The sequence below is a fragment of the Ammospiza caudacuta genome, chromosome 11 (genome assembly GCF_027887145.1).
Source record: "Ammospiza caudacuta isolate bAmmCau1 chromosome 11, bAmmCau1.pri, whole genome shotgun sequence".
In the NCBI taxonomy this organism is placed as follows: domain Eukaryota; kingdom Metazoa; phylum Chordata; class Aves; order Passeriformes; family Passerellidae; genus Ammospiza; species Ammospiza caudacuta.
The window spans coordinates 27,713,607-27,855,888 of record NC_080603.1 but is presented as its reverse complement, the minus strand read 5'-3'; the positions used below and the strand labels follow the sequence as shown (position 1 = coordinate 27,855,888).

The window sequence follows — 142,282 nt, the reverse complement described above, 5'->3', positions numbered from 1 at the left end:
ACCAGGCCCAGTGATCTCAGCCCTTTTAGCTCTTCCCCACAAGCTTTATTTTACTGCCAGCTCTCTTCTTGCAGCTCCAGCTCTGTGTTTTTCCAGCTTCAAATGCCAGCATCTGGCTCTTGGCTCCAGCTTGGAAACAATTCAGCTCCCGCACCAGCCTCCGAAAGCCCACCCCACCATCCATATGCTAGCCCTGCAGTGATTTTAGCCCCCAGCGAGCAGTCCCCAGTCACTTTGCCACCCCCTGCGTAAGTTCTCCTGGATGCCCACAGCCCCGTTCACAGGTCTAGTGCCTTTGCCATTTCCATTGACGTTGCCAGCCCCGCAGTCCACTTCCCAGCCCCACAGTGCGCCCCAAGAGGTGCCATCACAGGCGCAGACAATATTCTGCCATCGACGGGGTTTTCAGGCGCAAGCTTCCAGCCTCCCTTTCGCCACCCCGCACATCCGGTTCTACTATTAGCGGCAATACCCAGCCCCTGCACCCATGTCACGGGCCTACAGTGATCTCGGCGCAAGAACACTACAGTTTCAGGTACCAGCCCTAAGGCTGCTGCGATGTGTTAAGCCGCAATTCCAGTCGCACAATGACAAGACCAGGCCCAGTGATCTCAGCCCTTTTAGCTCTTTCCCCACAAGCTTTATTTTACTGCCAGCTCTCTTCTTGCAGCTCCAGCTCTGTGTTTTTCCAGCTTCAAATGCCAGCATCTGGCTCTTGGCTCCAGCTTGGAAACAATTCAGCTCCCGCACCAGCCTCCGAAAGCCCACCCCACCATCCATATGCTAGCCCTGCAGTGATTTTAGCCCCCACCGAGCAGTCCCCAGTCACTTTGCCACCCCCTGCGTAAGTTCTCCTGGATGCCCACAGCCCCGTTCACAGGTCTAGTGCCTTTGCCATTTTCATTGATGTTGCCAGCCCCGCAGTCCACTTCCCAGCCCCACAGTGCGCCCCAAGAGGTGCCATCACAGGCGCAGACAATATTCTGCCATCGACGGGGTTTTCAGGCGCAAGCTTCCAGCCTCCCTTTCGCCACCCCGCACATCCGGTTCTACTATTAGCGGCAATACCCAGCCCCTGCACCCATGTCACGGGCCTACAGTGATCTCGGCGCAAGAACGCTACAGTCTCAGGTACCAGCCCTAAGGTTGCTGCGATGTGTTAAGCCGCAATTCCAGTCGCACAATGACAAGACCAGGCCCAGTGATCTCAGCCCTTTTAGCTCTTCCCCACAAGCTTTATTTTACTGCCAGCTCTCTTCTTGCAGCTCCAGCTCTGTGTTTTTCCAGCTTCAAATGCCAGCATCTGGCTCTTGGCTCCAGCTTGGAAACAATTCAGCTCCCGCACCAGCCTCCGAAAGCCCACCCCACCATCCATATGCTAGCCCTGCAGTGATTTTAGCCCCCAGCGAGCAGTCCCCAGTCACTTTGCCACCCCCTGCGTAAGTTCTCCTGGATGCCCACAGCCCCGTTCACAGGTCTAGTGCCTTTGCCATTTCCATTGACGTTGCCAGCCCCGCAGTCCACTTCCCAGCCCCACAGTGCGCCCCAAGAGGTGCCATCACAGGCGCAGACAATATTCTGCCATCGACGGGGTTTTCAGGCGCAAGCTTCCAGCCTCCCTTTCGCCACCCCGCACATCCGGTTCTACTATTAGCGGCAATACCCAGCCCCTGCACCCATGTCACGGGCCTACAGTGATCTCGGCGCAAGAACACTACAGTTTCAGGTACCAGCCCTAAGGCTGCTGCGATGTGTTAAGCCGCAATTCCAGTCGCACAATGACAAGACCAGGCCCAGTGATCTCAGCCCTTTTAGCTCTTCCCCACAAGCTTTATTTTACTGCCAGCTCTCTTCTTGCAGCTCCAGCTCTGTGTTTTTCCAGCTTCAAATGCCAGCATCTGGCTCTTGGCTCCAGCTTGGAAACAATTCAGCTCCCGCACCAGCCTCCGAAAGCCCACCCCACCATCCATATGCTAGCCCTGCAGTGATTTTAGCCCCCACCGAGCAGTCCCCAGTCACTTTGCCACCCCCTGCGTAAGTTCTCCTGGATGCCCACAGCCCCGTTCACAGGTCTAGTGCCTTTGCCATTTCCATTGACGCTGCCAGCCCCGCAGTCCACTTCCCAGCCCCACAGTGCGCCCCAAGAGGTGCCATCACAGGCGCAGACAATATTCTGCCATCGACGGGGTTTTCAGGCGCAAGCTTCCAGCCTCCCTTTCGCCACCCCGCACATCCGGTTCTACTATTAGCGGCAATACCCAGCCCCTGCACCCATGTCACGGGCCTACAGTGATCTCGGCGCAAGAACGCTACAGTCTCAGGTACCAGCCCTAAGGTTGCTGCGATGTGTTAAGCCGCAATTCCAGTCGCACAATGACAAGACCAGGCCCAGTGATCTCAGCCCTTTTAGCTCTTCCCCACAAGCTTTATTTTACTGCCAGCTCTCTTCTTGCAGCTCCAGCTCTGTGTTTTTCCAGCTTCAAATGCCAGCATCTGGCTCTTGGCTCCAGCTTGGAAACAATTCAGCTCCCGCACCAGCCTCCGAAAGCCCACCCCACCATCCATATGCTAGCCCTGCAGTGATTTTAGCCCCCACCGAGCAGTCCCCAGTCACTTTGCCACCCCCTGCGTAAGTTCTCCTGGATGCCCACAGCCCCGTTCACAGGTCTAGTGCCTTTGCCATTTCCATTGACGTTGCCAGCCCCGCAGTCCACTTCCCAGCCCCACAGTGCGCCCCAAGAGGTGCCATCACAGGCGCAGACAATATTCTGCCATCGACGGGGTTTTCAGGCGCAAGCTTCCAGCCTCCCTTTCGCCACCCCGCACATCCGGTTCTACTATTAGCGGCAATACCCAGCCCCTGCACCCATGTCACGGGCCTACAGTGATCTCGGCGCAAGAACGCTACAGTCTCAGGTACCAGCCCTAAGGTTGCTGCGATGTGTTAAGCCGCAATTCCAGTCGCACAATGACAAGACCAGGCCCAGTGATCTCAGCCCTTTTAGCTCTTCCCCACAAGCTTTATTTTACTGCCAGCTCTCTTCTTGCAGCTCCAGCTCTGTGTTTTTCCAGCTTCAAATGCCAGCATCTGGCTCTTGGCTCCAGCTTGGAAACAATTCAGCTCCCGCACCAGCCTCCGAAAGCCCACCCCACCATCCATATGCTAGCCCTGCAGTGATTTTAGCCCCCACCGAGCAGTCCCCAGTCACTTTGCCACCCCCTGCGTAAGTTCTCCTGGATGCCCACAGCCCCGTTCACAGGTCTAGTGCCTTTGCCATTTCCATTGACGCTGCCAGCCCCGCAGTCCACTTCCCAGCCCCACAGTGCGCCCCAAGAGGTGCCATCACAGGCGCAGACAATATTCTGCCATCGACGGGGTTTTCAGGCGCAAGCTTCCAGCCTCCCTTTCGCCACCCCGCACATCCGGTTCTACTATTAGCGGCAATACCCAGCCCCTGCACCCATGTCACGGGCCTACAGTGATCTCGGCGCAAGAACGCTACAGTCTCAGGTACCAGCCCTAAGGTTGCTGCGATGTGTTAAGCCGCAATTCCAGTCGCACAATGACAAGACCAGGCCCAGTGATCTCAGCCCTTTTAGCTCTTCCCCACAAGCTTTATTTTACTGCCAGCTCTCTTCTTGCAGCTCCAGCTCTGTGTTTTTCCAGCTTCAAATGCCAGCATCTGGCTCTTGGCTCCAGCTTGGAAACAATTCAGCTCCCGCACCAGCCTCCGAAAGCCCACCCCACCATCCATATGCTAGCCCTGCAGTGATTTTAGCCCCCACCGAGCAGTCCCCAGTCACTTTGCCACCCCCTGCGTAAGTTCTCCTGGATGCCCACAGCCCCGTTCACAGGTCTAGTGCCTTTGCCATTTCCATTGACGTTGCCAGCCCCGCAGTCCACTTCCCAGCCCCACAGTGCGCCCCAAGAGGTGCCATCACAGGCGCAGACAATATTCTGCCATCGACGGGGTTTTCAGGCGCAAGCTTCCAGCCTCCCTTTCGCCACCCCGCACATCCGGTTCTACTATTAGCGGCAATACCCAGCCCCTGCACCCATGTCACGGGCCTACAGTGATCTCGGCGCAAGAACGCTACAGTCTCAGGTACCAGCCCTAAGGTTGCTGCGATGTGTTAAGCCGCAATTCCAGTCGCACAATGACAAGACCAGGCCCAGTGATCTCAGCCCTTTTAGCTCTTCCCCACAAGCTTTATTTTACTGCCAGCTCTCTTCTTGCAGCTCCAGCTCTGTGTTTTTCCAGCTTCAAATGCCAGCATCTGGCTCTTGGCTCCAGCTTGGAAACAATTCAGCTCCCGCACCAGCCTCCGAAAGCCCACCCCACCATCCATATGCTAGCCCTGCAGTGATTTTAGCCCCCACCGAGCAGTCCCCAGTCACTTTGCCACCCCCTGCGTAAGTTCTCCTGGATGCCCACAGCCCCGTTCACAGGTCTAGTGCCTTTGCCATTTCCATTGACGCTGCCAGCCCCGCAGTCCACTTCCCAGCCCCACAGTGCGCCCCAAGAGGTGCCATCACAGGCGCAGACAATATTCTGCCATCGACGGGGTTTTCAGGCGCAAGCTTCCAGCCTCCCTTTCGCCACCCCGCACATCCGGTTCTACTATTAGCGGCAATACCCAGCCCCTGCACCCATGTCACGGGCCTACAGTGATCTCGGCGCAAGAACGCTACAGTCTCAGGTACCAGCCCTAAGGTTGCTGCGATGTGTTAAGCCGCAATTCCAGTCGCACAATGACAAGACCAGGCCCAGTGATCTCAGCCCTTTTAGCTCTTCCCCACAAGCTTTATTTTACTGCCAGCTCTCTTCTTGCAGCTCCAGCTCTGTGTTTTTCCAGCTTCAAATGCCAGCATCTGGCTCTTGGCTCCAGCTTGGAAACAATTCAGCTCCCGCACCAGCCTCCGAAAGCCCACCCCACCATCCATATGCTAGCCCTGCAGTGATTTTAGCCCCCACCGAGCAGTCCCCAGTCACTTTGCCACCCCCTGCGTAAGTTCTCCTGGATGCCCACAGCCCCGTTCACAGGTCTAGTGCCTTTGCCATTTCCATTGACGCTGCCAGCCCCGCAGTCCACTTCCCAGCCCCACAGTGCGCCCCAAGAGGTGCCATCACAGGCGCAGACAATATTCTGCCATCGACGGGGTTTTCAGGCGCAAGCTTCCAGCCTCCCTTTCGCCACCCCGCACATCCGGTTCTACTATTAGCGGCAATACCCAGCCCCTGCACCCATGTCACGGGCCTACAGTGATCTCGGCGCAAGAACGCTACAGTCTCAGGTACCAGCCCTAAGGTTGCTGCGATGTGTTAAGCCGCAATTCCAGTCGCACAATGACAAGACCAGGCCCAGTGATCTCAGCCCTTTTAGCTCTTCCCCACAAGCTTTATTTTACTGCCAGCTCTCTTCTTGCAGCTCCAGCTCTGTGTTTTTCCAGCTTCAAATGCCAGCATCTGGCTCTTGGCTCCAGCTTGGAAACAATTCAGCTCCCGCACCAGCCTCCGAAAGCCCACCCCACCATCCATATGCTAGCCCTGCAGTGATTTTAGCCCCCACCGAGCAGTCCCCAGTCACTTTGCCACCCCCTGCGTAAGTTCTCCTGGATGCCCACAGCCCCGTTCACAGGTCTAGTGCCTTTGCCATTTCCATTGACGCTGCCAGCCCCGCAGTCCACTTCCCAGCCCCACAGTGCGCCCCAAGAGGTGCCATCACAGGCGCAGACAATATTCTGCCATCGACGGGGTTTTCAGGCGCAAGCTTCCAGCCTCCCTTTCGCCACCCCGCACATCCGGTTCTACTATTAGCGGCAATACCCAGCCCCTGCACCCATGTCACGGGCCTACAGTGATCTCGGCGCAAGAACGCTACAGTTTCAGGTACCAGCCCTAAGGTTGCTGCGATGTGTTAAGCCGCAATTCCAGTCGCACAATGACAAGACCAGGCCCAGTGATCTCAGCCCTTTTAGCTCTTCCCCACAAGCTTTATTTTACTGCCAGCTCTCTTCTTCCAGCTGTGTCCCATTCTGCGATTAGTCCTCAGATCCACAGTGAGTATCTCTTTGTAGCAGTGACTCTTTCTGCAGCACTGCAGTCCCCACCCCGGCCCCAGTGATTTCAGCTCCAGTCCCACAAGCTTTATTTAACTGCCAGCTCTTCTTTTGCACTTTCTGCTCTAAATCTTCACAGTAGTGCCACACAATACTACTTGTGCTTCTCAGGACAGGATCTTTCTTTTAGCTCTCATTCTTGAGCTCTGATCACAGCCCTTACAGCAATTTCAATTCCAACCATGCAGTTCACCTCCCCGCTCCGCAATCCCTATCCCAGCCCCACGGGGGTTTTACACCAAACCCTACCATATTTCTGTCTCCTCCAGGTCTGCTGCCTCAGCTCCAACTCCTCAGCTTCCTACTGGCTGCAGCTAAAAGCTGCTCATGCTTCTCACTGCACCTTGGGGCTGTTGATAAGGCCACAAATCAGTTACTGCCATCATTACAATTTCAGTATCTCTAGAAGCTGTCCCATCCACCCACCCAGCCCTAAGTGGCAACCCTAAGTGGCATCCCAACTCTGGGGACACTGGAGGCCTGAAGCTCAACATCCACCCTCCCCCTCACCCTGGCTCTCAGCCCAGCACCTGCACAAAGGCCTCCTCACCTCCCCTCAGGCAGCTCCAGGGGCTGGCAATAGCCACTGGACTCCTGCCCCCCCCCATCCCAAAAGGCACTCTTGGGCTGGTTCTTGGGCCCTAGAACCCTCTGAGCCCCCACACCCTCAGCCCCTTGTTGGTACCACAGGGCAGGGGCTGGGATCCCCCAGGCATAACCTGCAGGCCCTGTGCTGCAGCTCCATGCCTTTCTCCCATGGCATTTATCTAGCCTCAGCATTTCCACCACTCCACGTTGTTTTGGGCCTGGCTCATGCCAAAATCATTATTCCACACCCTGGGGTTTTATGTCCCCACTGCTCTCACAACTGGTGCTTCAGCCCCAGTCCCACAACCCTTACCGAATTAACATGAGATATCTAGTAAAGAAAACAAATCAAACCAAAAAGATGTATTAAAACGGGCAATAATAAAATAACACAATTAAGAAAAAAAACATAACAAGTAAAAACAAAATAAAGTAATAAAAATACAAAAAGCAAGCTTTATTCTTTGTATTCTGAACATTTCTTTAAATCCAGAAAACGCAAAACGGCTACTTTCCAGCCCCCAGTGACAGCAGGCAGTGCCCCCCCCCCCCCCGCACCGCGCCACTCCAGGCCCCACACTAGCCGCCGTCTACCTGAGCCACGCAGGGCGCGGCAGAAAGAACTGGACACGGCCGGCCCCAGATACGGCCGCAGGCGTCGCGTCCGTGCTCACCAGCGCTCCCCGGATCAGCTGCCGCGGGGGTCCCGTCCTGGCGCAGCGCCGCTCCTCGGACCGCGCATCCGCAGCTCCCGTCGCTCCCAGCTTCACCGCCGAACTGACGCCATCGCGCTCCAACGCCCGCTATTTATGCCCCACGGGCGGACAGCCAGCCAATCACAACCCGAGGCGGCGCCTGCCGGCTCCACCAATCCCAGCCCGCAAATTCCCGCCGCGCTCGGCTCCGTGACTCCCCGCGGTCCCCTCAAGCGCTGCTCCCGCCGCCGCCATTGCTGTGGCCGCGTCCGCCCGCTGCCCGCCGCCTGCCCGCTTCCCTGGACCAGAACCTGATCCCGACCAGGACCTGAACTGGAAGCTCCCGGCCGCCCTTCCCGTCCGCAACAGCGCCTGCCGAGGCAGCGGCAGCGGGGACGCTGCTCCGCCGGCTCCCAAAGCGGCGGTGGCGGGAGCGGCGCCTCAGACGTACGGGCGAGCGGGGCCAGTCTGAGGCGGCGAGCCGCGACTGAGCGGGCTGAGATCGGCGAGACCGCTTCCGGTTTGAAAGGGCGGCTGTGATTGGACAGGGCGGACGGAGAAAGGCGGGCCGTGATTGGCAGGCTTAGGAGCCGTCAGGCTGAGGCCCGTGGGAGCGTGGGGCGGAGCTCGGGCTGCCCGAAGGGCTCGCAGGCGGCGGCGGCGGCGGCGGCGGCGGCGGCGGCGGCGGCGGCGGCGGCGGCGGCGGCGGCGGCGGCGGCGGCGGCGGCGGCGGCGGCGGCGGCGCTCGCCAAACCCCCGTCCCCTTCTCCGGCCTTCTCTCGTGCCCAGGTCCCGGCGAAAAGACCCCCGCAGAGCCCCTACCGGAGCGCCCCATCGGCACTCGGGGCAGGAGGCGGAGAGGAGTGTAGCCCGGGAGGAGTTCCGGGTCGTCTTTGCGGCAGCAGGGCGGACTAGGGAGCGGCGGCGATTTGGTGAGGAGAGGGCTCGGGAGCGGGGAGGGCGTGCAGCGCCCGCTGCGGGCTCTGGGTGCCTCTTCTACCGCAGTGCTTCCGCTTCTGCGGGGACTTGGCCTGCCCCGACTGGCCGAGATCAGCACCCTGGCCAAAGTTAAGTGCCCGCGTCCCCCTGCCCGCCCTCCGCCTGCTGCGGGCCCGCTGCTCACCCTCGTCGTCGGATGTTATAGATGATAAAACAATATTGGCTTTCACATTCATAGATTAGCTTTTTGCATTACAAGTATTTTGATATGGTAAAACTTATACTTACTTTTAACTGCTTTGTATAGTGTAATATGCCAGTTTATGTATGCACTGTATATTTCATATGAATAGTAGCCTGATAAATATATCGTAGGCTTTAGCAAAATGTTGAAATAGAAACTAAAGTACTTCTATGTAACTAACTCAGAAAATGGTGTAAAGCAATTATTCTGTTTCTTATAACTGCAGACTGCCCCTACCAAGTGATAATAGTGACAAAAAGAGCTTAAGCATCCAGGAAGCATTTATCGACTCTTATCGGTATTATCAGGGAGTGCGAAGCAACAGGATAAAACTACAGGAAGAAATAAAATGTGTAGACCTCATTTACAGAACGTTCTGCAGACAAGTCAGAGGTTAAAACCAAACAAGAGAGTTCCTGGAACATCAAAAAGTCAAAGGAATGTTTGAATAATGTGTAAGTTAATGAATATGCATGTAACCTCAGCAATGTAACAGTATATAGTGAACATGTTTTTAAGCTACCTCTGTGCTCTTTGGCTGTGTGCTAAAAGCATCCCAGTGCTGGATTATTTTGTCCTTTTATCCTTTAATAAACTTTTAAAAATTTTAAAGAATGAACTCTGTTTATCACATCAGTGAAGCTTAAGCTGATCTGCATCCAGGTGTTTTGGGACCTGCTGGGGCAGGCCATCGAGGTAAGTGTGGGGCTACTGCAGTGGAGGCCAAGTATTTCAACACAATAGCATAATCAGCAACGTTAATTAATTTTGTGTTCCTCATGCAAGCCTCAGCCTTAAGAACTCTACCAGCCTCTAATAGGATTAATAATACGCATAGTAAGTGTTACTAGTATTAATATTTAGGTAAGGATTGTTAGTGTTAACACTGGTACTAAGTATGTTAGCTGGTATTTACTGTGAAGCTCTGCTCTCCCACAGTATGACAAGGTCCTGAAGCTGTTCTCAGGTGCACAGTTAGGTGAGCACTGCTGTCCTTACCACGATCGCCCGATGGAGCCATGCTCCAGAGACGGGCAGCAATGAATCTGCAGGTGCCTTCCCAAGGTGACAGAGCTCGCCCTCCTTCCCATCTGCAGTCAGGGGATGTGAAGGCAACCATTGCTGTCCTCGGCTTCATCATCTGCAGTGCAGCCAAGCACAGCATAGACAATGAGTCTCTGTCAAGTGAGCTGCAGCAGCTGGGACTGCCCAAAGGCAGGGGAAGCCCTCAGGGTGGCACCATCAGCCAGACCTGCTGGGATGTTGCTTACAGTTCCCAGCCCTGCCTTCTTCACACCCAGATGGAGGGCAGGCTGCCTGCTGTGCTGTCCTCCATCACCTCCCTTCTGTACCATCCGTCCCTGGGGGCTCCTCAGGTGCTTTGGTGAGGTTTGGCAGCTGCAGGTCTGGTGTGAGCAGAGGGATTCTTCTCTTGTCTCCCCTCATAAACAAAGCATGCCAGCCAGCTGTGCTGTTTTACATGTCACTGACCCACAAAATTGCAGGAGACTGAGGACTCGTAACAGGTGCAGGACAGGTTCAAAAGGAACTTGGGACAAAACCTCTGTCTTTGTCAGTCCAAAGGGACAGCAGAGCTCACATCTGCTCACAATAATCCTCTGGAGAGCGGAGCAATGTTTGTATGGAAAGATGACTGGGGGTAAAATCAGTGGGAACCGAGTTACATTTGTATCCTAACAGGAGCTATAATGGGACAGAAATTTTAGGGTAAAATACAGGTGCTGTTCCCAGGATGGAGCTGGGTTGGCATGCTCCACAATGATTCCCCATACAACCATAAGGACCTGCTAAGGGGGGTGGAGTGGAATGGGGCACCACAACCAGGCTCTGCCAAAATCTTTGCAGGGGCAGCTACTCCATGGTACTTTGAAGCTTATTAACTGCATAGCAAGGGCTATTTGGCATATGTAGGAACACTTTCCAACCTAGCATCTGAAGACCAATTTAGAGGAGGCGCCTCTAAGTCGAAAGCCAGCCAGACCTTATGTTCTTAGCACCATTCATTTAGAAGAAATCCTGTTACATTTGCAAATTTAAGAGGTGACACCCCCATTCAGACCATGGCTCCTGGGTGCGAACAATAGCTCTTCAACAGCAAGGAAATCTGCATGCCCTAGTGTCTCAAGGTCACTTCACCTGAGAGTCCAGAGACCCAAATCCAGCCAGAGTCCTAGCTCCCAGAAAACTTCAGCTATAAGAAATCCTTCAAAGTGTGCAATTCTAGGAGTGGAAATCCTACAGGAAACACGAGGCTTCAGGCTCCAAATGGGATCTCTTTTCCACACAGTGGAAAACTCAGCAAGCCCTTCTGGCAAGACCAGTTCACAGGAGGCCCACAATTCTCAAGGGCCAGGCTTGAGAGATCCGACTCCATGGAAGCTTTAATCTGAGAAAAATCCTGTGATGTTGGTACTTTTAAAAGGCAGAATGGCACATTTAGACCCTGGCTGATGCTTTGGAGAGCGATTCCTTTACACAGTAAATAATGATTTCATTCCAATGTCTGTAGGTCACTTTGGAAACAGCCCCTGAAACTCAAGACCAAGAAGAGCCATACTTCATGGCAGCTGCCATCTGGGAGGAATCCTATGACATTTGTGATTCAAGAAATTGAACCCAAAATTTCAACAGCTGATATGCAGATGCAAAAGACTACTGTTTTCCTGTATTTTACCCTAAAATTTCTGTCCATTATAGGGGACAAATGTAGGATATTTGTATCCTACATTTGTATCCTGTTAGGATACAAATGTAACTCGGTTTCCACTGATTTTACCCCCAGTCATCTTTCCATACAAACATTGCTCCGCTCTCCAGAGGATTATTGTGAGCAGATGTGAGCTCTGCTGTCCCTTTGGACTGACAAAGACAGAGGTTTTGTCCCAAGTTCCTTTTGAACCTGTCCTGCACCTGTTACGAGTCCTCAGTCTCCTGCAATTTTGTGGGTCAGTGACATGTAAAACAGCACAGCTGGCTGGCATGCTTTGTTTATGAGGGGAGACAAGAGAAGAATCCCTCTGCTCACACCAGACCTGCAGCTGCCAAACCTCACCAAAGCACCTGAGGAGCCCCCAGGGACGGATGGTACAGAAGGGAGGTGATGGAGGACAGCACAGCAGGCAGCCTGCCCTCCATCTGGGTGTGAAGAAGGCAGGGCTGGGAACTGTAAGCAACATCCCAGCAGGTCTGGCTGATGGTGCCACCCTGAGGGCTTCCCCTGCCTTTGGGCAGTCCCAGCTGCTGCAGCTCACTTGACAGAGACTCATTGTCTATGCTGTGCTTGGCTGCACTGCAGATGATGAAGCCGAGGACAGCAATGGTTGCCTTCACATCCCCTGACTGCAGATGGGAAGGAGGGCGAGCTCTGTCACCTTGGGAAGGCACCTGCAGATTCATTGCTGCCCGTCTCTGGAGCATGGCTCCATCGGGCGATCGTGGTAAGGACAGCAGTGCTCACCTAACTGTGCACCTGAGAACAGCTTCAGGACCTTGTCATACTGTGGGAGAGCAGAGCTTCACAGTAAATACCAGCTAACATACTTAGTACCAGTGTTAACACTAACAATCCTTACCTAAATATTAATACTAGTAACACTTACTATGCGTATTATTAATCCTATTAGAGGCTGGTAGAGTTCTTAAGGCTGAGGCTTGCATGAGGAACACAAAATTAATTAACGTTGCTGATTATGCTATTGTGTTGAAATACTTGGCCTCCACTGCAGTAGCCCCACACTTACCTCGATGGCCTGCCCCAGCAGGTCCCAAAACACCTGGATGCAGATCAGCTTAAGCTTCACTGATGTGATAAACAGAGTTCATTCTTTAAAATTTTTAAAAGTTTATTAAAGGATAAAAGGACAAAATAATCCAGCACTGGGATGCTTTTAGCACACAGCCAAAGAGCACAGAGGTAGCTTAAAAACATGTTCACTATATACTGTTACATTGCTGAGGTTACATGCATATTCATTAACTTACACATTATTCAAACATTCCTTTGACTTTTTGATGTTCCAGGAACTCTCTTGTTTGGTTTTAACCTCTGACTTGTCTGCAGAACGTTCTGTAAATGAGGTCTACACATTTTATTTCTTCCTGTAGTTTTATCCTGTTGCTTCGCACTCCCTGATAATACCGATAAGAGTCGATAAATGCTTCCTGGATGCTTAAGCTCTTTTTGTCACTATTATCACTTGGTAGGGGCAGTCTGCAGTTATAAGAAACAGAATAATTGCTTTACACCATTTTCTGAGTTAGTTACATAGAAGTACTTTAGTTTCTATTTCAACATTTTGCTAAAGCCTACGATATATTTATCAGGCTACTATTCATATGAAATATACAGTGCATACATAAACTGGCATATTACACTATACAAAGCAGTTAAAAGTAAGTATAAGTTTTACCATATCAAAATACTTGTAATGCAAAAAGCTAATCTATGAATGTGAAAGCCAATATTGTTTTATCATCTATAACATCCGACGACGAGGGTGAGCAGCGGGCCCGCAGCAGGCGGAGGGCGGGCAGGGGGACGCGGGCACTTAACTTTGGCCAGGGTGCTGATCTCGGCCAGTCGGGGCAGGCCAAGTCCCCGCAGAAGCGGAAGCACTGCGGTAGAAGAGGCACCCAGAGCCCGCAGCGGGCGCTGCACGCCCTCCCCGCTCCCGAGCCCTCTCCTCACCAAATCGCCGCCGCTCCCTAGTCCGCCCTGCTGCCGCAAAGACGACCCGGAACTCCTCCCGGGCTACACTCCTCTCCGCCTCCTGCCCCGAGTGCCGATGGGGCGCTCCGGTAGGGGCTCTGCGGGGGTCTTTTCGCCGGGACCTGGGCACGAGAGAAGGCCGGAGAAGGGGACGGGGGTTTGGCGAGCGCCGCCGCCGCCGCCGCCGCCGCCGCCGCCGCCGCCGCCGCCGCCGCCGCCGCCGCCGCCGCCGCCGCCGCCGCCGCCGCCGCCGCCGCCTGCGAGCCCTTCGGGCAGCCCGAGCTCCGCCCCACGCTCCCACGGGCCTCAGCCTGACGGCTCCTAAGCCTGCCAATCACGGCCCGCCTTTCTCCGTCCGCCCTGTCCAATCACAGCCGCCCTTTCAAACCGGAAGCGGTCTCGCCGATCTCAGCCCGCTCAGTCGCGGCTCGCCGCCTCAGACTGGCCCCGCTCGCCCGTACGTCTGAGGCGCCGCTCCCGCCACCGCCGCTTTGGGAGCCGGCGGAGCAGCGTCCCCGCTGCCGCTGCCTCGGCAGGCGCTGTTGCGGACGGGAAGGGCGGCCGGGAGCTTCCAGTTCAGGTCCTGGTCGGGATCAGGTTCTGGTCCAGGGAAGCGGGCAGGCGGCGGGCAGCGGGCGGACGCGGCCACAGCAATGGCGGCGGCGGGAGCAGCGCTTGAGGGGACCGCGGGGAGTCACGGAGCCGAGCGCGGCGGGAATTTGCGGGCTGGGATTGGTGGAGCCGGCAGGCGCCGCCTCGGGTTGTGATTGGCTGGCTGTCCGCCCGTGGGGCATAAATAGCGGGCGTTGGAGCGCGATGGCGTCAGTTCGGCGGTGAAGCTGGGAGCGACGGGAGCTGCGGATGCGCGGTCCGAGGAGCGGCGCTGCGCCAGGACGGGACCCCCGCGGCAGCTGATCCGGGGAGCGCTGGTGAGCACGGACGCGACGCCTGCGGCCGTATCTGGGGCCGGCCGTGTCCAGTTCTTTCTGCCGCGCCCTGCGTGGCTCAGGTAGACGGCGGCTAGTGTGGGGCCTGGAGTGGCGCGGTGCGGGGGGGGGGCACTGCCTGCTGTCACTGGGGGCTGGAAAGTAGCCGTTTTGCGTTTTCTGGATTTAAAGAAATGTTCAGAATACAAAGAATAAAGCTTGCTTTTTGTATTTTTATTACTTTATTTTGTTTTTACTTGTTATGTTTTTTTTCTTAATTGTGTTATTTTATTATTGCCCGTTTTAATACATCTTTTTGGTTTGATTTGTTTTCTTTACTAGATATCTCATGTTAATTCGGTAAGGGTTGTGGGACTGGGGCTGAAGCACCAGTTGTGAGAGCAGTGGGGACATAAAACCCCAGGGTGTGGAATAATGATTTTGGCATGAGCCAGGCCCAAAACAACGTGGAGTGGTGGAAATGCTGAGGCTAGATAAATGCCATGGGAGGAAGGCATGGAGCTGCAGCACAGGGCCTGCAGGTTATGCCTGGGGGATCCCAGCCCCTGCCCTGTGGTACCAACAAGGGGCTGAGGGTGTGGGGGCTCAGAGGGTTCTAGGGCCCAAGAACCAGCCCAAGAGTGCCTTTTGGGATGGGGGGGGGCAGGAGTCCAGTGGCTATTGCCAGCCCCTGGAGCTGCCTGAGGGGAGGTGAGGAGGCCTTTGTGCAGGTGCTGGGCTGAGAGCCAGGGTGAGGGGGAGGGTGGATGTTGAGCTTCAGGCCTCCAGTGTCCCCAGAGTTGGGATGCCACTTAGGGTTGCCACTTAGGGCTGGGTGGGTGGATGGGACAGCTTCTAGAGATACTGAAATTGTAATGATGGCAGTAACTGATTTGTGGCCTTATCAACAGCCCCAAGGTGCAGTGAGAAGCATGAGCAGCTTTTAGCTGCAGCCAGTAGGAAGCTGAGGAGTTGGAGCTGAGGCAGCAGACCTGGAGGAGACAGAAATATGGTAGGGTTTGGTGTAAAACCCCCGTGGGGCTGGGATAGGGATTGCGGAGCGGGGAGGTGAACTGCATGGTTGGAATTGAAATTGCTGTAAGGGCTGTGATCAGAGCTCAAGAATGAGAGCTAAAAGAAAGATCCTGTCCTGAGAAGCACAAGTAGTATTGTGTGGCACTACTGTGAAGATTTAGAGCAGAAAGTGCAAAAGAAGAGCTGGCAGTTAAATAAAGCTTGTGGGACTGGAGCTGAAATCACTGGGGCCGGGGTGGGGACTGCAGTGCTGCAGAAAGAGTCACTGCTACAAGAGATACTCACTGTGGATCTGAGGACTAATCGCAGAATGGGACACAGCTGGAAGAAGAGAGCTGGCAGTAAAATAAAGCTTGTGGGGAAGAGCTAAAAGGGCTGAGATCACTGGGCCTGGTCTTGTCATTGTGCGACTGGAATTGCGGCTTAACACATCGCAGCAACCTTAGGGCTGGTACCTGAAACTGTAGCGTTCTTGCGCCGAGATCACTGTAGGCCCGTGACATGGGTGCAGGGGCTGGGTATTGCCGCTAATAGTAGAACAGGATGTGCGGGGTGGCGAAAGGGAGGCTGGAAGCTTGCGCCTGAAAACCCCGTCGATGGCAGAATATTGTCTGCGCCTGTGATGGCACCTCTTGGGGCGCACTGTGGGGCTGGGAAGTGGACTGCGGGGATGGCAACGTCAATGGAAATGGCAAAGGCACTAGACCTGTGAACGGGGCTGTGGGCATCCAGGAGAACTTACGCAGGGGGTGGCAAAGTGACTGGGGACTGCTCGGTGGGGGCTAAAATCACTGCAGGGCTAGCATATGGATGGTGGGGTGGGCTTTCGGAGGCTGGTGCGGGAGCTGAATTGTTTCCAAGCTGGAGCCAAGAGCCAGATGCTGGCATTTGAAGCTGGAAAAACACAGAGCTGGAGCTGCAAGAAGAGAGCTGGCAGTAAAATAAAGCTTGTGGGGAAGAGCTAAAAGGGCTGAGATCACTGGGCCTGGTCTTGTCATTGTGCGACTGGAATTGCGGCTTAACACATCGCAGCAACCTTAGGGCTGGTACCTGAGACTGTAGCGTTCTTGCGCCGAGATCACTGTAGGCCCGTGACATGGGTGCAGGGGCTGGGTATTGCCGCTAATAGTAGAACCGGATGTGCGGGGTGGCGAAAGGGAGGCTGGAAGCTTGCGCCTGAAAACCCCGTCGATGGCAGAATATTGTCTGCGCCTGTGATGGCACCTCTTGGGGCGCACTGTGGGGCTGGGAAGTGGACTGCGGGGCTGGCAACGTCAATGGAAATGGCAAAGGCACTAGACCTGTGAACGGGGCTGTGGGCATCCAGGAGAACTTACGCAGGGGGTGGCAAAGTGACTGGGGACTGCTCGGTGGGGGCTAAAATCACTGCAGGGCTAGCATATGGATGGTGGGGTGGGCTTTCGGAGGCTGGTGCGGGAGCTGAATTGTTTCCAAGCTGGAGCCAAGAGCCAGATGCTGGCATTTGAAGCTGGAAAAACACAGAGCTGGAGCTGCAAGAAGAGAGCTGGCAGTAAAATAAAGCTTGTGGGGAAGAGCTAAAAGGGCTGAGATCACTGGGCCTGGTCTTGTCATTGTGCGACTGGAATTGCGGCTTAACACATCGCAGCAACCTTAGGGCTGGTACCTGAGACTGTAGCGTTCTTGCGCCGAGATCACTGTAGGCCCGTGACATGGGTGCAGGGGCTGGGTATTGCCGCTAATAGTAGAACCGGATGTGCGGGGTGGCGAAAGGGAGGCTGGAAGCTTGCGCCTGAAAACCCCGTCGATGGCAGAATATTGTCTGCGCCTGTGATGGCACCTCTTGGGGCGCACTGTGGGGCTGGGAAGTGGACTGCAGGGCTGGCAGCGTCAATGGAAATGGCAAAGGCACTAGACCTGTGAACGGGGCTGTGGGCATCCAGGAGAACTTACGCAGGGGGTGGCAAAGTGACTGGGGACTGCTCGGTGGGGGCTAAAATCACTGCAGGGCTAGCATATGGATGGTGGGGTGGGCTTTCGGAGGCTGGTGCGGGAGCTGAATTGTTTCCAAGCTGGAGCCAAGAGCCAGATGCTGGCATTTGAAGCTGGAAAAACACAGAGCTGGAGCTGCAAGAAGAGAGCTGGCAGTAAAATAAAGCTTGTGGGGAAAGAGCTAAAAGGGCTGAGATCACTGGGCCTGGTCTTGTCATTGTGCGACTGGAATTGCGGCTTAACACATCGCAGCAACCTTAGGGCTGGTACCTGAGACTGTAGCGTTCTTGCGCCGAGATCACTGTAGGCCCGTGACATGGGTGCAGGGGCTGGGTATTGCCGCTAATAGTAGAACTGGATGTGCAGGGTGGCGAAAGGGAGGCTGGAAGCTTGCGCCTGAAAACCCCGTCGATGGCAGAATATTGTCTGCGCCTGTGATGGCACCTCTTGGGGCGCACTGTGGGGCTGGGAAGTGGACTGCGGGGCTGGCAACGTCAATGGAAATGGCAAAGGCACTAGACCTGTGAACGGGGCTGTGGGCATCCAGGAGAACTTACGCAGGGGGTGGCAAAGTGACTGGGGACTGCTCGGTGGGGGCTAAAATCACTGCAGGGCTAGCATATGGATGGTGGGGTGGGCTTTCGGAGGCTGGTGCGGGAGCTGAATTGTTTCCAAGCTGGAGCCAAGAGCCAGATGCTGGCATTTGAAGCTGGAAAAACACAGAGCTGGAGCTGCAAGAAGAGAGCTGGCAGTAAAATAAAGCTTGTGGGGAAGAGCTAAAAGGGCTGAGATCACTGGGCCTGGTCTTGTCATTGTGCGACTGGAATTGCGGCTTAACACATCGCAGCAACCTTAGGGCTGGTACCTGAAACTGTAGCGTTCTTGCGCCGAGATCACTGTAGGCCCGTGACATGGGTGCAGGGGCTGGGTATTGCCGCTAATAGTAGAACAGGATGTGCGGGGTGGCGAAAGGGAGGCTGGAAGCTTGCGCCTGAAAACCCCGTCGATGGCAGAATATTGTCTGCGCCTGTGATGGCACCTCTTGGGGTGCACTGTGGGGCTGGGAAGTGGACTGCGGGGCTGGCAACGTCAATGGAAATGGCAAAGGCACTAGACCTGTGAACGGGGCTGTGGGCATCCAGGAGAACTTACGCAGGGGGTGGCAAAGTGACTGGGGACTGCTCGGTGGGGGCTAAAATCACTGCAGGGCTAGCATATGGATGGTGGGGTGGGCTTTCGGAGGCTGGTGCGGGAGCTGAATTGTTTCCAAGCTGGAGCCAAGAGCCAGATGCTGGCATTTGAAGCTGGAAAAACACAGAGCTGGAGCTGCAAGAAGAGAGCTGGCAGTAAAATAAAGCTTGTGGGGAAGAGCTAAAAGGGCTGAGATCACTGGGCCTGGTCTTGTCATTGTGCGACTGGAATTGCGGCTTAACACATCGCAGCAACCTTAGGGCTGGTACCTGAGACTGTAGCGTTCTTGCGCCGAGATCACTGTAGGCCCGTGACATGGGTGCGGGGGCTGGGTATTGCCGCTAATAGTAGAACCGGATGTGCGGGGTGGCGAAAGGGAGGCTGGAAGCTTGCGCCTGAAAACCCCGTCGATGGCAGAATATTGTCTGCGCCTGTGATGGCACCTCTTGGGGCGCACTGTGGGGCTGGGAAGTGGACTGCGGGGCTGGCAGCGTCAATGGAAATGGCAAAGGCACTAGACCTGTGAACGGGGCTGTGGGCATCCAGGAGAACTTACGCAGGGGGTGGCAAAGTGACTGGGGACTGCTCGGTGGGGGCTAAAATCACTGCAGGGCTAGCATATGGATGGTGGGGTGGGCTTTCGGAGGCTGGTGCGGGAGCTGAATTGTTTCCAAGCTGGAGCCAAGAGCCAGATGCTGGCATTTGAAGCTGGAAAAACACAGAGCTGGAGCTGCAAGAAGAGAGCTGGCAGTAAAATAAAGCTTGTGGGGAAGAGCTAAAAGGGCTGAGATCACTGGGCCTGGTCTTGTCATTGTGCGACTGGAATTGCGGCTTAACACATCGCAGCAACCTTAGGGCTGGTACCTGAGACTGTAGCGTTCTTGCGCCGAGATCACTGTAGGCCCGTGACATGGGTGCAGGGGCTGGGTATTGCCGCTAATAGTAGAACTGGATGTGCGGGGTGGCGAAAGGGAGGCTGGAAGCTTGCGCCTGAAAACCCCGTCGATGGCAGAATATTGTCTGCGCCTGTGATGGCACCTCTTGGGGCGCACTGTGGGGCTGGGAAGTGGACTGCGGGGCTGGCAACGTCAATGGAAATGGCAAAGGCACTAGACCTGTGAACGGGGCTGTGGGCATCCAGGAGAACTTACGCAGGGGGTGGCAAAGTGACTGGGGACTGCTCGGTGGGGGCTAAAATCACTGCAGGGCTAGCATATGGATGGTGGGGTGGGCTTTCGGAGGCTGGTGCGGGAGCTGAATTGTTTCCAAGCTGGAGCCAAGAGCCAGATGCTGGCATTTGAAGCTGGAAAAACACAGAGCTGGAGCTGCAAGAAGAGAGCTGGCAGTAAAATAAAGCTTGTGGGGAAGAGCTAAAAGGGCTGAGATCACTGGGCCTGGTCTTGTCATTGTGCGACTGGAATTGCGGCTTAACACATCGCAGCAACCTTAGGGCTGGTACCTGAGACTGTAGCGTTCTTGCGCCGAGATCACTGTAGGCCCGTGACATGGGTGCAGGGGCTGGGTATTGCCGCTAATAGTAGAACCAGATGTGCGGGGTGGCGAAAGGGAGGCTGGAAGCTTGCGCCTGAAAACCCCGTCGATGGCAGAATATTGTCTGCGCCTGTGATGGCACCTCTTGGGGCACACTGTGGATCCAGTATATCCCAGGTACGTTCTAGGTATAGTTCTAGGTACAGTTCTAGGTTTCTGAGGTGGTCCTGAGTCAGCGCTGAGATTGTGCTGAGTGAGTGCTGAGATGGTCCTGAGTCTGTGTTGATTGTTTGCTGAGATGGTGCTGAATGGGTGCTGAGATGGTGCGGATTGGTTGCTGAAATGGTCCTTAGTGGGTGCTGATTGGTTGCTGAGATGGTCCTGATTGGGGGCGGATTGGTTGCTGCGATGGTGCTGAGTGGGTTCAGATTGGTTGCTGAGATGGTGCTGAGATGGTGCTGATTGGTCGTTGAGATTGTTTGAGTGGGTGCTGAATTGGTGCTGATTGGTTTCTGGGATGATGCTGAGTGGGTGCTGAGATGGTCCTGAGATGGTGCTGAGTAGATGCTGCGATGGTACTGATTGGGTTTTGATTGGTTGCAGAGATGGTCGTGAGTCGTTGCTCAGATGGTGCTTATTGGTTGCTGAAATGGTGCTGAATGGGTGCTGAGATGGTGCTGAGTCGGTGCTGAGCGGATGCTGATTGGTTGCCGGCATGGTGCTGAGATGGTGCTGAGTGGGTGGTGTGAAGGTCCTGAGATGGTGCAGATTGGTTGCTAAGATGGCCCTGAGTGGGTGCTGAAATGGTGCTGATTGGTTGCAGCGATGGTCCTGAGTGGGTGCTGATTGGTTGCTGCGATGATGCTGAGTGGGTCCTGATTGGTTGCTGAGATTGTTATGAGTGGGTGCTGATTTGTTGCTCCGATGGTGCTGAGGGTGTGCTGATTGGTTGCTGAGATGGTGCTGAGATGGTGCTGAGATGGTGCTGATTGTTGGTGAGATGGTGCTGAGGGTGTGCTGATTGGTTGCTGCAATGGTCCTGAGTGGTTGCTGATTGGTTGCTGTGATGGTGCTGAGTGGGTCCTGATTGGTTATGGAAATTGTTATGAGTGGGTCCTGATTGGTTGCTGAGATTGTTATGAGTGGGTGCTGATTGGTTGCTCAGATGATTCTTTGGGGGTGCTGATTGGTTGCTGAGATGGTGCTAAGTGGGTGCTGATTGGTTGCTGCAATGGTGCAGATTGGTTGCTGAGATGGTGCTGAGATGTGTCTGATTGGTGGTGAGATGGTGCTGAGTAGGTGTAGATTGGTTGCTGAGATGGTGCTGAGTGGGTGGTGCGAAGGTCCTGAGATGGTGCAGATTGGTTGCTGAGATTGTTATGAGTGGGTCCTGATTGGTTGCTGAGATTGTTATGAGTGGGTGTTGATTGGTTGCTCAGATGGTGCTTTGGTGGTGCTCATTGGTTGGTGAGATGGTCCTGATTATGTGCTGATTGGTTGCTGAGATGGTGCTGGGTGGGTGCTGAGTGGTTGCTGAGATAGTGCTGAATGGTTGCTAAGATGGTGCTGAGTGCCTGCTGAGATAGTGCTAGATGGATGCTGGGATGGTCCTGAGGGGGTGCTGCTTGGTTGCTGAAATGGTCCTGAGATGGTGCTGAGTTGGCGCTGTTTGGTTGCTGGGACGATGCTGAGTGGTTGCTGATTGGTTGCTGGGATGGCCCTGAGTGGGTGCTGAGATGGTTCTGAGTGGGTGGTGCGAAGGTCCTGAGATGGTGCAGATTGGTTGCTAAGATGGCCCTGAGTGGGTGCTGAGATGGTGCTGAATTGGTGCTGATTGGTTACTGAGATGGTCCTGAGTGGGTGCTGAGATGGTGCTGAGTGGATGCTGCCATGGTCCTGATTGGGTGCTGATTGGTTGCTGATATTGCTATGAGTGGGTCCTGATTGTTTGCTCAGATGGTGCTGAGTGGGTGCTGACATGGTGCTGAGATAGTGCTGAGATGTTGCTGATTGGTGGTGAGGTGGTGCTGAGTGGGTGGTGCGAATGTCCTGAGATTGTGCAGATTGGTTGCTAAGATGGCCCTGAGTGGGTGCTGAGATGGTTCTGAATGGGTGCTGATTGGTTGCTGAGATGGTCCTGAGTGGGTGCTGAGATGGTGCTGAGTGGATGCTCTGATGGTCCTGATTGGGTGCTGATTGGTTGCTGATATTGTTATGAGTGGGTCCTGATTGGTTGCTGAGAATGTTATGAGTGGATGCAGATTGGTTGCTGAGATGGTGCTGAGTGGGTGCTGATTGGTTGCTAAGATGGCCCTGATTGGTTGCTGAGATGGTGCTGAATGGGTGCTGATTGGTTGCTGAGATGGCCCTGAGTGGGTGCTGAGATGGTGCTGAGTCGGTGCTGATTGGTGGTGAGATGGTGCTGAGCGGGTGCTGATTGGTTGCCGAGATGGTGCTGAGTGGGTGGTGTGAAGGTCCTGAGATGGTGCTGATTGGTTGCTGAGAGGGTCCTGATTGGGTGCTGATTGGTTGCTGAGACGGTGCTGAGAGGTTGGTGCGAAGGTCCTGAGATGGTGCAGATTGGTTGCTAAGATGGCCTTGAGTGGGTGCTGAGATGGTGCTGAATGGGTGCTGATTGGTGCTGAGATGATACTGAGTGGGTGCTAATTGGTTTCTGAGATTGTCCTGAGTTGGTGCTGATTGGTTGCTGAGATGGTGACCATCTCAGACACCAATAAGCACCCACTCAGCACCAAATAAAGACAATCTTAGGAACCAATCCGCACCCACTCAGGACCATTGCAGCAACCAGTCAACACCATCTCAGCAACCAATCAGCCCCCACTCAGAACTATATCAGCACCCACTCAGCACCATCTCAGCAACCAATCGACACCATCTCAGCACTGACTCAGCACCATCTTTGCACCCATTCAGCACCATCTCAGCAACCAATCAGCACCATCTCAGGATCTTTGCACCACCCACTCAGAACCATCTCAGCACCATCTCAGCAACCAATCAGCACCCAATCAGGAACATCTCAGCAACCAATCAGCACCCATTCAGCACCATCTCAGCAACCAATCAGGGCCATCTTAGCAACCAATCAGCACCCACTCGGCACCATCTCAGCAACCAATCTACACCTACTCAGCACCATCTCACCACCAATCAGACACATCTCAGCACCATCTCAGCAACCAATCAGGACCATCGCAGCAACCAATCAGCACCCACTTAGCACCATCTCAGCAACCAATCAGCACCCCCAAAGAATCATCTGAGCAACCAATCAGCACCCACTCATAACAATCTCCACAACCAATCAGGACCCACTCAGCACCATCACAGCAACCAATCAGCAACCAATCAGGGCCATCTCAGCAACCAATCAGCACCCACTCAGAACCATCTCAGCAACCAATCTGCATCCACTCATAACATTCTCAGCAACCAATCAGGACCCACTCATAACAATATCAGCAACCAATCAGCACCCAATCAGGACCATGGCAGCATCCACTCAGCACCCACTCAGGACCATTTCAGCAACCAAGCAGCACCCACTCAGGACCATCCCAGCATCCATCTAGCACTATCTAAGCAGGCACTCAGCACCATCTTAGCAACCATTCAGCACTATCTCAGCAACCAATCAGCACCCACCCAGCACCATCTCAGCAACCAATCAGCACATAATCAGGACCATCTCACCAACCAATGAGCACCACCAAAGCACCATCTGAGCAACCAATCAACACCCACTCATAACAATCTCAGCAACCAATCAGGACCCACTCATAACAATCTCAGCAACCAATCTGCACCATCTCAGGACCTTCGCACCACCCACTCAGCACCATCTCAGCAACCAATCTACACCTACTCAGCACCATCTCACCACCAATCAGACACATCTCAGAACCATCTCAGCAACCAATCTGCACCATCTCAGGACCTTCGCACCACCCACTCAGCGCCATCTCAGCAACCAATCTACACCTACTCAGCACCATCTCACCACCAATCAGACACATCTCAGCACCACCTCAGCAACCAATCAGGACCATCGCAGCAACCAATCAGCACCCCCAAAGCACCATCTGAGCAACCAATCGGCACCCAATCAGGACCATCGCAGCATCCACTCAGCACCATCACAGCACCATCTCAGCACCCAATCAGCACCATCTCAGCAACCAATCAGCACACCCTCAGCACCATCGGAGCAACAAATCAGCACCCACTCATAACAATCTCAGCAACCAATCAGGACCCACTCATAACAAACTCAACAACCAATCAGGACCCACTCAGCATCATCGCAGCAACCAATCAGCACCCACTCAGGACCATCGCTGCAACCAATCAGCACCATTTCAGCACCCACTCAGGGCCATCTTAGCAACCAATCTGCACCATCTCAGGACCTTCACACCACCCACTCAGCACCATCTCAGCACCATGTCGGCAACCAATCAGCATCCGCTCAGCACCATCTCAGCACCGACTCAGCACCATCTCAGCACCCATTCAGCACCATTTCAGCAACCAATAAGCACCATCTGAGCAACGACTCAGGACCATCTCTGCAACCAATCAAAACCCAATCAGGACCATGGCAGCATCCACTCAGCACCATCTCAGCACCCACTCAGGACCATCTCAGTAACCAATCAGCACCCATTCAGCACCATCTCAGCACCCACTCAGGGCCATCTTAGCAACAAATCTGCACAATCTCAGGACATTCGCACCACCCACTCAGCATCATCTCAGCAACCAATCAGCACCCACTCAGCACCACCTCACCACCAATCAGCAACATCTCAGCACTATCTCAGCTCCATGTCAGCACCCACTCAGCACCATCTGAGCAACCAATCAGGACCCACTCATAACAATATCAGCAACCAATCAGCACCCAATCAGGACCATGGCAGCATCCACTCAGCACCATCTCAGGACCATCTCAGTAACCAATCAGCACCAATTCAGCACCATCTCACCACCCACTCAGGGCCATCTTAGCAACCAATCTGCACCTACTCAGCACCAATCAGACACATCTCAGCACCATCTCAGCAACCAATCAGCACCCCCAAAGCATCATCTGAGCAACCAATCAACAACCACTCATAACAATCTCAGCAACCAATCAGGACCCACTCATAACAATCTTCACAACCAATCAGGACCCACTCAGCACCATCGCAGCAACCAATCAGCACCCACTCAGGACCATCTCAGCAACCATTCAGCACTCACCCAGCACCATATTAGCAACCAATCATCACCTACTCAGGACCATTTCAGCAACCAATCAGCACCCCCAAAGCACCATCTGAGCAACCAATCAGCACCCAATCAGGACCATCGCAGCATCCACTAAGCACCATCACAGCACCATCTCAGCACCCAATCAGCACCATCTCAGCAACCCATCAGCACACCCTCAGCACCATCTGAGCAACAAATCAGCACCCACTCATAACAATCTCAGCAACCAATCAGGACCCACTCATAACAAACTCAACAACCAATCAGGACCCACTCAGCACCATCTCAGCAACCAATCAGCACCCACTCAGGACCATCGCAGCAACCAATCTGCACCTACTCAGCACCATCTCACCACCAATCAGCAATATCTCAGCACCATCTCAGCACCCACTCTTAACAATCTCAGCAACCAATCAGCACCCACTCAGCACCATCTCAGCAACCGAGCAGCACCCGCTCAGCACCATCTCACCAGCAAACAGCACCCACACAGGACCATCTCAGCAACCAATCAGCACCCACCCAGCACCATCTTAGCAACCAATTATCACCTACTCAGGACCATTTCAGCAACCAATCAGCACCCCCAAAGCACCATCTGAGCAACCAATCAGCACCCAATCAGGACCATCGCAGCATCCACTCAGCACCATCACAGCACCATCTCAGCACCCAATCAGCACCATCTCAGCAACCAATCAGCACCCATTTAGCACCATCTCAGCAACCAATCAGCACACCCTCAGACCATCTGAGCAACAAATCAGCACCCACTCATAACAATCTCAGCAACCAATCAGGACCCACTCATAATAAACTCAACAACCAATCAGGCCCCACTCAGCACCATCGCAGCAACCAATCAGCACCCACTCAGGACCATCGCTGCAACCAATCAGCACCACCTCAGCACCCACTCAGGGCCATCTTAGCAACAAATCTGCACCATCTCAGGACCTTCACACCACCCACTCAGCACCATCTCAGCACCATGTCGGCAACCAATCAGCATCCGCTGAGCACCATCTCACCACCAATCAGCACCGACTCAGCACCATCTCAGCACCCATTCAGCACCATTTCAGAAACCAATAAGCACCATCTAAGCACCGACTCAGGACCATCTCTGCAACCAATCAGCACCCAATCAGGACCATCGCAGCATCCACTCAGCACCATCCCAGGACCATCTCAGCACCCACTCAGCATCATCCCAAAAACCAATCAGCACCAATTCAGCACCCACTCAAACAATCTCAACAACCAATCAGCACCATCTCAGCACCATCTCAGCAACCAATCTGAACCCAATCAGGACCCACTCATAACAATCTCAGCAACCAATTAGGACACACTCATAACAATCTCAGCAACCAATCAGCACCCAATGAGGACCATGGCAACATCCACTCAGCACCATCTCAGCAACCAATCAGCACCCACTCAGCACCATCTCAGCAACCAATCAGCACCTGCTCAGATCATCTCAGAAACCAATCAGCACCGACTCAGCACCATCTCAGCAACCAATCAGGACCCACTCATAACAATCTCAGCAATCAATCAGGACCATCGAAGCACCATCTAAGCAACCAATCAGCACCCACTCAAAACAATCTCAGCAATCAATCAGGACCCACTCATAAAAATCTCAGCAACGAATCAGCACCCACTCAACGCCATATCAGCAACAAATCAGCACCCACTCAGCACCATCTCAGCACCCACTCAGGGCCATTTTACCAACCAATCAGCACCATCTCAGGACCTTCGCACCACCCACTCAGCACCATCTCAGCACCATCTCGGCAACCAATCAGCACCCACTCAGCACCATCTCACCACCAATCAGCACCGACTCAGCACCATCTCAGCACCCACTCAGGGCCATTTCAGCAACCAATTTGCACCCACTCAGCACCATCTCAGCAACCGAGCAGCACCCGCTCAGCACCATCTCACCAGCAAACAGCACCTACTCAGGACCATTTCAGCAACCAATCAGCACCCCCAAAGCACCATCTGAGCAACCAATCAGCACCCAATCAGGACCATCGCAGCATCCACTCAGCACCATCACAGCACCATCTAAGCACCCAATCAGCACCATCTGAGCAACAAATCAGCACCCACTCATAACAATCTCAGCAACCAATCAGGACCCACTCATAACAAACTCAACAACCAATCAGGACCCACTCAGCACCATCTCAGCAACCAATCAGCACCCACTCAGGACCATCGCAGCAACCAATCTGCACCTACTCAGCACCATCTCACCACCAATCAGCAATATCTCAGCACCATCTCAGCACCCACTCTTAACAATCTCAGCAACCAATCAGCACCCACTCAGCACCATCTCAGCAACCGAGCAGCACCCGCTCAGCACCATCTCACCAGCAAACAGCACCCACACAGGACCATCTCAGCAACCAATCAGCACCCACCCAGCACCATCTTAGCAACCAATTATCACCTACTCAGGACCATTTCAGCAACCAATCAGCACCCCCAAAGCACCATCTGAGCAACCAATCAGCACCCAATCAGGACCATCGCAGCATCCACTCAGCACCATCACAGCACCCACTCAGCACCATCTCAGCAACCAATCAGCACCCCCTCAGACCATCTGAGCAACAAATCAGCACCCACTCATAACAATCTCAGCAACCAATCAGGACCCACTCATAACAAACTCAACAACCAATCATGACCCACTCAACACCATCGCAGCAACCAATCAGGCCCCACTCAGGACCATCGCTGCAACCAATCAGCACCACCTCAGCACCCACTCAGGGCCATCTTAGCAACAAATCTGCACCATCTCAGGACCTTCACACCACCCACTCAGCACCATCTCAGCACCATGTCGGCAACCAATCAGCATCCGCTGAGCACCATCTCACCACCAATCAGCACCGACTCAGCACCATCTCAGCACCCATTCAGCACCATTTCAGAAACCAATAAGCACCATCTAAGCACCGACTCAGGACCATCTCTGCAACCAATCAGCACCCAATCAGGACCATCGCAGCATCCACTCAGCACCATCCCAGGACCATCTCAGCACCCACTCAGCATCATCCCAAAAACCAATCAGCACCAATTCAGCACCCACTCAAACAATCTCAACAACCAATCAGCACCATCTCAGCACCATCTCAGCAACCAATCTGAACCCAATCAGGACCCACTCATAACAATCTCAGCAACCAATTAGGACACACTCATAACAATCTCAGCAACCAATCAGCACCCAATGAGGACCATGGCAACATCCACTCAGCACCATCTCAGCAACCAATCAGCACCCACTCAGCAACCAATCCGCCACGACTCAGGACCATCTCAGAAACCAATCAGCATCGACTCAGGAGCATCTCAGCAACCAATCAGCCCCCAATCAGGACCATTTCAGCAACCAATCAGCACCCACTAAGGACCATCTCAGCAACCAATCCGCACCATCTCAGCACCCATTCAGCACCATCGCAGCAAACAATCAACACCGACTCAGGACCATCTCAGCACTCACTCAGCACAATCTCAGCAATGACTCAGGACCACCTCAGAAACCTAGAACTGTACCTAGAACTATACCTAGAACGTACCTGGAACGTACTGGATCCACAGTGCGCCCCAAGAGGTGCCATCACAGATGCAGGCAATATTCTGCTATCGACGGGGTTTTCAGGCGCAACCTTGCAGCCCTCTTTTGCCACCCCGCACATCCTGTTCTACTATTAGCGGCAATACCCAGCCCCTGCACCCATGTCACGGGCCTACAGTGATCTCGGCGCAAGAACGCTACAGTCTCAGGTACCAGCCCTAAGGTTGCTGCGATGTGTTAAGCCGCAATTCCAGTCGCACAATGACAAGACCAGGCCCAGTGATCTCAGCCCTTTTAGCTCTTCCCCACAAGCTTTATTTTACTGCCAGCTCTCTTCTTGCAGCTCCAGCTCTGTGTTTTTCCAGCTTCAAATGCCAGCATCTGGCTCTTGGCTCCAGCTTGGAAACAATTCAGCTCCCGCACCAGCCTCCGAAAGCCCACCCCACCATCCATATGCTAGCCCTGCAGTGATTTTAGCCCCCAGCGAGCAGTCCCCAGTCACTTTGCCACCCCCTGCGTAAGTTCTCCTGGATGCCCACAGCCCCGTTCACAGGTCTAGTGCCTTTGCCATTTCCATTGACGTTGCCAGCCCCACAGTCCACTTCCCAGCCCCACAGTGCGCCCCAAGAGGTGCCATCACAGGCGCAGACAATATTCTGCCATCGACGGGGTTTTCAGGCGCAAGCTTCCAGCCTCCCTTTCGCCACCCCGCACATCCGGTTCTACTATTAGCGGCAATACCCAGCCCCTGCACCCATGTCACGGGCCTACAGTGATCTCGGCGCAAGAACACTACAGTCTCAGGTACCAGCCCTAAGGTTGCTGCGATGTGTTAAGCCGCAATTCCAGTCGCACAATGACAAGACCAGGCCCAGTGATCTCAGCCCTTTTAGCTCTTTCCCCACAAGCTTTATTTTACTGCCAGCTCTCTTCTTGCAGCTCCAGCTCTGTGTTTTTCCAGCTTCAAATGCCAGCATCTGGCTCTTGGCTCCAGCTTGGAAACAATTCAGCTCCCGCACCAGCCTCCGAAAGCCCACCCCACCATCCATATGCTAGCCCTGCAGTGATTTTAGCCCCCACCGAGCAGTCCCCAGTCACTTTGCCACCCCCTGCGTAAGTTCTCCTGGATGCCCACAGCCCCGTTCACAGGTCTAGTGCCTTTGCCATTTTCATTGATGTTGCCAGCCCCGCAGTCCACTTCCCAGCCCCACAGTGCGCCCCAAGAGGTGCCATCACAGGCGCAGACAATATTCTGCCATCGACGGGGTTTTCAGGCGCAAGCTTCCAGCCTCCCTTTCGCCACCCCGCACATCCGGTTCTACTATTAGCGGCAATACCCAGCCCCTGCACCCATGTCACGGGCCTACAGTGATCTCGGCGCAAGAACGCTACAGTCTCAGGTACCAGCCCTAAGGTTGCTGCGATGTGTTAAGCCGCAATTCCAGTCGCACAATGACAAGACCAGGCCCAGTGATCTCAGCCCTTTTAGCTCTTCCCCACAAGCTTTATTTTACTGCCAGCTCTCTTCTTGCAGCTCCAGCTCTGTGTTTTTCCAGCTTCAAATGCCAGCATCTGGCTCTTGGCTCCAGCTTGGAAACAATTCAGCTCCCGCACCAGCCTCCGAAAGCCCACCCCACCATCCATATGCTAGCCCTGCAGTGATTTTAGCCCCCACCGAGCAGTCCCCAGTCACTTTGCCACCCCCTGCGTAAGTTCTCCTGGATGCCCACAGCCCCGTTCACAGGTCTAGTGCCTTTGCCATTTCCATTGACGTTGCCAGCCCCGCAGTCCACTTCCCAGCCCCACAGTGCGCCCCAAGAGGTGCCATCACAGGCGCAGACAATATTCTGCCATCGACGGGGTTTTCAGGCGCAAGCTTCCAGCCTCCCTTTCGCCACCCCGCACATCCGGTTCTACTATTAGCGGCAATACCCAGCCCCTGCACCCATGTCACGGGCCTACAGTGATCTCGGCGCAAGAACACTACAGTTTCAGGTACCAGCCCTAAGGCTGCTGCGATGTGTTAAGCCGCAATTCCAGTCGCACAATGACAAGACCAGGCCCAGTGATCTCAGCCCTTTTAGCTCTTTCCCCACAAGCTTTATTTTACTGCCAGCTCTCTTCTTGCAGCTCCAGCTCTGTGTTTTTCCAGCTTCAAATGCCAGCATCTGGCTCTTGGCTCCAGCTTGGAAACAATTCAGCTCCCGCACCAGCCTCCGAAAGCCCACCCCACCATCCATATGCTAGCCCTGCAGTGATTTTAGCCCCCACCGAGCAGTCCCCAGTCACTTTGCCACCCCCTGCGTAAGTTCTCCTGGATGCCCACAGCCCCGTTCACAGGTCTAGTGCCTTTGCCATTTCCATTGACGTTGCCAGCCCCGCAGTCCACTTCCCAGCCCCACAGTGCGCCCCAAGAGGTGCCATCACAGGCGCAGACAATATTCTGCCATCGACGGGGTTTTCAGGCGCAAGCTTCCAGCCTCCCTTTCGCCACCCCGCACATCCGGTTCTACTATTAGCGGCAATACCCAGCCCCTGCACCCATGTCACGGGCCTACAGTGATCTCGGCGCAAGAACGCTACAGTCTCAGGTACCAGCCCTAAGGTTGCTGCGATGTGTTAAGCCGCAATTCCAGTCGCACAATGACAAGACCAGGCCCAGTGATCTCAGCCCTTTTAGCTCTTCCCCACAAGCTTTATTTTACTGCCAGCTCTCTTCTTGCAGCTCCAGCTCTGTGTTTTTCCAGCTTCAAATGCCAGCATCTGGCTCTTGGCTCCAGCTTGGAAACAATTCAGCTCCCGCACCAGCCTCCGAAAGCCCACCCCACCATCCATATGCTAGCCCTGCAGTGATTTTAGCCCCCACCGAGCAGTCCCCAGTCACTTTGCCACCCCCTGCGTAAGTTCTCCTGGATGCCCACAGCCCCGTTCACAGGTCTAGTGCCTTTGCCATTTCCATTGACGTTGCCAGCCCCGCAGTCCACTTCCCAGCCCCACAGTGCGCCCCAAGAGGTGCCATCACAGGCGCAGACAATATTCTGCCATCGACGGGGTTTTCAGGCGCAAGCTTCCAGCCTCCCTTTCGCCACCCCGCACATCCGGTTCTACTATTAGCGGCAATACCCAGCCCCTGCACCCATGTCACGGGCCTACAGTGATCTCGGCGCAAGAACGCTACAGTTTCAGGTACCAGCCCTAAGGTTGCTGCGATGTGTTAAGCCGCAATTCCAGTCGCACAATGACAAGACCAGGCCCAGTGATCTCAGCCCTTTTAGCTCTTCCCCACAAGCTTTATTTTACTGCCAGCTCTCTTCTTCCAGCTGTGTCCCATTCTGCGATTAGTCCTCAGATCCACAGTGAGTATCTCTTGTAGCAGTGACTCTTTCTGCAGCACTGCAGTCCCCACCCCGGCCCCAGTGATTTCAGCTCCAGTCCCACAAGCTTTATTTAACTGCCAGCTCTTCTTTTGCACTTTCTGCTCTAAATCTTCACAGTAGTGCCACACAATACTACTTGTGCTTCTCAGGACAGGATCTTTCTTTTAGCTCTCATTCTTGAGCTCTGATCACAGCCCTTACCGCAATTTCAATTCCAACCATGCAGTTCACCTCCCCGCTCCGCAATCCCTATCCCAGCCCCACGGGGGTTTTACACCAAACCCTACCATATTTCTGTCTCCTCCAGGTCTGCTGCCTCAGCTCCAACTCCTCAGCTTCCTACTGGCTGCAGCTAAAAGCTGCTCATGCTTCTCACTGCACCTTGGGGCTGTTGATAAGGCCACAAATCAGTTACTGCCATCATTACAATTTCAGTATCTCTAGAAGCTGTCCCATCCACCCACCCAGCCCTAAGTGGCAACCCTAAGTGGCATCCCAACTCTGGGGACACTGGAGGCCTGAAGCTCAACATCCACCCTCCCCCTCACCCTGGCTCTCAGCCCAGCACCTGCACAAAGGCCTCCTCACCTCCCCTCAGGCAGCTCCAGGGGCTGGCAATAGCCACTGGACTCCTGCCCCCCCCCATCCCAAAAGGCACTCTTGGGCTGGTTCTTGGGCCCTAGAACCCTCTGAGCCCCCACACCCTCAGCCCCTTGTTGGTACCACAGGGCAGGGGCTGGGATCCCCCAGGCATAACCTGCAGGCCCTGTGCTGCAGCTCCATGCCTTCCTCCCATGGCATTTATCTAGCCTCAGCATTTCCACCACTCCACGTTGTTTTGGGCCTGGCTCATGCCAAAATCATTATTCCACACCCTGGGGTTTTATGTCCCCACTGCTCTCACAACTGGTGCTTCAGCCCCAGTCCCACAACCCTTACCGAATTAACATGAGATATCTAGTAAAGAAAACAAATCAAACCAAAAAGATGTATTAAAACGGGCAATAATAAAATAACACAATTAAGAAAAAAAACATTACTAGTAAAAACAAAATAAAGTAATAAAAATACAAAAAGCAAGCTTTATTCTTTGTATTCTGAACATTTCTTTAAATCCAGAAAACGCAAAACGGCTACTTTCCAGCCCCCAGTGACAGCAGGCAGTGCCCCCCCCCCCCCGCACCGCGCCACTCCAGGCCCCACACTAGCCGCCGTCTACCCGAGCCACGCAGGGCGCGGCAGAAAGAACTGGACACGGCCGGCCCCAGATACGGCCGCAGGCGTCGCGTCCGTGCTCACCAGCGCTCCCCGGATCAGCTGCCGCGGGGGTCCCGTCCTGGCGCAGCGCCGCTCCTCGGACCGCGCATCCGCAGCTCCCGTCGCTCCCAGCTTCACCGCCGAACTGAAGCCATTGCCGCCCCAACGCCCGCTATTTATGCCCCACGGGCGGACAGCCAGCCAATCACAACCCGAGGCGGCGCCTGCCGGCTCCACCAATCCCAGCCCGCAAATTCCCGCCGCGCTCGGCTCCGTGACTCCCCGCGGTCCCCTCAAGCGCTGCTCCCGCCGCCGCCATTGCTGTGGCCGCGTCCGCCCGCTGCCCGCCGCCTGCCCGCTTCCCTGGACCAGAACCTGATCCCGACCAGGACCTGAACTGGAAGCTCCCGGCCGCCCTTCCCGTCCGCAACAGCGCCTGCCGAGGCAGCGGCAGCGGGGACGCTGCTCCGCCGGCTCCCAAAGCGGCGGCGGCGGCGGCGGCGGCGGCGGCGGCGGCGGCGGCGGCGGCGGCGGCGCTCGCCAAACCCCCGTCCCCTTCTCCGGCCTTCTCTCGTGCCCAGGTCCCGGCGAAAAGACCCCCGCAGAGCCCCTACCGGAGCGCCCCATCGGCACTCGGGGCAGGAGGCGGAGAGGAGTGTAGCCCGGGAGGGGTTCCGGGTCGTCTTTGCGGCAGCAGGGCGGACTAGGGAGCGGCGGCGATTTGGTGAGGAGAGGGCTCGGGAGCGGGGAGGGCGTGCAGCGCCCGCTGCGGGCTCTGGGTGCCTCTTCTACCGCAGTGCTTCCGCTTCTGCGGGGACTTGGCCTGCCCCGCCTGGCCGAGATCAGCACCCTGGCCAAAGTTAAGTGCCCGCGTCCCCCTGCCCGCCCTCCGCTTGCTGCGGGCCCTCTGCTCACCCTCGTCGTCGGATGTTATAGATGATAAAACAATATTGGCTTTCACATTCATAGATTAGATTTTTACATTACAAGTATTTTGATATGGTAAAACTTATACTTACTTTTAACTGCTTTGTATAGTGTAATATGCCAGTTTATGTATGCACTGTATATTTCATATGAATAGTAGCCTGATAAATATATCGTAGGCTTTAGCAAAATGTTGAAATAGAAACTAAAGTACTTCTATGTAACTAACTCAGAAAATGGTGTAAAGCAATTATTCTGTTTCTTATAACTGCAGACTGCCCCTACCAAGTGATAATAGTGACAAAAAGAGCTTAAGCATCCAGGAAGCATTTATCGACTCTTATCGGTATTATCAGGGAGTGCGAAGCAACAGGATAAAACTACAGGAAGAAATAAAATGTGTAGACCTCATTTACAGAACGTTCTGCAGACAAGTCAGAGGTTAAAACCAAACAAGAGAGTTCCTGGAACATCAAAAAGTCAAAGGAATGTTTGAATAATGTGTAAGTTAATGAATATGCATGTAACCTCAGCAATGTAACAGTATATAGTGAACATGTTTTTAAGCTACCTCTGTGCTCTTTGGCTGTGTGCTAAAAGCATCCCAGTGCTGGATTATTTTGTCCTTTTATCCTTTAATAAACTTTTAAAAATTTTAAAGAATGAACTCTGTTTATCACATCAGTGAAGCTTAAGCTGATCTGCATCCAGGTGTTTTGGGACCTGCTGGGGCAGGCCATCGAGGTAAGTGTGGGGCTACTGCAGTGGAGGCCAAGTATTTCAACACAATAGCATAATCAGCAACGTTAATTAATTTTGTGTTCCTCATGCAAGCCTCAGCCTTAAGAACTCTACCAGCCTCTAATAGGATTAATAATACGCATAGTAAGTGTTACTAGTATTAATATTTAGGTAAGGATTGTTAGTGTTAACACTGGTACTAAGTATGTTAGCTGGTATTTACTGTGAAGCTCTGCTCTCCCACAGTATGACAAGGTCCTGAAGCTGTTCTCAGGTGCACAGTTAGGTGAGCACTGCTGTCCTTACCACGATCGCCCGATGGAGCCATGCTCCAGAGACGGGCAGCAATGAATCTGCAGGTGCCTTCCCAAGGTGACAGAGCTCGCCCTCCTTCCCATCTGCAGTCAGGGGATGTGAAGGCAACCATTGCTGTCCTCGGCTTCATCATCTGCAGTGCAGCCAAGCACAGCATAGACAATGAGTCTCTGTCAAGTGAGCTGCAGCAGCTGGGACTGCCCAAAGGCAGGGGAAGCCCTCAGGGTGGCACCATCAGCCAGACCTGCTGGGATGTTGCTTACAGTTCCCAGCCCTGCCTTCTTCACACCCAGATGGAGGGCAGGCTGCCTGCTGTGCTGTCCTCCATCACCTCCCTTCTGTACCATCCGTCCCTGGGGGCTCCTCAGGTGCTTTGGTGAGGTTTGGCAGCTGCAGGTCTGGTGTGAGCAGAGGGATTCTTCTCTTGTCTCCCCTCATAAGCAAAGCATGCCAGCCAGCTGTGCTGTTTTACATGTGACTGACCCACAAAATTGCAGGAGACTGAGAACTTGTAACAGGTGCAGGACAGGTTCAAAAGGAACTTGGGACAAAACCTCTGTCTTTGTCAGTCCAAAGGGACAGCAGAGCTCACATCTGCTCACAATAATCCTCTGGAGAGCGGAGCAATGTTTGTATGGAAAGATGACTGGGGGTAAAATCAGTGGGAACCGAGTTTGTATCCTAACAGGAGTTATAATGGGACAGAAATTTTAGGGTAAAATACAGGTGCTGTTCCCAGGATGGAGCTGGGTTGGCATGCTCCATGATGATTCCCCATACAACCATAAGCACCTGCTAAGGAGGGGTGCAGTGGAATGGAGATACCTCGACCAGACTCTGCCAAAATCCCTGGCAGCAACTTGATGGTACTTTGAACCTGATTAACTGCATAGCAGCTGTGAGAGAGGTGTCTTGCTGCTAAGCCAGCAACATGGCAAAATCACTTTCCTCAGATGAACGTGGTTCATTATAGCCTAATTGTAATATTAATGCACACCTCCATCCCAAAGTTAACTGCCTCCAAATTACAACAACCTCTCATTGGACATGAGCTCTACACATTTTTTGCTGTATCATTGAAAGTGAAGTGAGAGGATTCTACACCAATCAGTAACAAATATATGCATGAGTAGAGTCACTCAAGCTTCACCTAAATATAAAGAAATACTATAAAAGTAAGCCAATGGAGAAAAAGTTAGTGAAGGCTCCATCATAACTGCTGGGACCAGTCAATAGGCTGTCTTCTCCCCTGTAGGAATGCCTGTTGGGTTAGAAATGCACTCTCTGCCTGCTGAATATTTTTATTGGGAACTACAGCTTGTCTGGATAGTGCTTTGAATAAGCTTTTGCCTTCAAATACTATCACTGACAGATACCATCACCAAGAATCCCTGAACCTTAACCTGTCACAATTTTATATTTATAAAGAGTATAGTTCCATAAACTGTTCCATAAAATTCCAAAGTGGAACTCCATGGATGCTAGCAATTGCCAGCAGCAGGTAACATATTCAAATAAGAAGTCCTACTGAGGGGTAATAAAGTGGGAAGACCTGCTGAGGAGTCTCCATTACGTTCTTGGCCGATTTCCGTCAATGTCAGTCAGACTTCCCTCCAATCCAGCAGGACTGCTTAACGAAGGGTCCCCGTACCAGGATGCCGACAGACTGGTCAGGCACAAGGGTCTCAGCGTTTCTGGGGCACTGACAGCTGGGCAGCTTGTTCTTCCTGGGATTTCTTGAGCAGCGAAAGTGCTCCATAAGCACTTCTCAAGTAATAGCCTCCTGTGAAGGGCAGCAAGGAAAGAACTTCTCAGAATGGTCCCAGTCACAAGTACAGGCAGTTTTCTTTGATATACCTAAATATGCACAGGGAAGCACCCCGCCACACACATAGATATGAGAGTCCCTGTTGCCAAAATATTTACACACAAAAGTAAAACAGCTCACTGGCTTGCAAAACACTGGAGGGTGTGTTCAGAGAGATGCAGTGGTTGCATGTCCTCCATATTACACAGCAGTGCCCATGGCTGGTTCCTCTCATGCTGAGGAAAGCTGATTCCTTAAATGACTCCTGAGTGCTTACTCCTCCACTCTTGGAACACCAGCTTTATTCTAAACAATTTCCAAACACTGTTTTAGTTTCTTCGCAAGCTTTGGAGGTGGATGAAATAAACATGGCTGTTCAAACAAAGTAAGACAGTCAACCAGTGTTCATCAACTTGAAAGCAACCACCCTCAGTGGCAATAAAGCAACAACTGAGTGTGAGATTTGTACTCTGGAATCATCCCAAAGAATTGCCTTTGTTTTTAAAACAACAATTGATCTGTCACCTTCTTAGCATTCCCCATAACATCCAACTAGATCAGGAGATGGTGTGTACAGTCGTGCATACTCCACCTTTATTACAGGGGTAGAGAACAAATTAAAGCAGAGTTGCCAACATACAAAAGAAGCTACAGGGTCTCAAGAGTCTCAACGGGAGGTAACAGTCCTCAGCAACCAGGAGAAACAAAAGACATGCTGTCTGCTTTTCTTTTTAAAGTCAACTATTTGGGTGGGAGTGTCTAGCTAAGAGGTAGCACAGTCTCTTCAGAGGTATTCAGATTAATTGTATGCCCACAGTAGTATTTTCTGTATTACTGACAGCATCCCCTCTCAGCCTTTAGCTTTGCAACAGGAGACTACGAATGCCTGGCGGCAGCAGCGCCACAGCTGTGCGACTTGCACTCAGGGCACTGTGGCCCCACAAAGGCAGGACGAGCATGAGGCGGTGGCACCCAGGGAAAGCCCGAGGTCCCGGCTGCGGTACGGCACGTTTGTTACAGCGTGAGGCGGCGGCACCTAGGGAAAGTGTGAGGTCCCGGCTGCGGTACGGCACGTTTGTTACAGCGTGAGGCGGCGGCACCTAGGGAAAGTGTGAGGTCCCGGCTGCGGTACGGCACGTTTGTTACAGCGTGAGGCGGCGGCACCTAGGGAAAGTGTGAGGTCCCGGCTGCGGTACGGCACGTTTGTTACAGCGTGAGGCGGCGGCACCTAGGGAAAGTGTGAGGTCCCGGCTGCGGTACGGCACGTTTGTTACAGCGTGAGGCGGCGGCACCTAGGGAAAGTGTGAGGTCCCGGCTGCGGTACGGCACGTTTGTTACAGCGTGAGGCGGCGGCACCGTGCGGAAGAAGCCGCGCCGTGCGCGCGGCGGTCCCGGGGCACTGCGCGTGCGCAGCTGCGGCCGCTCCCTGCACGCCGCGGCTCTCCCGAGTCAGCATCACCTCCTGTCAGCCAGCAGGTGGAGACAGCGAGCTGCACCAGACGCAGCTCCCCCCGCCATGTGCGCATGCGCACTAACTCCCTGTGCTGCGCGTGCGCCGCTCTGCGAGTCGTCGCTCGTCGCTTTGCTCTTTTGAGTCCTGCCGCTTACGTGCACGCATTTTTGCTGGGTGTTTTTATGTTTGAGTAGTTTTATTACTGCTTTTTAATTGCGCATGCACGGCGCTGCAGAGTTCGTGTTCACGGGTAAGATCCTCTGTGCTGCACACATACAGCCTTCTTATCTGCAGCGTTAACGAGCAGAAGAGCCCAGCCCGTGCTTAGGTTTGGGAGGAGCCCAGCAATGCACAAGATGGATGTTTCAAACAAGGCAGGTCATTGCAGTGCAAACACCCTGGCAGGTGAGGGTGGCACAGAACAAAAGGCTACTGCACACACAGTAGCCGAAGTCAGAATTTCCAGTAACGTGGAAAAATATACTCTCCTTCTCAGCCCCAACACAGGAGCCCAGGATAGACACTTGGAGCACATCTGGCAGAGCACCAAGGCGCTCTGCAGCAGCCACCGCCCTAAATACGGTGGCACCGAACATCTTTGCATCTTGTCAACCTCACCACTCTTAACTGGCCCCAGGATGGCATGAGGTACTCAATTCTGCAGCTTGTTCCCATTCACACGTGGATCTGTCATCACTGGCCTCATTAGGGAGATCTCGGCCCACACTGATTAATTTTTCCTCTAGTAAGGATGCACATAACTTAGGAATTAATTCAGAACTCAAGTGTCCCTCTGACTGCTCTGAATGCAGAAATAATCATCTTGAACCAGAACTCCCTCTGGTTCAACACACACACATGCTCCCATTCCCTATAATACTCCAAATGTGTCTTGCATACTGAAAATCCATATAGAGTTGACAGACATTCACATGCATACAAGGAAAAAAAAAGGTAGATCAGCTATCCTTCTACTGCCTATTCATCATGCCCAGAAATAGATCCAGGTTATATTTACCAGAAATGTAAATGTATCAGCATATAGTTTGGAATTTAAACATGCTGAAAAAATGCCAATGGATGAAAATTAGGCTAAACCTTCTCCAAAACTGGCAACCTTTAGGCTTAATTCACGAGGTCTGATAGGTCTGATCAAGGAACCTACATAACCAAAATATGCATGTGAATGGAAAAAATGGGAGAAGAGGGGAAAAAAAGAAAGAGAAGAAAAATGGCAATAGAAGTGTCTAATTTAAATGCAGTAACATTCAATCCTGAATGTTTCTTTCCTCCTAAGACTATTGTAAAAGGCAACAACCTGAAGGTCACCACTAATCCCATAATTACAAATTACCAGAACTAAATTGTAACCAGTAAAGAATTTTGTAATTGATTGCAGATTACAGTTCTGTGGTCTGAACAACTCTGTGATGTTGGGAAATTGATAACAGAAAAGTAAAATCACTTCCCCCTCGGAATAATCCTACTGATGGTGGAAAAAGCACTGCTGGGTAAGGTTTTCAGTAGTTATGTTCAGTATTATGAATCGTGGCAAGGAGTATTGTACTCATTTAGCTTTGAGTTGATCTAATGGGAGGGGAAGAAAAGAGAGGAAGCACCTTTCAGTGTCTTCCATATGTGCCAGAAGAGTTCTTGCAAGTTAATAACTAGAAACAAGGCAGGGAGAAAGTAGTTTAAAAGTTGCAAAGGTATCCGCAGAAATTTGCAACAAGCTAGCAAAATTCTCTTCCCTTTTTACATCCCAAAGCTTCACGTCAGATCTTGGTTATCCTAACCCATTTGCCTAACTGAAAAAAAATTGCAAAATTGCAAAATTTAATATAAATCCCTATAAATTAGACTTCAAATTGCTATTGCATAGTTATTTCCACTGTGAAATGTTTCTAGTAGCAGCTTGTGACCTCATGTTCTACAGTCTGCGTTTTAGTCACCATAACTGCCAACCAGCTCACTGCTTAGGCTCAAAAGGTGTGGCTAACAAACCCCTGAATTTGTAGAGTTCACTTCAATAGGTTCTTAACTCCCTCAACAAACTCTACAAAGATGCTGGCTCAAAAGCCACACCACTAATACCCAAAGGTGATGACTAGCAAGCCACAAGACACCATTAAGCAAAGGTGCTGTCTCCCAAACCATAACACTTCCACAAGCTCCCCCACTCGAACAAGAGTTTAGTACAGCATAGAATATGATAGCTGTACTTTGCTCAGGAAAAGCATGGGAACAAAACAAAGAATTTCATCAGTCCTTAGATCCTAGAGTGCTCCTGCTGTGTGAACAGTCCTAAGCTGAGATTGCAAGACAATGGAAGAGAAAGAAAAAGAGAAGGGAGGGAAAAAGAGACAAGAGGAGCAAGTGGGCCCGATCCGCTCCCTTTTATAGTTAATATGATGCACGCCTCTTAGGCAAACTCGATTTTTCACACAATTCTCACATGCGCAGCCAGGCCTTTGAGCCCTCAAGGGAGTGAGCTGGGGGCAAGGGGACAGAACTGACCACTCTTATTAGGGTGGAGGAGGAAGCTGGCTCAGAACACACTGCTCCACCTCTGCAGGACCCTCTCCTCTGGTCACCTTTCTTATAGCAATTTTTGAGACAAACCATGCTTAGGTCTGGTCCTCTACAGCCACAAATCAAGGAGAAGAGCAAGTTCCTGGGCATGGTGAGGTAAATTGAGACCTGACACCTCTTTTTTTTTTTTTTTTTTTCGGTATCATACAAGATTTCTTGAGGATTAAGGTAGCCTCTTCTGCCTTTTACTTGTCAGTCTGAATACAGCATATGCAACTTAACTTCATAAATCATGAATAAAACTTTGAGAAATGCATTACTGTTAATTGAGTTACATTTTCCCCGAAATCTTAACATTATGCACAGAAAGCCAAGAATGAAAATACAGAACAGCATATGGTTTAAGCACAGCTACTCTTCTGTGCAGCATTTTAACCAAATCTAACATCCTTAAGTTGTATCAAATAATTTAACCAAATCTTTCACAATAAACATGACAACGGTCAGTATTTAAAAGAAAAGCAAGAACAGCTGAATGCTTTTCAAAGCAAAAGGAAAATCTTTTTGACAAAAACATCACACAGCAACATAACAAGAAGGGTTACAAAGATAATTCATCCTCATTAACAGTGCTTTCTCTGTCCATTCTTAAACATAGTTGCACTCGAATCTTTGGTCATTGAAATGAGATTTATGAGGATAGATTCTGGTAGGAGCTTGTGACATCACCTTCATGTTCTACAGTCATGTTCTACAGCTTTTTAGTTCAACATCAAAATCTTGCATGGGCTTCAACACAAATGAAGCTTTGACAACTGATGTCATCTGAAACCAGCTAATGGAATCTGTCAATGTTGCATACCAAATCCAATACACAAGGAATAAAGTTTGAACAAAAGACTAAAATTCTAAATTTCTCAAAGAACATGTTTCAATTCTTACAATGAACAATGGCTGGGGAAGTTCTGGAGTGGTCAAATGTGCTGTCCAGAACTGAATCATCTCCTTTGCCTCCACACAGATGGACAGAAGTTACCCCTCTGCATGGGATACATTTTATACCATGTATGTAACTACAGGGTGGCTTGAAAGCACTTTTTTCCTGAATTCTTACCGTTTTAGAGGCATTGAAATGAGACTTATGAGGATATTATTGACACAGGATAGCCTCTTTAACAAAATGACAAAGGAAAGATTCAGTTCTCAGTGAAAGCATGATTTTAAAAGTGACTATGCCTGTGCATGTCAGTTTTCAGACCCATAGCTTGGCTGAGCAAATGAACACTTAGGAAAATCTAAGAACAATTTTCAGATGTTTAAAGATTTACTTAGAGACAAATAAGAGGCATACTTGTTTCTTGTTATCTCAGCCATTAGCACAAGAAAGGTAATGTTATCTAAGTACTGAGGGTTTTTAGCATCGTCTTAAAAGCAAGTGTAATGTAAGAAGTGCTGTATATAGACCACCAAGAATTGTTTCAACTAATTCCATTCCTTTACTGGAAAATGAGAAGCAACTCTGTTAAGGAAAGATAGAGCAGAAAAATCTAATGGAAGCAAAGTGGGATGTAAAGTATCGTGCAGCCGTAGTGGCTGTATGCCAGTCCAAGCGAAACTGCTGACTGTAACTCCCTCTTACATATTGCAGTCCAATGGGTTCCTAGCAAAGTCTTGCTATAAGGAGGCTCAGCTAATGCTCTTCTTGTTTTCCACAAGTCTTCAGGGCAGGTTTCAAGAAATACTGCCAAATAGCCATACCTAAGAAAGCACTCTTAACATGTCTTCAAACTTCTTCCCCAAAGAATTTGTAGCTTTCTTATTCTCTCAGCATTGAAGCCTTTTAAAAATTCATCTCACTTACTGTCCCTGATTTTCAGCCAAAGTCTCTGATTTTCTCTCCCCACTTCACTAGATCATTGTCATCTCCTTGCCAAGAACCCAGAAGAAACATGGTTTTTATTTTTGCAGGTTTCTTCTGATTCTAAAAACTCTTCAGAGCTGAAATTCTTTTCAGCCTTTTTTGCCTTTCAATTTCACTTATTCTCATTTATGCTCTGCCCTTTTCCTTTTTTCTTTCAAGCTTTCCTGTCCTTTACAATCCTTTTCTTTACAACTTTTCCTGCATTCTCCCTCACTATATAGATGCAGAGAGAATGGTTTTTGCCCCACTGCAAGCCCAGCAACTAAGTCTCTGCCCATGTAGTTCAGCTGAGCTACATCGTTATTTGGTCTGGCTACTCTCTTCCATTCCATAATAAAAGAAGTCAGGGAGCTAGGTGACAGCCTACAGCAAATATTATCTGCTGGTTTTGTTCTCTGTCTATTCTGAAAAGGAACACTAAGAAATCTAAATGAGAGTTTCAGCTGAAACTGTAAGGGCAAATGTAGAGTGAGACTATGTCTCCCTGTGATTAAAACTGAGGCCACTTTTAAACCAATTATAAAAATTTTCATGGTTCAATGTCCTAACATCCTGAGTCATTCAAAACTGCAGCACAGCAATATAACAGATTCCAAGAGACCTCAAAATAAGGAAACACTTCTGGTTTGATAATATAAAGGATACATTTATCATAAGTGTTGGTCACTGAATGTATTCTTAGCAGACTCAGTTGAGTGAAATGAATTTTCAAAGAAGTACAAATCCTGCAGTGGAGTCCCAACAGAAAGTTGAGAAAAGCAGATAGAAGAAAAACAACATTGGAAATCTATATGACTTATGCCTTATGCCCACTTTACTGGTTTGATCTGATAGAAATGGTCTGGCAACCAAGAAGGGCTGGAAACAACCTCACATGAGCACATGTGTTTGCTTGTCCAGGTTTACTCATAATGTACTTGAGAACCGAACTAGGGTCACCTAGTTGCTGCCAGGAGTTGGTGACAGATGATCTGTACAAATACTGAGAGCCTGCCTGGTCAAATGTTAATAAAGGTTTATTCTTTTACAGGAGGTTTACTCCTATAAATAGTGTGATTTAATAAACAGTACTGAGCTTTAGAAAACCGGGGATGGTCAATAACCTTGTTGCTGCAAAGGAGAGAAACAAAGCTGTAGAAATTGCATTAATTACTCCTCTTATATCCCAGAATACTTCAGAAGACTGCATGATGGAAGGCAAAAAACATAAGCTTCAGTCCCACTAAGCTCACCAGCATACAGCCAAAGGTCTAAGTATCAATGAATATGCGTAAGGAGACAAAAGGTGAGAAATGCACTTAGACCAGAAAGTGATACCAAGATCTGTTACAAAAGCTACATGGCCCTGGAAATGTTTCTGACTTCACAATGTGCAGAGTAAGACATTCCTATATTAGGGGCTATGAAGATCAGCATTTCTGGCCTGCTTCTTTATATGGTAAGGAATTGTAAGGCTTTGAAGAGAAACAGAGAGATATAACACAGAAATATAACAGCTCTTAAATCAGTAAAACTCATGTCATTGCTCTTTTCAGTATGGTGGATCCAGTATGCATTCAGGTTTTTCTTCATTCATGTTCTCGTCCCTAAAAAACTAATTGTTAGATTTGCAGATAATCATAGAATGGCTTAGGTAGGAGGGATCTGAAGGATCATCTGGTTCCAACCCCTGCCTCGCTTCCACCATGGGCAGGATGTCAACCACTAGAACAGGTTGCTTAGGGCCCCATCCAACCTGCCCTGGAACACTTACAGGACTGGGACAAGAGGCATTATGCTGCATCAAATCAGTAGCTGAAAAAAAAAAAGAAAAAACAAGAAGAAAAAATAAAGAAAAGAAAAAATAAGACAAACTTTTTAAAACATTCAGAGGTTTTCATTGGGTTCAAAAATGATGTGGCAGACCTAAATAAAATTAGCTGACCTATAGACAATTTGAAGGCAATTTCTCAGAGTTTAGCTAGGTATATATCAGCTAGATCATCTCTGAAAGATAAGAGAGCAGAGACTTTGAAGTAAAGGAGGAGTAAGTAACACTGGAGAGTGTTAAGGAAGAGAAACAGGTAGTTTGCCTTATTAACAGAGAAGTTAAGGGGAGGTTTATTGTGATATGCCATAAAACGAGTAAGGCTACTACTGAGACTAAAGAATGTCTTGTGTCCAATAGCTTGTCTACTTTCTTCTACTAAATCAGCTGATCTAGTAAAGACCTCTACCTGTGATTTCTGTTTCTTATGTCCTGCTGTATTGTCCACGGTCACATTTCAATGTCACAGACATCATATTGAAGTAAGGGGAATTCCACAGCTTGCTCCCCCATATGCTGCAACTGGCACTAAAATTCTCTTTGTACCAGCCATGATTAGCTGTGAAGACACAGGTCTTTGAAAGATGTGATGAGCAACAAAACAAGATTATAGACATTTCCCTATGAGAGTTGTTTCATATAAGCAGCTCATAAAAAGCTAGATTAAAAATTGGAAGACCCCTACTTCAATATACAGTTTATGGTGATGTCCATCTCCATTTATCATCTTAATAGTTTAATGGCCACATTCTCCAGCATGACTCTGCAGTGCGTAAGAGCACTCTTACTGACATCTCCCAATCCTTTCACCTATCACAGATGTCCCCAATTGCTACTCCTGCTGCTGCTTCATTTCTTGCTCTTTTGCTCTTCTTTCACTTCTCATCTGGACCAGCGCATAGCTTTGATCTGTCTTATCTCTCCAAGTGCAGTTAAAAAGCAATACAAAACAGAAAAACAGTGTATAAATAGTAATTTTAGGAGAATGCAGTGCTTTCCCCTTCATTTCTATTACTTCAGAACAAAGCTCTGTCATCTCTAATACAAGTAATCACAGAAGGGTGTCATTACAAGTTTCCATATAATATTTGAAGACTAACAATTGCTCCACATATACCTAAGATCCTAGAGAGAAGAAATGCATTATTTTAAGTGAACTTAAAGACATTAAATGTTCCAGGGATGAAGAAGATAATGGAACCAAAACATTTTCTACTATGCTTTTTGTAATTGTTACTGGCTACATAAAGAGAGGTTTACTCTTTGCTGTACCTTTTTCTCAATGAAACACATTTTCTCAACATATATTGACATAAATGACTCTGTGCTTTATCCAAATGGGCTTCTTGAACATAACCTTTATTGATGTTAAGTGCTTGATAACTATATGCTAAATGCAATGGTCTCTCAGCTGGACCATTATACCCATTAAACCTTTAAATAAAACAATTTTCAACTTATCTACAAAGTGGGATGTTTTTAGTATTTTTTTAAAGCAAGAATCATGCCACAAATAATTCTGTACAATAGCTTTTTAAAAAGAAAAAAAAAAAACCCCACCCAAAAAAGCATTTAAAAGAAAAATACTGGCTGGGGATTTCTACTACAAAATTTTTATTCCTTTTAAATTAGAGAGTACAGGAATAAAATCCAGTAACTTCATAGCAGTCATCCCTATGGGATCTAAAATATTCAGAACATCCCTTGATATTGCCTATTAGAAGACGATATGGGATCCCTTAAATAACAAAATGTATGCCTTAAACTTTTCCTGAAACACTGAAAATTTCATTTTAATCAGGGCTTCTCCAGAAGATACTGGGGAATACAGAGAAAGCTCTGTAGCCTTGATTTAGTGCAAACAAAATGTTAAAGTTAACCACTGAAGTTTGCTTCATACCTAAGATGCTTTAGTCACAAGCATTGCAGGGCTTCTAAAAAATTTAAATATTCATGGAAAATAAAAATTCAGCCACAAAAATAGTACTGAAAAACTCTAAGGTTCAAAATGCACTCAAATCCCCCTGCTTTGTATCTTAAGTGTCACCCAAAAGAACTATATGAGCGTAAACTGCTCTACCAAACTGGCCTTCATAGGCAATAGCTGCATCAAAATATAAACAGTCACTAGCAAAAGTGTCAGAGAAAAGCAAACAGAGCTTAGGCCTTCTTATTGTGTCAGCCATGGACTTTAGAACAACCATCATTGTCCTTCCATCCCCAGTTTGTACTATTAAATTTTTCTTCCTATGAGCAACTAATGTAAAGAACGCAGGGCATGGGTAATGTGATTGCTGTTGCCCAGCCCAGTGAACAGAACTGCTGCATCTGCATTGTGAACAATCTGGAAGCTGTGGGGAAACATTGATGAAAATCCTGATAAAAGACAATGAAAAATAACCGGACTGTATAGTGAGAAAAGCATGAGTGTTGTTTCAATGTTTGCACAGGATAAATAATGCTATGGCCTGTATGAACTATGCTGCTGGAAAATCATCATTGAACCACACCTGATACACATGGATCAATTAATAACAGAAGGCATTGTCAAACTACTTATGTCCAGCTTCCTAACATAGTCCCAAAATATTTTTAAGAAACCCATTTCATGTACTGCAAGGCAGCTATATTTGACAGCTATTGTAACTATGAAAGAGTGTAAAATTAAGGATTAACCTTTTAACATGTAGACATTTTCTTGGAATGATGCACCTAAGATAGCAAACATACCCAGCACAGCCAACATGACAGGGCAAGAAGTTGTTTTCTACAGAATTTCAACAGAAAAACAATTCTTTATCTCTTAAGTGAACTTTACAGCACTACAGCACACAATTAATGGGATTGAGGCACTCATAAGTATGACTCAGCACTCCTTTAACAGTTCACCAAATACATTTTTTATGCCCAGCCTAAGTATTTTTTAGTACTTTAACAAAACCTCTGTCCTTCAGCACCTCTGACATTGGATTTAGCAGAGAGATGGGATTTCATGCCTATGGACCATATCATGCTATGATGGGTTTGACAACAAGGACTTCTGATCATCATCTTATATCCTAGTCTAATGGCCTTTTTCTAATGCAAACCTGCACATCCTAAGATAAAACTCTATTTAAAGAAGACCTTACTACCTAACCCTTGAGCACACTGGCATTCTTAGGTCAAGAACCCAGGAATCTGTACCTCTAGGTTCATGTCATTCAGCTCTGATGTCAGTGAGGTCAGGTGCAGAACTTGTTACACCACAGATCTATACTGCTGATGTTCTGTGGAGTCCTGAGGAATCAGTGTAAGAAGGACCAGTGTTACCCAAACTGATGGAGTCATGCTGAAACAATTTCTTTGAGGTCAATTAAAATGACGTCCCAAGCAATGTTTCTGTTGCTTCATGCTAGCAGAAACTGCAAACTCTCTGCCCATTTAATCTAAATGAGACCTATGATCACTTCAGTAAAAAAATGAATGTAGTAATGGTTAAATGCTCAAAGATGGGGAATTAATACTTATGTAGATTTTTGACAACTATAATTGATGTGCATTACTGTTAGTGCATCATCTCTATAGTAATAGTCTAATCCTACACAAAGACTCTGGCTCTGTCTAGTTCAAAGAAGAGACTGAGGAGCAACCTCATTGCTCCCTGCAAGTTCCTGAGGAAGGGGTGTGGAGGGGAAGCTGCTGGGCTCTTCTCCCTGGAAGCTGGGGACAGAATGCCTGAGAATGGCTCAAAGCTTTTCCAGGGGACATTCAGACTAGACATTATTAAGGAAGCATTTCTTTACCAAGAGAGTGGTGAAACACTGCAACCAGCTTCCTAAAAGATGGTTGATGCCCAGGTATGTTGGTGTTAAGAGGCACTTGGATTGTGCCCTTAATGCTATATTTTAACAATGTTTCAGCCCTGAAGTGGTAAGGCAATTGAACTAGATGATCAGTGTTGATCCTTTCCAAATGAACTATTCTAGTCTAGTCTAGTCCTGATGCTATTACACATTAGCTAGGGAAGAGGTCCAAGCATCTCAACTTGGTGATACTAAGGTTTTTCAAAAGGGAGTAAGTGCATTCACTTATTATTAATCATAAAATCATAAATGCCATTCCCAGTATATCACCCTGATTTTTTTTTTTTTTTTTTTTTTTTTTTTTTGCTTATGACTCACCCTAAAGTTAATTGCTTGGTCTAGCCTGGAGGAAGTACTAGCTTGAAATTCAACAAAAATCTAGCATGGAACAGAAGCATTGCTGTATGTCAAAGTAACTTGATAGAAGTATTGCCACTGCTTCCCTGTTAAAATTTCTTGAGAACTTTACATCTCTAGGAATTCTATCATCCGCTAGTTTTTTAACTTTTATAAGTTTTAGCAATTCCTGTGTAAGGAAGAACATGCATGTTCAGGTGACATACTAGAATTTTTCTATTTTGAGAGAGTTTAAAACTCTGGTCTGTGGAGGTAAGCAATTATAAGTTATTGTTACCAACTGAGGTAGAATACAGCTAGAATTCAGATACATTATTGCAACTCCTCTGTAAAATATAGTGCAAGAGAGTGTTTTACTGTTTCAAGTCAAGTGGTAAAGAGAGCAAAACAAGAGAAATACATAGCTGTCTTGCCTGAATTTATCACCATGGCAAATGACGAGTGGAAGTGGTAATAAACCCGTGCTTTCTGCTCTCAGCCACATGTCGTGATCAGTAGGTCTTGTAGCCTCCCATCCCAAAAGAATCACTAGAAAAGGAGAAAAGGCAAAGATGAAGCAGAGGGCAAGTTAGGAGAAAAACACACATACATCTGCCCTGTTTAGCCTATTTGCCAAAGGAAAGGAGGCTTATAAACCAGTTGTATGTGGTTCTGTGCTCCTCAGTGATACTTTAACCTTTTCATTAAGTATAGGAAAGCAGCAGGAGGTCTCAGCATTAGAACTTTTTAACAGTCTTGTAAAGACTGGTGAGAGAAGTAACTATTTCTTTAATGCACCAATTTTCTTCTTAATAGATGCCAAGTAAATCATGCAACCAGGAGAGCAGCTTCTACTGTAGCTTGCTTGCATTGCAGATCACTGAGAATCCACCCAAAAGACAATACAAGAGAAACTGAGATCTACTCACTTCCCTGCTTATGGGAATGTTTATTTTATTGTGCAAGTAGAAGAAATTATAAGAATTCCCCAATCCACTAAACATCTGTTCACTGAAATGCATAAATAACGTGAACCAAGCAAATTACACAGCCTAGCTTTTTAGAAGACTACCACATTTATCTAGCAGGTGGATTTTTTTTTTTTTTAAGAAAATAAGGTCAGAACTATAATTGGCTTTGGGATGGGCAAAGAGGATATCTGTTAGGAAAGCAGAATGTGAAAAGCTGAAATAAGTTATAGTGACAACATAATATTTTGATTATTCAAATAGAAACATGAAAGCCTTTTCAGTCCTATTGGAGTAAGCTACATTACATTGAAATCCTAGCACTGGGGAAAAATTGTGACACATTTTAAAATTCTATGCAGACTATTCTAAGTACTCAATAACTTTCAGTCTAACTTCACAGTAAGGTCAAAATGAGAAGGGCTTCAAAAAGAGGAGGGGATGACCCAGTACAGTTTTTGTCATCAGGGAAATTTGTGACAACTTCAGGACAAGACAGAGATGGCTGGACGAAAATGAAATGAAATCTCTCAATATAGTCTTGAATTGGGCTACATTCTTTTCACCTATCTATGCACTTCACACCATTGAGACCTCTTTCCTAATCGGACAGATTACCATTTTGATGTTGTAAAAACTGAATTCTACTACTTCAAACTTGGACTGGATATATCATATTGACTCTTTGGGGTTGCCTTTAAAATTTTTTTCCCCTGGATTTTGCAGAGGCAGAAATAATGTTTAATTCTGAAACCTGCTCTACAATATTTTATTAACTTAATGGTTGGACTCACTGTGCACACTTGCAAAATTATAATTGTAATCAATTTAAGTGGCTAATCATGTACTTTAGAAGTTTACACTAAACAGTCCTGTTACAGGGATAGCAGTTTCTGTTACTGCTATGTAAATCCTAACTATATTTCAAAGCTACTTCTTAGTACTTGGTGTTTCGAAATGCTTTAAAAATTACATTATAAACAAGTTCCTATTAAAATAGCACTATTAGTCATTAAAAATAGGACATTCTATAATGTATAAAGGTAACTGGACTTCTGTGACATGCATGGTGATCGAATTTTTTAATTGCACGATAACAGGATCATTTTCCATAAGACTTGCACCTTGTTCAGCGTGCCAGTATTCACCCAATGAGCTGCTAAGCAGCACTTTGTCCATTCTTTCAGAATGCTGTCTCTTAATCCAGCAAAATCTATTCCTTCTCCCTCCTCATTATTTTTTTATCAAGTCTTATTGTGTGCTGACAAGTAACAGTTTCCCTGGTTAGTTGCCATCCTCATATCTTACCTATCTTTTACCTACTCTTAAATTTATTCCCTTCCATAGAAGCTGAGGCCTAGCTGGTTTTTTTGTTCAGCCTATCCTAGCCGTAACCTCACGAGAGGTTTTCCTGAGCATTCTTCTCTTTTCTGTGAGCTTTCTTCCTTCTATACTCATGTCACATGATCTTTTCTTCCATTTGTACTGGAAGCCAATGGGAGACTTGTTTCCCAGGTTCTTCTTGTGACTTTTCCCTACAGGTTATGGAGAAAGTAAAAACAGTCAGTACAAAGGCACAGATGTACATGCAATTGAGTCACACAAGGGAACCATAAAATTTACAGCTTGTTCAACCATGAACATTAGAAAAATTGCAAAAGTGCATGTGCAAACAAATGTTAGCATAGGGGTGGATGCTGCACTTCTCTGTCACACTATCAAGCTGAACACTGGCAATCCCAGGGATTTTTTTCTGATTGTTTAATGTGGAAACCAGAAGGAATTATGCTCTTTTGCTCCACTCTAACATAACACAAAGGAAGCAAGGGAAGGGGGGAGGGCAGTCACCAACAGTGGCTATTCTATTGTTTTCTCTCAAAACTTGGCAAAGCAACAAGCTAGACACAGCTGAAATGTGCTGGCTAAAAACTTCTCAAAACTTTCATCTGAGACAGACACAAACCATGCCTAGTACCATCATAGGGAAAGTTTGTCAAAGCCAAAGATAACTGAAAACAGGGTTGCATAAAAAAATAAAATATTAGTAATCCCTGTACATATACAACATTACTAGCATTGCCTAAAATTCTGATTCACATGCTTTAATGCATACAATGCATGAATTACAAATTAATGGTATGCTCTAAAGGCATATTTTGGTTTGGGGTTGTTATTTTGTGGCTGGTCAAGGAACGCTTCCTTGATTTTGGTTCATATTTTTAGAAGTACATAATTTGATTTCAAAACAGGTCTACGAAAATTTTCTCAGCTCAAATATGATCTCCCATACTGGGGAAATTAGGAGTTGGAGGGCTCTTTGTTCATGAGTTTGCATTTGAGATTTTAATCCGTTCATGGCTTATTTGCCATTTCGAGTCAGAAAGAAATCCCCTTACTAACTGACTTCCCTCCATTTATCGTGATCAAAAAGCAGTCATATTTCATTGTCTTGAGGAAGGTAACAGACCACAGGAAAGGATCTGGGCATCCTGGGGGACACGAAATTAAACACGAGCCTAAATGTGCCCTTCCTGAAAAGGTGAGTGGTAACCCGGATTGCACGAGGCAAATGGAGGGGATCCCTGCCCTCTGCTCAGCACTGCTGAGGCCACACCTGCAGGGCTGTGCTGAGTGCTGGGCTCCCCGGTTCGGAAGACATGAACACACTGGACAGAGGGCAACAAAGCGCCACAAGGATGATGAAGAGACAAGAAACCATCTCTCCTAGGAGGAAAGGCTGAGAGAGCTGAAACCGTTCAGCCTTGAAGAAGAGGCAGCTCGGCGGATCCCATCCACCTGTACTAACACCTGCAGTGCCAAGGCGACGGGACCAGGCTCTCCCCAGCAATTTTAGTCCTTCTTCCCCCAGGGCTTAGCGGCCACAGAAGCAACGCTCCTCCTGTGTACCACCGCCGCTCCCGGCCTGAGCCACAGCACCCTGACACGGCGGTCCCCTCTATTCGCGCGGCGGAGGATTTTCAGCATTTTCCAGCTCCGCTCTACCCGAGAGGCACGGGAGCGGGCGCGCGGGGGGCCTGAGGCCTCCCGGAGAGGACGCGGCGTCGGCCCCGGAAGGAGGGGGGTGACGTGCGGCCGCCGCGGGAGGCCATGGCGGGGGCTCCGCCCGCGGCGCCGCGGGGATTCCTCGGGGCGGGGCGTCCTCCGGCCGCCACGGACGCGCCGCTGCTGGCCCCGCCCCTATATAAGGGGCGGCCTCAGCGCGGCCCCGACCGCGGCCGCCGCGTCTCCCGCACCGACCCGCGCTCGGGAACCATGGCAGGTCAGTGCGCGCCCGCCCGCCCGGCTCGCGCCGCTCTTCGCGAGGGCCGCGGGCCGCGCTCGCGGTGCCGCCACGCGGCCGCGGGATCGGCGCGGCGGGATCGCCGCGGCCGCGCCTATTTTAGGCAGCCGTGCCTATTTTTAGGCAGCCGTCCTGGCGGCGAGCTGGCTGGCTTCGCCTGGTGGGGGCAGGGGCTGCCCGCGGGGGGTTCGGAGCCGGCCCCCCGGGCACCGCTGTGCGGTTTGAGAGGACGCGAACGGTGCCGGCTCTTTCCGCCCCTCGCTCCGTGCTCTGCCCCACGCTCCGTCCCCTAACGGGAGGGATGTCGCCCGCGTGGCGGGGAGCAGGATGGGCCGGAGAGGCCACTGTAGGGGTACAGCGGTGAAAATCCAGCCCTCTCCTAAAACGCCGAGAGAGCTTGTGATCTATGTGCTTTTGATACTTTGCAGTGAGTACTTACGGCTCTCCGTGTATGTGTTACTTCTTTCTTCCGGTATTTTTTGTTTTTGTTGTTGTTTGGGGTTTTTTGTTTGTTTGCTTTGTTTGGGGTTTTTTGGGGGGTTTTTCTTTTTTTCCCCGATTTTCACCTAAAGTTGTCAGCAAAGTCGGTTTCATTTTCGGGTCTGGAAGCCTGCAGGAAGTGTGCCCTCCGATGCATGTCTTGATAAGATGCTCCTGTCTCTCTAGGAATCCTGTACTCAAAAAACAAATGAGATATACTAGCACCTACCTCAGAGAATAGGAGAAAAGGCAAGCACCTGTGAACTCTGGCTATGCCTAGGACAAATCTTCCAGGAGAGTTTCTAAATGATCTGGGGCAAGCACTCCAGTAACCTCTGCATGCCATGAAATGAAAGATCGCTTCCAGCTCAGACTTCCAGGATGCTAGTGGGTGTGTAAGGGCTAGCACAAAAACTCTTGCAAAGAGATATTATAGACTATGAACTGGGCAGCCAAAGAGTTCTCTGGAGTAGCATGGTTTTGTCTGGGTAAGTCAATTAGGAAGCTGGGCAACTGCCTCTCATTCTATGTGGTTTTGAGAATGTACTCTCACCAAGAGTTCATTATGTTTCAGGCCTAGCAGTGGCTGCTGTGTAAACACAAGATTCTGTGAAGAAAGTGTTGACAGAGAAGGGGAAAAGGATGAGAAGGGAGACCCACACAGCTGAAATACTTGATGTTTTGGTAGAATGGACTAGTCTTTTGCAGCTATAACTTCCATAGTAAGCAGCAACTGGTCTTGCCCAAATTGTAGCATGAGCTCATGTACTTAGAAATTGTATGGAATAGAACACTTAGGTATGATATGTAGATGATATTGAACACAGGATGATATAGAGTAGATACAATAGAAACTTTAGATATAGAATAAAACATAGTTTATTTGAAACTTTGGAAAGTTATGCTGACTTAGATGGTCTCCAGGTTGGCAAAATTAACCTCCTGTCAAGCAGTTGTAAAGTTTCCTCCTAGAGCTGGGACACAGTAGGGGGCTGCATCATTAAATTGACTTTATTTCCTTAAAGACCTTAGTGTGTGTGTGTGTGAATATTCAGTTTCAAGAAGATGAGACGGAGTAGAAGTGTACTTGCTAACAGGTCAATGAAGAAAAGATCTGTCTTTCAGTGGCAAGGTCACTTTAAGAATTAGTGCTACACTGCTAGGGGAAAAAACCCAAACAACATTCAGATGAATATTGGGCACAATCCCACTTTGTCTACACTGGATTTTTAGTGAGCTGTTGAGAGCATAGTGTCAGACTTCCACGTATTGAATGGTAACATGCCAATTACCTAGTGAAAAACCCTGTCCCATTAGGAGGCTGTTTATACAACTTAAAATATTACACTCTTGCCCTTCAAAGAAACATCAAGTTGTTCTGCAGATTTGCTGCATATGAACTAGTACAAATAGGCAGCTAAAAGTGAATTGAAACAAAATATCTTTATTCCTGGCATTATAGAAGCTTTTTTTATCTTTGTAATTGACCACTATAATCTAAATCCCTTGGGACTAGTTGGTTTTGCTGCTAAGCAAAATAGAAGTTTTTGTAGCTGGTCTATAGATCTTGCAGACCAGGTCTGCAGAGCTTATAGGCAATTATGGTACGTGATTGCCTGTTGTCAACTGTTAAGGGAGTATTAAGTTAAAAGGATATTGATGATGACTGCTTTGTGAGTTTAGGCGTTGTGCCCAAACAACAATTTTTCTGAAAGGAGTCAGTATTTTAATCTTGCTACTAGGCTTGACAGTGAGCCTTTAAGAGCCCTTTAAGAACTCTCACTCTGATCTAACCTAGTTAACACCTTTTGTAATGAAAAGAAATCAAAGTTGCTAAAATAAATTTGACTCTTGAAGTTCTTATGAAGAAACTGTTTTGTTGATAGAGTGAAAATGGATTGGTGGGAAAGACCATGCTTTGTAAAGTGATATAACTTTGAAAGGAGGTCTACATTAAAATAGCTAACAGTGAACTGAAGAGCTTTTATAAGTTACTTGGTTGCTTTTATGAGTCCCCCTCTGGCAGTTTAAAATAACATGAAAGAAGGTAAAGCTTATATAATATGGTTTCAATAAGTACTATAGGGTAAAAGAATCTGTCTTAATCTATATTTAAGATACGGCTGGAGCAGGAGATTATAGTACCTCTTTTTTCTCAAAGAGTAAAAATTATTCCTGCAAGTTCTAAATTGCATTTTGCATTACTAGTTACTTCCCATGTAAATTTTGCATTCTTGTGACACAGCTGCTACCATGGGTTGCAGAACAACTCATCTGCAAAATCCTGAGCTAGCAAAACTTAAAACTGTTGTCTAAGATATAATTCAATGCTTACTTTCATTTGAAAATGAATTGCCAGTTTTATCCTGCTTTAGCTTCAGGGTTGAGAGCTGTACCTAGAGAAACTCTACATCCACTAACTTTAGGCCAAAAGCAAGCCCACAGACTCCAAACACTTTTTGTATAATAGCATATTAGTGGCCCAAGTAGAGCTCTTTAGAATTTTGGATTGTCTCTACTTTTGGCATGACTTATTTAACCTGTGGGCAAATTTGAACTGGTGCTCTCTTAAAACAGTCTTGATTTTGTGGGTCATTTTACTGCATTTTGCCATGTGTCAAGTCACCAATAGCAAATGTAGCTATGCAAACAATCTACTTCATTGAGTCACGTAGGAAGGCCCTGTACACAGAATTAAAGGACACATCTTAGAGGTCTCACAGCAAGATTACCTAACAATACTAGGTTTCTAATGTATCTGTCTCAGAATAAAGTAGTGGATTGTGCTAACTTGACCACATTCATTTCTTTCAGACCAGTCTTTTGTGACTCTAGCCACAAATGACTCCTATGTGAAAGGAGCACTGGTACTTGGTTCATCCTTGCAACAGTATAGAACAACAAGGAAGCTGACTGCACTCATAACTCCTCAGGTCTCAGATCTTATGAGGTAAGGTCACTTACATGCTTCAGACTGCAACATTTCCTGCTGATGTGCAGATTGAAAAATGGAAGTTAACTTTCTTAATAGTAACCTTTCAAAGCTCTGGAAGCTGAACAGCTAATTTCAGCAGAACTCAACTTATCTGGAGTTCTGTAAGTTCTTCAAACATGGAACTGTTTATGTTTTGGTGTGGTTTTTTTTTTTCTTCCCTAGGATGAGTTAAATAGTCTGCAGTTAGAGCTCTAAAGCATGACTTGATACTGATATTTCTGCTAGATCTTTGCTCTTCTGTAGTCCTGCTTAGAATTGTCCGACAATGTAATATTGCCCACGCATTTGTTAGTGCTATGTGTATGCATGTGGAGGTGGGGGCAGGAAATTAGTGTTTGTTTGTTTTGCAGAAATATTCCCAATTGACATAATATAACACAAGCTCTATTGAAATCTAGTGGACACTTCAAGTTTTATCATGGGAGAAGCGAGCAGAACTGAGGTAGCACCAAGTATGTCAAATCAGCAGCTGAACAGAGGCATCTAACAAGGTCAGCACAGTACATCAAATGAAAGGAAGAGGCAACTGCTTCCTACAGCCTCCTTAGAATAGTCTCACTATGGAGTGGACTGGATTCTTTCCAAATGTAAGAGGGTAAAAAAAAGCAAACAGAGAAACAGTTAATAACTATGGGAAGTACAGATAATAAGTCAAGATTCCCTACATGGGAAGTAATTCTGAAAAGCGTTATCAGTATATAGACACAATAGAGAGGTGACTCAATTTAAAAAATGCAGTGACTTTCCCTGGAGTCTCCTGGCAGCTAAACGGTTGTATCGCTTTTAAAATGTTGCATATAGGAACATCCATTTCAGCCTACTAGGTGAGTGTGCTCTTCTAAGATGAACCTTAAATGTGCCTATGTGGTAGTGAAAGCCACCTAGTACTGCGCCCTTAGACCGGTGATACTTATGTACCTAATGGTATAATTGGAACTTGCATTTCTCACCCTGTCTCCACTAACAAAGTTGTGAATGCCTGAAGTTCAGAAGCAGTGACCCACCAACTGTCAGTATAAAGACTGCCTTGCAAGGCAGAGTTCCAAAATTCATTTAAAAGCTCTGTGGGGCTTAAATTGTACTGGCAATTGCTAAGCATTCAAGATATGCTGAAGAACAGTAAGACTTTACTGATGTTTCCTGTTTTAAGCAGCACAAACACCTTAATCTCTTGAACTAATCGTAATTCTCTATTGATGGTAAAGCAAAGGTTGGATATCTACCAATTTCACTAAATTTCACTACACTGCCTGAAAGTTTGTCACTCTTTAGTGAATATGATACTGGTTCAAAACATTTTGTACCCACAGCCATAACTAAGTTAGTGTTGAAAAGACTTCATGGGATAAAGAAAGTTTTAGTAACTAGGTCTAGGCAGATGTCTCAAATGTCACAAATCTAGAACAGTGTAAATATTGCATAAAATTGGTCTAAGCTGCTTCAAATTCAACTACTGTCCTGCTCAAGCTAGGCTAACAGCTTCCCATTTCTTAATTGTCTGCTCAGAGTAGGTTTTTAAGTTGCTAGATATTAGAGTCTGGATGAAAAAAAACAACTTAGTGTATGACTTACTGAACTAGATAGCAATGCCAACTAAAACTTTGTGGAAGAAAAAAAAACCCAGAAGACTTCTTTGTTCCCCAAAATGTGCACATTACAAACTTTATGGCAGACAGGTGTACTTGTGTGTTCCAAAATATGCAGTCAACTCTTACTACTTTTCAACAAGAAATGTTGCCAGGTTTCCTGTTATTCCACTTCTCTTTACGGAATCTGTTGTGTGGTCTGCTGTTGGAGTAACGCTAGAACTAAATCTTGCCAATTGACTCTTCCCCAGGAGAGTGCTGGAAAAAGTCTTTGATGAAGTCATATTGGTAAATGTCTTGGATAGTGGGGATTCAGCACACTTGGCGTTAATGAAAAGACCCGAGTTGGGCGTCACACTAACAAAGCTTCACTGCTGGGAACTGACACAGTTTTCAAAATGTGTTTTCATGGATGCAGACACAATGGTAAGTGGCTGTGTCTTGTGGTACTTCTCAAAGTCCTAGTATCAGGGTTGTTGGACTTTTTCCTGTGGTTTTTTTTTTTAAGAGTAGGGGTAATAGATGGACTAGTAACAGTAAGAATGTGTGTGCCTTTTAAACTAAATTAACTGTTATGAAGTCTGTGGGGACTATTTATGTCAAGTATTGTCTTCTGTAACATGAACACTGATAAAATAACTTCCTTTTGTGTCTTAGTGTATTTGCCAAAATCCATGAAAAACATGATACCACAATTCCTAACCTAAAAGCATTTTTTTAAACTCCTTTACAATTAGGTTTTGTCAAATATAGATGAGCTTTTTGAGAGAGAAGAGCTATCTGCCGCACCAGATCCAGGCTGGCCCGACTGTTTTAATTCAGGAGTTTTTGTTTACCGACCTTCCATTGAAACATACAGTCAGCTGTTACAGTTTGCCACAGAGAAAGGCAGCTTTGATGGTATGTATTAATTTGTATTTCAGTGTAAGTTAAACCAAAATGGTCTAACAGTATTCGGGATGGCTCAGTAACCACATACATCTCATGGGGATTCTGTATGATAGAATTCTCAATGTAACCATGCAAAAATTCTATCCTTCTCAGAAATCATTACAGTATGTAGTAAAATTACTTTTTTCAGGCTTAATGAAATAAAAACTGAGTTTGGCCTCCAGACAAACAGGTGTAGAATCATATAACGAGAAATGAAACTCCAGTACTATGCTTCAGACATCCCTAACATTCAAGGCTTCAAGGCTTGGATGTTCTATACTAACTCAAGCTGCTATAGAAAAAATAGTACTGGTCAACTTGAGCACAGCTTCAGAAAATCAAACATTTGAAGATACAGAAACCTCTTTGTATGCTATGTGATGGCTTCCTGTCATTATAGGGTGCATGTAGTAGTGCATGTAGTAGCCTTGGTTGCTTCCTACCATAGGTTACTTGGGATCCGCCACTGTACCAGGTTTCAGCTTGAGAAACCAAGTTGTGCTGCCCTGTAAGTCTACTTAATCTGTTACTGTTGCAGGAAAAGCTTATGTCCCTTGGAGACAGCTGTAGTTAAAAGCTTCACTGTCTCCTGTCACTTAATTTCATTATGTAACTACTGTGGTAGAAAGCAAAGTCTAACTGAAAAAAATATAGAAAACGATGTAAATAAGACCATAAAATGAAACTCTCAGATAAAAGATAAAAGATAATATTGACTTACCTCTCAGTACTTTGTGAAAAGCAAAATATTTAGATGTCACTCCTAGTCTGCAGAATAATCCTTGTTACTGTAGGGATTCTTCTAAAGAACATTGAGCAGTTGCATGCTCAATGCTACCTAATGAAAATTAATACTGCCATGTAATAAAGGTCAAAGGTGCAAACTGATCACCAGCTATAGCAAAATCTGTAGCATAGTTCTGAATTGTTGCATTAAAACAAACAAAACCCCCCAAAACCAACTGAACACCCTGTCCTACCCCCCCCCCGAAAAAAAACCCCAACCCCCCCCAAAAGCAACCAATCAAAAAACCCCCAAATGAATAGACCTCTTTTTACAATATGCTTTCTGACATGAATGCTAAAGCCACGCAATGGTGAAACTTCCTCTGTCCTAAATGCAAAGCAATTGTTGCAGCACTTAACAGCAAAAACAGTGGGCTAGTTGTTTTGTTATCAAATTTCTAGAACTGTAATTTGTACTTCAGCTTCCAAATCTTAGTTTTTATTAATGGTAGCACTGGTCTGAGTAATGATGCCATGGAGACCTAGACCATCTGTATAAGCTACTGCTGAGCTCAGGAACTTCGTAGGGAGAAAGGGAATTGAAAATTAAATTGACCTAGAGAGTAATAAAAGGGCCAAGGAAACTTAGTAAGAGAAACCTATGAATGGTCACTGCTTCTAATAGGACGCACGGATGCAAACTTAACAACCTACCAAACTATGTGTAGTTGAAGTCAAGCTGCAAGTGCCTTGTGTGCAGTAGGAGTAACTAAGGCATAGAAGACCTTCTAGAATATTTTCTGTATGCAACACCAGACTGCTGCCTCCATTACTGTTGTCCAGAAATGGAAGAATGATGGCTACATATGTAGACGTCTACTCTGTCTGTCTAAACTTCACGTTTGTAGATAACAAAGAATATGTCATGCAACTACTCTAGATACAATCTAAAAGTTGTGGATAGGAAAGAAAAGTTGGGTTTTGGAAGAAATCTGGTAGTCCTGCTACCTTAAGAATGTTGCTGTTGCTTAGACAATCCTCTTGCTCTTTAGCCTGGGATCCAAAATAGTCTTGCTGTATTGTACATTGATATGTATCTGTAAATATGTAGTTAATATTAAGTACTGCCTGATTTTTCACCCTGCGTGTGAGATCCTGTTTATATAACAATACTCCTGTTGAAGTCTGAATTAGGACAGCTAGATACTGCTTTCATTGTCTGCTTTGGCACAAATGCATGCAATCTGGAAAAAGGCCAAGGATGTAAACCAATCTGAGCAAGAAAAAGTCCTGTAGAGTAAGTTAAATACATGATTGCTGCCCCCTCGGTTCTCTTATGATGGATATCAGTTTTTCAGAAGTGCTTTCCTTCCTTTACAGATTGAGAGGCAAGTCAGAGATTTGAAATTGCTGGACTGAGTCTCTGGCTGTTTCTCATTCTGCAATCTGCATGTATGCTGACAGCTGTAACAGGATACCTAGAATTTATATTTGTCAGTGTACTGTCCGTACATCTAAGTTTATGCCCAGCGTCTAGATACTTCAGCTGCAAAAAGCAAATTCTGCTCAAATGGCACTTGATGGTATAAACCTTAATACTGCCCTATTAAAAAGGCAGTAAATAAAAATCTTTTCCTGAGTCAGCAGAGGCCAATAAAAATCTTTTCCTGAGTCAGCAGAGACGGTGCTTAAGAAAATGAAAGATTAAAATGAAACATTGTCTGCTAACTAAGCTATCCACTTACCTACCCCTTAGTAATGCTACTTGTGCATGCAGTGATAGGTGAAAGAATACAGCAAGTGAAAGAGGACTCCCTTCAATCTCCTTGATAAGAGGGATTATTACCATTTAAAGACTAATTGTATTCATTGTGATAAAGAATTAATGGATGTAGATAAATAGGTTTTTACTTCTCAGTTGCTGCTTATAAACTAGTCTACTCTGGCCTGAAGGCTATATTTATTTTTTAGCTAATCTACTACTGAGATAGCAAACAACTTCAGATTCACTTAACCTTGTAACAACCTCTACTTGCAAACTAAGACATGACCCTTCTCAACACAGATTGTTATCCTCATTTAGTGGTTAGTCAGGAGCTTTTTAGTACAGAATTAGAAACACCTGTTATCTGTTAAGGAATTTGATGGAGTTTTCCTGTAATTGTCAACAAGACTACATGTGCTTTTCTTATCAGATCAGTGTGGAGGTAGATGCATCTGGCACTGCAGGTCTAACAGGCCACTGATACCCTAACTCTGTCAGTGAGATGATGTTGGTCATGCATCTGTAAGCATAAGTAATAAAACTTATTGCTGCCATTTGATCTTCTGAGCTACAGCTGAGCAGTGCTCAGTTGTACTGTTTTATTGTGGGGTGTTATTGCTGTGTTATACAGATTGAACTTAAGCTGTAAAAGAAACTAAATGGCAGAGTTTGTGAGCAGCTTCCTATCTTTAACAAAAGTAACCCCATATATACTATTTCATTCTCTGCGCTTTTGGAATATTCAAAGGGCAGAAGGTTTACAGGGTTGTTCACAAATAGGACTGTAGTGCTCAGTGCCAGACTTCGACAGGACATGATAACTGCATTACCAATTCCTGCTTAGTAAAGTGACTGAAAAAGATCTTCAAATAGCTGTCTGATGCTCATAGCCTATTAATGCTTTCTCTTTTAGGTGCAGATCAGGGGCTATTAAACACCTTCTTCAGCAGCTGGGCAACAACAGACATGAGCAAACATCTACCATTTATTTATAATTTGAGCAGCACTTCTGTATATTCCTACCTTCCAGCATTTAAAGCGTAAGTTGAAAACTTCAAGAAGACCTTCAGAGCTTACATAAACTAATTTCTTGTAACAGAATGAACAGGCATGATGTGAGCTTACACAGGTTTTTTAGAAGTAGACTGTTCCTGCCACTCAAAATACCGTAATTTCTTCTCTTAAAAAAAAAAAAAATTGAATTGATGAAAATCAAATTCAGCTGTATCTGCAGCTTAAACCACTCATCCCTGGTAATAACACTGAAGTTGAGTAAGCACATTTGACAGGTCATTTGCAAAAGAAAAAACCACTCCTCCAGTACAGGATACAGTCTAGACAAGTTCCAACCAATGGCAATAGGCTCTTTAATCAACTTGAGCTGACCTTCAGCATGTCACTAGTGGTATCCTTCCCACTTAGATAACTTGCCCTTTCTTCACTCCAGTTACTTAGGGTATTTAACAAACAGTAGTTACAGTTTCATCTGATCAACCTATACCATTCAAATAAGTGTGGTGAACAAAGATTTGTATCAAGCTAGAATTCTCTCCTAACAGTCTTTCTAGACCTCTGTCAGTTCCTTAAGTAACAGCAAGATGGAACAAAGAATACAACCAACCACATATCATTGCATATTTCCTCTGTGACAAAGCCTGTATCCTTGCTAGCTAGCAGTGTTAGTGTGGCATGTGAGTAAATTGTATGTCAGAGGCAGGGTTGTTCAAAGTGTTATAACAATCCAGGAGAAAGGGGGTGGGGTGAGGGGGGAAAGAAGGGAAACTGAAGTGTTACACAGAAACTCTTTATCTATTATGAGCTACAGAAGTTGGAGGCAAGGAAAAGGGAAAGTGCCAAGTGCATAAAAACAATCTGATCTCTGAATGACATCAGGTTACTAGTGTCTAAAGCAGCAGCTGGCATTAGCAGGCCTTGCTGGCTCAAGATCAAACTATGTCTTGTGATCAGAATACTGTTTGGAATCTTGTCATGCTAAAAGTGGAACACTTATTTAAAGAAATATATGCAAGCCTCAGAATGACTAAGTAGCTGGATAGCATTTGATAAACTAACATCTATTGTAAAGTAGATGTTTCCATGGCTGGCTGTCAGTCACGTCACCTTAATTTTACAAATTACTTAGTTGCCACAGAACACTAATTGGATCTGGGAGTTCTTGACAAAAATTATCTTTAACTGATTGAATCAATTGCTTAACTGAGTTCATCAGACCTTCAAAAATAGAATGCTGGAAGTGCAGCCCTTGTAAGCAACACTCCCTGCTCAATAGGTGGAACAAGTTCCCTTGGTTAGATCAGCAGCTACACTCTTGATAATCAACAGTTAGAATATAGTGAAATTTAAACCTACTGACAGTAATAGCTAAGTTTTTTGCAGCTTTGTACAGTGAGACTAGATTTCACAGCAGTCTCAGTAATCCTTTTTCCAAAGGAAAATGCCAATTCATGACAAATGCTCTCTGACTTCAAAACATTGATGAAGGACTTTTCTGGGAGATGTGGAAAGACAGATTAGTTGCTGAGGCCAGTGTAGACATAAAGCTTCCTAACAGTTGAGCTTAAATGCCCAAATAAAGTATTGCAGGTCCAGAAAGTATCTAGAAAGCAGATGCTAAAAACATTGTAGAAGCTTGGCATCTGTTGTTCTGACTGCAAGTAGACAGGATACCAAGAGTATACTTCTCTATTTGCAACAAATGTTGTGATACTTCTTATGCATTCTATTCTCTTGATTTTTGAACAATATGTTTCCTTAGAACAGCAGCAGCCCAAGATAAAGAAAACTCAGGTTTAGTACTGACAGCTAATAAAACTAAGGTAGTCCCCTTATGCTAAATCTTGACTTTTGGGGTTTCAAGTTAAAGCCCAGTAACTGACCTCTTGAAGACACTTTTTTTCATGCAGTTAAAGCAAATACTTGGCCTTTCATGCACACACAAGTCTTCATTCTGCAGTAAGTTCAGTTGTATTGAAAACATTGAACATGAACCTTGAAATATAGTCAAGGACCTTAAAATAGTATGAAACCTACAACCCCATGCAAATGCATACTTGGTTTGAATATTCTATGGCTTTTGAAACACACCCGTATTGTCTCCATACACAAAACTCTTTAACACCTGAGTCCTGGTTAAAATGACCAGCATCTGCTTAATAAAACATAAGCCAAGCTACTTGATGTTACTCTCCATTTCAGTCATATGATGTTGACAAGAAAACCTAATGTGATACAAACTGAACTAGGTGACATAGTCACTGTTAGCAGACAGACTAGTATTGCTTGTTCACAAACTGAATCAAGCTAAAACCCAGCTCTGGAACTGTAGGAGAATGACATGAATGTTGTCTCTTTCAGTGTTTAGTTCTTTACTTGAGAAGAGGTGCATCTGATCTTTACTTTTAATACAGAAGAACATACTGATAACAGCTGGGACAAAGGGAGAAGTCCATATTGAAAGTAGTTTAAATGGTTTCAAAAAGAAACAAAAACAACCCACTAACAAACCCACGCATGGTTGCCCTAAGGTTATTTAGGAAGTAAGGGTTGTCTAAGCAAGACCCTGCCGCACCAAGATCAGGAGTGTTCTGAAATGCCTTGGTTCTACAAAGTTGCTGTGTTTCAAGGACATGGTCTCCTTGCAGCAGAGCCATCCAATGATCCATTTCTACAGGGCTATAAACTGAAAGGGTAACTCTTAACACTGACTGTTCTCTACATAATACTTGTAATGCTTAACTCTCTGGCTTGCTGACTTTGGAGTAGAATCTTTTTCACTTTTAAAACCAGTTCCGATTGCAACGGCTGCTTGAGACTGCTCTCCCCTGAGCTATGGACATGACCCTAAAGACTTGAGTTGTCTGTAAGTATTTAAATAGCCCAGACCACTAGGTTTTGGCTGTATTCTGACTAGTGCAATGTAGAATTCAGCTTGCATTTTTTCCATTGTTTCACAATGCTTTCAGTCCCAATAGGCATTGGCAGTTTGATAATTTAGCACTTAATCACCTAAATATTCATATTTCTGTTTTCTGGACAAATACAGAAATAACAGGTTAAAAAAAGTTATGTCTGACTGTCTAAACTCGTTTTCTAGACATATGTACAAACTGACTTCTAAAATTTTTCTGCCCAACAGGTTTGGTGCAAATACTAAGGTAGTGCATTTCCTGGGAAGCACAAAGCCGTGGAACTATACATATGACTCCAGAACAAAAAGCATAAAGGGCAACATGGATGACCCTAAAATAGTTCACCCAGAATTCCTCAACATGTGGTGGGATACCTACATAGCTGATGTTTTACCATTACTAGAACAGCATGGAATTGTTAAAGAAATTAATCCAGGGGTAAATATGGTACGTGTTCTAATAATCTTGCGCATCCATACCTAAGTATGGATGACAGGTTATTTACCATTGCATCAATTTCCCTTCCCTCTGTCCATCTCAAAGCATGGGTGTGGTTTAGTTTGTGGGATGCAGGGTATTTTAGTTTTGTCCTTTTAAGCTTGGAATAAATAATACTATAAAAGAGAAGCATGCTAGACAGGTCTTGGACATGGCTGTATGCTTGCCTAAAACAAACTGTGTACATAGTTAATGTAGCACCAGGTCTTACACTGTAGTAACTTCTTTGATGTAGTAACTTCTTTAATTTATACAGAGAAGGATCTAAGTCCTCTGTGTTGCAGCTAATAAGGTTCTCAAGGAGAAGAACCCCACTTCAGCATGCAAATATGTACATACAGATCTTGCATGGTGAATCACATTGCCTAGGACAACCAAAGTAATGCTTCTGACTGTAGTTGTCATTCACAGAGTTTAGCAGCCTGCATCTGACTGTGGACTTCTTAGTCATAGCTTAGTACATGAAACAGTTTAAGTTCTCAGCCTTTCTAAGACCAAAGTTATTGACATCTTCAGATGTGCTTCTCTTGGTAATCTTGCATCTTTCTAACAAACTATTTGCAGCTATCGGGCTTGGTCTATACTCTGGCTTTCTCTTGTGGCTTCTGTAGAGAGGTATGAAGAACTGAAAATTTTCTTTTTTTTTTTCCCCTTGCTAACATCTGTAACTCTGCTTTGTTATTTTGCTAGGAAAGCTGCACAATCCCTACCCATTGGCAATGCTTGCTACTGCGCATGATAACATCAACTTTGTTGTCCCATTCTATGGCTTGTTGCGCGCTTTAGCTGCACAAAGTATTTCTATATTTTTACTCTACCTTTCCTTTTAGGCAGAAGTTACAGAGGCAGTGTCCCACGTATCAGTATCACCCCTATTACCAACTGAATCTTCAGAAGAACGCAAGGAACGGTGGGAACAGGGCCAAGCTGACTATATGGGAGTGGATTCCTTTGACAACATCAAGAAGAAACTTGATACCTACCTTCAGTAGAAGTGCCTGTCTCAAACAGTGGTGATGCAAGGACTTGTTCCAGAACTAACAGCTAGAAAGGTATAGATGGTGGTCAGTTACACTTGCTAGTAGCTTGAGGAAAAACTTCTTGGCTGAAGGCCTCTGCAGTGCTACAGATGAAAACTGAGCAAAAGCTAGGAAGCAGAATCCTTGGGCCACCTATTACTGCCCAATTTCCAATTCTCCATACTAGATAAAGCCAGGTATTTTCAGCTTAAAATTTCTTCTGTTTTGATCAATTGGCTCAACATATTCTTTAAACTGGGTTTGTTACCTCACCTCATTAGGTGATTAGCATTGATTCCTTTGCTTGCTGTTTTAGATGTAAAATCTAATTCATGGGATTGCTCATACACTGGAGTGGTAGCCATTCTGCTTTACCATAAATGTATTAATGACACTGGGATACATACATGTAACAGTAATAGCACTGCTTTGCTCTTCCAGTCACAATTGCACTGAAATTTTGACCAGGTTCTTACGCACAGTGCCTGCAGCATGGCAGAATGCGTTTTTCAGTTCTGTATACTATGGGACTAGTAAACTGAGTTTTATCTGTTCCTTGCAATGTTGCACTTGATATAAAAATAAAAAGTTGTCATGCATTTCTGTCTTCCCTAAACTCTTGAGCAATTAAAAAAAGGAGCTTTAAAGCAGTCTAACTAAAATATTCAACAGGTATAAATATCCCTTAAGCTTTGCTGATGTTACTCAAGCTCTCATTAGCAAACGTCCATCTTTTAGTTCATAATTATTTAGAAGTACTTAGTCATTTGCTAGGGAGTTGTTTAGGGCTTTTACATTAGTAACTTGAAGTTTGGGAAGAAGGCATCCTTCTTTCAAGTGACTGAAGAAACACTATCCCTAATGTAAGCCCTGTACACTGAACTTAGTCATAAAAACAACTGTGATACTAGTTGATTAGAAAGATTACATAGCTGCTTAAGTAACTGTACCTATCCTGGTAAGGAAAACTACTCTTTCCATGTATAAAGACAGTAAAGGAAGTGCTTTTTTTGCCACACTCAGGCTACATGTTCTCCAAGACACATGGAAAAGCAGTAAAAATAAAGCATGCTGATGACAGAAAGATTGCCTGTCATCTGTACTAAGGTTTTCTATCCTTTAGTCAAAAGTCTAAACAGAGCAAAATTAGTGTTTTTTGACAGCTGTACCTTTCACAAATCCAGAAACACTAAGAAAATATAAATTCCTTATTTCCTAGTAAAGGAGGATTTTGGCTGGTGATGGTGCTAAATCTTGAGCCTAGAGATAAAATAAACAATCAACAAGCTCTCACCATTTGCTGGTAAAGCAGAAGACATGAGTATAAGGGTTGGAATATTTTAACTTGTTTTCACTACTTAATTCCTCTATGATTTAGTTGTTCACCATTTAGAAAAAATGCTACAAGATGAGGTCCAAACCAAAGTAGCTTGTAGCTACTTAAAAGAACATAGTATCTGAACTGCAGGCTGTAACTAGCCCTTTCCTGTATGGGTTTTTCTTTTGCTGTGTTTTTTTTTTTTGTTTGTTTGTTTTGTTTTGTTTGTTTTTAACATATAAATTTGAAGTTGTGTGAAAGCAGGAGGGATTACTAGTTACAGTCTGTAATGACAAAAGTATACTTTATCAAACAAATATTGGAGAGTTCTGCATACTCAAAGACTACTCTATGGAAAATGGTAGCATACTCTTTTAAAGCCAAGTCTACATTGTCCTCCCCTTGTCTGTATTCATACTGGAGAGTAGGGACATTACTTCTTTTTAAGCTTAGTTGGAGAGAACCAAGAAAGTGTAAAAGTATGATACTTATTACCTGCCTGAAAATTTGGTTTAGCACGTATGTTTTGTTACATTAATACAATAAGATAAGGAGAGATGCTGAGTAAGATGAAAACCAGCATGTTTTGGATTAACAAATACAGTTAGTGAAGAAACATCACCTGTGAAAAGAATTCTGCTGTAGCCTCTGTAACTCACTATGATCAAGTGTTTAACCATGGCCTCAGGAAAGGTATGACATCTATACCAAATTCTATGCAGCTTATTTTCAATAAAATGACCTTTATGTCATTATTTGCCACTATTTCCTTCACAGTTGCTGTAGGCAGCTTTTGCAGGAAAGCAAAAATCCGTTTTTTCCCTTGCAATAGCATCACTTGATACATCAAGCAGTTTTCTGCTCTAATCTGAACGTACTCAAAACAGCACTATACTCTAAACATCATTATTCAGAAGAATCACAGCATTACTTAGATTGCAACTCAAATATTGGAACTTCATTTGCCATTATGAAGCATATAATCTAAGGTTTTCCTTAAATGGTGACAGCTCAGAGCAACTCTTAAAAGCTTAAGAAGCATTTTTTCCATATACATCTTTGTTTTATGTATAAGGTAAGAAAAAAAAAAAGGAACAAAAACCCCCAAACAAGCAAACAAAACGCAGTCAAAATCAGAATGACAGGCTACTAACTCAGTCTTTGGAATTAAAAGTAATTCCAAAAGCTTACTCCTAAAACATACCATTCAAACTTCACAAAAGAGAATGCCAAAAGCCAAAGACTACTTACACATCATGAAAAGCAGAAGAAAAATCCCAAATAGTCAGAACACCAAGGTGTTCAACCACTTGCTTACTGAACAGCTCCATCAAATCAGACGGGACTTTTCTGTGCTCAAGTTTTACATCTTTTCTCTCAGATATATTAATATGGCTTTCTTGGGAGAGACCATAAAGCTCAGTACTACCTTCAGTAAGTTATATATAGCTTTGGAACTTGGAAATAATAATCTAATAGATCAAAAAAATACTAGTAATTGGTTTTAGTTGTTTTCATAATCATACTAAGCTCTTTTACAAAATGTCAGCATATGTTCACATAAGTAATGATGTAGCTTGACAAGCCATAGAAACAGTATGCTTGCCTGTGAAATTCTTACTTGCAAAATGGACATAACAAAAAAGAGGCCAAATCCTCTTTCATAATTTCAAATTATTTTCCCAGCTTATCTCTAAATATCAAAATCTGTAACAGCAAAACACAAAGTTTAACTTACATAAACTCTATGCCAAACCAAAAAAAAAAAACCACAAAAAACCCCAAAAAGTGGCTCTCAAAACCCAACTTCAATCAGGTTTAGCTGTTTTCTTGTTCGTTTTCAGCTTTCCAGTGGCAATCAGATACTGGGGTTCATGCTTCCATCGTTTGTGTCCTTGTAATTCTTCCTCTAACAGACTTGAAGTATGCCCTTCTCCATAGCTAAGGTCCTGGCTCTCCAAAAATGGCATCAGTTTTGATAGTTTGCTTGTTTTTACTTCCTTTTTCACTCCTTTCATTAGCCCATTTGCTTCAGATAGTAGATATCTTCCCTTTATTTCTCAGTCCTTTTCCACTTCCTATGTTTGCAATTCATTCTTATTATCAGCAGGTTGATATTTTCAGACGTAAGAGATGAAAGGCTTTACGGACTCCATTTCTCTGCTGTCAAGTACACTTCCCAAATCTAAACAGGACATAGATATAGCAATCTATGACTCCAGTTCAAAGTCTGAGCATCGCAGTGAAGGGAGCCAAATATGTGTTAGGTAAACACATTATCAGAAGACAAGAATCAAACAGAAAGAGAGGAACAGACATAAATATTCAGCTAATGCTCAACTGAGATTCTTCAGCGCTGTTTTTTACTCTGTGGTACCTGAATGGGTGTAGTTTACCAAGTCCTTCCTCCATAAGTCAAGCGGCATGCATTGAGACATATGTATGGAAGTGAAAAACGTCATTTTTCCACTGCAAGTGGAAAAGCAGTAAAGGAAAACTGTTAGAAAGCTGGCAGCTATAAAATAATTTGTTTTAATTTATTTTGCAAGGACTACCTCATTCACTGACACACGAGTGGATCAGATTCTACTTTGCATCTAGCATGGTCTTATTGTTCAAAGTGTCTATTGAAATTACTAGATAGCATATTGCAATACATGCCTATGATTCTAGCATTCCATCAAAAAAAATTTTCACAAAAATCATTGGAGTTCTGTTAAGTAAAATATTAAAAGTAAGTGTTTCACAAATTTAAGTACTGCCTTTTTACTAAGTCCTGGGAAGTAATTATCAGAGGAACTCCCTCCTGCACCTGTATATTATTCAGAAATAGTAAAAAGTACTTTTAAAATTTTGAATTAAATACCATCTTTGGACATAGCCTGCAAAAGTAAGAATTTTTATGAAGTGTCACTGACCACCTTTTCTGAAACAATCGGTCCAGATGATCTCTTTGTTTATCAGGCAATACTAAGATAGAAACATGAAACTAATTGATTTAGAGAGGGTTTGTCTGAAGGAGAAGACGCATTATTAACCTTTTATTACCTTTTCACCTCTAAAATGAGATTAAACGCTTGCAAATAATGATGCCTTAGGTTTTAGCTTTTATATTTTTCAGCTTCTGTACTGCTTTAGTGTATAGTTCAGAGTTTCATATTAAGGGATGGTGAGCTCTCTTCACAGAGTAGGTAGACAAGACAATTCCTTTCCTAGCTTGGGACCAAGGACAGCCACCCAAATTTCAGGCCCAAAAGCATAAACAACATGGGCTGAAAAGAGAAAAACAAGAAGGATGGGACTTCATAACCTAAAGCTATAATTGGACAATTAACTCCAATATGCTAATGGACCAGAACTTATAAAAGTGAGAGACCTTGTGACTGGTGGTCCATTTTTTGGTGACCATTTTGGGTTCATCTTGGATGTAGCTCTGGCTGGGCTCCTGGGCTGCCCAAGGTGTATCCATTCAGGCCTTTTAATAAATTCCTACTCTGTTCTTTAACTCCATCCAGCCTCTGTTCTAGGTCAGCCTTGGTATGACATCAGTTAGAATGCATGAATACACATTTTGGTTTTGAGGGGTTTTTTGTAAAGCATTGTACTAACAAGCAACATTTTGAAGAAATGAACTCTGGAAAAATTTCAGGAGTTTGCATGCTTCTAAATTAACATTTAGGAGCAAATTCATTTTTATAACTTATTTGAAGCATTTATATTTTGAGCACAAAGACAGCAAAACTGAAAATTAACATGGGACATGTAACCTGAAGTATTATGCAAAATATTGAATATGTTATTTATGCAAAATACCATAGGATCAAGCTATAAATCAATCAGAGCCTTAACTTTGTTAAATATTTTTTGTTATATTTCACTTGCTGAAGCCTTTTTGGTAGCAAAGGCTCCTGCTGCAAGTTCCCTCTTCCCTGTTCTGAATTTTCAGGATATTTTCTTCTACTGAATCCTTCACAATAAACCAAAAAAACCCCATAAAACAAACCACCCACCCACATCACTGAAATAAAGATGTTATTTTTCTCTAAATAAAAGTTTAGGATGAGAAGTTTAGGTATTCTGGGAAAAATGCTAGGGGCTGAGTATCCTAAGTACAGTTGCATTATTTAGTTATTAATTTGTAAACACAGAGAATGGAGTTGTAAAGCAGTTGGAGGAAAAGATGAGGCCTTTTAATTTTTCTGTGCTTTTTTGTTTTAAATATTTATTGGAAGGATATCTATATCTTCTTTGCTACTTTTATTAGAAGAGAGCTTGGCTTCAATTTTTGAAGTAGTATTTTTGTGATGGAATATTTATGAGGCAGGCTAGCTACTCTTCCACAGCTAAACAAGCTGCTATGACAATGACAAAAGCATTCTACATACCTTCAAGATAATGAACTGTAATAGCCAGGCTAAGCAACAGCAATACTACCCCATCTGAGTCACTCCAAATAGCTCGAGACATTTAATTTCTAATATTAAAATCTTACAATCCAAAGCACACTTCAACAGTCACTTCACAATTTAGTTTTACTGGTGAAACTGTGATGGCACAATTAGTTTTAAAATACTGTAAAGCTTCTTGGAAAAGATTTATTTATTCATAACCAGAAAACTGTTGGGATAATCTTTTAACTGACCTTACTAATAACATCTGACCCAGCATGCAACACCTCTCAAAACGCTGGTCTTCTACAGTGGGATTCCAAGCTATTAGTAGCAGAAGTGAATAAGTTAAATAACCTCCCTTCAAAACATAGTAGTATGCATATAGCATCACAAAGCAGATATTGTACCATCAAAATCATCTTCAACAAATACTGCCTGCAGATTAATTACTCCCTTCCTTATACTCTTTAAGTATTCCACTATAAAGAAAGACTTTAGAACTTCTGGTTATATGTTCATAACAAACAGGAACTTCAGGTAAATGCCTTAAACACAGAGTTTGTCAGGAATCTAGGAGGCATCAAAACAATCCTGTTATTTTAATTCTGAAACAAACACTGCATATACTAACTGCTTCAGTACCTGATGGCAAAATCTAAATCACCTGGACACAGGCAGTTACTTAACAGTAAAGTGGACTGTTAAGAATGCCCACGTATGCTTTCATTAGTATATACAATAATCACCATGTTAGATAAACAAGAAATTTTGCCGAACACAAAATGATAGTGTAGCTGTTACTACTTATACTTTTGATGTAACATTAAATGTGAGGATCTGTGAAATGCCAGGACTGTGCTCTGCATTTTCCCAGCATGTTTCATCTACCTACAGATACGACAGTACTACTAGTTCTCAGAAAATAGATACTTAAATCTACATCAACTCTAATAATGTTCTGTCTCTTATAAGCAAGTCTCGTGCAATGTCTCGTGCAAAGTCTCGCCTTGTCATGTCACCCACATACTGCAGGTTGTCTAAGAATTCTTCTTAATGACTTGTTTTAGATTCTAAGAACCTCTGATGCCTACATACACCCAGAGACATCAAGCTGCAAAATAAGATAAAAGCCAAACAGGTCTTGTTTCTCCAACCTATGGTAGTAAGCAAAAGAGCAATAAATTATGTATTTGTCACTGCAAGATGAACATTCCTGGCAAGCTATATACGGCAAATTGTTCTATTATTAATCTGACTATATAAGAACAACATGATGTCTGGAGGAAAGACCTAGCCCTTATCATGCAGAAGTATCTTCCATTCTATTTCTGCTGTAGTCAAGAAAGGCTGAAGTGTACCACATTCACTCTTCTCTCATCAGTCCAGCACAGAAAAAGTGAATTACAGTACTTCCGTACCTTTCTGCAGTATCATCTCATACAAAGGATACTGTATTTTACATTGGAAAATATTAAAAACACCTGAGCCCAAGAGAAACAGCTGTATACTTGTGATATTCTCCCATTAAAGGTTCATATTTCTTCCTAAAGCTGAGAATTCTGCATCTATGATTGTATTTAAATAAGCAAACAATTATAAAAGAGGGGGGAGGGAGAAAGTAATCTAGTTGGATAAATATTCCTCCCTTGCACTGTGGTATTATACCTCTCAGAGAAGGAATACAGCTGTCCAAGCTACAGTTCTACAATAAATCCACAGAATTTGAAAAACTGATTACTCCGCTAGTATTTCTGCTTCTTAAATCCTATTACTGCTGCTAGTGCACTTCAAGGAATGCTAATGCATGAATGACTCTCATTTGGCACTGTTTATTCAAAAGTGAGATCACAGAGGATCATGTGGGCCCCCTGCTCCTCCATCAAACATAAGCAGTCAACCACTGCCACTTGGGATGGTTACCATCGCAGGATGGCTACCAGCAGCATGACAAGTCGCTGTTCAGTGGTCTCTAAAGGCAGCAATTATATTTGGCCCTGGGTTGTTAGATATACCTAGACTGTAGATGACTTGGTGTTAGCAATGCTTAGCTTATTTTCTTACAACTGCTTGCTGCAATATGATGAATTCATTATACCTCATTCATTATCTTCACAGAAGATTAAAATCATTTTGCACTTTCTACAAGTATTCAGAGAATTGTTGGGAAAAAAACCCCAAACAGTCAGACATGATGGCATTATGGTAGTGTAGGTCCCTTCCAAGTGAATGGATCAATGCAGTCCATACACAGACAATATTTGTGAAGATGCATTGTGATTCATGAAAAAAATTCTTTCATGGCAACTTCTCCGTACTCTTACTCATACTTAATTTCTTTCATTTATTAAATAAATAGGTTTTGTCTTTGTACTGTTACTATCCATGACCTGATGTCCAAGCTTGTACTTTTTCTTTTCGATTGGCAGTGATGGATGCCAAAGTCTAAAGCTAAACTATTGTTTTAATTTACTCTGTTTCTTTCAAGTGCAGATTTTGTTACAGTTTCCAACTGCCAAAAAAATTTGGGAATTAGACCAGAGGAGTGAACAGGGGAAGGCAGGAAGTGAATAGAAAACCCTTAATCTGGTACAATGACACAACACATAAATCAGTTTTGCTAAGGAAACCGTTTTGTTATCAATAAAAATAATTTACATTTTTATTCTTTACAAATAATTTTGCATTTCTGAGTGCTTTAATGAAAGGAAAAAAACTTCCTAAATATAAGTATTACCAATTTCCCATGACCACAAAAGGTAACCTCAGACTAATGTCTTAATTTATAAATAAATTCTCAGTAATAGCAGAAGAGACTAGAACAGACAAGTACTACATTAAATATATAGTGTTCCTCAAATTCCACTTTATGGCTTTTGAAGTTCATAACAAACAGAAAGTCTCATTCAAAAGTATCAGAAAGAAAGAGAGATATGAAGAATGAACATAGCATATGCTACACTGTAAGATGTCATACCACTCTGTTAGTAGTATTACTAGTATTCTTTCCACTTATAGTAAATAAATGGACAGCAAAAAAATATAGTGTTAAAATAAGAAGACGCTAGGGAAACAAATGAAGGAAAGTTCTATTTGTCTTCTAAACAGATACTCATCGTCATTCTTTCTCAGACAGGTTTTCCTTCTGCCTCTTAGAAAAACACCAAAGAAATTTCACCTAGATTAGGACATATCATTATGAACAACCCATTACCACAGGATCCATTAAAAACACCAGGAAAGCTGCTGTCACATTTAATCCAACTCCACCCACTTTCAGAGACAAAGGCATTATAGTTCAGGACCCTGCTTGGTTGCTTTGGAAACAACAAATTGCTTTCATTCTTTTCTTCTGTGCCATTGACCCATCCAAATGAATAAATGCAAGCCCTGATTCTCTAAAGAGAAAGTAAAAATGTTGAATTTAACAATCCATTTTGGGTGACAACAGGAAATAAATACATTAAAATCCTCACCTCTGCATATAAGCTCCATTTTCTTTGAGAGATCATTCTAAAACACCACAAAAGGACATGTTTATTGAAAATAACATCAGTTCTACTTACCTCAAACAATTTTCTATCAGTGACAAGAAAGTTGTGAACTGACAACCAGACATTTAGCAGCTGGACTTATCCCTCCGTAGCTCTACTAAAGTATGCATAAGAGCGTTTATCTGAAATCAAATTAAATTGATAAATAAATTAAGTATTTATCTGAAATGAAAAGAACTTACTTTGACTTGGTTAGAGTCCATTCCTACAGATGGCTTTGATAAAGTTCACATCAATTGAGACAAATCATTGTTCAGTAATAGCTTTTCAATGAACTAATCTTGAATTCTGTGAGTAGGCTTTCTTCTAATTTCCATAGGAAACTATGGGTTCAGCATTTCTAATAGTCACAAACTACAGGGTAATCGAGAGTGCTTTGGGAAGGAGAATTCAGAACCAATTTTCCAGACATACTTCACATTGTCAAAAGTCTGCAAGTCCTCTATCTCCAGGGTATATGCAAAATAAGAGCAAAGTACTGGAACTTCAGAGAATAAGGCTTAAGCTATGGACAGCCCCAAGGCAAGTGATCTACCATAGCAATACTCAAGAAGTGAGAAAGGCTTCCCCCAGATATGAGGCAAATAAGGTATGCAGGACCCTTGGCTAGGTATGACAGGGAATAAGGAGGCACCACAATCTCTCTTGGAACCAACATGAGAACAAAAGGAACAAGGAATGGGAGGTGAGGCAGAAGAATGCTTCTAGTTTTCTCAGTAAGGTTTAGCTATGATGACATAAAGAACCACTAACTAGAGAATGAAAGTAACTGCACAAGCTAAAAAGAAAAAGAATAAAAATCATGATTTATTGTAGAGCATAATGTCTGAAATTAGCTCTTATGTCTCCACGAAAAGATTTTTAAGGAACAAATTTGTAACCAGCACTTGAAAGAACAATTTCTTCATTAAATGTTAAAAACTTAATGTTTCAGAAAAGCAATCACAAAATGATAAGGTCAAAGTACAAACAGAAAGATACAAATTCTGGCAGCAAATGAAAGTGAGACAAAGAAAAATGATGTGGCAGAGCTTGAGAAACAAGTCTACAAAGTAAAATATGAATACTGCAATGTTTTTTCTGACAAGAGTTGTATTGAACATATGCCCATTTAGTTTTCCCCTCTAGAGCAGAATATATATTGCTTAAGTAAGATTTAAGAAATTATTTATTTAGAGTTTGTTTCCAAAAGTAAATTAGGATTTGACTAAGTTTCAGTGGTTATAAAACTGCTCTATCTTCAGAAACTGAAACAAAAAGCAAAGCTCTTTACCTGAAGTTTTATTTAATTAACACACACCTATGTACCAAACCATGACCAGAATCAATTTACAACTGGTATTCCTTTTGTCTTGTTTCCCTGCTGCAAGAGAATTGCAGTTTGTTTGTGGTGTGATTTTAGTACGCATTTTCCTCTGTGCTGGCTAGACATGCTCGACAGACTTCTAAATAATAACTTAAAGTATCCATACATATATAATGTTCAGTATATTTACACAATTATAGAGTATGCTCTACAAAACCGTAATGAAAGCTAAATAAAACATAATAGAACACACCTTTGAGTTAGATATCCACGCCTGATCAGGCTTCTTTTCAGTACTGGAGTCTATTTCCTCTTCTAGGGGACCATTCCACCAAGTTGTCTACTTTGCATAAAAGCACCTTTTATGCATTTATTATACTGATGTAAAAACATCCTCAAGGATTCATTCTTGTAACACAATTTCTCATTTATGATGTGACAGTCAAAATATTTTATTTGCAAGAACATTAACATGACCTAAATGCTGCACATTTTATAAACACTCAGCCTTCCTTAAAAGTGAATTGGTCTTCTTGCTGAGCATATTTATATTGAAATATGTATCTTAAGGTTTTAAAGCAAGGATATATTTGGGCTATGAGAGTAAGATTATTTAAAATATGAGAAAAATAAACCACCTTTCAAAGACAATATCTTCCTTAGTTACAAACAAAAGAATGACCTTTTACCCTTTTTCTTCAAAGCCTGCACAGAAATAATAGCAGTCTGATGAAATATGCTTTGTCAGGACCAGACACAGGGTATCTTCTCTTTTTCCCCAACAGACACATGAAATGAGACATAATTTAACACCAAAAGCCTTTTTCTCTGAAGTACATTCTAGATAAATCAAAATTTATACAATAGCACTTTCATAGGACTACTAAGAAAATGTAATAATAGACTGTGTGCACTATACAAATGGACAATTTTGTGAGGCAAACATGACAGACATGAAAAACTTCTGCCTAATGAAGCAACCCTTTAAAATTAGGTAACACTGTTTATATAGAAATCTGGCCACAGAACCAAGGCATCTTTAGAGAGGATTCAAAGCAGACCTCACAAAGCACATGAATACTGGGGGCTGCTAATCTGGAATGAATTGATAGCCAATTAGATAGACTAGCAGTCATAGTCTGATACATTAATTTATTGTAGCAATAAAGATATCTTTTCAACAGGCAGACTCTTTAACACAAACAAATTTGAAATAACAGTTTTCCAAACATAGTGAATGAATGAACCATTCTTGATTTGGCAGCAAACCAAAAATCCTCCAGTGACAAGCCAAAATAAATTACTTCTATTAAATCTGAAAAATATTTTCTGGGAAAAAACCCACAACCTCCTAACAGTGCTCATAAACTTTTTCTTTTTTAATAAAAAATTCACAACTTTATGCATCCCTTCTCCACTTTAGTACCATAATTATAAACAAAACACAAAAATTAGCTGAACATTGCCAACGCAGATACTGAAGACTTATGGTAAAAGCATGTGAAAATGACAAAAAAGTCTTACAATGAACAGCTAAAAGAAAAACAATATTTGAATGCACATCTGGCAAGCTTTTGTAAGAATGCAGTTGATACACAAAGACAGATTACTACAGAGATCTTACAGCTTTATTGTAGCTTCTGCATAGGATTTTTACTTACTTGCACAACTCTAAATTTAGTCTCAACAGAAGACTAAAATGAAAGTAGTATTAACTCTCAAGCTGTTACATACCAAGAAGTTTTTCCAATTTTGGTAAATGCTTTTAGGTTCACATTAGAAAGATAAAATGATTTCCAAGTTTGTAACACTGTGACATGCTAAGCTTTTCACTCAGCGGTTTTGTGCTTGCAGCTTCACATCTCATTTGTATTAATAATGGAAACCATCATCTTGTCTGGAAGAATCCTGCTTGAACCCAAGCTGCTCTGGGGAGAGGGTATGCAGTTTATTGGTCTGCTTTGTCTTCAAGGTGATACCTAAAGTACTTTCCCATGTTATTTACTATGAGAGAATTGCATTGTAACTATTCAGGCACAGAAACCACCCAGATCAAATGCAGTACTAGTATAAATACCTATCATGTGGAAACAGTGAATTCCTCAACTTTGGAATTTAGATGCATTTTAGATGCACGTCAGAGTCAACTTTGGAATTTATAGATGCATGTTTAGATGTCATTGTTTTGGCTAAGAGCTGCAAAAACTTCCTTGACGATCAGGAATCATTTTGAAGGTAAGAAAGCTTATTCACTCACTGTTTTAGAAACTTATGATAGTTCAAAAGAGCAGAACCCATACCCACCTCTGTTCAGACTTCACTACTGTTAAAGCAATCTATAGACCAACACAGGAGTGGACAAAGGTGGTAGTTCTGGAGATTCCATGGTCCTTTCTTGGCAAAGCATAGTAAGTAACTTGACTTTACAGTCAAGTAGTATATAATGATGATAATTCCATCACATCATAACCCAGTTTATTTCTCTCCACGTTAAAAGCACCAGAAGGTTCAGTAGGGACACTGACTCCAACAAACATATCAAGAACCTCTGCACTGGAAAAAGGTCTCTGCAAGTGCTCTCCTTCACTAGTTTCTCTCAAATTTATCAGAAACTCTAGAGAGTGGGATAGCTGCATCAGAATTTCGTGTATCTGGCAATGGAACAATGTCAGTCCAGAAGCCAGACAGAGCACCCTTTCCACCTCTGTCTTCTTAGGTTGACTGACTATGCACAAGTAGGGACTAACCTGTCCCTCCCTGCTTGTTCCTAATAAAGAGCACCAGCCAGGTTTGTACTAACATTTGCAGCTCTATTCTGAAGGGGAGTCAGAACAACTCCCAAGAGTAAATGCAGCAGAACTGGATACAGATGGTGAGACTACCATGCTGTTATATTTCCCTAGAAAGGGCAAATAAAAAGGAAAAGTATATCTTAGAAGTGTACAAGAAAAATAAATACTATGGTTTTCAAAAGAGCAATTCAAGTATACTCATTCAATCTTTTTTCTGGATAGAGCCCAGAGAAAGGACTAAAGATGGCCCTTTAGGAAGACAGATATTTCATTGTCCAAGCTTATCAGCTTTGAAAAAGGAGTGTAGACATGATTTTAATTTAACAACCTACTTGGACAAGTGGTACTTAGAACTCAAAGTATGTATGCAATACACTGTCTAACAGGAATAAGCAATTCTCCTGGGGCAGCTGTTCAAGTAGCAATTATACTATGGATGTGACATTATTTATAGTTAAGATTGCTTTAAGTTTTAAGAAATTCAAGCCATACTTGGTTAATAATTAAGCTCTAAATAATTATTGAACAATTTTCAAATAATTTTTCCATCCTGTATTCTTTAGAAAAATAAACAACAACCTTCTAGAAAAGGTTCTGACCATATCTCATTGGTCTTCCAGATCCTGAAAATCAACAAGGGTGTCCTCCTTGTTGTCTTACAAAACCTGCAAATAACACTAATGTTCAAAGGGGCGAAGATGTTATATTTTGACCTATTTCTTTGGAATACCCTAGTACTTTTATATTTCAAGAGCAATAAATCTTTTTATTTGGCACTTCATTTGGTATCCTTACTAATATTTCATTCTGGCATATAAGCAAAAAGGCACCTGTCTCCTCCCTCTTCCTTGGCTGGTTTAAGGAGTTAATGACACAATCTCCAGAAGTGCCAAAGTGAATCTGCCTAGTCAGTGAGCAGTAGTGCTCACTACTCATAGAGTGGCACTGTAATTACAGTACCACCTCAGTTTTGTCTTCCTATCAAATAAATCTCCCTTGGGAAAGCAGATCTGTATGCTTTTACTATCAGGACAGACCACAGGAAGTAGTACCTGTCTATCGCCACAGCAGTACAGAGCACGCCGACACACGAAGACAACACAGCACATGGCACCGCTCCACGCTCCCGGCAGGCCTCGGCAGCGAGCCCCGGCAGCCGCGGCCGTTTCCCGCCCGCAGAGCACGGGCCGCGCGCGCCCCCGCATACGGCCCCGCCTCGTGGCAGTCTTCCCCTTCGCCGGGAGAAGAGCACCCTCGGCCAATCAGAGGCCTTCCCTCGAGCTCCGTCCGCGCGGGTAATGGCCAATGGGGAGCCAGCACCCGAGGCGAGGGGTTCGAGGCGGTTAACGGTTGACAGTTGGTGCTGGTCGGTCGCGGCGGCGGGCGTATTGTGGCGCAGTCGGAGTTCGTCACCTTAACGAGGCACCATGGTGGGAGACGGGATCCTTGCGGCTGCGGGGGGAGAAAGGGCGTTTGGGAGACGGGATCCTTGCGGCTGCGAGGGGAGAAAGGGCGTTTGGGAGACGGGATCCTTGTGGCTGCGAGGGGAGAAAGGGCGTTTGGGAGACGGGATCCTTGTGGCTGCGGGGGGAGAAAGGGCGTTTGGGACAGCTTCTGTTGCGGCACTTCAGGGGAGTTCGTGACTGCGCGTGCTGCGGCAGCACTTGCAGGCAGTCTCTGCTTGAAGTCCCAGTGGTAGTTCTAAGGCAGAAGGGTTGGGGAGAAGATGAGAAATTAGCATGAAACCTTATTAACTTTAGAGGAGGCGAGGCATAGAAACCGACCCGTAGCTAGCAAGACGAGATATGTGCAAAGGAACTCTGTTCGGAGCAGGTACCTCCCGCGCGAAAAGGCGAGGGACGAACTGAAACCTCTGTCGAGGCGGCGGGGAGATAGCGGGACAGGGCATGGTGGCCGCCGGCCGGATCTTTATGCCCGTTTTGGGCCGCCTTGGCGCGTGAAGCCGTACAGGGACGGCGCGTGCTCGAGGGACGGCGGCGGTGAGGGGCGGGCCGGACGGCGCGCGCCGTGAGCCGCTCCCTGGGCATAGCCAATCAGAGGGGGGGGTGTGGCCGACGGCCGTCAGGGGCGGTCCGGCCGGCGCGTGCCGTGGGCCAGTCGCTGGGGCTAGCCAATCAGGGGAGGGGGAGTGGCCGGCGGCGGTGAGGGGCCCGGCGGGCGCCGCGAGTCTCGTAGCGGATCTGCGGGACTGGAGCGGAGGCTGGAATTTGATGAAGCTACCAAAGAAAAGGGAAAGAGCACCCAGACACCTTGCTTTTTCTTTTCTGCCTCTGCTTTTTTCTAGATACACTCTAACAGTAAATTAGAAAAGCAGCTTATTTCCATCTCACGTGTAAGGCAGTTGAGGTATTGGGAGATTAAACATACATGGCACAGTTGCTTAGCATCAAAGGAGCTAGTTTAAATGGGGCAGATTATATTTGATTGGGACTCTTAAGAAGATTTCATGTAGGAATATGTGTGAAGAAAAGATGTACTAATTGCTAGGGCCTAGATACTGGTATGCTTATTATAAAGGAAAATGTACTGAATGGTCCTGTGCAGGAAAGATTCTTGCAACAGTTACCCAGTACATGGTGTGGTAACGAGTCAAGGAGATTGGGAGGATATTATATAAAGAGGTTGTCCAAAAAATAAAAGAAGAGTAAAAAGAGACTAGGCTGAATATTAAAGATGGAATATATATGCAGCATTGTAAATGATAATGAAATTGTATTCACCCATGTGTTCATAGGGACTATGTTGTCTTTAGGATCTTACATATTCACAAAGTCAGTACAGGTCAGTAACGGTGAGTAGTGCCTTGCCAGCAGCCAACCACTTGTTCTCCTAAATTATGACTTAAGGGCAACCAGGGAATATTGCAGCAGAGAAAGATCATGGAAGATACTACCCACATGCGAGTAGCTTCATGTCTAATTATCATTCTCTTTTTACTTTGCAGCGTGAATGCATATCCATCCACGTTGGCCAGGCTGGTGTTCAGATTGGCAATGCATGTTGGGAATTGTATTGTCTTGAACATGGGATCCAGCCTGACGGTCAAGTGCCTAGTGATAATACTATGGGACGTGGAGATGATTCATTTAACACTTTCTTCAGTGAGACAGGAGCTGGTAAACATGTTCCGAGAGCAGTGTTTGTAGACCTAGAACCAACCGTAGTTGGTATGTACCCAACATTAAAGATCTTAAGTGAAAAAGTGAGGATCCTTTATGGATTCCCTACTGTCTTTTTTTGTTTGTTTAGAACACTATAGATTTTAAAACTGTGTTGGGATGCTGCTTTGACATTTGTGGTTATTGTTATTGGAAAGAAATTAAATAATGGTCTACCAGTAACAATATCTGGAAAACAAGAGAACTTTTTTTTATCTGGATCATCTTTCCAGACTGCTGCGCTGTATACGGAGTTTTGCTTGAGTGCTATCCAGTATTGTGTCTGTACCTGTAATGTAGTTTCCTGAGTGATCTCTGTGTTCCTTGAGTACAAATACTTCTTTGTGTGTGCCTGATGTTTACCCTGAAACAAAGGGGCAAAAGTTGTGCCAATTTCTTCGACCAGTCAGACAAGCGGTGTGTAGTCAGAAATGCTGTCTATACTCTTGACACGTGTGCTTTGTGTGTAGTCACTAGGCAGCACACACAGAACTGAACAGATCAAATTTATGATGTGATATTTTGGGTTTTTTGTAGATGAAGTACGTACAGGCACGTATCGGCAGTTATTCCATCCTGAGCAGCTCATTACTGGGAAAGAAGATGCAGCCAATAATTATGCCAGAGGCCATTATACCATTGGAAAAGAGATTGTTGATTTAGTGCTAGACCGCATTCGCAAACTGGTAAGGATTCATTTAGTATTTAAAGTAATTGATACAGCTCTATAGCAAGCTATATTGATCGTTTGCTGGTTTTTTGTTAACAATTTTGTACATAGTTAATTGTTCAAAACAAAATAAACCTTTTATTTCCTGGTGTGCCCCATCCCCCCCTTTAAATAAAAACTCAATCAGTTAAACCAGAACCTTTCAAGAACACTGTTTTTTAAATAATAACAATGTAAAACCAGCAAACTTATGACAAATGCTTTTGAATGATTATTTTAATACTGATTTCTCCAAAACCATCAATAACTTTTTTTCTCCCATTTTTTCCCTTTGTTATAGGCTGACCTCTGCACAGGGCTGCAAGGCTTCCTTATCTTTCATAGTTTTGGTGGAGGCACTGGTTCAGGGTTTGCATCACTGCTCATGGAAAGGCTATCTGTTGACTATGGCAAGAAATCTAAACTGGAGTTTGCAATTTATCCAGCACCACAAGTTTCCACTGCTGTAGTGGAACCCTACAACTCAATTCTAACTACCCACACAACATTAGAGCATTCAGACTGTGCCTTTATGGTAGATAATGAAGCCATTTATGATATATGTCGTCGTAACCTGGACATTGGCCGTCCTACTTACACCAATTTAAACCGATTAATTGGGCAGATTGTTTCATCCATCACAGCTTCACTACGTTTTGATGGAGCCCTCAATGTAGATCTGACAGAATTTCAAACTAACCTGGTTCCATACCCACGAATCCATTTCCCCTTGGTAACATATGCCCCTATCATCTCCGCTGAAAAAGCATATCATGAGCAGTTATCTGTGGCTGAAATTACCCATGCTTGCTTTGAACCAGCCAACCAGATGGTCAAATGTGACCCTCGCCATGGCAAGTACATGGCCTGCTGCATGTTATACAGAGGTGATGTTGTGCCCAAAGATGTCAATGCAGCCATTGCCACTATCAAGACTAAACGTACCATTCAGTTTGTGGATTGGTGCCCAACTGGATTCAAGGTATGTAGCCTATTAAGTACTCGTTATCTAAGTGATTAAGGATTGTGTAGTCTTCAGAGATGACAGTCGTGCTACAATATTTTGATAAAGTACAAAATTGAGCTTTTTTATTTACTTGTAATCATGGTGATTTTTGTTAACAGAAATGAGTCTTTAAGCCTTGGCATTTCTAAGGAAAGTTCTCATTTGTTTTCTTGAAGGTGGGCATTAACTACCAGCCTCCAACTGTGGTGCCAGGTGCTGATCTTGCCAAGGTCCAGCGGGCTGTGTGTATGCTGAGTAACACAACTGCTATTGCAGAAGCATGGGCTCGGCTTGACCACAAATTTGATCTCATGTATACTAAGCGTGCCTTTGTGCATTGGTATGTTGGGGAGGGGATGGAGGAAGGAGAATTCTCTGAAGCTCGGGAAGACCTGGCTGCCCTTGAAAAGGATTATGAAGAAGTTGGCCTAGACTCAATAGAAGCAGAGGCTGAAGAAGGAGACGAATATTGAGAAAACTAAAGCCTGGAAAAATCTGTTTACCAAAACAAAAAAAAATCGCAAAACCCTGTTTGTTTTCAAATGTGCTTCCAAATAAAGTTCCAAACATTATACTGCTGCTTTTTTTTCTTCTTCACTATTAATGTGCACATTCATGAAGGACAATTTGAGATTGCAGGTTTTGGTAGTGGATCTGTTACCTGCTTTAAAAGTACATAGTAATTTTTAGCTTCCTACATTAGCATAGTAAAAAAAAAATCTCATATTCTTTACTAGTATGGTCACATGAATAGAGCTTCAGAGACACATGGAAGCATCTCTATCATAGGACATTCGACTTGTGCAGAAAGTGCTGACCCAGCTGGTTACGGCATGGTGCTAACAACACCAAGGTTATGGTTTCAGTCCTCGTATGGACCATTTAGCTAAGAGTGATCCTTGTGGGAATATTCTGTGAAATAACTACGCTTTTGTTTGGGGAGGTTTGTTGGCTGTTAAAGAATTGGTGTATTTAAGTACGAAAAAAGTCTGCTTTTGACCATGGGAGAAGGAAGAACCCAGGTTTTAGTAGCCTAATGCATTAGGTACGCTCCTGCTGGCAGTAGCAGCTCCAAGCCGTGCCCAGGTGAAAGCTGCTCTGCATACAAACCACCGACCAAACACCCGTCAGCAAGGTCTTCCATTCATGAGCCACCGTTCCTAGTCTCACACTCCTCATGGATCACTCGCAGTTTCTCTTTCCACTCGACAGCTCCACCAGTGTACGGCGCTGCTCTGCCATGACGGAGGATTGCCGGGGGTGCTCACCCAGCAGCTGTCACGCCAAGGCCATTCGGAAGCTCGTGCGAGAGTACCCGTGCTGAGGCAGCCGCACGGCCGCCCGAGCCCGCCCCGCGCAGCGCCGCGCGGAGGCGGCTCTGCCCCCCGCGGAAGTGCTGGGCGCCGCCCCGGCAGGCTGCGGGTGCCCGCTCCGCTGCCGCGGCGGAGCTTCTCGGGACCATGGTGCAGCTTTACAATCTGCACCCGTTCGGGTCGCAGCGAGTAGTGCCTTGCAAGCAAGAACCGGCTCACTTCTGCTGCGGCCAAGACGTGCTGTTCGTGGCCAGCACGGCGGCGAGCTGCAGGGTGGACGTGTTCACCTTGCGCGAACAGGGCCGCTGCGAGGCCCTGGGCTCCTTCGCCACACTGGGTCCGGTGCTGCGCATGGCGCACAGCTCGGCAGGTCAGTCCCCGCCATCGCTGGGTCCGTGAGTGCTCGGCCGGGGAAACCGGTACGCGTGAGGTCTGAGTGCGTGGAGCGGCCCTGGGGCTCCGCCAGGTGGGGATGGAGGGCCAGCAGGGCCAGGGGCCGGGGACTGCGGGAGGCGGGCGGAGAACAAAGCCGCTCGGGCTCTGCCGCGGAAGTAGTGCCTGGCCCTCCCGCCCGCGTCTCCCTCAGGCTCTTTCTCAGGGTACTTCCGAGGCGGAGGTGGGGCGCACCTGCTGGAGCGGGCTGGCCTGCCGGCCGGGTAGGAAAGCGCGGGCCGGTCGCAGCGCCGGCAGCGCTCCGGCCTGCAGGGAGGGTGGGAGCCGCAGCTCCCTTCATCGTCTGCCTCCGCCTCGGTTGCGGTATGTGCACCTGCCCCTGATTGCTTTTTTCTTTTTTTTTTTTTTTGGGGGGGGGGAGGGTTCCTTGATTTTTTGTGGGTTTTTTTTTTTTTGGCCGGGCGGGGGGGGATTGTTTGTTTTGTTGTTGTTGTTGTTTGTTTCGGGTTTTTTTTCTTGTTTTTTGTATTTTGTTTTTAGAGCACGGAGTGGGGTGGTCGTTCCAGCCCATTCCACAGCTTTTCATGAATCTATTGGTCCATTGCTTTCCATGGTCTGTAGAGAACAACACATTTCCTCATTAATGGATATCAGAAGGCGGTGAGGTGGGGGGAACCTTGTGTGCAATCACAACTTACAGAGAGGATTCACACAGGAGTTAGTCTGAACCTACATCTCTCAGTCTTTGCTTTTAGTAGTGTGTGAAGTGTGTGCCCCCTAGCAAAGAAACTTGTGCTTTGTATTCAGTTAGAGGAAAATTGGTGAAAACTGTTTTTGGAATTTTTTGTAAGAGTTGAGACTTGAAGATGTTCTTTGTAGTGTACTACAGCAGATAATGAGCTCAGAAGCTGTAATCTATTTTTAAATGATTATCAGTGTGACTGCTTTCTTTTAAGGAGACTATCTGGTGACAATTGAAGAAAAAAGCAAAGCAACTTTCCTAAGAGCATATATGAACTGGAGATGCATGTCTGCAGGGAGTTCTCGCGTGTGTGTCCGGATGGTTGGTCACAAGATGGAAGAGTCATACAGTGAAGCCTTAAAAGAACAAATGTCAGTTGTTGAAATGCCACTTTCAGATCCTCCACTGTGCATTTCATGTTGTCCTGTGAATGGAGATCTACTTGTGGGCTGCAAGAATAAACTTGTCATATTCTGTTTGAAATACCGTGTCATAAACCAGAATTTGACTGTGTTAGATTTTGAACGCTCCTTAATTTTGCACATTGATAACCTCATTCCTGTCGAAGTTGCATTTTGTGCCAGACATATAGCCATAACAACAGAGCTGGATGTTCTAATCCTGAAACTGCAACTGGTCCAGCAAAGTGCAGACAGGACAGAGCAGTGTGCTCAGGGAGTCAGTGCACCAGAGAAGGCTATGGATGGAGGTAGGTGCTGAAATAAATTTTTAAATTTTTTTAATCTCCAAGAATCTGCTAATTGATTCCTGTTGTTCTGAAAGTAGTCTCAAACAAGGTCTTGGCCCTTCAGAAAATATTTCCAGATTGTCCTATCACTGACTATCAGCTGAATATTCTAGAGCACGAAAAGTTGTACCAACCTGCAGTTGGAGGTAACATTTCAAAAAAATATGCCATCGTGCTCCACCTTTAGAAGATAGTACAGCCTCTGCAGACACAGAATTAGGTCCCTGTTTTAGGATGCCACAATGGGCCAAGTTAAAGTAGCAGTAGTTCAGTGTGCTGTGTTCAGAAAAATTATTCTATCAGTGTCACTGCCTAAGTAACTGGCTTACACAATGAAGAATGTTTCTGTGGTGATATCTGTATACTTTTTTAACTGTTAGGATCACAACCTGCCATAATCAAGCAAATTCTCCTTTTTCATTCCTTTATCTTATTCAGGAGCTTGTCTTAGAATTATAGAAATCCCAGAAATAGATGTACTCAGGAGGTTTCATTCCTGTATATTGCAGGATATCAATCCATATGTAATCAATTATCAGTTCCCACTTTTCCAAACATATGTATCAGATCAACACCAACAAACCTTAGGAAGGTCCTTTCTTTATAATTGAGGAAACTTAAAAGGAGAGTCATTTAGAAATGGAAACTGTGCCTAGAAAACATTTATAGGTAAATAAGTCTTTTCAGATAGGGACAATATAAATGCAGTGTTCTTCACTGAGTGAAGATGGGTCTTTTCTCAGATAATGGTGTTCTCCCCCTGTTTTTTTTTTTTAATTACTGAAAACCACATAGAAAAGTTCTAGTTACCTTCTGAGTATTACTAGGGTTTGCTTTCCAGGACTTAAGTGAGCTAAAGATAACACAGCTTCCTGTGATAGCTGCATTTGCCTTCTCAAAACCTCTTCAGCAAAAAGTGAGCATTTTTTGATGACCAGTCATTTGTGGCACTGGTTGCCGTTGACTCACCTTCTAGTGAGCAGTTTACCTGTTAGGGTTTTTTTTTCCCAGAAATCTTGACTCTTAAGTATTCAGACTGTTAAGGCTTAAATAGGAATTGTTCCCATCTTCTAGTGTGGCTGTTTTCAGAGTCTGGTTGTTTGAGGTAGGCAATGCTAGCAGGGTAGCTGTAATTGGAGTATTTAATCAATATTGTCACACTATTTTCTTACTGCTGTGGTTGGAGTGGTTTGAACAATTAAGATAGCATTTTCATTGCTCAGGTGTGAAAGATGAAAGTCCTTCAACACATCCTTCACAGCTTGAATTAGATGAGTTCATCATATGTCAGAAGCCAGTGGAACTGCTTGGGGAACAAAGTAAGCTGTGTGAGATACCTGTCATACTGGAATCTACAGAGTTACCTGCAGAAGACACAAAGCACTTCCAAGTGCAGTATCTGCTTTTCAGGTATTACAGATGTGTTTTCCCTTTTATGGGTTAATTTACTACAAAAAAATAAACTGCATTGTGTATTTTGTCTTTTTGAAAGGAAACTCCTGATGTTTTGACTTCTGGGGTTTTTGTAAGTTTAGGTGTTTCTTTTGAACTGAGGAAATCCTGGGATACCGAGGAAAGTCCATTTTTTAGTATCTTGGAATATTTCAGTTGGAAGGGATCTGCAACAATCATCTAGTGCAATTGCCTGACCACTTCAGGAGGGAGCCACTCTTAAAGTATATTGTTAAGGGCACAGTCCAAACGCCTCTTAAACAGTGACAGGTCTAGGGCATCAGCCATCTCTCTAGGAAGCCTGTCCAGTGTTTCACCATTCTTGGTAAGAAAATGGTTCCTCACATCAAGTGTAACCCTCCCCTGGCACACCTTTGAGCCTTTCCCAGGATCCCATGGAGAACAGTTCAGCACCTGCGTCTCCAGGTCCCCTCCTCATGAAGCTGATTTAGTCTTCCTTTTTCACCAAAATTTCTATCAAAAGCTAAGGAAGAATTGATGCCAGGGTCCAACAGTGAATTCCAAAGCAAAGCAGGGAAAAGGATGACACATAATAGAAAAAAAATAGTGTTGGACATGGCATGGTGTTCCATACAGCTCAGTGGACTAAAAAGAAAGATGAAAAAAAAGATTAAATTGAGGTCAAAATCAGTTGTGGGATTTCTTCAGTGATGTCAAACTTTGACATGCATCTTGCAGACAAGCAAAGAGAGAGGATTTAGGTTGCAGGAACTCTATTAATAGAGTTCCATCTAACTGTACCATGTGCTTCTTTGCATTGCTATTAATGGCATTGGTAGTAGGAGGGTGCATTGTTGTTGAGTGTTAAAACATGAGCTTTGCTTCTTTTATCCAGTGCTGTTTACTTGTCCAAAGTATATAATCATAATTTTTCACTGCCGTCCCATGATTTTTGGACTGTTTTCCTAGACATTTTGCGCCCGACCAGTCGCCTTTTGGGTTTTGTGAAGAGACTAAGTTGCACTCTGTTCAACTGCTTCCTGTATACCAGACAGGTAAATGGATATGCATGAATACACCATGGACTGTGTCACAGGAGGCTTGTGAAAGAAAAGAGCTTCATTGTGTATCCGCTTTCATACACTGTGTGTGATTTGTTTTTACATTGATTTGTTTTTAAATTGAGATCTTTTCTCCCTTTTCAATGATTTAAACTGAGCTTCTGTTAACAAAAAAGTATTTTAATTCCCCCAAGTTCTACATAAAACTTGAACTAAAATACCAATTCAACGCACTGTGTTGCAAACCAGTTACTCTTTACATTGCATTAATAAAATTCTCCTTATTATTACAAGATACTAGACTGCCACTCAGCCAGCTGAGGAAATTAGAGTAGTAAACCTTAGTGATCACTAAGATACTGGTTACCTTTCTGAAGGGCCTTAATTAAAATTGGAAGGGATGAATGCAGATTTTAGGGGTTTACTAGCTCAAGCCCCAAAAGATCCATGGAAGAATTTAATGCTGTATGTTAGCAGTCAGATTTTGTATAATCATAGAATGTCCTGAGTTGGAAGGGACTCACAAGGATCATAGAATCCAACTCCTGGGCCTGTGCAGGAGAACCCTAAGAATCCCACCAAGTGCCTGAGAACATTTTCCAAGTGCTCCTTGAGCTCTGGCAGGCTTGGGCCGTGACCACTGCCCTGGGGAGCCTGTTTCAGTGCCTGACAACCTCTGGGAGAAGAGCCTTTTCCTAACAGCCAACCTAAACCTCCCCTGACACAGCTTCATTCCCTCAGCAACTGCATGTAAAATGCTCTCAGATCTCTCCTCCGTCTCCTCCAGGCTGAACAAACCAAGTGTCAGCCACTCCTCCTATGGCCTCCCCTCCAGACTCTTCACCATCTTTTTAGCCCTCCCTTAGTCTCTTGTCTAATAGGTTTATATCCTTCTTGTATTCTAGTGCCCCAAACTGCCTCAAGCTAATGCTGCCCAGTGCAGAGCAGAGCAGGACAATCCCATCCCTGCCCCACCAGCAATGCTGTGCCTGATGCATCCCAGGATATGGTTGGCCCTTGACTTTTACTAACTCCTCACTCAGTTTGAGATGGTTTACTGTCTGCGAAGTAGCAATGCCTCATTTAACTTGCAGCTGGCTGAAAAGAATGAACTACTTGCCAGTTAACTCCAGCTGTCTTATGCTCTTGTGTGATTTACAGGCTTTGTTAAGAGGGTCTGTAGAATATGATTACAGCTGTTACCTACTAAAGTGGCATCCTATAAATTCTGCGATTTCCAGCCTTTCCTTCCCTTAAGTAATACCTACTTTTTTTGTGAGCTGCAGCTCTGGATGAGCATTCGTTCCAACTCAAAACTAATTGTCTAAGATCGAGCTTTCAGTCCATGGATGCTTAGTTCTGGTGAATTTAGGACTCTCTAATGCTGTTACATCTATAGAATTTCTTCTCTAGGTGCTACATTCATATTTTGTGAAAATGCTTCCAAATGAGGTTATGTGTCATACAATTTTTTGACATATGCACTGAGCTTCATATAAAACTTCTTTTTACTAGCTACTAAGAAAACTAGTCTGCAACTTGGGCAGGTTTGATTCTGTCCTTTAGGCATCAGGCTTGGAATGGAATTGCCGGGTTTTTATTTATGAAGCACATAAAATGCCTTTCTCATTACTATCTTTAGGAATTCCTGCAACAGCCTATGAGGAAACTGAGAACAAGAGAAAACTTCTGAGTCTCTTCTGCTTTTTCTCTTTACCTCATGTTGGATATCTCTACTCTCTTGGGAAGTTAGTAGAACTAATTTCTACTTACCAATATTCAGAAAAGTCAGAGCAGGCAGTCCTCACTCCACAGTTCCTACACGTCATTACAAGGTACTGTGCTTATGGTTTTACTGGTAGTTTACTATGTTTCTCTGTGCTGCTGTCCTTTCAAAATTTTTTTCCCCTCTGATGCGTCCTTCATAGCCTCCTGGAAATCTCTGGGCAGGCTCATGTGCTAGTTCAACATACTCTCCTGCTTGGGCTTTTAAGCCCATTTCTTCAAAGGAAAAAGAGCTGATTAACTGTAGTCTTGGCTACCTAACTTTTGCAAATCTAATTTCTTTTCTTCATTGTTGTGTTTTCTTCTTTTCCTCTAGTCAGAACCTGCAGTGCTTCACAGTGCGATGCAGTGCAGCAGCAGCTCGTAGTGAGGATCCATATATTGACACGACTGTGAAGGTACACCTCTCATTACCTCACTAATAGAATGGAAGTAGTGGTATGGCACTTAGTTGACTTAAGGTTTAAAATCCTGTTTGTTTCTGGTGGCTGAACCAATATAATAACATCCAAAATGAGTAGCATGTTGTATTTTGGTGATCTACAAATGTCTCAAAATCTATTGTTGCCATGTAAAATTTTAGACCATTATAGAATGTTTTCAAAAACATGAAAAGCAATAAGATCACTTGTTTTTAAAACTAAATTCCATGCTTTTCTGTATAAAATTGAACAAAGGGTACAGAGTTTTCTTTTATTGTATAATGTTTCTCTCTCTTAGGTGTCCTTGAATAAAACAGTTTTTCTAAGAGGCGTGTAGGCGATCAAACAAGTCTGCCACCAGATACTTAGGGCATGTTTTTTAGAAGGAGGGCTTTTGATCCTTGGAGGTCTTAACTTTTCCCCTTCCTTAAATTGCTTATCAGTAAAAATCTATTGAATGTAAAGATTGTGATATACATGAATAAAAATAGTAGGAAAGATAGACAGAGTTATATTCTAAGGTAGCATTTAAGGATTTCTTCTGAGCATGTAGACAGCAGATATAAAGAAACCATAGGACATCAGAAGTTTTATAAACTTTTCAAGAACCAAACATGTATTCCCAGCTCTGGATAGGTAATACCAGCACGTGACACAATCTGTCCTGTCCATTCTCTAGTCTCAGCTTTCTGCATTTTTACTGTGCCTCGCATTGACATCCATCATAGTTCCTCCAGTCAGTGAGCAGGCTGCCTCACTGTGTGTCTGTAGGAGTTTTGGAGAGGTGTGAAGGCTGCAGTCCTACACAGATTTCCATTGCCATCCACAGTGTGTCCACCCACTCTGGCGTGGATCTGTCCATGGGCTGCAGTCCCTCTGGGACATCCCTGTGCTGGTGTGGGTTGGGTCCTTCATGGGCCGGTTCCCTCATGGGTATCCCTGCCCCAGTGTGGAGTTTGAAGTGTTATGGTGGTTATTTTTATTACTTGCCATTACTGTTTTTCCTGCTGGTTTTTAAACCAGGTTTAGGGCTGCCTCATTCAGGGTCTCACGAGCCCAGGGCAGTCTAGAGCCTCCAGACCACCACACTGTAGGTCTCCACCTCTTACAAGAAATTGAGGTGTCTTCAAAAAGCAGGTTACTCATGTAACGCTGTGTTGTCTTGTTTCACTATATATGTTAATTTGTAAGTGTAGTATTTTATCTTTTTAAAGCTGTAAATTTAGAATATTTCTGTGCAAATGAGGCTGCATTTTTCAATTTTAAGTCCAATATAGATGATAGCATATGTTTTACGTGAAAAGTGCATAGAACAAATTGGGAAAATAATACTCGCTGTGTAAGGTAACAATAGGCAAGCAAATATAATACTTCTATCTGTAATTGCTTTTTATAAGCAACTCAGATTGAGGCTTTTATAATCAGCGGCCAAAATCAAACTAATCAGGATAAAGTTTTCTGTGTTAGGCATCTATTACAGGTTCAATTATTTTGAGAAACATAGCTGAAACTGTGCAGTTGCTTTGAAGAGTGAAATAAATTTTTTTCCACTCATTATTAAATAATTCTTGTCAGGCCTTTATGAGTATTTTTATTCTTGCTTATATGATGCACTCAAAGTTAGGAAAGCTAGTGGATGTTTTTAATGTCAGATCATTGTACAAAGGTTACTTTTTTTTCTGATTTATTTAAAAACTCAATGTGCGTACCAAGTGAAATTACAAAAGAGTCACTTTCCTTTATAGGCTTGTCCACCTGTCACACTGGATGTCTGTACATTAAGAATGCAGCTTTTTATAGGACCAAGAGCTATCTGTCATTTCAAAAACCATATAATTCTTTTGACTAAGGCAGACACAGAAGATATTACTGAAAGAAGAAAGCCTACAAGAAGGATGCTGTAAGGACTTGTATCTTTTAGGGAGCTGGTACTTAGAGCTCTGTGTACAGTGTTGAACTTGTGGATATTGCAATTTAAGAGAGGTTCTTCTGTTGAAAAACTCTTGAGAAATAGTTGCTTTCTAAGTGACTGAGAAGAGCAATCAAGCTTTTATTTTTTTCAATTCTATTGTATTTACTGACATAGAAGAAATGAGCATAAAGTCACAAATGCCTGAAATCAACAAAATCTTAAAATAGCATTACTAAGAATTTATCATGAGAATTTACAAAGTATTTATCTTGAGAAAAAATGTAGAGTACCAAAAATATGGAGTGCCATAGCTACAGGTTACAAAATACGTCACAGCACAAAATGAAATGTCTTATCTTTGCCTAAGGGTTCTTGCCAAGAAAGTTGTGAGGATCACTGTAGTTATCAATGACAAAAGTTGGTCAGACTTCACCCCAAGTTACAGTTGTAGCCTGTGTGTAGCCAGAGGTATATCTGACTTTTTACAAGTTTCCAAGGAAACTGCTATTTCCCTTTCCAGTTTTGAAGGCTTTTCATAAAACAGCTAAGGAGCTGTTCTAAGCAGTTATTCAGAAACCACATTTATTAAAGTCAGTTTAAGTTAATTAACAAGAGTGGGACAGCTTTAGTTGATTGAGGAGTTAGTTGACCAGTATTTCATAAAGTCTAGAGCAGACATTATTCAGAAGAAGATAAGGAGAAGCCTGTAAGGAAACACGACTATTCCAAATACTGTAGTTTTCTTGTATAAAGCACATTTTCTGCCAGTTGCATTGTTTCAAATATTCAAATATTCTATCAAATTGACATTTGAAGAAGATACACTTTTTGCCTTCTGTAAAAAAGGTAATGGACAAATACTAAGCTACGTAGCACAATCATTTGATAATAAAGATGTAAAAATCTTCTCATCTGTACAGTTAAAATAAAATTTAAAAACAGAACAAAAAGAGTCTGTTTTCCCACAGTGTTTTTAACCTTAGAGCTTTATAGACCAAGCCAAAGTTTTAGAATAAAAGTATTCTGATACCTCTTTATCCCATGTGTTGGCAAACACTTTGATAGAGCTGCAGGGGCAACCATGCACTAAGTCCTTACAGGAGATTAAACAGCTAATTTAAATTGCTTAACTGTTCAAGGTGTGGTTGGATAAGGCTCTGGGTAGTCTGACCTGTTCAGTGAGTGGCATCCCATGCCTATGGTGGGAGGGTTAGAGCTAGATGATCTTTAAGGTCCAAGCCAAGCCATTTGATGATTCCATGATTCCTGGTACTCCCTGGTGTTAAGCACAGGAGATGTAGTGGACAGTTCTGATGATGACTCTTATGTGTGAACATGCCTATCCCTGTTCTGTTATTAGCCAGTATGACTTTAATTCACAGCTTAACTCTCCAGCACTTACGTGTCTGCAGACACACCTATTTATGCATTTGAATTACAAAATGAGTGGGGATTTTTTGGTTGCATAGTGTTTATTTCAACACTGACAACTCAGCATTTTTCTCTAGTTCCAGAAAGACTGACCACATCAAATCCAGAACAAATTCTGAGTCAGAGCCGGGTTGGAATTTATATATTATAAATACTGTTTCAACAATTCAGCTTTACAGAGAAATGGTATGCTCAACTCCTGCTTTTGTTATTTGCTAACTAAAAATAAGTTCTGCTAGTTAATCTCTGATGCATGTCGTTGCTGAATATGGTGTAATATATTTCTTGTGAAAAACCCATAGTCCAATTTCAGACAGATGCTGTCCTCATTAAAATTATTCCTGTATATTCTTAATTTTTGTCAGTAGCCTAAGTATATGCTGTGTCTGTTCTAGGTAGAATATAGTAGAACTTATGAAAATGTTAAAACTGAGAGCTGCATCCATCTTTTAAGTGAGGCTCACTTACTGATCAGAGCAGCTATAATGGACCCTCATTTCCTTAAATCAGATGAGAAGGAAGATCTTCTGAGAGCATTCAGAGAAAGTTGTGCCTTCTTAGGAGACTGCTACAGCAGGTATGTTTTAGATGTCAAAGTGGCATAGGCATGTGTTTCCAGTGGTGTAACCTTAAAATGAAAATCCATAATTCTTTGCTATCTTACATTAATATTGCATATGTCATACAAACCTTTATGTTTTACAAAACCAGCTTAGTCTAGTCTTCTTTTCTGGTTGTCTTTATTGTCATTAAACAGAATTATTCAGAATTATGTTGAATTCAACAGAATTATGTTGAATATGAACAATATATGCAGATAACTGATGTGCCTGTGACTTTGTTTGATGTACTTTTAGCTCTTACAAAGAGTGATGGCAAAAGCATTGCCCTTAGTTGTTTTGTTATTTTTTTCCTTCCTCTCTTATTTCCTTCAGGTTTGACACAAAGGATTACCACCTTGCTTTGCCATACTACAGAATGTCAGGTTTATCCATGAGTGAAGTTTTAAAGAGACTAGTTTCAGAAGGTGATGAAATGCAGACATACGAGAGAGGATTTATATTTTACTTAACTCATTCTCTTAATGAAGACTCAAACGAAGAATTAAGTAAGGTAGAAATAATTGGTTTATTTATAATCTGCTAATTTAGTTCTGATTTTAAGAATTGTGTATCAAACATTAATCACTTTCCATTTGAAAATGCTGAGCTGCTTTTTTAGTTTTACAGTTATTCTTTTTCACATTATTTTTATTTCCCCACTGTTGTTGAATAGCAAGCAGCACCTGTGATGATTTGGACTGCATTCAAGCAACGTCTTACACGTTTGGCTATCATGATGCATGTTGCTATGATCTGGTTCCCACTTGCACAGAGATACTTCTGGTTTAGGAAAGCCCTGCCTCAAATTTCTGTCATCTTCCATTTCTGTAGCAAAACAAGCTGTTTCCTTTGATCATTGCTAAATTGTACCAATTGCTAAAAACAATTCATTTTGGTGGTAGATGTTCTCCTAGCATGCCAGAATGTGAGTTGGATCACTACCAGTTAGAAATCCTTTACTTTTACCAGTAGGGAGGAGAGAGGCAGGAAAGGTGCTGTGATTTGATAGCTAAGCTGAACTTGTCTGTTTTTAAAAAAAACAAACAAACCTGCCACAAAAACCAAAACCATAGAACTGCAGTACTTTCAAATGCCGTAGAAAAATGAACATCTGAAAAGTTCTGAACTGTCAAATGGCTTTTATTTCAATAGGAATCAGGAAATAAAGTTCTCCAGATACTGTATCTTGCGGACCCTGTGCAGCTGCCTGATATCCTTTGCAGTCCCAGCCTGAGAAACATATGTCCTTTGACAGCTGTGAAGTATCTTCAGAAAGTAGAAAAGATGATGCCATCAGTGGTCCTGACACTTACTAAGGCTTTCTTTGCTCTGAAAATGGGAGACCTGGCAATGTATGAACATGAAATGCACTCCTATAAGGAGGTAAAGTATGCCAAGAGCGTGAGCTGTTCATGCTTTACAAAGTCCAGGGCAATAGTTTGACTTGTAGTTGCATTTTACAGTAAAAGAAGCTTCCAGTCACTCGTCTTTCTCCTGATAGGCTGTGTAGGCTCCACTGAATGTCTGCAGTAACAGTAGAACAGAGGGCTGACATACACTGGGACTGTACAGTTTGCCCTACAGGTAGGGTAGTCTTGTCTTGGCAAAAACTTACAAAATAAGCAAGTTTTGAAGCTCTTTATTCTTGATCAATTAGATGTTGTTTTACTGGGATGTAACCAACTCTGCCAGTGCTCTTCAGCTGCATGGGAGGATTGTGTAGTAGCATTTCTTCACCTCTCCACCTGAAATTAATATGTGATATGCCCATCTAAACACCTGTATACAAACAGCCATTATAAAATTTTTCTTGAACAGAATATTTGTTCATTGTTCTTACAGACTGAAGTTTCTGTATACAGTTTCACATCTTATGTGGAATCAAAGCACTTAACTCTTATTAAGACGAGATCAGAACCTACTTCAGAGTTATGAAATTAATAATTCCTCATCACTGGGGGCAAAATGTTAGTGGAGCTGTCTCTGCCACAGATGTTCACATTGTGTGAGACCAGTCTGTAAATTACTTCTTGTTGAGTTTGATCAAGACTGTGGAATATTAAAAGGTAGTAGAGACTTTTTCTTACAGTGGAATATTGGGAGTCTAAACACTTTTGAAATAAATGGATAGCTGTTTCAAAGTTAGATATCGTGCTTTGGTGGAAAAAGTCCTGCAGAGTTTTTAAAGTTAGCTGGTTTTGAGTTGCAGGATCGGAACTGTGGGGAGCTGTTTCAAAAATTATATTCAGCACCACCTGCTTTTGCAGCATGATCAAGTGAAATTGTCATGTTGTGAGCAAACACGCTGTATGGATGTTATTTTGAGAATAAGGTGGCTTAGGCTTGAGTGTTTTTGGTTGAATTTTCTTTCTTTCTGATCTGATCTGTTAAATATGTTCTATTGCTCTTCACCTTTAAAAAAGCATTTTATTTCAAAGTAGGAAAAAACACTTTCAGAAAGCTACTCTTAATATTTCTTCTAGGTCTGCCTTATATGTCTTGTGCAATTCATTTAATTTACTTAGGCATTATTTTGCCACTGTCTTTAAAATGGGAATAATATGTTATATTCATCTTCATAAGCACTCAACTCAAAATAGCTTCCTGTTACACAAAGTGAAGCACATTTTGATCATTGTTTCAGGGGTATTTTCAAAATAAAAATCACACTTCTGCAAAGTAGACTCTTGAAAAGTCAGCCAGTGATTTTTCAAACCACCCTGTATATCAAATGTCTTGGATTACTTAGTGAAATCCATTTTATGTACACACTAACTCCATCTTTCAACTGAATATTACTTTCAGTGTTCAGGTACAAGGCCTGTTTTTCTGGAGTTGCTGCTCCAGATGTAGTTTGGATCTCTGTCTCTGGAGAGCTACTCTGTGAATTGCAGAAAGGATTTGCTTTCTTCCCTGCTTCCACCTAAATTTCACTGCCAGAGGAAATACTGAGTAGAATAATCTATATATTGAATTCTTTACCTGATTTGTATCTGTTGATGTTTGTAGACAACACTGGCTTGCGGCTTCATTGGGCAGCCACGGCTCCTGCAGCAGCGTAAGGAAGGAATTGTTACACCAACTGAGTTTGCTGTTCACCTCAAGGAGACGCAGCCTGGTTTACTCGTGGCTGCCACTGTGGCTTTACATGAGAACAGTAAAATTGAACTAGAAGAAGCAGATACCTTTTTCAAGGTTGGCCTGTGATCATGTCTTTGCTTCTATTTTTTTCATAGCGACATTGTTGTGGGAAAGAAAAGCAGCCCAGCTGCTCCTTCACTCACATTTCAGCATTTCTTTAGAAAGAGCGAGATGACAGGTGGAGATATTCTAGTCATGATAGATGATTACAGAGTCAGAAACCGTACCTTATGGAATGAAATACCGGTTAAGTAAAGCAAAAAAAAAAAAAACAAGAAACCAACCCATTAAGTTCTTTGCTTTTAACTTGTCATTTGAATGGAAAATACCCTGATCTCAGAACCCTTTTGGTGGCTTCCTAGTAATTGAGCTTTATAAGGCCATGGAAATGTTACAGAATCTGGATAAATTAATTCCATAATCTTCTTTTAAAGAAATCTTCAGAATTAAAACATACTTCTAAAGAATACGACTTAAATATGTAACAGATATGTAATGTTCTGATGATCTGTATAAATCAGTGAAAGAAAAGTAAATGTCTGCAGTTTATAAGAAATACCAATAGCTTTTCTAGTGTTCCTGAAGTTTTCTTTCTCTCAACTGGGACTAGACAAATGTGTTTTTCCTTTATCTACAATGAATAGCAACACTTGGCTTAAAAGATGTGTTCTTCAATGTACGTGTGTTGCAGTCTTAAGTATATCTGTTACTGTGAAAGACCTATATCAAAAAAAGCAAGTCACCAAGTTCCAATTAGAGCCAGTGTTGTTGTTTAAAACCATTTGGAAACCAAGTAAGAATTCTTTTTGCTAGCGCAGCAGATCCTAAATCATCTTCCTTGTGGGTTCTACCATGATGCCCAGCTGAACTACACAGCAGATGTTATAATGGACTATAGAGACTTCTTTTCAAGACACTTACTTGTCTCTCGGCATATGTAAAAATGCTCCTCATTAGCAGACTGTAAATACTTGCTGACAGTTGTACTGACATTTCTGGCAGTAGAGTTAATCTTGAAGAAGAAATCAAATCTGTTGGTCAGAATTGATTACCTTAAAATCATCTAATGAACTTTTTACTTTGCATAGCAGTGTATTACATAGAATCACGGGAAAAGATGAAATCAAAATTCTGCTTCTAGTAAAAGTGAAAAACAGTTCCTCCTATTTTTTCTAACTTTTACTACTAATAATCACCATAGTCTAACTTGCTGTCTTCTATAATTTTTGTTCTTAGATGCTGTGTAATAGCAGTGAAAACACTATTCCCCAGCTCCTGGTGGATTTCTGGGAAGCTCTTCTTGTAGTGTCCTCTCAGGAAAAAATACTTTGGGAGCTCCTACTAAGGGTTACTTCTCAGTATGTTCAGAGAATATCAAAGAAGCAACTTCCTGAGACTAAGCCATTGAAAACAACAGAGGATCTAGTAAGTTGTAAACCACACAGAGTAAGTTTTAGGACTGCTGTGTTAGGACTCCACAATCTATCCGAGTACCATGCTTAATATTTTAATTCTAGATAGTTTATCTCTTAAAAGAAGCAAGAGTGAAATAAAATAAGGTGATGTGCAGTTACAGATTAGTACTTCTATCTTTGGCCAGTCTTGCTCCTTGGGGACATTTGCAAATACACTTCCAACAGGAGTCAGCTCTGCATAGAAATAAGGGTTAAAACAAAACAGTGAGAATTTGTCAGGTGGATTATTTACAATTTTACTAAGCTAACTAAATGAGGAAATCATGTGAATGATGAATTCTAAAGAATTGTGAACAGGAAAGCTGAAATACAGACGTTAATAGAAGTTATAAATAAATAGAAGTTTCCAGTGTATTTGTTATTAAATTGCACAAATCAGGAAAGAAGGGGTAGGTCCTCTTCTAAATTATACTATTTGAAATTAAATTTTTCTTTACTCACAATGAGCTTCATATGGTACTGTCACTAACAGAAATGTTTCTTCTTATTGCAACTTAATTCTGTCTCATATAGATAAATTCCTGCAGTCATTTTGGGTTGATTGTTCCATGGATAGCTTCCATAATGTCAGTGGGATGTTCATCTGACAAAGATTACCATGAAGACATCTCAAGACTACAGGTATGAAACAAGTATTACATCTTACTGCTTTACATCTTAAATCCATTTTGCAAATATTCACGATTCTGTGAATTACTTTCTCCAGCAGACTCTCCTTCTTCCCCCCTAAGCTATCCAAGTCAAAATAAAAGGTTGACTGAAATGATGCAAGAAAAAAATACTGAAGAGTTCTGTTGATAACAGTATTTACATTTGCATCTACTCTAAACTTGCTTTCCCAATTTTCAGCAATATTTATTAAAGGAAGTATTATTTCAGGAGTATTCGAGCAAGTAAGGGCTTTTCTTCTAAGGTTATAGTTAGCATTTTTTGCAATGTTTGTCTTAAATCAAAACAATACTTCTTGTCTGCAGTCTCTTTTATGCAGTCAGTCAATCAGTATAGCTTCAGCGCTGCCTGTTTTGGAGCCCCTGACGGAGGCTGACAGCGCTGGCCTCGCTGTCCGTGTTCTCTGCAATACCCGTCTGGGCAACTACGAGGAAGCCATTGACCAGCTGCTCACAAGGTGTCCTGGTGCAGCTGTGATCTATGCTCAGCATGAGCTGAAAGGTGACACTCAGGTGGGCTACTTTCAATACAGTATTCACTATCATTTGGGGTTTTTCCCAAACTGAAATGCTCTATGTACAGATGGACTCTGGATGGATCACATAGCCTAGCTTTCAGGCAAAGTAAGTTGCTTGGCTTGCATTCCACCTCTTCCTTGGTGTTTTAGTTCCTTAACCCAGCCCTCAGTAATTGTAATGGAATATTTTTTCCCTCCAGTTTCTTTTGCCACTTACTCTACTCACTGAGGTAAACTTGAAGCATAGTCTTTTTAGATGGTACAGTGCCTCAGAAAAAAGAATATGTTCTTTTTCTGCTGTAAATGAAAAGCTTCTTTTTTCTCACTGACTATGTTCTGAATTGTTTGTCAATGTTTATAAAGTGAAATCTTAGTAGTAAGCTGACTGACAAGAGAACATGGTCCCTTGAATAAAATTGCACTAAATATGTTCTTCCTGTGTTCTAGTGACATCTGACCTTCTAGCAATCAGAATGGTACCAGTACACTAGTGGGAAGATTGTATCTTTGTGTCCCATTTTCCCATTACACCTCTGTACAGTTTTAGCGTTGGAACTGAATTTATTCTAGTGTTCCAGGACTATAGGAAGTAGTCAATAGAAGTAATTTTCATTTCCCAGCGCAGCAACTCAATCAATTGTATGGAGCTCTGCTGACCAGAGTCAGGAAATGTGATCTCTATCAGACAGGTGTACTAGAACTCTATTCAGAACCAGATTTGAGCTTTTTATTCAGATCTGGAAATCGTTTCTGTGATTGTTCCCACATTAGAGTAGAATGTGAGGTTGCTATACTGCATCTGAACACAAGTGAAAGAAAATAGTTACCAGTTTTAAAGGAGGAAATAAATACCTTTCCTTCTCTCCATTCTTACCTACAAAATTGTGCACAAAACCTAATTTACTAATTCAGCTGTTGAAATGAGATACATCAGGTCAGGAGACAGAGCAATGCTATTCACCACTTTCCATCAAGCTGTTTTGAGAGAAAAAATTCTCTGACTGAATTGGTATTGCTAATTAGGTGACTGTTTTTGTCTTCTAAACTTTGTTCTATAGAGGTATGAGGGACACTGTATAAAGTGCAGAAAAAAGTTACACTGAAGATTGAAAAACACAACATATGCAAAATCACTGCATTTCTAAGCATTATATAAACGAATTACTGAGTTCATAATAACTGAGTTGTATTTGTACACATCTGAGCTTAGTTCAGGTTATTTTTAGCAGGTCTTTCATACTCTTAATTTCAGTCCTTGTTCATTTATGCGTTTACTGTTGGATTTTGTGGATTAGGCTCTGTGGTGGAACAAGCTGCTTCCTGAACTTTGCAAGAGAACTAGACTTACTGGAAATGACTGCCCCGTTCTTATTTCATCACTCAAAGGTAAATCAACTGGTTGTGACTCAACTCTAGAAGGCTATGTTCATCAGCTAACATTCTTAATAACTGTTCAGACTAAGGACTACTGAGATGATAATTTGAAAAAAAAGGGGTCTTTTTCTTCAGTTAAAGCTAATGCAGTAGCGGTAGCAATAACAGCCTATTTGGTCATTAGAGTTCTGCAATGTAGACAGTGTAGCCTCATAAAAATCAGGGCATTAATTTTGTATTGAAAACAGGTAAATTGTTGTAATCATACTCTTTCTGTATAGGTAAGGAATAGACAATTTAAAAAGCCTACTAAACAGAACTAATTCTGATTGTTTTTTTCTAGGCTAAATGACTATATCATTCTTAGGTAATAGGCTGTTGGTGATAACACAGGGGAGGCTTAAGTGTGTGTTGATGATTAGTTCATAGACTAAAGAAAACAGTATGTTAATACTAAAAGTAGAGAAATTCACCCTAGTAGTTCTGTAGTCCTATCATTACACATTTGTAAGAAATTAATAATATTGTGTATAGCTGAGGGGCCAGTGTGATTGTTTTGAGAAATTAGGAATATTAAATAAAGCACATATACTGTTCAAAGTATGCTATTGGAATGCCTGAGAAAAACAGCATTGTGGCGTTGCATTGTGCAGCACAGTTCTTGTAAAGTCCTAGTTTCTGGTGCCAGCAGTTTTTCTTTGGATTTATTTTCATGCAGTATACTTGTTTCATGCAGTAACTGTGTTGTAATTGCATAAGAACATACCATTACACAGCTTGGTCTGAGAAGCTTCTTGCAGAGCATCCAGTTTTACAGATAGTGTTGAGTGAGGGTACTAATAAGATTTCTAGGGCTTGCTTTGCATTTCATGCAAAACATGTGAAATACTAGATCAGACTTCATTAGTGTTAGTGCCACGTGTAGACCCGATGTGTCTTGTTAGATAGAGGCTTGTTTTTGATTGAAATCATAATTTCAGTTTCCTTTTTAGATGTCCCATAGTTGTGTTTACGCACAAATGGCTATGTCTCAAATATCATTCCAGTTGCGATATTTAAATAATTTGATTATTTTAATTAATAATTACATTGTTAATGCTTTGGATTTTTTTCTTTGTTCCAAACTCAAAATACCAAAACAATATTTTCTCCCCTGCTCTGAGCAGAAACTTTATCAATTGTTGCAATGGAACTGGAGCTAAGGGATTTCCTCAGTCTTCTACCAGAAGATGGAACTGCAGCATTTTTTCTGCCACATCTTCTTCACTGCAGCCAGAGGAAGCTGCTGACCTAAAACAATGACCTGTGGACCTGCTGTCCACTCAGCTACAGTGTGGTGTAATGAAAAAGTAAATGAAACAAACAGTAGAACTCCTTATAAGGTACTGCGAGCCTCCCTTCACATACATCTTATGTCAACTGCAGAAGGACAGCTGTTTCCTGAGGCAAAGCATCTGTTTTGAAGCTAATTCTGGTGCCAAAGCAGCTAGGAAATAGAGACTCTATAGTACAACTGAACTGTTTTCTAAACATTTACTACAGACATACTAATAAAATGTGACAGTATGATGACTGATACCCTAAATTGTGCTGTTACTCAGGGTTATTTGCAAACTTTAAAAAAAAGTACATTTCATTAGCTCTTCTGTGTTCCTCATCTGCTAAATAACATGCATTAGCCATCACCTAGAATATGTTTCGCTTGCAAGATACTGTTTTCATTTACAGAAACATATATTTATAAGCTGTTACATTCATTTAGCTGTTTTAGTCTGTGGTTCTTTTCTTAGCCACGGCCATTATGTGAAATCTTCCAAACTGTGCAGAGATGAGTGGTCCAGAAGAATATTTTCCAAGAAATTAAGGTAGACTTTGGAGTATCACTGTGGTAAAATGCTTTCATCATTCTTGAGTGCCTGGCACGCCTTTACGCTTGAACTGATTGAATAATCTTGGGAACAGAGACTGCGTGTCTAGAGGGAGAAAAATAGCTTTATTGTACATTTCATCAAAAGAATAGTCTGTGCATGCGGCCAGCAGAGTCCAAAATGAGCACAGGGGGTTCAAGTATGTTCTGGACATTGTGAGTTAGATTTAAAAACGACTTTAAGATGCAATGAGGGTTACATTTCAATGCAGTCTAGATGGTTAATAATAAAAAAAATCTGATGTACTGCTGATCCAAATTGAAAGTCTGTTTTTACATGTCTTTCTGTATACTCTTAAATGAGCTTTGTTATTGTCTGGACATCTGGCATAACATACTCTGTAACATACTCAGTTTTAGTGTTTATAAAATTGAATTAGGTTCTGTTTCATATTCCAGTGGTTTATCAAATAGAATTAGATTTTCTGTTTAACATTGCATTCTGTATTTTTTAGTATAGCTAAAATGTAAATCGCATGGTTGTATATATATACATACATCACATATTTTGAATTATTTCTACTGTTCTCTTTCTCTCAATACCTGTTTTGCTCTGTCTTTTGAGTACCGAAAAATGTTGGTTTTAAAATTGAATTAACTTTTTAGAAACAGTAACTTTTCTTCAAAATTCAAGTTTTTTCACTGGTGATATTGCCAGAGCAAGGTAATAGTGTCCGTAAAACTACAACATACCCTTGAGAAAGTAAACACTATTTTAGTTTTTCAGTACTTCAGCTGTATGGGGATGATGAATTCATCTGTATTTATCAGTGTTGCTTGTTTTAACAAAGATTGAGATGAAGTCTGTCACTACTGGGTACAGAAATACTCTGTCTCATGAAGAATTCTTTTTAAATAAAAAAATCTGTCATGTAGATATCATGGATGGTAAGTTGAAGTAATAGTCAGTTATCATCCAGTCCTTTAACTACTTCATTTTCCTGAGCAGTGCTGAAGGAAGTATGACCAGGTTGCCTGCAACATCTTGGCTTCTAGACATGGAATACTGCTGGAACCTGAACTGGTTCTAAGTATGCTGGCCTGTCTGTGAGCCCCATTGTGCATCTTAAAACATAACAAACGTTACCAAGCTCGGTGCCTCTTACCTTCCTTTGGGAGTACGGTGTAGGTCGCTTCCATGCCTGCGTGGATGTGGTCGGTAACATGACAATGCAACAGCCAGGTTCCAGGGTTCTCTGGGGTCATTTCCACAGTTTGAGCTGTCCCAGGGAACAGATCAAAGACATCGGCCCGGTAAACCCCTGTTTGCTTCAAGACAAAATGAAGCGACAGTTAAACTGTGTTAAGCACACGTTCTGTGTATCATTTCTGCTGAAACATCACTTTGTACATCCACTTCATGCTCCAAAGTTTAATAAACTAGCAACTAAGTGGAAATGAAGGAAAACTATAGCTTTTGTCTTACCACAGCCATGAAAAATTCACAGCTATCTTATTGAAATAATTTCTGAGGTTACCAGTGAGCAAATGCTGCTGCAGATATTCTCTGGCTCCTGTATGTTGATCAAATACAGGTTTGAGGCATAAAACCCTTACGGTCAAAGTACAAGCCCTGCTTAATATTGCAAGATGACTTTTCACCACAGATAACAGTCCCTGATATTTGACTTACCTCTCATTCTTAACACAGCAAGAAAAAGACCTGATACCTTGTAGTCAAAGCTGTGGCCGTGGAAGTGTACTGTGTGAATGTCTATCTCATTGCCCATTCCCATCAGATACCAGCTGACATCATCTCCAACATGCATGGTCAGGCCGTGCAAATTTCCAAACACCTTTCCGTTAATGGCTAAAAAGAAGGAAAGTAAGACAGAGAAAACAAATAAGATTTTGTGTATCATGTATTGTTATCTCTAATATAATACAGATTGAAAGATTTAAAAGCCAATGCCAAATAAAAGTAATGGCTTTGGAGGGTACATGATGAATGGCTGTGTTTATGTTCCCCATTAAACCAGAAAGAAAGACGTAATAAAGAAAATGTCTTTGCTGTACATCATTGCTAATGTTGCAGTTTTTAAAGAGCTGTGGGAATTGCAGGTCTTTATTTAAAGATCTGCAGTTCCTGTCAATCTTTGTAGAAGAGTAAGCTTTACAAAGACATGCTTTCAGGATTCACATAGAGTTTCCAACATATCCAGAGCAATTGTTTGCTGACATCAAATCAGAACTTAAAATTTCATTTTTATTCTTTCTTTACTAAAACTTCAACATAATAATATACCAGGGGATTTTGTTGTTGGTAAGGATTTTTTTAACTTGTGAAAAAAAAGTCATTCGCTGGCATTAGCAGTGTTTTCAAAAAAAGTTTGAGTAAAGTTTTTCAGGCCTTCTGTCCTGGAACTGGAAATTCAAGGGGCTGAGAAAGTTGAATTTATATACATACACTTTCAAATACATAATTTTGTAGAATTTGCAGAGCTATATGAACTAAATAGGGAAACATACCATGCATTTTATTACTTTCAAGGAATCTCTCATCCTCTTTGTCAACAAGGTGTGGGTTGGTAGAATACATTTTAATGTTTTCATCCAAGTACCATGACTCATTTTCATCAAAAACCATAAAGAGAAGAGCAAACTGAAGTTTCTTTTTAGTATGGAATGATGGCAGGTAATGTCTGTGACACACAAGGAGTGTGCCTAGTAATCCACTATAAGTGTCCTGAAATGACAAATGAAAACCCACATAACTGGAAGATATAACTAAACAGAAGTACTTTCCATGACATGCAGGAATCCTTTTACTATCTTCACAGCTATCAGTATCTGGGAAGAAGAGAAGCCAATGTCAAAGAAAGTTATTTCTCCACTGTTACATGTTACGCAGAAATCAAGTTCAATGAAGACTGCTTTATTTTCATCTCTTGTTATAAACATTTCTTCCATATTAATTTACTGGTCTTTTTTCAAACTATTTTTATAATTTTGAGCTTGATTTCCATTCAAAATATACTTGTTGACACTGTTTGTATTTATTGAGACAATGGCAAGAATACATTCATTTCCATTAAAAATACTATGTTAAGCTAATTCATGTTTGGTAAAAAATGGCAGAGTTGTGTTTCATAGTTGCATTTTAGTTTTCCCCCAGATGACCGATAGATATTGAGCAAGCGATGAAGTGTTAGCTTTAAGAAGGGAATGTGAGATGATCTATACTAACAGCAGAACAATCAGGAAGAAAACCATGAATGTCTGTAGCATTGAATTTCTGCCCTGATGTTCTTTCAACTTGCCTTCAAGAAGCATATAAATTCAAAGGTATGGTAATAGGGGAAATACCTTAGCAGAGAAAGCAGAAAAGTTTTCAAACTCATCTACGTTGACTATATCTATGTTGGAGACACAAACAAAACTGGTATCAATAATATACCTTAACGATGTCCACTGTTGAATGGTATGGCCACGCAATACAGTGTGAATCTCCTTTCCCAGGACTAGATCTCTCTGGGATTTTCCAAACATACATTGTTGTATCACCTGAATTAAATAAGTATCAATTAATTTTTGAAGTTTTCAATGTGCTGACCCAGGTGGTCATCATGAAGCAGATGTTATTTCCATTTACAGCTTATTATATTTGTCTTGAAGTTCCCCTTCCCTCCATTTACTGCACTGGCTAGCTGATGGCCCCTTCTGCAGATCCATGATTCTTCCTGACAATGGTTTTGTGTGTGTGAGTGTGTCTGCACTGTCCTGTTCACCATACTTAACCATCGGTTGAATATTTTGTAAAGATCACAGAAGAAATTGAGAAGTAATGGCATAAGCTATGCTTTCCCTATGGAGCCAAACCCGTTTGCTTTCATGAAAGGTGCAGCCTTTTTTTGTATCAGAAAATTACTGATCAGTCAAGGGCTAAGACACACAGAAATAATTATGAGGGGCATTTGAACTATAGAAATATTTGTCACAATCAGCATCAAAAATTTAAGAACTTGAGGCAAGACGAACAAAAATTATGTTTATCCTGCTTCTGGAAGCTTGCTAAACCTTACCAGAAGTCTTGATGTTACCTGCTGGAAATAAAAAAGGGTGGTTTGATACCTGGGTTAGTCACAGCAACAACAGAACTGTCTGTTTTCACTCCATGGGCATGGATAGAATAAGGTCTTGATGCTAAGTTTTTAAAAAATATTATAATTTTATCTCCAGTGTTTGACACAAGCAGTGGCCCTGTTGGATTGAAAAGAAAGATTAACTTGGTTTTACAAAACATCAGAACGGACAGCCAGTTTGTTGTGTTCCAATTCACAACATTGGCTTATAAGTCAGATGAAAACTGTATAAAGAAAATGTTCATTATGACATGCCAACTTGAGATGTTAAATTTAGGCCTCTACATCTCAAGTTCTGAACACTTACTGTGAACCTGAAGTCAGTTTGGATGTTGCTGCCCAGTTTTATGCTGACTTAGAATCTCTGACCAAGCAGCAAACCAAAAGGGTTTTTTTTCCTTGTAGAGCAAGCAATGCTATCTTGCAGGGAAAGCACTGCAGTAAAAGTAGCAGTTCCAAGTAGGTTTTCCATTTAGATTGAGGCAATTTTTTGTGGGTAGAACTGCACTCAATATTATTCAAATAGTATCTTTTGATTTGTGTGACTGCAATTTTGCATTTTTAAAACTGAACATGATGACTTTACCTTGAATTTCCAGGTGCTGCTGCTCCTTTGCTCTGGTTTTGGGAGTACTGAATGTCTGATCAGTGTAGTCACGATATACTACTTTTTTGTACTTTGAGCCAATGAATTTGTCATCTTTATTTAAAAATGGATTGCCAGGGCTGCCAAAAGAAGAAAGAAATGCATTCCTTCATGTATTTTAGACCATCTTTTGCAGGTATGTCAATTAACTATCAAGCAAGAATCTGGCTCAAAAGAAATAGTAATCTCATAAACTGAAACAGTAATCTCATAAACTGCAAGTATCTTCAACATGAAAACGTTAAGCTGGGAGGTTCCCCTTTAGAAGGTTAAAAACCCCACTATAAATAGATCAAGTCTATGGTACTTGAAAAAATGCTGAGTGCTTGGCCTGGCAAATGCCACAAATTGCATGAAGACACACAGCAACTTGCACACTGAAAAACAGAGCCTTTGGCAACTTCAGTGTACGTCTGAAATGAAGCCTAAAACTTGTAAACCTGAACTGCATGGGGAGTGGACACAATATGGGGGGGAAAAGTCTGGTAACAGCATAGTCCATATTACTTGTGCTTAGAATTATGTCAGAGTCCACTGGTATACAGGGCAAAATATGTACTATCAAACTGAGGAAAAAAGAAGAAAATACAATTAAGTTAGTAACAAAATACAGTTATAATCTGCTACTCAAGTTATTCAGGTAGAACACAGAAATTCATCATTCTTGTTTAGCCTTTTCTGCTAATTGGCATGAATTAGTTTATCCAATCAGTTCTCTCTCACTGAGATTCAAATACTGGAAATAAAACACCAAGACAAGAAGCTTCATGATCAGTGAATTCATTCATGAATATATCTTGTGTAAGCTCATGAAATTGAGAGGGGTCAAAGAACCTTACTCAGACTACAAATAAACATGAGATAAAGACCTTGTTTATCAGGACATAGTCATCGTAGATAAAATGACAATGAACATTTTAAGCTTTCCACGTCAAGGACTACCAACATCAGTAAATAACATGCACGTGCGTTATCCAGGATCCATTAAAATCTACACCTGTCCCACAGAAGATCTGTGTGATTTCTCAAGCATTATGCTGTCTGGCTCAGTTACATGGCAGCACTGCTGGGGAAGGAGAAATTCGAGTGAACCCAAAATATGTTTGTGAAAAGAAAGTGTGTCTAGAAATGTTTGGAAGAGGAAAAGTTTCAGAGGAGAAGTGAGTTGCTCCTTCACTTTTGTTTTGCATTTTTTTCCCCGTGTATATTCTGAAGTACCTTTCCTCATGGTATTGATGCCGCTCGAATTCCCATGTCCTGTTAGGAGAATAGTCCCATTCAACTTCCACTGCAGCAATGTAGTAAATCTTTTCATGCAAATACATAGATAAATCTACATTCCACCGGTGGCATTTTTTCACTTTGTATTTCTGTTTCATGCCCCCAGTGTAGTGGTCTGCTGTCAGGCAGGACACCTCAAAAACTCCTAGGGGTCATAAATGAAACAAAGACTTGGGGAGACTGAGACACAGATTATTGCTCATATAAGCAATATCTTAATATAATTATCTCATTTAATACAATTATCTCATGCTGTCCAAAATCTTTGTGCAGCATGGCTACTTGTAGTAATAAAATTCAGCATACAGAGGAGCTAGGAAAATCAAGGATTTAGCATTAAGAACATAAGTCCTTACAGTTTGCTGCCCTTCAAACACAACTGTGCATAGTTTTAGCACCAGGATCAATATACCACCTACTTAAAGCTTGTCTCTATGCACAAAGCATTCATAGGTAACAGTTGCTGCATTAGTAACAGGATTTTTAAATAAGACATTTACCTTCAGAATCAGGCTTCATAATAGCTGTAAGAACTGTATGTGGAAACAGATTTGCTGTATCCCTTCTTGTTCCTTTAGTTACAAATGTGTTTTCTGAGAAGTATATCCCATGGACATCAACTTCTGAACCCAAGCCCATCAAATGCCAGGAAACAACACTTCCTTTACACATCTCCAGACCAGGCTGATTTCCATACATATAACCATTAATGGCTATAGAAGATTTGAGAAAGCAAAAGCCACCTTGATTAATATACTACTTAATTCTGAAATAGAGATTAACTAATAAACACTTCAGATGTAATGTCATGCCTTAGACTGACTGAAATATCAATAATAAAAAACTTTTATCACATTAACAAAACTAAAGAATCAATTCAAGCAAAACAACTTTTAAACCCCAGTGTTTAATTTTCAACAGTTTCCCTTTTCAATGTCCACAGCACATATCACTACCTTGGCCGACTGGAAATTTCCCTGCTTTCTACTTGTCATGCATACAGGATGCATAAAAGATCCTGTTTTATACCCTGCAACACCCTGCAGGTGTAGAGTGGAGGCAATCAGAGGGGTTTTTTCATTTGAGTTACTAACCCTTTCTGGACAGCCCTTTGCAAAACTTTCAAATCCTGGGCTTCTCAGGTACTACTGAATGCTCAGCACCAAGACTCTGTAAACAGGAAGGGCCTGAGGGGAATTGTTTTCAAAATGCATAAAACAAATATGTTTAAAGATTAGGTCTTACTAGCAGAGTTAGGGCCTGAGGGTAAAAACATCTCTTTCCCATGGAGCTTGAAAAACATTTCTGCAGTACTAAAACACGATCAGTGTGAAACTCAGTTCTGCCCTATTAAAGAAGCAAAGAGCCATCCTGAGGCAAAGTCTAGCTGGCAGATGGAGGGAGGGGATCCCTGCCCTCTGCTCAGCACTGCTGAGGCCGCGCCTGCAGGGCTGTGCTGAGTGCTGGGCTCCCTCGTTTGGAAGACATGAACACACTGGACAGAGGGCAACAAAGGGCCACAAGGATGATGAAGAGACAAGGAACCATCTCTTCCTACAGGGAAAGGCTGAGGGAGCTGTGATGACCCTTCAGCCTGAAGAAGGGGCAGCTTGGGGGATCTCACCCACCTGTACAAACACCTTCAGGGAGAGTGCCAAGAGGATGGAGCCAGGCTCTTCCCAGTGGCACCCAGCGATAGGGACAGAAGCCCTGCTGACACTAACAGACACCAAATGACACACAGGAGACTCCCTCCAAAGATCAGGAAACGCTGTGAGGCTGACCAAGCACTGGCAGAGGCTGCCCAGAGAGATGGTGGAGTCTCCATCCTTGAAGGTATTCAAAAGTCATCAGGGCATGGTCTTGGGCAAGTGGCTCTGGGTGGCCCTACTTGAGCAGGATGTCGGACCAGGTGATCTCCAGAGGTCCCATCCAGCCTCAATTTCACTGAAACTCTGTGAAAAACCTCCTTTCAACTACACCATCTGCAAAGCAGAGGTCAGTCTTGTCTTGCTGACTGGTTGCACTCATAGTGTTGCATACAGGCTGAAGACCCAATTCTTCTTTCTATCTGCTCAAAGTGGTACATAACCATGCTAAATCCTCAACTGTCATGCAACACTTTGAACAGCTGGCATTGTACTTTAAACTACCACATTTGGTTGAAACTGAATTGCACTGAAATGTTTGGGGTTTTTTCCCACTGGAAAGGAATGAAAGGTGTCTGCACTATACAGCTTTCCTTCCTCAAACATGAAACCATTAAAGTAAAAACCTTACTGCAGAAATTAATATTTCACTAACTTATAATTTTCTTACAGTGCATTTTGTTAGACTCTTGGAAGTCTTCATCATCTTTGTCAATTTTATCAGGACTTAGTGTAAACATCAAAATATTATCATCCAAATACCAGCTCAGATTCTCATCAAATACTGTGGCAAGTAGAAAAAACTCCATGTTCACGTGTTTCTGTTGGGAAGAAATAGTAGAAGGGAAAGTAGAAATGAATGAACAGAAAATGTCAGGGGGAAAACTCCTATGTTGCAATATTTTATGAGTACAAGTCACAAAATAGAGTAAATGCATACATTGATACTGCATTCTGATAATTTCAAAGCTCTGTAATTGCTGTATCTGGTAACTAAGTATCTACTGCTAATGTTCATTCTATCAGCAACGACCACCTCTGGAACCGAGTTTGTATTTGAGCTTTAAAATCTCTACATTTTCCTAGAGATTCTCAGCCTATCTGAGACTTGAATGCCAGTAGCAGCTCATGACAGTGGTGTTTTCACATAGCAGTGACTGTCTATCTGGAGCCATATTGAAAACCAACCCTACTTTCTTCACGTTGTTTATTCCCCTTAGGACACTGGTGAAACTGTAATGTGGAGAGGAGGTGGTGCAGTCTGAGAAGAGAAAGCAGATTCAGCTGTGGCAATGCAAATGTTTCCATTTTTCTTCTTTGACTGACCTGTTTCCCAGAAGAAAGCAGAGCTCCTTTCCTGCACACTAGGAGAGGCCCCACAAGGCCAGAGCTGGTGTCTCTGACTGCATCCACAGCTGAGTAATAAAGCCAGGTTAAGCAGTCTGGGTCTTGGTCGGTGGGACCCACATCTTCTGGCACATCCCATTCATATGTAAATGTGGCGCCGGGACTCACATGAGAGGCTGGCGATTCGGTACCTATTACAGAAATCAGGGTTGGGAATGATGCCGAGCGCACATCCTTTCATTTCTCACCTGCAGCTCAGGGGCAGCGCTCACCGCTGCCGAAGCGCGCCCCGGCCCCGCTCCTGCGGACGCGCACGCCGTGCGGCTGGATGCTGAACGGGCGCCTGGCCTTGTTCCGGAAGGTCACCCTGATGCGCTCGCCCACTTCAGCCCTGATCACAGGTCCTGGAAAAGTGTACACGGTCTAATTATGGGATATTTCTATCAAATGGTCACCCTGAATTTATGGCATGCAGTGGCTGGCTCCTTTTTCCCTTGCACGAGGAATGCCCCTGGGCCTCTGTGGCCACAGGCCAGGTCCCTGGCACGTGGCCTGAATCACACCACTGCCCAGCAGCAACCAATTCCAGTTCACTTGGAGGCCCAGTGACTTTCAGGACAGTTCCATCCCTTTGGAAAGTGATTTACAAACATTAGCACCAACCCACGCCAGGAGCAGCAAGGTTGTCAATAGAACTAGATCTGCCTAGCCTGGCCTTGTAATTAAGAGCCTGACCTTTGGAGACCATGGCATGCTCCTGCAGGGAAGCTGGGTACCGTGGCAGCGTTGCGTCAAGAGCTTCTTTACACCTTGGGGGAAACCACAGGCACTAGTGACTGCTGGAGGCAGCGAGAGCTAAGGGCTTCTCCTTGGAGGTTGGAGCACTGCTTACTAACCAGTGGAAGTGACTGTTCACTCTCATAAATCTTTGACACAAAAAAATTTTAGACTTTCTTACCTAGGAGTCCAAGGTGTGCTTCCTCTGCAAGCCTTTTTTTATGTTCAGTGAAAGAGCCATCTGTATATTCTTTGTAAATTGCTTTTTTGTAGGAGCCACCAATTCTTGTCTCACTTTGTTCAAAAAAGATGTGAGATTCACTGTGTAAAAGAAATTGCAAAAGATGCAAGCACTTCAACTCAAAATGCTCAGTTGTAAAAAAGCAGTCAGACCTCAATTCTGTTTTCAGAGCTATGGCATGCTGAGTTTGTCTTTCGGGTTTCTTTTCAGTGGTATGGTCACACACTTATATGCAGTGACTTAGAAGATGTGCAGGAATCCATTATCCTTCACTAACTTCTCATTAAGAAAAAGCCACTGTGCTGAGCTGCCCTTACAGAGCCAGTCTGCTTAGAGACTCATTAACGATGATTTCTAGTCAATGTTTCATAATCTTGAATTTACCCTTCTTTTAATTAGAAGTTACAAAAATTAAACAGGAGCAGATAAAAATACCAAGAATATGTAACATCTAAATAAAAAGTGAAAAGATTCACTCGACACTTCTACTCTTTCAGAAAGGAGCTTTCAGTGTTTTCCAAGAAATTTTCAAACTGTGCCGCATTGCTTGTGGAAGAGCAAGCAGATGAAAAACTTGAGGAATCAATGTATTCCGTGTCTCCAGGTCATGAATACGTAAACACAGTGTAAAGGGCAAAGCTATCTCTTGAAATTTGTTTTCTATGTGAGATGCTGTTAGCATGAGTTTCATCATCGAAGGCTATGGTCATGATCTCCTGCTTTGTTCCCTAACTCAGGATAATCAACGATCTTGAATAATAAGGAGTCATAGCCTATATATGACATAATAATTCACCTTAATCACAGTGAAACAACTAACATAGCAGCAAAATTTAAGGTAAGATTACAGGGAAAACAAATGACCTAATTTGGTCTGATATTTATTCTAGCACTAATACGTAAGCACAGATGAGGACAATGAGCAATTATGCTTAAAAGTCAGTTCTGCCATATGCTTACCTTATTTAGCATGCTTAAATAAATTCTTCTTGGAAAATGAAACTTCTTTAATTAGAGGCATTTACCTGTCAACAATTAATTCTTGTCCTGTAAAATGGTTCACTGCAGATGGGCCATAATTCCAGATGATCTCTTCAGCAGCAAGGAAGTACTGTCTTATCTTTGTACTCTCACTGTGACCTGGTGTGGATTTCTTACAATCTTCTACTTTAAAAAGGGCCTGCATACCACCTGGGAAAAAAAGAGGTAGAGAAACCTGGGCAGAAGGAACTGCATTTTGTTTTCTCTTTCCCTGCGTCCAACAGCTCTTCTGTTCCCTGGACAATTCGCCCACCACTGATGGATGTGTAAATCACAAAATGGAAGATAAATGCTATAAAAGAAGGTGTGCCAGCTGAGCTAGGATATGGAAACACAGCCGTGGTATCCACAGCAGGCAGACAGGCGTGGTAAAGGGCATTCTGCTTGTAAAGCTGCCACTGGCATGGCAAAGAGGATTAGGGTAGAGTGGACACGGTGCTGTCCATGAACCATCCAGCCAAGTCTGACCGTCCTCTATCTAAATATAAACAACTTACTTGTGGAACTCCCAAGTCTGCATCCTAAGGGAAGCAGTTAGCAAATCTGATTACTGGAGACATAAATAATATAGTGAAGCCCTTTTACGGCTACAAATCAGGCCAATTTTTAGGGTTTATGTCTTGGCTAGAATGCCTCAGCCGTATCAGGATACTGCTTGATCTGATAAAGCTTGGAACCTCTGTGTCTTTGAATCTGTAGGTTACACACTTTTTATTTTGGACTTTTCAAATCCTGGAGAATGATTTTCAGTTCTGTGTTCTTTCCCGCTTCTGTGATAAATCACTTTGCTCACAGGAATATAGATCATTCAAAAGCCTGGAATTAGCTTCTAAGTATTTAATATGGCTATTAAAACTGAAAACACAGGACAATGCAGAGAAGCAAAAAGAACATCTCTGCTTATTCATGAATGCACTTTCCAAAACATGTCTTTGTCAGCAGGCAAGTTAGCCTGCCTATTCTGTGCCCCTTTTCAAAGATGGAATGAGCCCCAACTTTCCTGTTGGCAAACAGAAAATTGTGGTTATTTATCTCAAGCAGGGGACAAACATCATGCTGGTTTTTTGTCCAACGGCGAGGCCTGCAAAAATGCAGTTGGGCTAAGTGCTGCCAGCTGCTGCTGATGTCCATTAGGGAAAAGAATCCCTTGATTCCCATGGATACAGGCTCAAACCCATCTAATGCACTTGTAGGCGTTTCAATTACTCTGAGAGTTTTTTTTACCTAGAGGAGAATATTGCCTGGCATATCACCAGGTCAAGAGCCCTGCAAAAGTGACTCAGTAAACTCTTAAGGTAAAAAATTCTGATCACTGAAACTTGTACTGTACCTTCGATGTGGTCGTTCACTTGGCAGCTGAGCAGCCATTCCCCAGGGCTCCTCGGGACCATGACAGCATCAATGAATGTGGCTGGGAAGAGGCTGATGGTGTCAACTCGATGATGCCTTTCTATTAAAGTCTGTCCATGAAAGTAGGCTGAATGGATATCAGCTTCATTACCCATGCCAAAAAGATGCCATTTTATCTTATCTTCCACACACATTGTGAGGTTTGGGAGGTATCCATACATGTATCCATTGATTGCTAAAATAAATGTAATTTATTACAGTTAATTTCACAGACCTTAGGATGTTTTCTTCAAATGCAGGTATCATACAACCATTGCTTTATTCTTCAAAATAGAAAGAGCTTCAAAAGCAGGCTCCACACTTTTGAAAATCACTGCCAGTACATGCTTCCTCTACATAGCTATGATTCTGGAATATGTGCCAGAGCCAGAGGTATCTTATTTGTTTACACTAACAGTAAGAACTGCTTTTCTAAACTATGAAATTATAGCACAGAGCTCAGAAATAACAAACAGAACAAAGTAACACAACTCTGTTTACACTGCCTGGGAAAATTACATTGGCAAAGATCTTCATGGCCCTAAGAATTTTATACCACAACTCCAAAGATTTGATTGTACAATACTTGCCATCACTTTTAAATTTTAAAATTTTTATTTAAAAGAATCTGTCTTAATCCTCTAAGAAATATTTCTGATTTAAAAAAAATTCTACAATTCATCTTTAAAAGAGACAAGACAGAAAAATATTACTTTACGAGATCAGTGACAAGCAACATTGATATAGTGTTCTCTCACAGTGCATTTTATTGCTTTCCTGGAAGTCCTCATCATCTTTGTCCACTTTGGAAGGCTCAAAACAGTATGTTCTGATATTGTCCTCTAGGTACCAACTGAGATTTTCATCCACCACAGAAAACATAAGGATAAATTCAGCATCAAAGTGTTGATCAGTGTCCCTATTCATTGTATCTGAAAAACAAAAGGGTACATTCAAAATCTTGGTAACTAACATTAATATTTTTGTCAGTTTTAACTCTAGTCTCAGTAGGGCTGGACCCTGTTTACTTCATGTTTTGACACTTTCCTTGACTGTATACATGAACTTATAGACACACTTAAGAAACAAAATATCCCTTTTGATAGATTCTATAAAATTACTGAGAATAAATATTGCATGTTAATCTCTTTCTTATATTAGTATTTACAATTCCTTGCACATTGCTAGCATAGCACATCTCACTCATATGGATTTGTGAACAAAGCATTCTGCAAATTATATTCACTCTCATACACAAAATCAGACTACTTCCTACACTATTGAAGGCAGCTGATTGAGAAGACCAAAATCAGTTATTTCAAAATAAATTGTAATCTTCTCCTCTTCCAGGAAATTTTTTCACTGGTATTTATCAATAATAATTACCAATCACCTTGCATGTGTATTTATTTACTCACTTATTTATTTATGGTTTACCTTTCCTGCAAATTATTAAAGGCCCAACAAGCCCTGAGGCAACGTCTCTGGGAGCATCTATGTGGGAGTGGTAAGCCCTGGTTATGCAGTCTGCATCCGCTTCAGCTGGACCTTGATCCTCTGTCACATCCCACGTGTAAGTGTACTGGCCGCCAGGCGCGACAGCATCATCTCGCTTTTGCAGGTCTTTGGTGGCGTCGGGATAAAAGGCACCTGCAGAATTCCGCACAGTCACCATTGGCACAACACACTCACAACGGGGTGCTAGGATGGCACCTGCCATGTGAAAGTTGATTACATGCTGCAGTAAAATGGACTGAACATCTGAACACAGGTTAAAACCCCACAACTTTTAAATCAGATGAGTAGATGTTTTCTTTCTCATTAGGAATCTTTTCATTGGCTTTTGAAGTTCATAGGAGTACTTCAATTAATGGCCCATTAAAGTTAGTCCCTAATTTATTTGGAGGGGAATACGTGCTTCCTGTAAAAAAGAGAATAATTCAAATATTTGTAAAACATTTGTTAAATATTAATCTTGGAAACTGTTCTAAAACATTGCATATGCCCTGAAGGAATATAGGTGTTGCTGGAATGATAGCAACAGAAATAATTCTGAAAAGTGTACGTACTGCTACATAATACACTGTTTTGATCTGCCAGAGTGTGTCACATGCTAGTTATAGTGAAAACAAATTAAGCAGTATCTGTTTACCCATTTTAAGAAATTCTTGTGTATCTTATATACTATATACATAAGTTTAGTGTTAAGAATTTGGAGCAGTACATTATTATTGTTAACAATGTCTTCCTCACAGCATCAAATTTTTATATATCCTCCATACCTCAATCTCTTATATACCTTTACACCTTTATTTTGTTTGAAACACAAATATTCTTATTTCAGGTAAAATGTTGATCTAAAATTGCCTCCTTCACAAATTCCACTTTTGGCTTTGTATTTTACTCTTGAAAATTTCTCAAACTTGGCTCCAATTTTAAATTGATTGTGTCTTAATTTAAATCTCTTTTTACTTGACCAGTCTTCTCTCTGATAGAAGAATACCACTTACACTCAAAGGGACGATTAACTTTTGATAAATTCTGGTCCAGAATGGAATCAAGCTTACCTTCATTTTCTTTTGTGTATCTTACACCATGGGGATGCAGCGTGTAGTTTCTGGAAGCAAAGTTTTTCAAGTGAATAGTAATGGAATCTCCAACTTCTCCCTTAATTATAGGACCTAAAAAACCCAGCCAGGAAGGTTTTTCAACTATCACATCATATAAATGATTAGTATACTGAATGTAGATAGCCTTCTTGTAAGTGCTTCCTATCCTGTGTGGTCCTCTTTTCAGAAAGACTTCAGCCTGCCTGTAAAGAAAATACATAAATGCATCTGTCATGTGGTTTTTAATTAATAGTCTCAAATAAAGACCAGGTAACTGCAGCACTGTGCACAACTACATGCAAGTCTTGTGGTGAAATAAGTTAATACTGCCCAAAAATGCAAAGCATTTTCTACAAGGTGGAGTATTGTTTGAGCACATGGGGAAGGAATTGTAGGTGCCTTGGCAAGTGCAGGTCAGAAGTGTAATTAAAACGCCAGACCAGAGCTCCACTTGGAGAGAAAAGGCTCGGTTACTATAATTCTGAGTACATGAGGCTCTTGAGCTGCAACCCAAACTGAACATGTACGGTACGGCTCTTCTTGGACCATTTAAACAGCTGCCATTTAGTTGTAGAGTATTCCTCCTGCACTGTTTTTCCCTGCCCCCATAAACACCAATCTCTACACGAGCACACCTTTAAAAAGCGTCCAGGTGGAGAAGGAGAATCAGAGCAGCTGAAACTGAAAAGTGCAATACAAAGGACGGCTCCATTGCAGGCATACAACCACCGAGAACCTGAAACTAACGCAGCACGCAGCTTGCCAGCGGAGACCCGGGCAAAGCAGTGAAAGTGCGGTGAACAGCAGCGGCTCGCTGTACCGCAACTCAGCTCTGCCGTGCCCCGACAGCGCGCCCTGCTCCCACCCCCAGGCAGAGTTACTGGCCTGCTGAGTCCCTGGCAGTGCCTTGCAGCTCCCAAAGTTTGTGAGTGGAAAAAATGAAAAGCTAACTGCTTCATCTCACCTGATTGAGGGGCAGGTTATGGCTGAGGCTCTCGCTAAAGGAAACAAACCACAGGAAATCTTGCAATCCCTCATCCACAGATTAAATGAGAACTGCATTTTTGAGATTTCTGACTTTCTAATTTCTGATTTCTCTCATCATTGTTTTTGCTTTGATACAGTCCTATATAATTTTTAAGGCACTGAAAAAAGAGAAGAAATGAACAGTTTTCCTCTCTGAAATATTTTTCTGATGCCTTTTATATCTGGATTTTCTTCATTGATTATTCAGACCTCAGAATGCTTCCGCCCTCCTCACCCTACAAATCTTCAGCCTACTCACTGCTCTCACTCTACACAGGACCCTCTTTGCCTGGTAATGAGCAACCCAGCTCCTCCACTGCAGGTGAAACACCCAGCTGTGCTTCTGCACCAGTGAAAACCATCCCTGCCGACAGTGAATAGCTAAAAAGAAAACCTGTGCTCAGTAGGAAAGTTTTAAATTTATAATTTGTTTTTAAATTTGTCAGTTCTGCATTTAAAAACAAAAACCATCTCTTCAGCACTAGCACCTTAGACATTCAAAATTAAACACCATTAGACATTCAGGGTCTTATTCTAGTCTCTACTGAGTAAATATTTCATTACAACAAGTTCACACTCTACTGCATATTCCAAGGCTTTGAATTAGCACAGCATTGGAATGCAATTCTCAAGCAACCCAGGAAAAAAAAATCAAAATTCCCATATATGTTTGACAGAAAATCCACTGACACCAAGACTCATTTCACTGCCTTCACCAAGTTTTCAGTACAGCCCTGGTGACTAAGCTAGATGAAGTTGTAAAATAGAACTCAACACTGCTTTACTTACTCTTCTGCTGCAAAAAGCTGCCCAGAGATGGTGTTGGCATTGCCCGGTGCGTAGTTCCAGACAGTCTCTCTAATGCCAATGTAGTACTCCCGGTCCACTGCCCCAGCGTGGCAACAGCAAGAAACCAGCAAGCAGATTAGGAGAAATAGCTTCATTTTGCATTCATGGACCTTGAGGAAAACATGAAATAAAAACCACAGGATGGACACATGCAATTTCCTTTTATATGCTCCTATCTCTGCTACTCCCCATATCCTTAACTCCCCCTCCCTGCTCCTGTTTGCTTTTGTGAAAACAATAAAAACAATTGCACAATGTCTCTGTGTGTCAAGAGCAAACAAAAGATTCTGGTAACTTCATCAGTTCAGAAAAGCAAAGAAATTTTTTCTATTTCTGCCAACCGACAATCACACAAAATAGCATTCAGATTGTTGTAGACTGCAAATCTTGCCACTGAATTGAAAGCAGATTTAAATGGATTTACAGACTTGGGAATTCTTTAAAAATGTCATCTGTGCTCTGAGCACTGACACAATTATATTCATTCTAAACTAAAATTACAAGTTTCCATTGTATGACAACTTAAAATTATCTGTAATAAGCAGGATATCCTTTGCAGCTATTTTAATACTGAGCAGAAAAATTACGATTATTTTGGATAGAAGACTAATATTCAGAATATAACTAAAATATAGCAGTTTTACCTTAATGACATAAAAATCTAAGTCTCATTCACCAGGACTATGGTATAAGATAATTCACAAATTTTAATCACTATTCCTATCAGTCACTGTCAGAATATTTCATTTCTTCATATTTCTACACATCTGGATTAAATTAAGGATTCTACTTCTCTCTAAATGACAAAGCCAAAGCTGAGATTTTGAAATCTGCCCAAATCTATGATGAAATTCTGGAGTTTCACAGGTTGATGTCACATCATCAAAATTATTTCTGTAGGGATTTTTTTCCTTTGCCACAGATCAAGATAAGTAGAGCAGTGTAAAGATCAGCCTATTGGGGTTGCAAATATCCCAATTGTAAATTAGGTGAGGTAAAAATGAGAAAGCTTTTACCTCCTATTAAAATACTTTAATTCAAAGTCATTCCTTCATAAATCAGTTGTTCATGAGTATGTAGGTTTTTGATATATTTTTGTTCAGATTTCCATTTGATTGAGGAAGAGATAAAACAACACCAGCAATACCATTGAAATCTCCACATTTATTTGAGGGTAAAAGTATATGCTTTACTTTGCCTCACACCTCCAAATATTCTAAATTTCTCTTCCTTGATTTCCAAAAGAACTGAATGGTTTTTTAATGTAAAAATATAACAAAAACTTCTGACAATATTTTCCACTCCTGCTTTTAATCGCACCTCCCCCAAACTTTCAGATCATCTGTATGCCTAAACACACTCCTCTTATTTTATTCTTAAGGAGTTCAAAAGTACCTCAGTTTCTGAAGTCTCTATTATCTTCAGAAGGTGTCTGAAAAGCAGAAACTTCTCTCAGGACCTAAATAAAAAGACCCTATTTAATTCGTTAAATTATGGGTGTGCAGTTTGGTGTCATTAACGCTCCTTAATTGTTTTAAACCATAGTACCTAATTTCTCATATTGAGGATGCTGAAATACTCGGACTGTTTTTGAAATCCCCAAAATTGCATTGAAAAGATAAAGCAAATATTTTACTTCCAAAATTTTCCTTGAAAGAAAAGAATAAATAAACCCCCAAATGGAATATTCTGACAAAATGTCACATATATATTCATATTCATAAGATATGCATATCAAAGATATATATATCATTCATAAGATCACACAGCGAGGCTGAATCGAACCCCCACCATTTCACAATCCTTGCATTTGAATGATGTGTGTCTGTTGCCTGCTGCCCATGCTGCTGCTCTGGTTGCCTGTAAACCTCTGCAGTTAAACACCATTTAAAGAGCTGGTGCAGCTTCGTTTATCCTCTGCTGCTCCATGTGGAAAACCCCTCTATCCATAATGGGAACAATAAGGAAATTGTAGTTTTGCCAGAGTCACTTTTACCTGCACAGATATTAATATACCCTAAAATGCAAAGGTGTGGGTGGGGCTCCACGGTATTTTACTACAAAACTGAATGTCTGCTGTGATTTCCACCTGCAGTCTTTTAAATAAATGGCATTACTGTCCCAGACACAGAATCCTGACGCTCTGGCGAAACGCACTGGCTGCGGGGGACAAACAATGCTTCAACTCCTACTGCAGATTCAGCGCTAACTCCCCTCTGCCAGGAGCTCATGGACTCATTTCCGCAGCTTTCCTCCTCCTGTGCCTGGGGTGTTTCACGTGGGGATTTCAGCATTTTGTGCGCAGGAACTCTTGCGCAAAGAGGGGTTTCTGCACATTCCAGCGCGGTGCAAGCCTTGTTCTGGCCCTGGGGCCGCTTCTCCCGGTTGTGCAGCGAGGTCTGAGTTCTGCAGCTGCACGGTCACACTGCCTCAAGCACCACCTTCAGGATCATTGGTTACTCTAGATTTCCAGCCAGTTAATTAAAATCCTTTGCAGGAATCTTGGTTCTGCTACCAGAGACAGCTCATAGCACCGCTTTTTAAAGACAATATACTTAGGTTTGAATCAGGAATTAGATCAAGGTTAACTTTGCCTTACATCCAAAAGGCCTGTGTGAAACTGGCTGTTAAATTTGGAAATACAGCCCGCTGTTAGCCTTTAGTATTCTTAACAATTTCAAATCAATAAACTGCATCTTTAAAAGCAGAACCACCAAGTTGCAGCTGAGGCTGGTTATGGTAATGGAGATGCCAGATTCTGGATTATGGGTAAAAAGGGTTGCAGGATCAGGAAGCCAAACAAGAACTATATTACATGTCTCTTTATTTAATTTAAGCTCCAAAATTAAGAGATGTCTGTGATACAGTGGAAATGTAAATTCACCAGGCACAATCACACAAAAAATGATAAAGACAGATCCAGATTTTGTAGGCAAGAAATCAGCAAGATTCTCTGAGATGTTTGGTGGGAGTACAGGTTGCTTTTTAAGTTTTCTTTCTTTTCCTTCTGTTCACAAACAACATCCACAAATCCATAAAAATGCAGGATTATAATTTAAGATAAATGATATGTCACATATTTAAGTCTAAAGAAAAACAAGTGTGCAATGACACAGTCCTCATTTTATCATCATGCCTTTGTATCATGCATCCCTGACAATCCATGCCAGGTTGAACCATCTCCCAAAAGACTAGCCCCATTTTTAGATATTATTAATTACTTTATACTTCTTGCAACTTAAAAGAAACTAAGCAATTAAAATTTTAGATGCATTCTTGAAATCCTACAGGAAGAAATCAGCTATTCAAAACCATCTGACAAAGGAATATGAAGGCAAAAACTCAACATTGTCTTGAAACAGAACTAAATGACTGATATATTCTAATTTTTTCTAAATAATTTACCCAAAGCTGACACTTATTGTATGGTTTGCATTTCTAACAGTGTTTAGTATTTGATGACAATGTACCTGAGTTGCACTAGTTCTGATGTAATAGGCATACATGCATTATTGCAAGTCTGAAGTACATATTTCTCTTTCCTCTTAGGGCTCAGAAGAAAAAACTTTAAAAAACTCCCAAAACCACGAATGCTAAATACAGTCAAATGCTGGCCATGCAACTGCAAATGAGCCAGCTGTCCATTTCATTGTGAATCCCTGAATTTTCACTGAGAATGAAAAAATAATTCTCTGAGACAGTAAAAATACCTTTTAGCTGCTAATTTAAAACAGGTTATTCTTTTTCATTGGATCATCATTGTCAGGAATGTTAGCCTTTCATTGTAGCAAGGTCAGGATACTCGGAAGAATATTAATAAGCCAGCACTGGGTGCTCACAAGGTTCCCTCAAGTCCAATCATACCTGACTGAAAGAAAAAAAAAATTTCCTCTAAATGTAAAGTGAAAAGAAACCCAGTGCAGCTATTGAAATGTACCAATTAGTAGAGCTGAGTTCAGACCTGTGTGTCCAATAAGTCAATCAGGCCCAGGTGCCTTTTTTACCACAAAAAGACTTGATAGACTTTTTTTCAGTAATTGCTTTTTGCAGTTACAAACTTGTAAGGTGGAAGGATGAGGGTAGGCTCTGCCCACCTCCTTCCATGATTGCCATCATGCTCTGTCTGTAACTAAAATTCATTCATTTAGAAATCATGGCTTCACTCAATGCACTAACCCCTCTTGATGGTCAAATCCAGAATCCTGGCTTTGAACCAGGCCCTTTTGAAACCACAGTCATATGGTCTAAGCAATGACAAGGGAGTACAAAAGCAGTTCTACAGCATCCTCTTAAGAAAAAACAGTAAAGTAATTTCAATACAAAAGCAGTTCCATTATAGTAAAATATCCCTACTTTCACAACAAGTTGGAGGGTAAAAAAATTAAGTGTCCCTGCCAGGCTCAACAGGACAGGTGAAGAAGAATGTAGATGTCAGACAGTTCAAATAGACTTCATCCAAAACACAGAAGTTTGATGGATAGAAATTTAAGACGAGGGCAACATTTTTCTTTGTAGCACTCAAATCTACCGCTATGGATTACGGAGAGGCCATTTTTCTCTTTTTCTGGGGATGGGGGAGAAGCAGCAACAATTTCCTTGCCATTTTCAGAGAATTCCAGCCTGCAAGTAAAAACAAAAGTGCTAATCTTTCTCATCATTGCTGTGAAAGCCACACATTAGTAAGAATGTCTGTCAATTGAATGTTAGAACAAAGGTGTTCAGCAACCTCTGCTGACATAATAGTAATGGACTTGGCATCTACATAAATTTCCTAAACACTTTTGTTTCTTCTCAGTCCTAGTCTAAAAGGTCAGAGTGAGCAGCCACCAGCCTCTGTATACCACAAGAAATTAGTGGATGAATCAAAACAAACAAATGTATTATCAGTACATATTCTCTGGAAAAAATATGCTGTAGCATAGAGAATGCATAAATAAAAGGGTAGGTCTCCAACTGAGAGAAATTGCTGAAGCTACAGTGACAAGGAGATGCTGAATAAATAAACCTCAGATGTTCTGTTACCTGCACAAAAACAGAATAGGTCCCACAGAGTGTTCGTTTCAACTCAGCGGCTACTTTGAGAATACAGATGATCAACTGCAGTCCGCTGAGTGCAATCAAAATCGAGAGTAAAATAATATTCCACTCCACTATGTTAGCAGGTTCTGTGCACTTAGACCAGGCAGGGTAATCTGTGAGGTACCTATTAGAGAAACACCAGACTGAAGTAAGAAGAATGTTTCTGACTACTGATTTGGTAAACAACTTCTTCCAGAAGAGTTACACCAATGTTTCTTACCCCCCAGCAGTGTCTTTGAAAATATAATTCCATCCACTTGATGAATTGCAGAAAGGGCCTTGAATCAAATGCAGGGTAAAAATGATGCAACTGTATCCTGAGAAAGCAATTCCAAGCAGGGCTAGCACAATAGAAATAAAACTCTGAAGTAGAGAGAGAGAGAAGTATTACCTTGTGAGGATAGTGTCAACAGCAAATATGATCATTCAGTCTGTCTAGCTACTTCCTTGGGGCTGAATTTCACATTTGATTTTCCCAGTCTTCAAAACTCAGGAAGAAAAATAGCAGGTAAAGAATAGTAAGAATACGCATACAAAATTAAGATTAAGACAGAGTTTAAGACAGTTCTACAACTATAAGTTATATATTAATTGTGTGGGGTTTTTAAACTTCCCTTTTTGTAAAGTTGTTTCCCAAAATACAAGAGGAATGCAGCTGTGTATTAAATATGTCTGCATCCCAGAGTGTATTGAGTAATTTCTGAAATAAAACACTTCCAAATAATACAGGCAAAGGGATGCAGCTATTTAGCTGGTGTGCTTCGTTCTATGTTCTTATTTTATTTTACAAGGATTTGGGGAAATGTGTCTAATTTTTTTTAATCCTGTTTATGCGCCAGATGAAAGAAGCTACACTTTCTGTGACCTTGCAACCCAATTTAGAATCTTCTGTGAAAGGAAGTGAAAACAGAGCAGTGGAGAGGGCAGCAGGATGTGCAGGAGCAGGAAGGCGTTGGAAACAAATGCTAATGTGATGTACAGAAATAAAACACAGACTCACCCTGTAGGTTTTGTTACAGCTCTCACTCTGGCAGCACCGATAGAATACACTACACTCCAGTGTTATTAGAATTACTGCCAAAAGAAGGATCTGTAAGAGAACATCATAAGGTCAGTGAGATAACTGCAGATACTAAGCCAAAGTCTCCTTCACCTTTGGAAGGCAGGGACTGCATCTCCTCTGCTGTCTTGATATTTTAAAGCTGATCCATAGGACAGCACAATTACTCAAGGCATACATGGAACTGGAGGGATTTTAGTAGGCTGCTGGTGTACTTGTGTCTTGTACTTGAAAGACAAAGAGTACAGCCTCTACCATCACAGTAAAGTGCTATGACCTTGGGCACAGCCACACCAGTGAAGCTGAAATTATAAAACCAAGGTCACAAACAAAAGAATCAATACCAGTGAAAAGAAGGATATTTTATTGATACAAACACATCAGTTAAACGCCTTCTTGCTGACACAGGCGCACAAATCAGAGTGCTGCCTTCCTTACCAACACATTCACTCTAGAAAAAGTCAGTAAAGCAAACTTTTGATTACATTCACCTGGACTTTCATTTGTCTTTCAAGTTCATTTGGGTAAAAGAGCTCTAATTCAACCCCCACAGGTGATTAAATTAACATCGTGTTTGCCTCCATAATGCAAGCATAAATTACATATAAACAAAAGGACAGCAGAAAAAAACCCCAACACACCCTGCAATATCATTTGATATCATTTGCACTTAATAACATACATAACTTGTCATTCAGTATACTATTTTTTTCAGTTTGATTAAGTTTTCTGCCTGCAGTGGTTCTTGTTGAAGAAATCCATATGCTCTTTTTTTAAAGCAATTACATTACTGAAGAGTAATCCAACATTATTTGCAGTAGAATGCAATTCATTAAAAATTCACTGAGCACTTACCATCACACCTGAGAAACAGATGCCTTCAAAATACCACTCATGGTTGGGGAACTGGTAACTGGCAGCAGGCAGAGCTTTCCCGTTTGGAAAGTATAGGAGGACATTCACAACAATACTCCAAAGTGCAAGAGGTACCAGCAGGCAACTCAAACAGTTTCCACATGTCTCCAAAGCCATCTCTCAAGAACTCTTGAAGTTTTCTTCTTCTAAGCTAATAAAAGTTTACAACACCTTCAATATAAGATATATTTTGACCTCCCCAGCTTGATTCAGTAATTCATATTCACAGGAACCAGTGACTGGGGTGTGAGTCCAGGAACAGAAGTGCTTAACAGTTAGCAGAACAACAGATGAATATCACTGCGTAAACTCACTATCCTGTGTTAAAGATGGCTTTATGTAGTCATTTCCCTTTTAAAAGATCCTCCTTTGTGATATTCCAAATGAAATATGTCTAGGAGTCAGACTCAGGAAGGAACTTCAAAGCTGTCATTTCCTAGTGACTGCTCAAAAATGTCCTCCTCCCCACACACAAACTCAACATAGTTTGTGACAGAAGCAAGGTTTTTCAACCTTACTGCAGCATAGGGAAGGAGGCTGTAAGAAGATAAATATGCCCACTCTCTGTACAGAAGACCACACTTCGCCTTATACTACAGAGATTTATTAGGAGGACCCTAAGGGGGAACCAATGAGTTAATGACCTGCAGCAGCCGGCTGAGTCTGGGCCATCTTGCAGAGACGACAGAAGCCCAAATAACACTGGTTAGAAACTGCAAGGCAGACTTATTTTAACACTTTTAATCAATTACTCTTTCCCACAGCATTATGCGGCTCCAGTACTTTGCGAATTAAATCCTGCTATTTCTCCAATTGTTTCATTCTGTTCTTACCGCTGAGCTTGCACAGCTACAAGCCTGACCTATGTACATGTGACTTCTTGTGCAGGACAAAAGGTCTGGCTGTTGTTTTGAAATGCCTGCTGCTTGCAGAGTGCAAAGCCAAAGTCAGACAGCTTTCCCATAATCAATGTCATCATTCCCCAACCCCTGAGCACCTAAACACTATCCCAGTAACACAGAGCCAGGGCAGTTTGAACACTTGCAGCACAGCCTAAGCCTTCAGTCTTATGCCCCTGTGAGTCACCAGAAAAGTAACTCAAGAATGACCTTACGCTTTACAAAAAAAAAACACCAACAAAAAAAAAAAAAAAAAAAAAAAAAAAAAAAAAAAAAAAAAAAAACCAAAAAAAAAAAAAAAAAAAAAACAAAAAAAAAACACCAAAAAAAAAAAACCCAAAAAAACCTTACTCAAAAAACCAAAAAAAAAATCCCCCCAAAAACCCCCACCACAAAACAAATAAAAAAGGCACCTCTATCAAAAGCAGGAAGGCTGTTTTTAGAAGCAATGACATCCCAATGTATTTTCCTTGTGTTTCCTTGTGAGCTGTTTCAGGCTTGTCACACATGAGGCCCCTCTCATCCTCTCATAAAAGCTGTTTGGATTGCATGTTGTAACTAATTCCATACTATCGCTTAACATGAGATCATACAAGGAAATGGGCAGGGTGGTACTCACACAATTACACCATTCTTCTACCTGTTCTCTGCTGTGACTCTTTTCCTAGGAGGCTTCATTTTGAAGTCCTCACTCTTGATCTTCTCATATTTCCTGTTTTACTCTCTCACCACTACGGATACTTTTTTCAGGTCTCCCTCTAATCAGAATTAGTAGCAAACCTGCCTTTCCAGACTCATAGGCAGAGACAGAACTCATGTCATCAACACTATGTCACAGAGAGCACAGAAAACAGCTGCATAAAAATCATGCACATCCAGTCCCCATGAGTTTTTAGTACAGAACTTAAAGATCATATAATTGGCTGAAATATTTTCTTAAAAGCAAAGGCCAAGATTTGTAGCGAGCATCTTATTTTATAATCAAATTCAATGTCATTTCCATTATAACCTCTTCTGATTAGAAGCTAACTTGAGAAAGGATGACTGAAGCAGCATTTGTTCTGCAGTACAGCAGTCTGCTTCATGACTTTGCTTTTAAACTGAGCCCTGCAAAGCTCAGTGTGGTTATTTTTCTGGCACACAATGCCACTAGAACAGGAAACAACTACTTTATACTAAGAATTAAGCAAACCTGTAAGCTAGTTTCTCAAGCATCTTGCCAAGTGTTGCAAGCACTGCTTTTACATTGCTGTCATCATTCATGAATTGATTCCAAGCCTGTTACTGAAAATTCATGTTTACTCTGTGTGACTTTGCTGCCAGCTGATATGAATGCAACCTAAACCAATCACTTCTTCACAGTGTAACTGATAAAGCTCTCAAAACACTGTCTTATGCACCAGACAACAAAATAATCCAGCTGGCCATTTTTTACACAACAATGTAGAGAGTAATGCTGTGCATTAGGGCTACAGGAATCTATTGGTGCTGCATGCATTTGTGCTGAAGTTTTGGGTCTGAACACTAGCCTAATCGTTCTATATATTGGAATTCTATATATTGCAAAATTGTTTCAGTTCTTTAACTTATTGTGTCTACCAGAAGAACAAATAACCATTATGCAAGAATAAAGGCAAAAATCCTTAAGTTGCATGGTAATTATACATTATTCCATTGAGAACTTTCTTTTCCATTTTCTCTTCTTCCACACTCCATTTAAACTTGCAGATATTTTTTTTTCAGAACTGTATCTTCACGCACACAGACACTGTATCACACAGCTGCAAGGAATTTTGTGTGTATACATATGTGCATGCACATATTCTCCTTCCTCCCTCCCATAGCAGGACAGGACAGGGATAGACACTACAAAGAAATGGCATTAAATGGCATCAAAGTCCCTCAATTACCTCTATGTATTTAGAGTAATCCAATATTATGTATTTAGGTATGAATAAACAGTCTTGCAAAATTCAGGTATCCTGAGATTCTAGATACAAACTCTTTTCATATGAGAATTCTTTTGCTGATGTAGATGTACGTAGACAATTTTGCTTTCACAGTTCACTTCTTTTTTTCAGGTATGTATTTGTACAGGGCAGACTTAACTGCGCAGACAGCCTGAGATACACCTGAAGTTTCTGGCTGTCTTTAAGGACCACCCTCCTCGTAGCCTAAGGATGCACTGACACCCACTGGAACTTCTTTTTATCCCATGAATAGAAACTAACTTGCTTGTTTTCAAAGACAGTATGAGCAGCTAAATTCCAAAACTGAGCCTCATTCCTTTGAAATAAAGAGCACATAACATTTTGGTTTTCACTTGAAGAATGCCATTGCCAGCAGCAACGCTACCATGCTGGCTTTGCCAGCAATGCTGTCGGTAGCACATTATTCAGATGTACTTGTGGTGGAACATTCACTCTAATGTGCAACAAACTATATTTCAGAGGTTCTTACCCAGGACCTTACAGTAATGCCTTCAGGCTGATAACTGGTAAAGTCAGGTATTTCAGATTAATCTGTCTTTACTGACCTGAATTTGGACTGCATTCCTTGAGCGCTGTGAGGCCTGAGGGTAGCTGAGGCACAAAACAAGAGTCATGCCCACATCTTGTTTTATCTCAGGCCTGAGATGGAGCAATCAGGAGGTGCTAAGCTGGGCTCAGGTGTGCCAGGACCCCTCAGCCCCCTGGCTGAGACCTGCCAGCCCTGACCCAGCACTGAGCCTCCACACCTGCTGTTGTATCTGACCCAGAGCTGTTGGTGAACCCTTATTGAGGAACAAACACCTGTTTCAGTTCAATGAGCCAAACCAAGCAAGAAAGCAGTTCCTACTCTGGCAGAGCCTGCTGGAGAGGATAAACAGGTTATAACCTGACTGCATTAAATCCATGTTCTCAGGCCACCACTGTCCTTTACTCCAAGACCAGGCAAGCAGTGTTTCAGCATGGGCAGGGAAGGAATCACTGACACCTCCTGGGTATTTTTAATACAAATCTTTATTTGTGAAATACAGGGGAAGTTCAGAAAAATCCTTAAAAGCCCTCAGTCATCCACATTTTACTGCTGCTTTGGTTTTGGTCCAGCTAACCAAAACCTTTTATCCAGGCCAGGCTGGATTTGGTTTGGGTTCATTCCAAGATTGGAATGAAAGAGCAACTTTATTGGGAAAACAGGACAAAGTACAGAGCTGTTGTGCCAGTAGAAAGAGAAAAATAAATAAAGTCACTTTAGTGACATGTTTTAAGGCAGTTACCGGTACCAAGATGAAATGAACCAAAGATATTCAGGATACATTTACTTTCGGTTCAGGCAGGTTAGTGGAAAACCTGCATATGACTCCAACAGCAAAGGCCCCAAGTCAGTTAAATTCATGGCAACAGCACAGTTTGACAACAATGTGTATTTCAGTTTGCCTGGAATATTTAAAAAAAAATACACTGTATATTCATTACAGCACACACATGCACCGATGTCAATACATGGTGAGGTTTCTAGCAAACATATGTCTGTGGAGAGGAACAAAAAGAAAGAAACATATTAATGGAAACAGTGCTAATATTGTATCCAACTAAAAATGCAAAAATTAACCTGAGCACATTTAGAAAACCATAGCATAGCTCTTCTATACTGGAGTTAGAGCAAGGTAGACAGGGGGAAGAAAGCAGCAATAGCTTTGAAAGAGCCCCAGCACTCAACTGTGTCAATTGAAAATGTGAAATACATGCTTACCTATAGTGTGTGATATAAATTATATCTGGTTCATGCTTTAAACCATGGTTTTTCCAACGCTAGCACTCTGATACTAATTTTGGAATATGTTCAAACTATTTAACAAGGCTTTAAAGAAAGTTGGAGAAAATTTCCTTTCCTCACTCACAACAAAAAATCCACCTTCCAAAACTTTTCAGATCTGTCTGCAGATTTTATTAGTTATTTGCAATTTAATTCTTTCTCTTATCTTACTTCCACTATGCAAGGCCAGGATGCTGCAGTTTTCATTATTTGCAGCATATTGTCAGTAGCTTATGAGCTGCTGTGGACAAAAGCCAAGGCTAATACAATAGAGCTAGAACAAGCACCACAAAATACCACAATGGTTTAGGCAAAGACCACAAACGCCAGGAGATCTGTATCTCAGTTATATCACCTACGAAGTGTGATGACTGCATGTGTCATCAGACAGACAAAAGCCGTCTAGCTCCCAGCTTTTAGGCAGATTAACATTACTGTGACAGTTGAGGAATCAACTGAAAGCATGTGATCAAACACTACCTGAGAATTCCAATCACAGCAGGGCTATAGGAACTGCTATACAGAGAATTATTGCTTAAGAATACCTATAAAGTAACTGCTGAGTAAAACTCCACAGTAGTACAAGTAACAAGTTACATGTTCATCTGAGAAGCATGGGTATATCTGCAAACTACTTACCTCCTCATGACTGCAGCACAACCCACACAGTCCTCCAAGAATGCCATTGATTATCTGTATGAAGCACAGAATGAATTCTATTCCTCCCAAAACAAGCAGGATGGAAAAGAGGGTGACGTTCCACTGCACGATGTTTTGAGGTTCCTGACATTCAGACCACTTGTTATACTCAAACAAGTACCTGTACACAGCAATTAAAAGCATATTAACATTGTGTGAGAGTAGGACACTTACCATATACTATAACCAAATTATGTCTAGCCTGTAACTGCATTGAGGCTATTCACTCTATGGAGTCCTAATAGGCTAGGTTCCCTTAGAAATAGATTCCTAAGGGAATAGAAAAAGCAATGGTTTACTCCATGCAAGGTTTCTTTGGTTTAGGAAGATGTTGAAATATCAACCACACATTTTTGCTAAGTCTTAATTTCTTTTTTAAAAAAATAAAGGTATAAAGGCAGGTTAGGGTTTCCTATCGCTGGTTAAAGTGAGGCATAAACTCAAGTAAGTTGAAAGAGCAAAGGTTTTTCTCAAAACAATCACATGAGCTTTGCAAGATTGGGCTTTTTTTCTAAAGACAGCAATCATTGATCTGAGGCAAATGGGTCACTTTCTCTCCTGTGTCACTGTCCTTGGGCCCTCATATGCTTACTTGGATGAGCCAAACACAGAAAAATTTGGTGAGGTACTGCAGTATTTCAGCTGTTACTGCTCACTCACACCTTGAGAACGACAACACTTGCCTTCAGCAAGGACCTAAACTAGTTCTTCTACACTCAGTCACAGTCAGAAAGATGAAGAAAGAGGAATGATACAAGTGAAATACAAGATATACAAGAGATACAAGTGAAATATAAAATTCAAACTCTGCTGCAAAGAGCTTTATGTGACTTCTTAGTACTCCAACTGTCTCTAGTCTGGCATCAGCCATAAAATGTTGCTAGATACACCCTTGAGGTTGCCAGCCATACAGCCACTTTAAATGCCCACCATGATATGAACCACATCAGAATTTATGTGCATTAATGGAGAATAGCACACTGAGACTTTTTTTGCAGGAAACTAACCCTTAATTAAGGTTAGTTAGGAGCTTCTTGCCCTCTCTGCCCTGCAGTGTACAAAGATTCTTATAAATCTTCTCAAGTTTCATTGATGAGATTCTATGCCATTGTCACTAATGTGGGCATTGTGCCACTTTATGCTGGTGCAAAGCAGCTTCAGAAGCAAATTTGACAAAACAGACTCTTACAAATGATAAGACAAATATCTTAACAACTTCTATTCCTAGTTTGTAAATCCTTCAAAGTCCTAAAGCTTTATATTTTGTTAGAGATGTTCCTGGACATGAACAGTATATGATTATAGATTTAATCACCTATTTTTTTTTATGGCTTTGATTTTATACTCTAGCAGCAAGGATAACTGATGCCATTTGTTAAGTTTGAATTGGGAAGGATAGAGTTATGAATAGATTTTGGTATATGGTTACTGAACATTGCTGAAAGGTACTGGAATAAAGCCCATGTGTACATTGGCAAGAGATAACATCCTCATGAACAGACGACTCACCCTCCAGAGGAGTCAGTGAAAGGATAGATCCAGTTTCTTTCTGGGTGGGTAAGACAATACGGTCCTTGAGACAAGCCCAGCGCTGAAATGATTATACAGTACCCAGAGCCAAGGATCCCAACAAGGGCGGCCAGAACTGAGGACAGCATCTGCAGAGCAGACATAAACACGAACTTTCAGCACAGCCATGGCCTTGTCTTTGGGATTACCTGGGCTGGGATGTACAGGCTCACTTACCGCGCAGCTCTTTCCACAGCCCTCATGGCCCAAGCACCCACAGCAGTCGTCATCGTGAAGCCCAATGAACACTGCAGCTGGAATGAGTACCTGGGTATGGAGCAAAAAACCCACACTGTTCCTTTTGGTTGCACAGAGAGGGCAGATATAATACAGCACTCAAACTGCATTCATTTATGTTGCTTCTTGGCAGTAAGCTGTACAGGTCATTCCGCTTCACTCCTATTTAACACAGTAGGCATCTCACTACTGACATCACCAACGCCAGGACACGTACACTTCTATTGCCACTGTGGCAATATTGCACTTAAGCACAGAAAGAAACTGTTGGGGTGTTGCTGCATTTAAAGTATTTCAGCTTTAAAATTTTCTCTTTTCATTAAACGCTGTATTTGCAAATGAAATGCTTTGCAAAAAAAAAAAAAGGCATTAGCTTTATTCCAATGAGGACTACAAAATAAAGTTATTTGAAAAACAGCTGCTGCTAATATACTTGTTACTTAAGAGCAATCATCATTACCTGTGTGAAAAACCAGTCTGACTACAGTAGAAAGTCTAATAAAATTTTGCTCAGTTCAGACAAATATCTTATTATAGACATCTACTTTTTTCCAAAATTTCACAACCAGTTCCCAGTGACAGAAATGCAAAGTAACAAAGCAGAAGCTATCCATGAAAAGCATAAACCATCCAGAGTTTTTAGCATAAAATCAAGAATGAACTGAAGGAGCTGAATGAACAAGAAGGAGCTGATTAAAAAGAGGATCCTCCCACCAGCAATAATAGCACTTAACAGTGTCCACTTAAGACTCTACACCCAAGAGTACTCTGGTAAAAAAATAAAGAAATGGTAGAGAGTTATTTGAAAATGCCACAGACTTACTTAACATGAGACTAGAATAATAACTATCCTGTTGAACAGACTCATACTTGTCAACCCTTACTCAAACCCAATGCTGAGCCTCAATGCTTCAAGTCCAGAAGAAGTTGTACAAGCGCACTGCAGGAGAAGTTCCACTGGTTCCATTTGTATTATCCTGTGTGTAAAGCCCAGTCTTTGCAAACCCCACTCTAGGTCCCAATGGGACTGTAATACAGCTGTAAGCACCTCTCACAACACAAAACACCTTAGCATGCAATTGTTTTCAACCTGTGATTTGCAGACACCTTGAGACCATAAAATCATAGAGTCTTAAGAATTGGAAGGGACCTATAACCTATTTCTAAGAGGACTTGTAAAAGAAGATGAAAAAGGAAGCCTGGAGTTAGAGGTCTTAAATATGCTGCAGTGTGATCCACAAAACTGAAAAGATAGAAAATAAGAACTTCAGCTTAATGACATCCTATAATAAACACACTCAGTCCTTGCACCCTGTTACTCAAATGCAAAGCTTTGACAACTACCACTCAATTCCTCTGAATAAACAGCTAAGTCAGAGAAATACTTGTCAGCATGTCAGATAATAGAAATTAAGGAATTATATCTAAATGCTCATTATTTAGGGACATTTAAAAGGAAAGTAGTTCAATAATATAACAAAAATTTAAGATTTAACCCTTTATGCTAACTGTGACTTGCTGAGAGGCTTGGATTCACTTTTGCATTTGGATTCTGTGCCCCTGACCCTATGATTTTTTAGCTTTAAAATGATATAATATTGTAGATAACAAAATCAATAATAATTAATTATAACTATGGGATAATATAGCTCTTTTTTATATATACAACTACAGAGACACCTGTTGACAAAGATATTTGATGAATAAATTCAGGTAACCAGTAGAGAAAGAGCAGTACCAAGTACCTCCAAAATAAATTTGAAAGAAGCCACTAGGTTATTACTTACCAGAAAGCCTCCACCTAGAATGCCGTGAAGGCACTCCACATATTTGCTGAGGTGATGCTCTGAAGCAAATCTTGTTTCACCATTGGGAAAATAAAGTAAAGTGTTGGCCACAATGCAGAGGAGGGCAAGGATGAGCAACTTATAACCAACACATCTAGCACACCTTCCAAAACACATATTTTCAACTTTAAAAATCCTCCTTAACTTGTCCAATTCAACCTATCTCACAATTGTCCACACCTAAAAGAAGATCAGTGTTATTCTCACCTCCTTAAATACCAGGGGTTACCCAGCTACCTAGATGACGTTTATAACCCTTCCTAACCACCATTCTCAATTGCAGAGTGAGAGGGCAGGGATGGCAGAACACCACCGCCCTTTTAAAATGCATTAATTGTAGATTAACCAAATGCAATGAAGGAAATATTGAATACTAGGTGATTTCACACAAACATATGATGCTTGGAATAATCACTGGTGAACATGATTAGATGTGAACAACAGGCTTAAACCACAACACAAGTTCTGTTAGGAACTGAAGGAAAGATGTTTTGTTTTCTTTGTTAGAAGCAGCTTTGAATTTTAGGTTTATAGGCTGATTCAGAACAACCTGAAGCCAGGGAGAGACTTGGCTGACTTCAACAGCATTGAGTCAGAGTTTTGGGTATAAACAGAAAAAGCTCTACAGCAATGAGAAGTATGTAGAGCAACCTCTGACTTTGCTATCCTGTTGACGGAACAACAGAAAACCCCACCAGGAGGTTTGAAAACAAATAAAAGGAACAGGTAAGCTTCTTAGGATTGTTCTTATTCTTTCCATTATAAGACAAGCTGATTTTAGATTAACAATCAATTAGTAAATGGTTTGGTAACAGCTAAACCAAGCAAACACTCATGAAAAATACTGCTTAAAAAAAGGATTATAAAAGAGAGTCCTTGCACTGAAATACCATGTATAGAACACACACAAAAAGAAAAATGCCAAGAAAGAAACAGATTATATCCAAGGTTTCCAAATGGTGTTTTATGTACCAGTAACATTAATTTCCATAGTAAATAGAGACACAAAGTGCACTATAAAAATTAAGATCTTTTCTCTTTTCCCTCTTGCAAATTTTTCTAAAATAGCCCAGAGTCTTTTTCTTCAGACACAGCTCAACACAAAGGTGTGAGCTGCCATGCCCACTGCCCTCACATGACAGGAGGTAACGAAAATGCACAGGCCCAAACTAGATCCAGGTGGTGCTGCTGCTGCCATCATCACAGTACAATGCATTTCTCATTGCAAAACCAGAAGCTAGACAAATGGAGTTTGGGAATGTACAGGATATTAGAAGACTATAATGAAACTTTAAAAAAAACGTTCAGGTTTCTTTTTTGAAGGTGGAGTGGGGTGTGTTTAATAGCTAAATAACATGGTATACACAAGCCCAAGTCAAAACCATGGTATTCTTGCAAGAGATGTGTGCAAAAATAAAAGGTGGGGGGTGAAGCAGGGGAAGAGAGCAGGCTGGTGCAGCTGTGGCTTTGTGATGTAACTTCTCCGGGTATTGTAGATGCTGGCCTTGGAGACTTCCTTCATTATGAGAAATATCCTCCAATTGTACAAACATAGGCTGGCCATTATTGTGTGCTTCACCGCTAATGACTAAAACAACCCTAAACATTATTCTGCAAGTTTCCTCTGCAGAAGAAGACAGACGCTCAACTGAAAACTTCCTTTATTTTGTTGGGCTAAAAGCCCAAACCATTCCTTCCCCAAAACTCACCACCCAATACTCTTCCCCTCGCCTCAACAACCACACCAACATATCACCTGTGGGACATGGATTTAAAACCCTAGCCCTAGTCATACATTTGAAAACTTGTAAATTTGTTCTATTTACAACTTAAATAATGGTTTTCTAAATACTTCATTTAAAAAAAAAAAGTCATCAAGAACATCCTGTATTTAAAATCAATTCTATATTTAAAATATCTTCCAATGACCTTGAAAACAGAAGAAAGAAAGAAAGAAAGAAAGAAAGAAAGAAAGAAAGAAAGAAAGAAAGAAAGAAAGAAAGCATGGTATTTGATGCAAATACAATTTTTTTACATTGAAAGATCTGATCAGGTGTGAATCAAGGGGGCTTCACTAGTGCCACTGCCATTTGGACACCCTATGATACAGCTTCCACCAGAAAGTCTAACCAGAATATAACTTTTCTTTGCAGAATTTCTGGTGGTCGCACCCACCATCAGAAAAAGGTTAATGGAGGAAAGTGACTCTCATGGAAGCACTGACAGGATGTGGTAACTGTATGGCATCTGCAGGTGAAACACAGCAAAGGAAATAATGGCATGGGCTTCACAGACTCATTTGGAAAGACTGGGCAACATAACATATGTATTTACACAGGTTAATAATTCCCACTTGTATTCTCTTTTAAGCTGTTCTCCTTTGGTCTTTTAGCGTTTACTAGGTTGCTGCTCACGGAGGCCAGTGATGGCTCAGACAATTGTTGGCAACACGGTGGGAATGTGTGGTCACCTGTTGGCCAAACTAAGGGCAGGGTCTTGGCCAGCTGTGCAGACAGAGCTCCTGGTGACCTTAGGACAGCTCCAACTCCCTTTGACCCATCAATGCTGCTCTCCATTTCTCAATGTTCAAATGGTGCATTACCCATGTTTTCCAGTAATCATTCACAAAAAACACTGTGATGCAGCTGTAATTGTCCTCACCACCTCTTAAGCTTATGTTGGTTGACAAACTCGACCTGGATAGTCACA

At 43.1% G+C, this 142,282-nt stretch overlaps 7 protein-coding genes across 14 annotated transcripts; 4 read left to right on the top strand and 3 right to left on the bottom strand.

Annotated features, from left to right (window-relative positions):
- Positions 1-34,898: 34,898 nt before the first annotated feature.
- LOC131562279 (COMM domain-containing protein 4-like) lies at positions 34,899-35,655 on the top strand (the record flags this gene model as incomplete). The annotated part of the gene is made up of 4 exons (XM_058811875.1): positions 34,899-34,902; positions 35,085-35,143; positions 35,387-35,421; positions 35,520-35,655. Coding segments are annotated over exons 1-4 (234 nt in total), but the record flags the coding sequence as incomplete, so codon positions are not given.
- Positions 35,656-53,285: 17,630 nt separating this feature from the next.
- GYG1 (glycogenin 1) lies at positions 53,286-67,955 on the top strand. 4 transcript variants are annotated; one of them, XM_058812288.1, is made up of 8 exons: positions 53,286-53,404; positions 56,720-56,855; positions 58,738-58,912; positions 59,224-59,386; positions 62,824-62,950; positions 66,067-66,286; positions 66,902-66,952; positions 67,168-67,955. In XM_058812288.1, the coding sequence occupies exons 1-8, from the start codon at positions 53,398-53,400 to the stop codon at positions 67,327-67,329; spliced, it is 1,041 nt and encodes a 346-aa protein (XP_058668271.1). In that variant the 5' UTR covers positions 53,286-53,397; the 3' UTR covers positions 67,330-67,955. The 4 variants fall into 4 exon arrangements, with proteins under 4 accessions (XP_058668271.1, XP_058668269.1, XP_058668270.1 ...); XM_058812286.1 differs by lacking the exon at positions 53,286-53,404 and adding an exon at positions 53,738-53,852; XM_058812289.1 differs by lacking the exon at positions 53,286-53,404 and adding an exon at positions 53,778-53,874.
- A 14,152-nt stretch (positions 67,956-82,107) lies between these two features.
- LOC131562654 (tubulin alpha-3 chain-like) lies at positions 82,108-86,081 on the top strand. Of its 2 annotated transcripts, none has more exons than XM_058812479.1 (5): positions 82,108-82,144; positions 83,680-83,902; positions 84,431-84,579; positions 84,904-85,584; positions 85,785-86,081. In XM_058812479.1, exons 1-5 carry the CDS (start codon positions 82,142-82,144, stop codon positions 86,079-86,081), a joined length of 1,353 nt encoding a protein of 450 aa, XP_058668462.1. In that variant the 5' UTR covers positions 82,108-82,141. The 2 variants fall into 2 exon arrangements, with proteins under 2 accessions (XP_058668462.1, XP_058668463.1); XM_058812480.1 differs by lacking the exon at positions 82,108-82,144 and adding an exon at positions 83,025-83,081.
- Positions 86,082-87,062: 981 nt separating this feature from the next.
- HPS3 (HPS3 biogenesis of lysosomal organelles complex 2 subunit 1) lies at positions 87,063-109,449 on the top strand. Its single transcript, XM_058812544.1, has 17 exons — positions 87,063-87,291; positions 88,271-88,765; positions 90,028-90,214; positions 91,187-91,272; positions 92,921-93,113; positions 93,380-93,461; positions 95,231-95,385; positions 96,906-97,014; positions 97,224-97,405; positions 97,764-97,941; positions 98,583-98,813; positions 100,440-100,625; positions 101,808-101,996; positions 102,560-102,667; positions 103,021-103,227; positions 104,528-104,618; positions 105,773-109,449. Exons 1-17 carry the CDS (start codon positions 87,069-87,071, stop codon positions 105,898-105,900), a joined length of 3,030 nt encoding a protein of 1,009 aa, XP_058668527.1. The 5' UTR covers positions 87,063-87,068; the 3' UTR covers positions 105,901-109,449.
- CP (ceruloplasmin) lies at positions 105,661-123,589 on the bottom strand. Of its 4 annotated transcripts, XM_058812540.1 has the most exons (20): positions 123,411-123,579; positions 122,560-122,740; positions 121,554-121,798; positions 120,424-120,636; positions 119,745-119,918; positions 118,928-119,182; positions 117,582-117,747; positions 116,497-116,636; positions 115,811-115,942; positions 115,518-115,729; positions 114,862-115,012; positions 113,043-113,255; positions 112,480-112,687; positions 111,202-111,341; positions 110,605-110,733; positions 109,931-110,037; positions 109,003-109,219; positions 108,204-108,343; positions 107,640-107,802; positions 105,661-106,579 (listed from the first exon to the last, which is right to left on the bottom strand). In XM_058812540.1, the coding sequence occupies exons 2-20, from the start codon at positions 122,655-122,657 to the stop codon at positions 106,509-106,511; spliced, it is 3,174 nt and encodes a 1,057-aa protein (XP_058668523.1). In that variant the 5' UTR covers positions 122,658-122,740; positions 123,411-123,579; the 3' UTR covers positions 105,661-106,508. The 4 variants fall into 4 exon arrangements, with proteins under 4 accessions (XP_058668523.1, XP_058668522.1, XP_058668526.1 ...); XM_058812539.1 differs by lacking the exon at positions 122,560-122,740 and having other exon boundaries at positions 123,411-123,589; XM_058812543.1 differs by lacking the exon at positions 122,560-122,740 and having other exon boundaries at positions 121,554-121,603; positions 123,411-123,586.
- Positions 123,590-126,431: 2,842 nt separating this feature from the next.
- On the bottom strand, positions 126,432-130,806 carry TM4SF18 (transmembrane 4 L six family member 18). Its single transcript, XM_058812204.1, has 5 exons — positions 130,465-130,806; positions 129,550-129,639; positions 128,770-128,912; positions 128,493-128,673; positions 126,432-128,090 (listed from the first exon to the last, which is right to left on the bottom strand). The coding sequence occupies exons 1-5, from the start codon at positions 130,639-130,641 to the stop codon at positions 128,076-128,078; spliced, it is 606 nt and encodes a 201-aa protein (XP_058668187.1). The 5' UTR covers positions 130,642-130,806; the 3' UTR covers positions 126,432-128,075.
- Positions 130,807-134,474: 3,668 nt separating this feature from the next.
- Positions 134,475-139,718, bottom strand: TM4SF1 (transmembrane 4 L six family member 1). Its single transcript, XM_058812382.1, has 5 exons — positions 139,514-139,718; positions 137,667-137,756; positions 137,430-137,578; positions 135,861-136,041; positions 134,475-134,935 (listed from the first exon to the last, which is right to left on the bottom strand). The coding sequence occupies exons 1-5, from the start codon at positions 139,688-139,690 to the stop codon at positions 134,921-134,923; spliced, it is 612 nt and encodes a 203-aa protein (XP_058668365.1). The 5' UTR covers positions 139,691-139,718; the 3' UTR covers positions 134,475-134,920.
- Positions 139,719-142,282: the final 2,564 nt, after the last annotated feature.

Excerpts from the sequence above, each read along its gene's own strand:
- LOC131562654 (XM_058812479.1), top strand. Across the intron at positions 83,903-84,430 it reads CCTAGAACCAACCGTAGTTG|ATGAAGTACGTACAGGCACG; the intron begins GTATGTACCCAA and ends GGTTTTTTGTAG. Across the intron at positions 84,580-84,903 it reads TAGACCGCATTCGCAAACTG|GCTGACCTCTGCACAGGGCT; the intron begins GTAAGGATTCAT and ends CCTTTGTTATAG.
- TM4SF1 (XM_058812382.1), bottom strand. The coding sequence starts at position 139,690 with ATGTGTTTTGGAAGGTGTGCTAGATGTGTTGGTTATAAGTTGCTCATC. Across the intron at positions 137,757-139,513 it reads TTCTAGGTGGAGGCTTTCTG|GTACTCATTCCAGCTGCAGT; the intron begins GTAAGTAATAAC and ends CTCCATACCCAG. Across the intron at positions 136,042-137,429 it reads TTCACTGACTCCTCTGGAGG|GTACTTGTTTGAGTATAACA; the intron begins GTGAGTCGTCTG and ends TGCTGTGTACAG.
- CP (XM_058812539.1), bottom strand. The coding sequence starts at position 123,565 with ATGAAGCTATTTCTCCTAATCTGCTTGCTGGTTTCTTGCTGTTGCCAC. Across the intron at positions 112,688-113,042 it reads TATGAAGCCTGATTCTGAAG|GAGTTTTTGAGGTGTCCTGC; the intron begins GTAAATGTCTTA and ends TATGACCCCTAG. Across the intron at positions 107,803-108,203 it reads GCCACAGCTTTGACTACAAG|CAAACAGGGGTTTACCGGGC; the intron begins GTATCAGGTCTT and ends TTTGTCTTGAAG.
- GYG1 (XM_058812286.1), top strand. The coding sequence starts at position 53,753 with ATGGGCCGGAGAGGCCACTGTAGGGGTACAGCGGTGAAAATCCAGCCC. Across the intron at positions 62,951-66,066 it reads TACCTTCCAGCATTTAAAGC|GTTTGGTGCAAATACTAAGG; the intron begins GTAAGTTGAAAA and ends TCTGCCCAACAG. Across the intron at positions 66,953-67,167 it reads CTTGTGGCTTCTGTAGAGAG|GCAGAAGTTACAGAGGCAGT; the intron begins GTATGAAGAACT and ends CTTTCCTTTTAG.
- HPS3 (XM_058812544.1), top strand. The coding sequence starts at position 87,069 with ATGGTGCAGCTTTACAATCTGCACCCGTTCGGGTCGCAGCGAGTAGTG. Across the intron at positions 87,292-88,270 it reads CATGGCGCACAGCTCGGCAG|GAGACTATCTGGTGACAATT; the intron begins GTCAGTCCCCGC and ends CTTTCTTTTAAG. Across the intron at positions 104,619-105,772 it reads TCTTATTTCATCACTCAAAG|AAACTTTATCAATTGTTGCA; the intron begins GTAAATCAACTG and ends TGCTCTGAGCAG.
- TM4SF18 (XM_058812204.1), bottom strand. The coding sequence starts at position 130,641 with ATGGCTTTGGAGACATGTGGAAACTGTTTGAGTTGCCTGCTGGTACCT. Across the intron at positions 129,640-130,464 it reads TCTGTTTCTCAGGTGTGATG|ATCCTTCTTTTGGCAGTAAT; the intron begins GTAAGTGCTCAG and ends GTTCTCTTACAG. Across the intron at positions 128,913-129,549 it reads GCTGTAACAAAACCTACAGG|AGTTTTATTTCTATTGTGCT; the intron begins GTGAGTCTGTGT and ends TCTCTACTTCAG.